General features: G+C 41.5%; 5 protein-coding genes across 8 annotated transcripts; 4 read left to right on the top strand and 1 right to left on the bottom strand.

Annotated features, from left to right (window-relative positions):
* Positions 1 to 1,102: 1,102 nt before the first annotated feature.
* On the top strand, positions 1,103 to 5,426 carry LOC115131226 (acetylcholinesterase collagenic tail peptide-like). Its single transcript, XM_029662810.2, has 14 exons — positions 1,103 to 1,196; positions 1,368 to 1,468; positions 1,575 to 1,616; positions 1,719 to 1,745; positions 1,877 to 1,948; positions 2,076 to 2,141; positions 2,230 to 2,256; positions 2,383 to 2,427; positions 2,511 to 2,546; positions 2,748 to 2,828; positions 2,986 to 3,082; positions 4,373 to 4,503; positions 4,660 to 4,785; positions 5,077 to 5,426. Exons 1-14 carry the CDS (start codon positions 1,112 to 1,114, stop codon positions 5,104 to 5,106), a joined length of 966 nt encoding a protein of 321 aa, XP_029518670.2. The 5' UTR covers positions 1,103 to 1,111; the 3' UTR covers positions 5,107 to 5,426.
* A 204-nt stretch (positions 5,427 to 5,630) lies between these two features.
* On the top strand, positions 5,631 to 36,949 carry LOC115129602 (leishmanolysin-like (metallopeptidase M8 family)). The gene is made up of 17 exons (XM_029660148.2): positions 5,631 to 5,989; positions 6,720 to 6,817; positions 6,925 to 6,955; positions 8,770 to 8,852; positions 9,070 to 9,187; positions 19,975 to 20,153; positions 33,019 to 33,124; positions 33,271 to 33,365; positions 33,533 to 33,650; positions 33,849 to 33,956; positions 34,283 to 34,359; positions 34,586 to 34,696; positions 34,982 to 35,114; positions 35,465 to 35,624; positions 35,963 to 36,093; positions 36,395 to 36,605; positions 36,727 to 36,949. Exons 1-17 carry the CDS (start codon positions 5,861 to 5,863, stop codon positions 36,825 to 36,827), a joined length of 1,989 nt encoding a protein of 662 aa, XP_029516008.2. The 5' UTR covers positions 5,631 to 5,860; the 3' UTR covers positions 36,828 to 36,949.
* A 10,162-nt stretch (positions 36,950 to 47,111) lies between these two features.
* On the bottom strand, positions 47,112 to 78,268 carry LOC115129607 (TGF-beta receptor type-2-like). 2 transcript variants are annotated; one of them, XM_029660159.2, is made up of 10 exons: positions 78,066 to 78,266; positions 69,711 to 69,861; positions 66,590 to 66,792; positions 59,646 to 59,809; positions 59,117 to 59,371; positions 58,403 to 58,579; positions 56,732 to 56,983; positions 56,031 to 56,172; positions 55,771 to 55,898; positions 47,112 to 48,951 (listed from the first exon to the last, which is right to left on the bottom strand). In XM_029660159.2, exons 1-10 carry the CDS (start codon positions 78,112 to 78,114, stop codon positions 48,706 to 48,708), a joined length of 1,767 nt encoding a protein of 588 aa, XP_029516019.1. In that variant the 5' UTR covers positions 78,115 to 78,266; the 3' UTR covers positions 47,112 to 48,705. The 2 variants fall into 2 exon arrangements, with proteins under 2 accessions (XP_029516019.1, XP_064874509.1); XM_065018437.1 differs by lacking the exon at positions 47,112 to 48,951 and adding an exon at positions 52,208 to 53,118 and having other exon boundaries at positions 78,066 to 78,268.
* An 831-nt stretch (positions 78,269 to 79,099) lies between these two features.
* Positions 79,100 to 95,297, top strand: LOC115129613 (sorting nexin-4-like). Of its 2 annotated transcripts, none has more exons than XM_029660174.2 (14): positions 79,100 to 79,250; positions 79,721 to 79,851; positions 80,865 to 80,997; positions 81,193 to 81,342; positions 81,701 to 81,751; positions 82,082 to 82,137; positions 82,769 to 82,841; positions 83,658 to 83,719; positions 83,858 to 83,923; positions 90,760 to 90,849; positions 91,514 to 91,613; positions 93,478 to 93,623; positions 93,818 to 93,932; positions 94,083 to 95,297. In XM_029660174.2, the coding sequence occupies exons 1-14, from the start codon at positions 79,161 to 79,163 to the stop codon at positions 94,128 to 94,130; spliced, it is 1,311 nt and encodes a 436-aa protein (XP_029516034.2). In that variant the 5' UTR covers positions 79,100 to 79,160; the 3' UTR covers positions 94,131 to 95,297. The 2 variants fall into 2 exon arrangements, with proteins under 2 accessions (XP_029516034.2, XP_029516043.2); XM_029660183.2 differs by having other exon boundaries at positions 81,704 to 81,751.
* Positions 95,298 to 98,837: 3,540 nt separating this feature from the next.
* On the top strand, positions 98,838 to 108,957 carry znf148 (zinc finger protein 148). 2 transcript variants are annotated; one of them, XM_029660195.2, is made up of 7 exons: positions 98,838 to 99,049; positions 99,811 to 100,113; positions 100,326 to 100,451; positions 100,671 to 100,794; positions 100,964 to 101,047; positions 101,170 to 101,288; positions 101,541 to 108,957. In XM_029660195.2, the coding sequence occupies exons 2-7, from the start codon at positions 99,835 to 99,837 to the stop codon at positions 103,185 to 103,187; spliced, it is 2,379 nt and encodes a 792-aa protein (XP_029516055.2). In that variant the 5' UTR covers positions 98,838 to 99,049; positions 99,811 to 99,834; the 3' UTR covers positions 103,188 to 108,957. The 2 variants fall into 2 exon arrangements, with proteins under 2 accessions (XP_029516055.2, XP_029516064.2); XM_029660204.2 differs by having other exon boundaries at positions 98,838 to 99,045.
* The last annotated feature ends 12,192 nt before the right edge of the window (positions 108,958 to 121,149 follow it).

The following is a 121,149-nucleotide window of genomic DNA, read 5'->3' on the forward strand; positions in this document are numbered from 1 at the left end:
CAGCCTGCTGGGCTTTGAGCCAAATATCAGCTGCACTCTGTCTGAACACAGACGGACCAATACCCAGGTTAAAGGGGCAATCCTCAATTCAAATAATAACAAACCCCACCACTTTTTGGGGTTAATAGCTGTTACCACTCTCAAATTCATAAACAGGAACTACAGTATGGATGCAAGGACTGACCATATATGAGATCAAAATTATAGTTTTAACCATGTTTTGAAGCTATACATTGTATGTTTATGTTGACATTGTTTACAAACATTGGAGTAAAATAAGCTTGTATTTTGGGTTCTGATGGGGTATGACAGATGAACTAAACTCACAAGACATGTATAAGTTCTATTCTTCAAGAATCAATGTCTATATATATTTAATTTAACAGTCAAAATGGATGTAGGAACTGCAGATTGCATATGCAGATGATGCAGATGCAGGAATCTACTATAATAGATGTCGTTTTTTTAAAGAAAAAGTAAATAAAAAATCATAAATTACAATTGTTCCACCATATCAGCCATGTAGCAAATGCATCAACCTGACACATTTTGAGATTCTGAGAATTTAACCCGATGAACTGAAGGCTAAAAAACTGCATCTTTTTGGCACTGCAACAGTATTACTCATTATTTAATTATTTTTACTCAACTACTGCCAGAGTTGCACTTCCATTCTTATTGAGATAAGTGGATATATGGTGCAAGCTTGCAATTTGAGATCCAACTACAGTATTGGCCCCTGCAATCAGGACTATCAGAGAAGCAACAGTATTGCTACGGCGGGAACAGAGCTTACAGTGAGGTAAGACATTCAGTAGATGTTATTTTTTTAAATGTATGGAAATATTTACATTTGAAAGTAGTTATAAGATATAAATCTTAGGCTATGTTGATGATGTAGGGGGGTTTCGCAGTCTTTGGCAGTACTCCTGTGTTGATGCTCTGAATAGCTGGCTAATGGCTATGCTACAAGTTATTGGAGGCTAGATATCAGGAAAACTAGCCTTATTAAGGTTGGGCTTTGCCCCACAGCGTATGATATACAGTAGTCATATTGACGAGTTGACTTGCAACTAACTGGCAAGTGTTTGCTTTCAGATCTTGAGGTAACATGCCAAAGCAATATGCTTTTATACTCCATCTTATCATTGGCTGTACTGTCATAGTCACAGAAGCTACACCATCCTTCCGATCAGGTTTGTAGTGATTGTTGGTAGTGTTTTCAATATAAAAAGACGATAAAAATATGCTGGACTGAGACAAATAAGGAACTATGAGATTAATAACTTTTTTTAAAAGAGAGAAAATAAAAAAAGGGGCTTACCTTGTTCACTTGATTATTTTTCTCACCTTATTCACTTATTCAGGTAAGAAGAATATCTGGTTGGTTCCGAAATGCAAAACATTTCTGTCTCCTCCTCCTCCTCCTCCTCCGTTTCCTCCATCGACACGGACATCTGCCCTACTGGTAATGGACATAGCAAACAGCACATAAACAATTCAGACTATGTTGGTTTACAGTGTAAGATGCAAGTTAGATGTCTGTCATATGTTCTTGTTGACTGTTGTTTCAGGTTGATATAACGGAATATCTCAGGGGACCAAAGGGTGAAAAGGTAGTACTCGCTTGATTTCTATATACTGTAACTGATAATAATAATTATCATTTTTATTAAGTTATTATTTATGCAGTTAATTTTCACGGTTTCTCTTTAAAGGGCTGCAAAGGACCAAAGGGTCAGATGGTATGAATATATACATTATAATAAAAAATTATACATAGGATTTATATGAGACTTTTTATAATGACACTGGAACGCATCAGAAAGACACACTCAGTAGTGGGACAGTTATGTGACTGGACATTGTCTTGCAGGGTCGACGCGGTCAAAAGGGAGAAGAGGGAACCCATGGTTCCCCTGGTGTGATAGGACTCATAGGCCAAAAGGTCAGTGACACAATCTCAAATGCAATTGGGCTCCCTTTCTGGTATATAAGCTGTAGTTTGAATAATGGATAGGTATAGAGAGTGCTACATCCAAAATAAGTTTTAGTCTGTCTTTACTCATCGCTAGGGAGAGAAGGGGGATAGAGGCTGGCGTGGTTTATTCGGTGACATTGGCAGACCTGGAACACATGAGGTAAATTATCCACATAATAACTAATGCTGTGTTCTACCGGTATATTTCACGCTGCTTTTACAACAAATGTACATTTGTGTTTTTACAGGGTCCTCAAGGACGCACTGGTTCAAAAGTAAGCTTTTACTGCTTTAATAATTCATAGTTTCACAAATCATATACTTAACATAATAATAGTGTATGTCTAGCACCAAGTAAACTAAAATTACATGTGAAAATGTGATGTTTATGATATAAACAGGGCGAGAAGGGACTGAAAGGTGACCCGGGACAAAAAGGTGGAAAGGTAAGTTGTCAATCAAGTTTCAATCCCAATTGGAACATCACATGTACTTTTACTCAACCCTCAACTTGTGTGTTATTTAACAGGGTTCCACTGGAAAACCTGGTCTCCATGGACAGAAGGTGAATGAATAGCCAGCATTATCTTACATTAAAGGCTAAAGATGCTGAAACAAACTCCTTAGCCAGCAAACCTGGATTTGGAGAAATGCCAATGAACAGCAATCATTGAAAATGTCTAATTGAAGAAGCATTTTGTGGCCAAAATATTTCAATTTTAATGGTTACGTTTTTGATGATATAGTTGTATGCTTAATGGTTTAGGGTGACCGAGGACTAAAAGCATACACTGGATTACGAGGACTGGATGGACCTAGGGGAAGTCCCGGGCATAGAGGGACAATGGTAAAGTGTCTCTGCTGTCTCTGCTGTCTCTGTAGCCTACAGCTTTTTCTGAAAATAATTCATTTTGAAATAATGATGAACTATCTTTCATTTTCAAAAGGTTAGACTAAACAAACTTCCTTTGATGTTGTTCTGCACTACTCCATATTGTATTTAGGGAATAAAAGGTCATCGTGGACCGCATGGGTTAACTGGATATCATGGAGTTGTGGGCAAACAGGGCACAACAGGAAAAACTGGTGCTCCAGGGGAAGGTTAAGTATATTATTGATATCATGTATCGTATGTATGCTGAATGTACAAAACATTAAGAACACCTGTTCTTTCCCGTGACAGAGACTGCAACTCAATATTAGGAAGGTGTTCCAAATGTTTGGTATACTCAGTGTATATCAATACATTATTATGTAGGCCTACAGTGCCGTGAAAAGCATTTGCCCCCTTTCTGATTTTCTCTATTTTTGCATATTTTTTTATACTGAATGTTATCAGATCTTCAACCAAAACCTAATATTAGATAAAGGGAACCTGAGTTTAAAATTACCCAAAATATATACTTATTTTATATATTTAATTAGAAAAGTTATGCAACACCCAATTCCCCTATGTGAAAAAGCAATTTCCCCCTTACACTCAATAACTAGTTGTGTCACCAAATGCTTCCTGTAGTTGTTGATCAGTCTCTCACATCGCTGTGGAGGAATTTTGGCCCCTATTGCATGTAGAACTGCTTTAACTCAGCGACATTTGTGGGTTTTCAAGCATCAACTGTTAGTTTCAAGTCCTGCCACAACATCTCAATTGAGATTAGGTCGGGACTTTAACCATTCCAAAATGCCAAATTTGCTGCTTTTTAGCCTTTTTCATGTAGACTTGATTGTGTATTTTAGATCATTGTCTTGCTGCATGACCCAGCTGCACCTCAGTTTAAGCTCACAGACGGATGACCTGACATTCTCCTGTAGAATTCTCTGATACAGAGCAGAATTCATGGTTCCTTCTATTAAGGCAAGTCGTCCAGGTCCTGAGGCAGCAAAGCATCCTCAAACCATCACACTACCACCATTATGCTTGACCGTTGGTATGAGGTTCTTACTGTGGAATGCAGTGTTTGGACCCATGTTGTCCAAAAAGTTGACTCAAGTTTGTCATCAAGACTTTTGGAAGAATGTTCTATGGACATATTATTTAAAAGTATAACTTTTTGGATGACATGGGTCCCAGTTACTGGGAGTAAGGGGGCAATAACTTTTTCACACAGGGGCATTGGGTGTTGCATAACTTTGTTTATGAAATAAATGAAATAAGTATGTAATTGTTGAGCTATTTGTTTACTCAGGTTCCCTTTATCTAATATTATATTTTGGTTAAAGATCTGATAACATTCAGTATAAAAAATATGCAAAAGCAGAGAAAATTAGAAATGGGGCAAATACTTTACACGGCACTATATATACATTATTCTGAGTATAAATGATGTATTACGATATATTATACAAACAGCTATTGATTTTATTAAAAACCGTTCTTGTGTTTTCTTCTAGTATATGTTATTCAAGGACACAGAGGGGAGAAAGGCCATAAAGGACCTTCTGCCTTTTGTAATTGTTCTTCAGCAAATTCCTTCATGCCAATCCCTGGCACAGAAAGATATAATGCTGATAAGGCAGTATCTGTAAGTGTATAATAAGAATCGTTCTATGCTTGAATAACATCATGATGTTTGGGTGATATCAAACATCTTAATCATTTAATCATTTGATCCATTTTTTAACCTCTTTGAACCTTCCATTGAATACATTTTTTAACCTTTTTATTAATTGAACAATAGATTTACATTGTGAATGGTGAGAGCGAGATGTCGAAGTTAAGATCTGAAAATGTTATGGTCCTGAGGAGAGATACTCGCATGCTGTTCGTCTACAGTGGCTCTGAATGGATTGATGTTATGGCTCAGGTAAACATGCACTGATGTTTTAGTACGTCTGACATTCTTAGGCTACATTTGGAAAAGTGTCCATGACTGCATCCCAAATGTTACCCTATTTCCTATAGTGTACTACTTTTGATCAGGGTCCCTAGCTGTTGTGACACTAGGACTACTGCCCCATAGGGCTCTAGTCAAAAGTAGTGCAATATAGGGAATCTGGTGCCATTTGAGCTACACCCCTGTTTTTTCACAATGTTTTGTCTAATCTGATTGTTTTCCTATTCAATTCCATGAACACACTCTTGGTGTTGTGGACAGAACAAACATCCCACTGCATCTGCTCTGTGACTGCCCTCCTGCAAGAAGCACCCCCATGTAGTATGTGGTTCTGTCCTTGAGCTGTTGTCTGTTGTCATGTTCTGTAATATGTCATGTTTCATGTTTTGTGTGGACCCCAGGAAGAGTAGCTGCTGCTTTTGCAATGGGGATCCCAATAAAACACCAAAAAATACTCAAAACAAATGAAGAAGCCCCTACCGTCCATTTAAAATTAAAATGTCATATGGCATGTCTGTCACTATAGGCTACTGTGGAATAAAATTAAATAAAATTCACATCCTAATTTCTATTATGTCTGTCTGACTCAGTGCACTGAATGTCCACACTATGTAATATGTCAATGAAAAGTTAATAAAATATATACAATTTCGTGGACATTTTTGTTCCATTTTTACACATGACATGGACATTCTTGGATACATTACCGGTGTGGTTAGAAATATTGTTTACCGTTTAGCATGCAGCCCTTGTATTGCTCAGATAGAAGACTTTTGTTGTGAAGCTTTTTTTCAGAAAAATCTGACGACCCGGAAGTGGCGATGTAAGCAGGGTCACAGATAGAACAGTGATCTTTGGCTAAACTAAAGGCTAAAGCTAGCAAGTAACACACGAGTAAAGTGGGTTTCACCGTCCTAATGAGGAGTAATAAGATACATACCTATCAATAACATAGTGGTGGAGCGGCATAGTTATCTATGTGAGTTGTGATTATGTAGATAGCGATGAATGAAACAGGATTTGAAGCACGACTGTCGCTGGACATATGATGGCGACGGAGCTGAGACGCTTTTGGAAGCTGTTTGGGTCACTGAGACGTATTTTCACCTTCTCACTTCTATTTTTGTTTGTGCATTGTCATACGTGTAAACATCAAGTCCCATCTCTGTCGGAGGTAAGTGTCGTTTATCGCTATTTTGTCGTAAGGAATCAATTAACCAAGGAGGGCGCTCGAGCAATGTCAATAGGGGCGTTCCGTGTCGATTATCTTAACATTTTAGCTATTTCCTCTCAAATTATTAAACGTTTCATTTAATGCATGCACTTAAATGTATTCTTTACATGAAAAAAACGATGCTAATCATGTGGTTCACTCATCTCAAGGTGTTTCTACATGATAATCAGTACCCAATTGTCATAAAAGTAGATACTAAACCTTGAGAAAAAATTACTGAAGTAATTACTGAAAATTACTGAAGTAAAAGTGAATGTCAACCTGTAAAATGCTACTTGAGTAAAAGTATTTGGTTTTAAATATAATTTAGTATTAAAAGTAAAAGTATACATTTCAAATTCCTTATAAAACAAACCAGGCGGCATCATTTAAGAAAAAGTTTTTATTTTATTTACTGATAGCGAGGGGCATGCTCCAACACTCCGACATCATTTACAAACAAAGCATGTGTTTGGTGAGTTTGCCAGATGAGGGGCAGTAAGGACGACCAGGGATGTTCTCTTGATAAGTGTGTGAATTAAGCAATTTTCCTGTCCTGCTAAGCATTCAAAATGTAACGAGTACGAGTACAGATACCCCCAAAAACGACTTGTATTTTTTACTTTAGTACTTTACACCACTGATGATAATACAGTAGCTATTTTGCTTTCAACAATGCTTCTTCTTGTAGGTTGTCCATAAAGTATATCTGAAGTCGGAAAGATTAACCAAAAGAAGCTCTGATCAACAATTAAAGATACAAATAATTTATGATTCAAGTGTGGACAAGTAAGTTTATTTCTGTCCTACTATTCTCAGAGTTTATAAGTGTGTTCCTGGCCTTACCGTAAGCTGATCTCAATGTTATTGTATACATGTTATGTCTTCTTCCAAAGGTTAACCTCAGATAAAAGAAGACTTGTGAAGGTATGTTGGTGTGAATGAAGTCAGAGCTCTTTCCTGTTGACATGCAGGTGTGTGTGTGTAGTTTAAGTCGGAAGTTTACATACACCTTAGCCAAAAGCATTTCAACTCAGTTTTTCACAATTAAGACATTAAGTCCTAGTAAAAATTCCCTGTCTTAGGTCAGTTAGGATAATCACTTTATTTTAAGAATGTGAAATGATTTATTTCAGGTTTTATTTATTTCGTCACATTCCCAGTGGGTCAAAAGTTTAAATACACTCAATTTTATTTGGTAGCATTGCCTTTAAATGTTTAACTTGGGTCAAACGTTTTGGGTAGCCTTCCACAAGCTTCCCACAATAAGTTGGGTGAATTTTGGCCCATTCCTCCTGACAGAGCTGGTGTAACTGAGTCAGGTTTGTAGGCCTCCTTGTTCGTACACGCTTTTTCAGTTCTGCCCACAAATCTTCTATGGGATTGAGGTCAGGGCTTTGTGATGTCCTCTCCGATACCTTGACTTTGTTGTCCTTAAGCCATTTTTCCACAACTTTGGAAGTATGCTTGGGGTCATTGTCCATTTGAAAGACCCATTTGCAACCAAGCTTTAACTTCCTGACTGATGTCTTGAGATGTTACTTCAATATATCCACATCATTTTCCTCCCTCATGCCGTCATCTATGTTGTGAAGTGCACCAGTCCCTCCTGCAGCAAAGCATCCCCACAACATGATGCTGCCACCCCCATGCTTCACAGTTGGGATGGTGTTCTTCGGCTTGCAAGCCTCCCCCTTTTTCCTCCATAACAATGGTCATTATGGCCAAACAGTTCTATTTTTGTTTCATCAGACCAGAGGACATTTCTCCAAAAAGTATCTTTGTTCCCATGTGCAGTTGCAAACCGTAGTATGGCTTTTCTTAATGGCGGTTTTGGAGCAGTGGCTTCTTCCTTGCTGAATGGCCTTTCAGGTTATGTCGATATAGGACTCGTTTTACTGTGGATATAGATACTTTTGTACCTGTTTCCTCCAGCATCTTCACAAGGTCCTTTGCTGCTGTTCTGGGATTGATTTGCACTTTTTGCACCAAATTACATTAATCTCTAGGAAGCAAAGTGCGCCTCCTTCCGGAGCGGTATGAAGGCTGCGTGGTCCCATGGTGTTTATACTTACGTACTATTGTTTGTACAGATGAACGTGGTACCTTCAGGCGTTTGGAAATTGCTCCCAAGGATGAACCAGACTTGTGGAGGTCTACAATTATTTTTTCTGAGGTCTTGGCTGATTTCGTTTGATTTTCCCATGATGTCAAGCAAAGAGGCACTTAGTTTGAAGGTAGGCCTTGAAATACATCCACAGGTACACCTCCAATTGACTGTCAATTAGCCTATCGGAAGCTTCTAAAGCCATGACAATTTTCTGGAATTTTCCAAGCTGTTTAAAGGCACAGTCAACATAGTGTATGTAATCTTCTGACCCACTGGAATTGTGATACAGTGAATTATAAGTGAAATAATCTGTCTGTTATTAACAATTGTTGGAAAAATTACTTGTGTCATGCACAAAGTAGATGTCTTAACCAACTTGCCAAAACTTCATCATTTGTTAAAAATAAATTTGTGGTGTGGTTGAAAAACACATTTTAATGACTCCAACCTAAGTGTATGTAAACTTCCGACTTCAACTGTGTGTGTGTGTATATATGTGTGTCATGTTTATCACATCTACATGATAATCTTACCTTTAAGTTTGAAGTTTTGTTGCACCAGGCTAATATTATGTTTTGTGTATCCTAGCTGGCTGCTGGTATCATAGGTACTCCCTTTTTGTTTTCTACAGGATAAACTTTTTCCACAAGCAATTGATTATTTACAGAAGGTTTTTCAGGTTCGCCGGAAATCAGGGCCTATACTACTCAGCAGGTAGAGAGCTCACCTCCCATCACCCTCCAACACAGTCCAATAACATGTTCTAATCTCAAGAAGAAAATACTATATTTTCACGTTTGTAATTCAATTGGGGTGTGTAGCATTTTAAGATGTTCAAGATAATCTATTTTATTGAATAGACCTTAAACAAGGCTCGATCAGAGGGTCAGTATCTTTCTCTTGCATTATAAAATTGTCTGTTCCTGTTCAGACAATGTGTGACCAATCAGTATCTGAGGAAGAAAGATGACCCTCACCGCTACTGCCAGGGATCATGTGCAGACATCACAAAGTGTGGACCCGTCATTGTTCCTGAGCATCATCTGCAGGTCTGTCTACGCCACTGAGGTGTAGTGACCAGGTAGGTTGGTTGATAGAGTAGGTATTACTAATAATTAGTCTATCAACCAACCTATTTAGTCAGTGTTGGTTACTGTTATTGTTTGCCGTTATTACCTTGTGATTTCTGGTGGTGAATTATTATTGATGAAAATGGACAACTCATACGCACATAAAATAAAAAAGGTTTTTACCAGATATTGTTCATCCTGATCAGACAGGTTTTTTACATGGACAATATATTGGAGATAATATACGACAATTACTTGAAACAATTGAACATTGTGAAACATCAAAGATGCCAGGCATGGTCTTCATAGCAGATTTTGAAAAGGCGTTTGATAAAGTACGACTAGAATTTATATATAAATGCCTGGACTACTTTAATTTCGGTGAATCTCGTACAATGGGTTAAAGTTATGTACAGCAACCCCAGGTGTAAAATAGTAAATAATGGTTACTTCTCAGAAAGTATTGAGCTGTTAAGAGGAGGAAAACAGGGCGGTCGTGTGTCTCCATATCTATTTATTATGGCCATCGAAATGTTAGCTATTGAGAGTCAGATCCAACAAGAACATCAAAGGGTTAGAATTCCGGGAGTTAAAAACAAAAATGTTAATTAATTTATGCCGATGACTCGTTTTTTCATAAGACCACAATCAGGATCCCTGCATGGTCTCATTGAAGATCTTGATCACTTTTCTAGCCTTTCAGGACTAAGACCCAATTATGACAAGAGTACCATGTTATGTATTGGATCGTTTAAAATACATAATGTTTACACTGCCTTGTAGTTTACCAATAACATGGAAGGATGGTAAAGTAGACATACTTGGTTTTCATGTCTGAAAAAAATATACATTAACTTAACACAACCAGTTTGAAAAAGAAATAGATACGATTCTGCAACCATGGAGAGGTAAATACTTATCTATTAATGGAATAATCACATTCATTAACTCTTTGGTCCTATCACAGTTGACCCTTTTACTAATGGTACTGCCTACTCCAGACGATTTGTTTTTAAATAATATGAGCAAAACAAATCACTTTATTTGGAACGCTAAGCCAGAAAAAATTCAAGCAGAAAAAAATGTTACGTGCCTATTTATATAATGAATATGAGTTTGGGGGTTAAAATGATTTAAATATGAAAACATTAAACCTCTCACTAAAAGCATCACTCATACATAAGTTATACTTAAACGTGGTTCTCCAGTAGATTATTAAGAAAGGCTCAGCAATTTTTGAACAAAGGATATGTCACACATTCATTCCAAAATAAATGGGAAGAGATTTTTGATGTACCGATTCCATGGCACATGGTATATGAACTGATACAAAAAAACCACACTTCATTTTTCAATGTATTATTATACAAAATTCTTGACACTATCAGAATGCTATACATACAGACATACAGTGGGGCAAAAAAGTATTTAGTCATCCACCAATTGTGCAAGTTCTCCCACTTAAAATGAAGAGAAATGCCTGTAATTTTCATCATAGACTTCAACCATGACAGACAAAATGAGAAGAAAAAAAATCCAGAAAATCACATTGTAGGATTTTTTATGAATTTATTTGCAAATTATGGTGGAAAATAAGTATTTGGTCACCTACAAACAAGCAAGATTTCTGGCTCTCACAGACCTGTAACTTCATCTTTAAGAGGCTCCTCTGTCCTCCACTCGTTACCTGTATTAATGGCACCTGTTTGAACTTGTTATCAGTATAAAAGACACCTGTCCACAACCTCAAACAGTCACACTCCAAACTCCACTATGGCCAAGAGCAAAGAGCTGTCAAAGGACACCAGAAACAAAATTGTAGACCTGCACCAGGCTGGGAAGACTGAATCTGCAATAGGTGAGCAGCTTGGTTTGAAGAAATCAACTGTGGGAGCAATTATTAGGAAATGGAAGACATACAAGACCACTGATAATCTCCCTCGATCTGGGGCTCCATGCAAGATCTCACCCGTGGGGTCAGAATGATCCCAGAACCACACGGGGGGACCTAGTGAATGACCTGCAGAGAGCTGGGACCAAAGTAACAAAGCCTACCATCAGTAACACACTACGCTGCCAGGGACTCATCCTGCAGTGCCAGACGTGTCCCCCTGCTTAAGCCAGTACATGTCCAGGCCCGTCTGAAGTTTGCTAGAAAGCATTTGGATGATCCAGAAGAAGATTGGGAGAATGTCATATGGTCAGATGAAACCAAAATATAACTTTTTGGTAAAAACTCAACTCGTCGTGTTTGGAGGACAAAGAATGCTGAGTTGCATCCAAATAACACCATACCTACTGTGAAGCATGGGGGTGGAAACATCATGCTTTAGGGTTGTTTTTCTGCAAAGGGACCAGGACGACTGATCCGTGTAAAGGAAAGAATGAATGGGGCCATGTATCATGAGATTTTGAGTGAAAACCTCCTTCCATCAGCAAGGGCATTGAAGATGAAACATGGCTAGGTCTTTCAGCATGACAATGATCCCAAACACACCGCCCGGGCAACGAAGTAGTGGCTTCGTAAGAAGCATTTCAAAGTCTCCAGATCTCAACCCCATAGAAAATCTTTGGAGGGAGTTGAAAGTCCGTGTTGCCCAGCAACAGCCCCAAAACATCACTGCTCTAGAGGAGATCTGCATGGAGGAATGGGCCAAAATACCAGCAACAGTGTGTGAAAACCTTGTGAAGACTTACAGAAAACGTTTGACCTCTGTCATTGCCAACAAAGGGTATATAACAAAGTATTGAGATAAACTTTTGTTATTGAACAAATACTTATTTTCCACCATAATTAACAATCCTACAATGTGATTTTATGGATTTCTTTTCCCTCATTTTGTCATTCATAGTTGAAGTGTACCTATGATGAAAATTACAGGCCTCTCATCTTTTTAAGTGGGAGAACTTGCACAATTGGTGGCTGACTAAATACTTTTTTGCCCCACTGTACACACACACACACATACATACACAGTGAGGGGGGGAAAGTATTTGATCCCTGCTGATTTTGTATGTTTGCCCACTGACAAAGAAATGATCAGTCTATAATTTTAGTGGTAGGTTTATTTGAACAGTGAGAGACAGAACAACAACAACAAAATCCAGAAAAACGCATGTCAAAAATTTATTTGCATTTTAATGAGGGAAATACGTTTTTGACCCCTCTGCAAAACATGACTCAGTACTTGGTGGCAAAACCCTTGTTGGCAATCAGAGGTCAGACTTTTCTTGTAGTTGGCCACCAGGTTTGCACACATCGCAGGAGGGATTTTGTCCCTCTGCTCTTTGCAGATCTTCTCCAAGTCATTAAGGTTTCGAGGCTGACGTTTGGCAACTCGAACCTTCAGCTCCCTCCACAGATTTTCTATGGGATTAAGGTCTGGAGACTGGCTAGGCCACTCCAGGACCTTAATGTGCTTCTTCTTGAGCCAAGGAGGGAAGGAGGTTCTCACCCAAGACTTGACGGTACATGGCCCCGTCTATCGTCCCTTTGATGCGGTGAAGTTGTCCTGTCCCCTTAGCAGAAAAACACCCAAAGCATAATGTTTCCACCTCGATGTTTGATGGTGTTCTTGGGGTCATAGGCAGCATTCCTCCTTCTCCAAACACGGCGAGTTGAGTTGATGCCAAAGACCTCCATTTTGGTCTTATCTGACCACAATACTTTCACCCAGTTGTCCTTTGAATCATTCAGATGTTCATTGGCAAACTTCAGACAGGCATGTATATGTGCTTTATTGCGCAGGGGGACCTTGCAGGCGCTGCAGGATTTCAGTTCTTCACAGCGTAGTGCAGGGGTGTCAAAGTCAAATGGACGGAGGGCCAAATAAAAAAATCAGCTACAAGACGAGGGCCGGACTGTTCGAATGTTCATTGAAAAATTTTTAAATGACGCATATAGTCTAGTGAACCTAATTGAACCTACTGAAAACCTAACAAATATATTACAATATGATCAGATAAATAAAGCAATATTTTCTTATGGCTCTGTCAGTAATCTTTAATTTTCAACAGACACAAAAGACAAATTTCCTTTATATAAATATCCCCATAACATGAACATTAAATGAAAGAAACCGGTATTCAAGGCACCATCAGTAGACTATATTTTCTATTTTAGCAAAAGTGGGCTAAATTTACTTCAAAGAAAAAACAATAATAGCAATTTTCTATCATCCACTCAACTGAAATATTTTTAAAATATAATTGGATTGAAATACAAAAAAATAAAGTGCAAAAATCTATTAATCAAAAACAACACTTTGTTTAAGGAGAAGTAACATGCAGTGAAAACAAATATTAAATTTTAACTTTTAAACTTGAACTGAGTAAAAACTCTAAATATGTGATTGCACAGTAATGTTCACTTGTTTGAGGTTGAGGGTGATACTTGGTGGTGTCCCATCTTTTCCACAAGTTCATCAATGTTCGGGGTAAGGCTCTGAGCTGAAGAAATCCTCAGAATTGAGTGGAGGTGTTCAGCAGTAAGTCGACTTCTGTGTGATGTTTTGTTCAGGTTCATCAAAGAAAACAGTTGTTCACACAGGTATGTGCTGCCAAACATAGACAACGTTTGAGCAGCCTGGATGCGCAGCTGGGGCATTGTGCCGGGAGGAAACGGGCGAACTCCGCAGCACCCACTGCCGCATATTTTGCCCTCAGTGCATCATTGCATTGGAGGTCAATCAACTCCATTTGGAGGTTTGGTGGTGAGCTTTCCACGTCAACAGCAAATGGGTTACCGAGCAGTTCCAACCTGCTTTTTGTGCTTCAAAGTCAGCAAATCGGCGTCGAAAGTCAGCGGCAAGCATACCTATTTTATCAGCCAACTGTGTGCTCGGGAACGCACTGGTAGAGAGCTTCTCTTTCATGGTCTGGCAGCTGGGAAAGTGGCTCAAATTTTCTTTCCGCATCTGCGTCTCCCACAGAGTCAGTTTGGTTTTAAATGCCTTCACTGTACTGTACATATCAGAGATGACACGATCCCGACCCTGCAGCTGCAAGTTTATTGCATTCAGATGACTCGTAATGTCACACAGAAAAGCCATTTCACACAGAAACATTTCGTCTCGGAGTTGTGTTGTGTCTTTCCCTTTGCTGTCCAAGAACAGACAAATCTCCTCACGAAGCTCGAAACATCTTTGAAGCACCTTTCCCTGGCTTAGCCATCGCACCTCTGTGTGATAAGGCAAATCACCATGCTCCGTTTCTAACTCCGTCAGAAATGCCTTGAACTGGCGGTGATTCAAACCTTTGGCTCTGATAAAGTTAACTGTGCGCGTGATGATGCTCATTACATGCTCCATTTTCAAGGCTTTACCGCACAACGCTTCCTGGTGTATGATACAATGATAAGCTGTCAGCTCACCTGTCGCGTTTTCCTCTTGCATCTTTTCCCGTATCTTCGCCACCAGTCCGCTCCTGTGTCCACACATCGCAGGTGCTCCGTCGGTTGTCAAACCCACGAGTTTTTCCCAAGGCAGCTCCATCTCATTTACACATCTTGACACCTCTTCATACAAATCATGCCCCGTAGTTGTGCCATGCATAGGACGTAAAGCCAAAAACTCCTCTGTCACGCTTAGGTTGGAGTCCACTCCGCGGATGAAAATTGACAACTGGGCAATGTCAGAAATGTCGGTGCTCTCATCCACAGCCAAGGAATATGCAATAAAATCTTTTCCCTTTTTCACAAGCTGCTCTTTTAGATTGATGGACAACTGGTCTACTCTCTCGGCAATGGTGTTTCTGCTCAGACTCACATTTAAAAAGAGTTGCCTTTTTCTGGGCAAACTTCGTCACAAACTTTAATCATGCAGTTTTTGATGAAATCCCCCTCCGTAAATGGCCGGGCTGATTTAGCGATCTCTTCTGCCAAAATAAAACTGGCCTTGACAGCAGCCTGGCCTTGTGATTTGGCTTTTTGAACAGAGCCTGTCGAGATTTGAGGCCTCGTTTTAATTCCTCTGCCTTTTGTAGCCTTTGTTCCATGTCCATATTCTTGTTTTTGTCCGCGTGTTTCGTTTCATAATGTCGTCTCAGATTATACTCTTTCAGTACCGCCACACTTTCTCCACACAGAAGACACACAGGTTTTCCAGCTACCTTCGTGAACATATACTCCGACTCCCACCTTGTTTGAAACCCCGGTTCTCAGTATCCACCTTCCGTTTTGCCATTTTTGATGGGTATCTGAAAGTTAATTTTACTGTGATGCTGACGACTGCTGTGCCAATAAATATTGAAATGAAGCAGCCTACTGCTCGGTGCGTCACCTTTGCATTGTGGGAAATGTAGTATTGGTGCGTGTAAAAGATCTGCGGGCTGCCGGCTTGCTGCGGGCCGGTTCTAATAATAAATCAAGATCATCCCAGGGGCCGTAAAAAACCTTCTTGCGGGCCGGATGTGGCCCGCGGGCCTTGACTCTGACATATGTGGCGTAGTGTGTTACCAATTATTTTCTTGGTGACTATGGTCCCAGCTGCCTTGAGATCATTGACAAGATCCTCCCGTGTAGTTCTGGGTAGATTCCTCACCGTTCTCATGATCATTGCAACTCCACGAGGTGAGATCTTGCATGGAGCCCCAGGCCGAGGGAGATTGACAGTTCTTTTGTGTTTCTAAAATATATTCACTTAAACATTCACTTAAAATGAACCTTAAAAATAACAGTGTTGGGTGATTTGGAAAGCCATAGTCAGTCAATCAATAATATAATAATAATACTCAGACATTTTTTTCATCTTTAGCTCGCATTCTGTGGATACTGTGATTTTAAAAAGGTTCCAAATTAATGTAGAACTTAACAGCATAATTGAAAAATATATGGCACATGGAAACCAAATGAGGGAGGTCTACGGTGATAGGTGGGATGGGCTGAGAGTGGCTGAGGGGTAGGAATAAAGAGCTCATATTCGGGAATGTATTATTGTAATATGATTGCTGTATGTAAAAGTATGTCAAATGTACAGTATATGTAAAGTGTGATATGTACAATTGATGTATATGTTGCAAAAAAGCTGTACCAACAAATATTTGTCTTCCCCGAAGAGGGTGGGTGGGTTAATAAAAAATACATTTAAAAAATAACTCATATGTTGTCCACCAGGGCACCCCTGGACCATTCTGGAGTTATGGGATTAGCTAATGCATCCTACGCCAGTTCAGCAAAATATGGATTATGATACGCCTTAGGTCGGAGTGCGTACTCACTGACCTGACAGCCTCAAACATGATTAGCCCTTCCGAGTCAAGGGTCATTTGAGGCACGCATTTATTTAAACCGCTCTCCAGGAGCTTTTGTCTTAACTCATATAATATACAATAGCAAGAAAAAGTATGTGAACCCTTTGGAATTACCTGGACTTCTGCATAAATGCCGCAGCATCTCAATCGGGTTGAGGTCAGGACTCAAGGCGTATTTTCTTCTGTTGAAGCCATTCTGTTGATTTATTTCTGTGTTTTGGGTCATTGTCCTGTTGCATCACCCAACTTCTGTTGAGCTTCAATTGGCGGACAGATAGCCTTACATTCTCCTGCTAAATGTCTTGATAAACTAGGGAATTAATTTTTCCGTTGATGATAGCAAGCTGTCCAGGCCCTGAGGCAGCAAAGCAGCCCCAAAACCATGATGCTCCCTTCACCATACTTTACAGTTGGGATGAAGTTTTGATGTTGGTGTGCTGTGCCTTTTTTTTTCTCCACACACAGTGTTGTGTGTTCCTTCGAAACAACTCAACTTTAGTTTAATCTGTCCACAGAATACTTTGTCAGTAGCGCTGTGGAACATCCAGGTGCACTTTTGCGAACTTCAGATGTGCAGCAATGTTTTCTTTGGGCGGCAGTGGCTTCGTTCATGGACTTCGTCCATGGTGTCCTCCCATGAACACGATTCTTGCTTAGTGTTTTTTATATAAACTCAGCAAAAAAAGAAACATCTTCTCACTGTCAACTGTGTTTATTTTCAGCAAACTTAACATGTGTAAATATTTGTATGAACATGACAAGATTCAACAACTCAGACAAACTGAACAAGTTCCACAGACATGTGACTAACATAAATGGAATAATGTGGCCCTGAACAAAGAGGTCAAAATCAAAAGTAACAGTCAGTATCTGGTGTGGCTGCCAGCTTCATTAAGTACTACAGTGAATCTCCTCATGGACTGCACAAGATTTGCCAGTTCTTGCTGTGAGAAGTTACCCCACTCTTCCACCAAAGCACCTGCAAGTTTCCAGACATTTCTGGGGGGAATGGCCCTAGCCCTCACCCTCTGATCCAACAGGTCCCAGGTGCTCAATGGGATTGAGATCCGGGCTCTTTGCTGGCCATGGCAGAACACTGACATCCTGTCTTGCAGGAAATCACACACAGAACGAGCAGTGTGGCTGGTGGCATTTTCATGCTGGAGGGTCATGTCAGGATGTGCCTGCAGGAAGAGTACCACATGAGGGAAGAGGATGTCTTCCCTGTAACACACTGCGTTGAGATTGCCTGCAATGACAACAAGCTCAGTCCAATGATGCTGTGACCCTCCACCTCCAAATCAATCCTGCTCCAGAGTAGAGATCTCTGTGTAACGCTCATTCCTTCGACGATAAACACGAATCCAACCATCACCCCTGCTGAGACAAAACCGTGACTCGTCATTGAAGAGCACTTTTTGCCAGTCCTGTCTGGTCCAGTTATGGTGGCTTTGTGCCCATAGGTGACGTTGTTGCAGGTGATGTCTGGTGAGGACCTGCCTTACAACAGGCCTACAAGCCCTCAGTCCAGCCTCTCTCAGCCTATTGCGGACAGTCTGAGCACTGATGGAGGGATTGTGTGTTCCTGGTGTAACTCGGGCAGTTGTTGTTGCCATCCTGTACCTGCCATCCGCAGGTGTGCTGTTCGGATGTACCGATCCTGTGCAGGTGTTGTAACACATGGTCTGCTACGGCGAGGGCGATCAGCTGTCTGTCCTGTCACCCTGTAGCGCTGTCTTAGGCGTGTCACAGTACGGACATTGCATTTTATTGCCCTGGCCACATACATCTGCAGTCCTCATGCCTCCTTGCAGCATGCCCAAGGCACGTTCACACAGATGAGCAGGGACCCTGGGCATCTTTCTTTTGGTGTTTTTCAAAGTCTGTAGAAAGGCCTTTTTAGTGTCCTAAGTTTTCATAACTGTGGCCTTTAATTGCCTACAGTCTGTAAGCTGTTAGTGTCGTAACGACCGTTTCACAGGTGCATGTTCATTAATTGTTTATGATTCATTGAACAAGCATGTGAAACAGTGTCTAACCCCTTTACATTGAAGATCTGTTCATTTGTAAAAATCCAAATAACTTATCTTTGAAAGACAGGGTCTTGAAAAAGGAACATTTATTTTTTTGCTGAATATAGTAGATTCGTCAACAGAGATGTTAGCATGATCCAGAGATTTCTTTGTCTTTAGCTGACACTGTAAGATTATTATTTACCTTATTGAGCGTTCTGCGTTGTGCTCTTGCAGTCATCTTTGCAGGACGGCCACTCCTAGAGAGAGTTGCAACAGTGTTGAACTTTCTTCATTTATAGACCATTTGTCTTACCGTGGACTGATGAACATCCAGGCTTTTAGGGATACTTTTGTAACCCTTTCCAGCTTTATGCAAGTCAACAATTCTTCATCTTTTTTTACTTATTTTTATAGAGCAGGGCAGCTCTAGCCAACATCTCCAATCTTGTCTCAATGATTGTACTCCCGGTTACCTGACTCCAATTTAGCTTTTGGAGTGGTCATTAGCCTTTGGGTTCACATACTTTTTCCAACCTACACTGTGAATGTTTAAATGATGTATTCAATATAGACAAGAAAAATACATGAATTTGTGTGTTATTAGTTTAAGCAGACTGGGTTTGTCTGTTGTATCTTAGATGATCAAATGTAATTTTATGACCAATTTATGCGTAAATCCAAGTATTTCTGAAGGGTTCATATACTTTTTATTGCCACTGTATTTATTTTAGTAGTCACTTTTATCCAAAGCGACTTAGTCATGTGCTTACATTTTATGTATGGGTGGTCCCGGGAATCGAACCCACTACCCTGGCGTTACAAGGGCCATTCTCTTCCAACTGAGCACAAAGGACGACCTCTTGCTTGTTACTCACCTTTTAAGCATGGCCTTTTTAACCAGTGACATTGTTCTTTTAGACATACAGTACATTTAATCACTTTAAATACAGTTTTATTTGACTTGGCCTGAAGAAATGAATAGTTAACCTATGCTTACATGCTCAACTAGGTTTCCTCTACAGGATATCTTCTCACCTGACTTGCTATTATTGCGTTCTGCTGCTATGTTGAACAGGTCTTTCTTCAAAAGACATTATCTCAATGAGACTAACCAAGGTTCAATGGAATGATAAGAAACCGCCATCGACGCACATGCGATCCACATGCCTGCGTGGGATCCAATTCCGGACACACCGGTCTTCACACGGTCTTCCCGCTCTCTCCCTGCTTATTCCACCTATCCCTATCAATTAAACATGTATTTTAAAAAATATGCTCAATTGGTAGGCCTATAGAAAGGTTGGCTGATGATGGTACTGTACTTTGACAATGTTATTATTATGTCCATGTGATTTTCAGTAATGCAAGGTATTTCAAGTCTTACTTGTAGATTCAGGGCTCACCTGTAAAGGAGACCTGGGTCACAATCTGACTTTCCTGTTTAAATAAAGGTTAAATAACTAAAATGAAATAAAAATGGTATTCTGTGTATCGGATTTCCAGCAATGCAAGGTGTGCAGCGAGACCGGGAGGTCGTGTGGCTCGGCAGGAGCTCCGGACGGGAAGGGGGTGGAAGGGGCTGATTTTGTCCTCTACGTCAGCGGGGTGACTACAGAACGCTGTGGACAGGAGAACATTGTGGCCTATGCTGCATACTGTCAGCTGGAGTCTGAGCTGGACAGGTAAGCCTGCAACCCTATACACCTTTTATTAGGGGTGTAACGGTACATCTTTATTAGGAATGTCAAATCAAATTTTATTGGCCACATACATGGTTAGCAGATGTTATTGCGAGTGTAGCGAAATGCTTATGTATGTAACGGTACACGTATTCGTTCCCCAACTGTTCGGTACAGTGACCTCAGTTCGGTCCACAATGTGAACCTGAATAAATACATTAACTCCAAAGGCTGCAGAAATCTAATTAGCATAATAAAAATCCCCATAAGTCTGTCAGTTTAAACTAGAGATATCAGCTTTTGTGCATCCACCTTTGAAAGAGCAGTGTTTGTCAGATCATGAGACATCCCAAATATCGTCTGTAGCGTCCGAACGGTTTGGTCTACAAACTATTATGACCCCTCTATGGAAAGATGACTCTCACGAACACGTTTTGCTCTACAACCCCACAAGTGTCTTGGGACTCGTCTGAAGTCGCTGCAGCCGATCTGCCAACTTCTGTGTGTGGTGTGCCAACAGTTTGGGCTACACACTAGTATGACCCCTCTGTGTAAAGGTGAGACTCTTGCTTTGCTCTAGGACGCTCACAAGACTTGTCTGAAGGTCCCCCGGTACCAGTCAAAAAAATATATATGGAATTATTAATAGACTGTTTTAGTGACAAAAAATAAGGGGTCAAATATGTTTCCTAGATCTTTCTGATATCTCTCACATATACAGTGCCTTCGGAAAGTATTCAGACCCATTGACTTGTTCCACATTCTGTTACGTTACAGCCTTATTCTAACATGTATTAAATATTCACAATACGCAATAATGACAAAGCAAAAACAGGTCTGGAGGTCCTCTGTGGAGATGAGAGCCTTCCTGAAGGACAACTATCTCAGCAGCACTCCACCAATCAGGCCTTTATGGTAGAGTGGCCAGACAGAAGCCACTCCTCAGCAAAAAGCATGAAAGACAACCCGCTTGGAGTTTACCTAAAGGACTCTGACTATGAGAAACAAGATTCTCTGGTCTGATGAAACCAAGATTGAACTGTTTGGCCTGAATGCCAAGTGTCACGTCTGGAGGAAACCTGGCACCATCCCTACGGTGAAGCATGGTGGTGGCAGCATCATGCTACGGAGATTTTTTTTCAGGAGCAGGGACTGTGAGACTAGTCAGGATTGAGGGAAAGATGAACCAAGCAAAGTACAGAGATCCTTGATGAAAATCTTCTCTGCTTGTTCAATGAAGATGCTAAACTATAGGACTGTTTTGCTATCACAGACTGGAACATTTTCCGGGATTCTTCCGATGACATTGAGGAATACACCACATCAGTCACTGGCTTTATCAATAAGTGCATCGAGGACGTCGTCCGCACAGTGACTGTACGTACATACCCCAACCAGAAGCCATGGATTACAGGCAACATTCGCACTGAGCTAAAGGGTAGAGCTGCCGTTTCAAGGTGTGGGACTCTAACCCGGACGCTTACAAGAAATCCCGCTATGCCCTGCGACGAACCATCAAACAGGCAAAGCGTCAATACAGGGCTAAGATTGAATCATACTACACCAGCTCTCACGCTCGTCGGATGTGGCAGGGCTTGCAAACTATTACAGACTACAAAGGGAAGCACAGCTGCGAGCTGCCCAGTAACACGAGCTTACCAGACGAGCTAAATCACTTCTATGCTCGCTTCAAGGCAAGCAACACTGAGGCTCTCCATAGCCGACGTGAGTAAGACCTTTAAACAGGTCAACATACACAAGGCTGTGGGGCCAGACGGATTACGAGGACGTGTGCTCCGGGCATGTGCTGACAAACTGGCAGGTCTTCACTGACATTTTCAACATGTCCCTGATTTGAGTCTGTAATACCAACATGTTTCAAGCAGACCACCATAGTCCCTGTGCCCAAAGACACAAAGGCAACCTGCCTAAATGACTACAGACCCGTAGCACTCATGTCCGTAGCCATGAAGTGCTTTGAAAGGCTGGTAATGGCTCACATCAATACCATTATCCCAAAAACCCTAGACTCACTCCAATTTGCATACCGCCCAAACAGATCCACAGATGATGCAAACTCTATTGCACTCCACACTGCCCTTTCCCACCTGGACAAAAGGAACACCTATGTGAGAATGCTATTCATTAACTACAGCTCAGCGTTCAACACCATAGTACCCTCAAAGCTCATCACTAAGCTAAGGAACTTGGGACTAAACACCTCCCTCTGCAACTGGATCCTGGACTTCCTGACGGGTAGTCAGGTGGTAAGGATAGGTTAGGTAGCAACATATCTGCCACGCTGATCCTCAACACTGGAGCTCCCCAGGGGTGCGTGCTCAGTCCCCTCCTGTACTACCTGTTCAACCCCGACTGCATGGCCAGGCACGACTCCAACACCATCATTAACATTAAGTTTGCAGACGACACGACAGTGGTAGGCCTGATCACCGACAACGACGAGACAGCCTATAGGGAGGAGGTCAGAGACCTGGCCGGGTGGTGCCAGAATAACAACCTGTCCCTCAACGTAACCAAGGCTAAGGAGATGATTGTGGACTACAGGAAAAGGAGCACCGAGCACGCCCCCATTCTCATCGACTGGGCTGTAGTGGAGCAGGTTGAGAGCTTCAAGTTCCTTGGTGTCTACATCAACAACAAACTATAATGGTCCAATCCCATCAAGACAGTCATGAAGAGGGCACGACAAAGCCTATTTCCCCTCAGGAAACTACAAAGATTTGGCATAAGTCCTGAGATCCTCAAAAGGTTCTACAGTTGCAACATCGAGCGCATCCTGACCGGTAGCATTACTACCTGGTACGGCAATTGCTCGGCCTCCGACCGCAAGGTACTTCAGAGGGTAGTGCGTACGGCCCAGTACATCACTGGGGCAAAGCTGCCTGCCATCCAGGACCTCTACACCAGGCGGTGTCAGAGGAAGGCCCTAACAATTGTCAAATACCCCAGCCACCCCAGTCATAGACTGTTCTCTCTACTACCGCATGGCAAGCAGTACCGGAGTGCCAAGTCTAGGACAAAAAGGCTCCTCAACAGTTTTTACCTCCAAGCCATAAGGCTCCCGGACTATTTGCATTGTGTGCCCCCCCCTACTCTCTGTTTATCATATATGCATAGTCAATTTAACTATACATTCATGTACATACTACCTCAATTGGCCCAACCAACCAGTGCTCCCGCACATTGGCTTACCGGGCTATCTGCGTTGTGTCCCACCACCCGCCAACCCCTCTTTTTACACTACTGCTACTCTCTGTTCATCATATATGCATAGTCACTTTAACCATACCTACATGTACATACTACCTCAATAAGCCTGACAAACCAGTGTCTGTATAGTCTTGTTACTGTTATTTTCATGTCTTTTTACTGTTGTTTTATTTCTTTACTTACCTACACACACACAAACACACACATATACCTTTTTCCACACTATTGGTTAGAGCCTGTAAGTAAACATTTCACTGTAAGGTCTACCTTCACCTGTTGTATTCGGCGCACGTGACAAATACACTTTGATTTGATTTGAATTACTGAACATGCACCTGTGGAACGGTCGTTAAGACACTAACAGCTTACAGACGGTAGCCATTTAAGGTCACAGTTGTGAAAACTTAGGACACTAAAGAGGCCTTTCTACTGACTCTGGAAAAACACCAAAAGAAAGATGCCCAGGGTCCCTGCTCCTCTGCGTGAACATGCTGCAAGGAGGCATGCAGATGTGGCCAGGGCAATAAATGGCAATGTCCATACTGTGAGACTCCTAAGACAGCACTACAGGGACACAGGATGGACAGCTGTTCATCCTCGCAGGATGGACAGCTGTTCATCCTCGCAGTAGCAGACCACGTGTAACACCTGCACAGGATCGGTACATCCAAACATCACACCTGCTGGACAGGTACAGGATGGCAACAACAACTGCCTGAGTTACACCAGGAACACACAATCCCTCCATCAGTGCGCAGACTGTCTGCAATAGGCTGAGAGAGGCTGGACTGAGGGCTTGTTGTAAGGCAGCTCCTCACCAGACATCACCGGCAACTACGTCGCCTATGGGCACAAACTCACCATCTCTGGACCAGACAGGACTGGCAAAAAGTGCTCTTCACTGACGAGTCGCGGTTTTCTCACACCAGTGGTGATGGTCGGATTCGCATTCATCGTTGAAGGAATAAGCGTTACACCGAGGCCTGTACTCCGGAGCGGGATCGATTTGGAGGTGGAGGGTCCATATGGTCTGGGCCGGTGTGTCACAGCATCATCGGACTGAGCTTGTGGTCATTGCAGGCAATCTCAACTCTGTGCGTTACAGGGAAGACATCCTCCTCCCTCATGTGGTACCCTTCCTGCAGGCTCATCCTGACATGACCCTCCAGCATGACAATTCCACCAGCCATACTGCTCGTTCCTGCAAGACAGGAATATCAGTGTTCTGCCATGGCCAGCGAAGAGCCCGGATCTCAATCCCATTGAGCACGTCTGGGACCTGTTGGATCGGAGGGTGAGGGCTAGGGCCATTCCCCCCCAGAAATGTCCGGGAACTTGCAGGTGCCTTTGTGGAAGAGTGGGATAACATCTCAAAGCAAGAACTGGCAAATCTGGTGCAGTCCATGAGGAGATGCACTGCAGTACTTAATGCAGCTGATGGCCACACAGGATACTGACTGTTACTTTTGATTTTGTGTCTCCCCCCTCTTTTTTTCAGGGACACGTTTCTGCTCGTCACATGTCTGGAACTTGTTCATGTCTGTTGAATCTTGTTATGTTCATACAAATATTTACACGTGAAGTTTGCTGAAAATAAAAGCAGTTGACAGTGACGGGACGTTTCTTTTATGCTGAGTTTAAATGCAGTACCAGTCAAAAGTTTGTACACACCTACTCATTCAAGAGTTTTTCTTTATTTTTACTACTGTATACGTTGTGGAATAACAGTGAAGACATCAGAACTTGAAATAACACATATGGAAATACAGTTGAAGTCGGAAGTTTACATACACCTTAGCCAAATGCATTTAAACTCAGTTTTTCACTTTCTGTTATTTAATCCTTAAAATGCCCTGTCTTAGGTCAGCTAGGATCACCACTTTATTTTAAGACTGTGAAATGTCAGAATAATAGTAGAGAGAATGATTGCTTTATTTCAGCTTTTATTTCTTTCATCACATTCCCAGTGGGTCAGAAGTTTACATACACTCAATTAGTATTTGGTAGCATTACCTTTAAATTCTTTAACTTGGGTCAAACGTTTCGGGTAGCCTTCCACAAGCTTCCCACAATAAGTTGAGTGAATTTTGGCCCATTCCTCCTGACAGAGCTGGTGTAACTGAATCAGGTTTGTAGGCCTCCTACGCTTTTTCAGTTCTGCCCACACGTTTTCTATAGGCGTGAGGTCAGGGCTATGTGATGGCCACTCCAATACCTTGACTTTGTTGTCCTTAAGCTATTTTGCCACAACTTTGGAAGTATGCTTGGAGTCATTGTCCATTTGGAAGAGCCATTTGCGACCAAGCTTTAACTTTTTGACTGATGTCTTGAGATGTTGCTTCAATATATCCACATAATTTTCCTCCCTCATGCCGCCATCTATTTTGTGAAGTGCACCAGTCCCTCCTGCAGCAAAGCATCCCCACAACATGATGATACCCCCGTGCTTCACAGTTGGGATGGTGTTCTTTGGCTTGCAAGCGTTCCCCTTTTCCTCCAAATATAACAATGGTCATTATGGCCCAACAGTTTTATTTTTGTTTCATCAGACCAGAGGACATTTCTCCAAAAAGTACGATCTTTGTCCCCATGTGCAGTTGCAAACCGTAGTCTGGCTTTTTTTTATGGTGGTTTTGGAGCAGGAGCTTCTTCCTTGCTGAGCAGCCTTTCCGGTTATGTCGCTATAGGACTCGTTTTACTGTGGATATAGATACTTTTGTATCTGTTTCCAACAGCATCTTCACAAGGTCCTTTGCTGTTGTTCTGGGATTGATTTGCACTTTTTGCACCAAATTACGTTCATCTCTAGGAGACAGAAGGCGTCTCCTTCCTGAGCGGTATGATTGCTGCGTGATCCCATGGTGTTTATACTTGCGTACTATTGTTTGTATAGATGAACATGGTACCTTCAGGTGTTTAGAAATTCCTTCCAAGGATGAACCAGACTTGTGGAGGTCTACAATTTTTTTTCTGAGGTCTTGTCTGAATTCTTTTGATATTTCATAATGTCAAGCAAAGAGGCACTGCGTTTGAAGGTAGGCCTTTATAGTACATCCACATGTACACTTCCAATTGGCTCAAATTATGTCAATTAGCCTATCAGAAGCTTCTAAAGCCATGACATCATTTTCTGGAATTTTCCGAGCTGTTTAAAGGCACAGTCAACTTAGTGCTTTTACACCTGCATTGTTTGCTGTTTGGGGTTTTAGGCTGGGTTTCTGTACAGCACTTTGAGATATCAGCTGATGTACGAAGGGCTATATAAATAAATTTGATTTGATTTGATTTGAGTGTATGTAAACTTCTGACCCACTGGAATTGTGATACAGTGAAATAATCTGTAAACATTTGTTGGAAAAATGACTTGTCATGCACAAAGTAGATGTCCTAACCAACTTGCCAAAACTATAACAGTCTCTGCAGAGGTAACGCTGGGTCTTCCTTTCCTGAGGCGGTCCTCATGAGAGCTAGATTCATCATAGCGCTTGATGGTTTTTGCGACTGCACTTGAAGAATTCTTGACTTTTTCCGGATTGACTGACCTTCATTAAAGTAATGATGGACTGTTGTTTCTCTTTGCTTATTTAAGCTGTTCTTGACGTAATATTGACTTGGTCTTTTACGAAATAGGGCTAACTTATGTGTATGACCCCTACACATCACTGTCATGACTCTCTAGCTTGGTGAGGATCAAAGGCGCCAGATCAGCTTGGCACAGAGTGCCAGACCTCCCCTTCTCTCCCACTAGAGAGGAAGGGGGGAGTTGGGATGGTTTTATGACTTAACCCCGGTCGTAAAGTTTCTCTCTCTTGCCTTGCAGTATTGAACAGAGGAATGTGCTGTGTCTTGAGATTCTTGCCAAAACTTCAACATTAATGAACAGACACTGGGACAATATGTTTCAACATTCAAACGTTGGGGATGACGAGGGATGGAATATTGAAAATTAATGTCTATTTTGTGATGTCGTTAGAATTATCAGAAAGACTATGTAACAAGATAACTGTGACTCTGAAAGTGTACACGTGCTATTTATCAGGTTTTACAGCTAAATGTTGTATAAAATAAATTATTAAGAATACTTTTGAAAAGATACATGTGATTTTAGCCTTCTTAATGAGATGGCTTTTCATATAAACCTGGGCCCAGTTAGTAACCACACCAACGTGAACACAGACATTGTGTCAACAGGACGGAACGCCGTCCAAGGCCAGAGTGCTTAAAATGACTTTTTAAATACTGACCAGAGAATGTGAGGACATGATCCACAGGTTGAAATGGTTAAATCTCCAAGACCAGAAAATGGTAAGACCCTCTGAAACTCTCGACGAGTGAAGAAGATAGACTAGACCAAAACATGCACCGTCTGCAGCTCTGCATGTAAAGTAGTCTAGGACAATTGACCAAAGACTGGAGAGAAGAATAGATCCCCATCACCACCGGGTGGTACACCTCTGATGTATCTATTCTAACGAACACTCCAAGACAAAGTAGCATACAACTAAGGACATTGTGACTTCTGGTGGACATCCAGAAACTTACATCGAACTACTCGCCATAGACTGATTGAGTGGTTTCAAAAGAGAGACATCTATGCGTAAATATATGTTGCATTTCAAATCTGAATGAGTGGTTGTTATGGGGCTAAATATTCTGACTACTGTGAGCGTAGTTTCCAAACCGTGTATGTGTTTTTATGTATTTAGTTAGTGATTTTTAGTTAGTGATTTAGTTAGTTAGTAAAGAAAATATTTAAGCCAATTAGTGTATCGCTGATTCATCACTTAAGTTAGCGTTTGTGCAGATTTACATGGTCAACGACGTTCAGAATAAGACTGATATGAGGAAATAATCATTTGTTTCCTGATTTAATTGAGGATCATTAATGTGATTACTGCAGTTTATCGAATAATTACCTCCTACGTTTAATTAGTCACCTCACGACATCACAATTGATTGGCTCAAACGCATTAATTCCGCAAATTAACTTTTTAACCTCTCTGCGCACCGAACCCGTTAGCAGAATGAAATTCGACAACATACCGTGATCGCTACATAAATAGTCATATTAAACATTCATGAAAATACAAGTGTCTCACATGTTTTTCGAAAGCCTAGAATCTTGCTAATCCAACTGCTTTGTCAGATTTTAAAAAGGATCTACTGCGAAAGAATATAATGTGATTATCTGAGGATAGAGCCCCATAAAAAAACAACTATTTCAACCAGCACAGGCGTAACAAAATCACAAACTGCAATAAAATAAATTGTTTACCTTTGACGATCTTCCTCTGTTTGCAATCCCAATACTCATTGTTACACAATGAATGGTCTTTTTGTTTGATAAAATCCATTTTTATAGCCTAACACGAAACATTTTGTGAACCGCTTGTGTCGTGAATTCCGTCTCATTCCATTTTCGACGACACATTCGATGTAAATACACACACTAACGTGACTTTTCCAGTCATGTTTGGTTTCATTGCAATCAACATGTTTGGTTTCATTGCAACACAACCAAACCTGATGGGTCATTTCAGTATTGACTGAAAGAAACTGATTTGAAGACAACAAGTAATGACCTCATTGTGCACCAATGATATGACCGCTGTTTCGTTGATTGACTGTATTTTAACCCAATGACCACTGATCGTCTTGAAATCTAGCTGGGTAGATAGCCAATGAGCTGAGGTAAATGGCCATATGTAATGTTTATGTGTTGGAAGACCAACCCATGTAGTAAACTCCTGCGTAAAGAGGGTCATTCGCCATTGAAGATTCCTACCGGAAGGAGCCATGCATGTTACGCACAGCGTTGTTTTGGTAAAGCGCATCTTCAGCTGTTTATATATCAATCAGTATGGCGACTAAGTCAGGGAAAGCTAAATCTAAGTCTAGATATACAGATGTACACACAATTTTAGAAGAAATTGATCGGGAAAGTGAGACAGAGATTTTTGGAGGACGATTCATTTAGCGATTCCCAAATGGAGGAATATTTTGTGAACGGAGAGGACATCGTTTTGGACTGGTAAGTTCTTCTCATGCTAATGCCTTTATTTGAAATTAATCAACTAAAATATGATTTGTGATTTTTTTATTTAGTAGCAATATATAAAAATAATGTAATGAAATGTGAGATGCGTGTGTCTGCCGCCCACCCCACCCCCACATGAAATAGCCTATTTGAGTCTGTTGAGGGGAGGGCAGGCCCACAACAATGGCCAAAGTGAAATGGAGACAGTAGATACAGCTGGTCTGTCATAATATAAATGAAACTGTAGATCTAGCAGGTCTATAATAATATATTCAACTTTATGTTCCCTGTACTCTCTATATATCTGTTTATTATACCTGTTGATACAGGGCTCATATGTGAAACTATATTACATTTAAGTAATTTAGCAGACGCTCTTATCCAGAGCGACTTACAAATTGGTGCATTCACCTTAAGACATCCAGTGGAACAGCCACTTTACAATAGTGCATCTAAATCTTTTAAGGGGGGGGGGGGTGAGAAGGATTACTTTATCCTATCCTAGGTATTCCTGAAAGAGGTGGGGTTTCAGGTGTCTCCGGAAGGTGGTGATTGACTCCGCTGTCCTGGCGTCGTGAGGGAGTTTGTTCCACCATTGGGGGGCCAGAGCAGCGAACAGTTTTGACTGGGCTGCGCGGGAACTGTACTTCCTCAGTGGTAGGGAGGCGAGCAGGCCAGAGGTGGATGAACGCAGTGCCCTTGTTTGGGTGTAGGGCCTGATCAGAGCCTGGAGGTACTGAGGTGCCGTTCCCCTCACAGCTCCGTAGGCAAGCACCATGGTCTTGTAGCGGATGCGAGCTTCAACTGGAAGCCAGTGGAGAGAGCGGAGGAGCGGGGTGACGTGAGAGAACTTGGGAAGGTTGAACACCAGACGGGCTGCGGCGTTCTGGATGAGTTGTAGGGGTTTAATGGCACAGGCAGGGAGCCCAGCCAACAGCGAGTTGCAGTAATCCAGACGGGAGATGACAAGTGCCTGGATTAGGACCTGCGCCGCTTCCTGTGTGAGGCAGGGTCGTACTCTGCGGATGTTGTAGAGCATGAACCTACAAGAACATTCTAACTGAACATTTTCTTTCACAGTGACACTGACTCCGAATAGGAGCCCCCAGTGCCAAGTTGTCCATCCCCCACTGAAGCTGGTTCATCCAGCTCCTGCCACAAGTGGTGTTCATCTGCCCAAATGTATTTCTGCAGGCATGGATGTGCCTCAGGGCCAAAAGGGCACAGCTTGGAGGCGTCGATGTGTTCTTTGCTAAATGAAGTCCCCCATCACCTGCACCACATGCTTGGTGACCCTCTGCTTTTACAGCAGAAAGAGACTGCTATGGCACCTGGCATCAGCAGCACAATATTGTGTAGAGGACTGAGGGTCTTCCAAATATTGAAAGTGTTATTTTGTAAATGTATATTTTTTTTCATGTTTTTTCTCCATTTTTGGGGGGGTTGTGTTCGAATACCATTTTGGTATTTTGTATATAGTTATTCCATTCAAAATGTATAACTTCACCAATTTGGCCACTTGGGTGTATTTGGGCTACTTGTGTGGGACACCTGGGTGACTTCATGATAAATGTCATGTAGCATACTCATTTTGGAAGTTATCATTCTGAAACTTTGCACACGTACTGTTGCCCTCTTATGCTTTTCACTGAAATTGTCCCCATCATCCTATCTCAATGTTTGTTTTGTCTTGTTCATTTTAAATATGATACAACAATAAAAATGAAAAACCTTATGTTTTTTTCATTGTATTATCTAAACCAGATCTATTGTGTTATATTCTCCTACATTCAATTCACATTTACACAAACTTCAGAGTGTTTTCTTTCAAATGAAACCAAGAATATGCATGTCCTGGGCCTGAGCTATAGGCAGTTAGATTTGTCTTCAGGTGGAAATTGAAAAAAACATGGGGTAGCTGTAAGAGGTTTAACAAGGCACACCTGTTACTTGAAATGCATTCCAAGTGACTGCCTTGTGAAGCTGGTTGCGAGAATGCTAGGTGTGCAAAGCTGTCATCAAGGCAAAGGGTGGCTACTTTGAAGAATATAAAATATATTTAACTTTTTTTGGGTTACTACATGATTCCATATGTGTTATTTCATTGTTTTGTCTTCACTATTGTTCTACAATGTAGCAAACAGTAAAAATAAAGAGAACCCTTGAATGAGTAGGTGTGTCCAAACTTTTGACTGGTACTGTATATGTTTTTGATGCGTCAAGGGGTCTTAAAATTCCAAATCAAATAGCTAAATTATCCTTGACCTTAACCTTATTAAAGCAATTCCGTGTAGTTTAGTTGTCCTCCATTTATATCTCCAGTTTTGAAACATTTTTGCTTCCAAGTAGATTACAACGGCGATGGACAGAGAGTTGTGGATAAAATGTTAGCAGTATGTCCCAACTCTAAACGACAACAGCATATGCAGCTGCCAACACCTCTGATATGTTGACACATTTTTTGCCGACATCACCCCAGTATACCGGAGCAAGATGGTAACGCAAAGAAACAACACGTAGTCTCCCCTGCATTCAAGCAGCACTTGGCAGCTGATTCTAGCTGACCAGGCCAAAGACAATACAAGAGCGGTAGGTAGGCCATGTTAATATTTTTGTCGCGGATCTACGCCCATTCTCGGTAGTTGGGAATAAGGGGTTTCTTTCAGCACCTTGTGAAAGTGCTCGAGCCACATTACGATCTTCGCTCTTGCACCCATTTCAGAACACGGGTAGTAACCGCTTTATGTAAGCCAACCAAAGCTGAAGTTTTCAATTAATTGGCCAATCACATTACCCCGGAGTGGAAGTCGTACCACGCTACAGTCACGCCCCCGTTTATAAGTGCGCATCTGGCACTGAAAGAGGCAGTGTCATGGTGCGTTCGTAGCCTAGTGGGAATTTACCACATACAACTGGGAAAATCCACTTGAACGGCCCTCAAACTGGTAATTACTAGTGGAAAACTCACCCTGAGCACCCACTTCTCCCACATGGTAACCTCTGACGTCACCTACTAAGGAAATGGCCTCTAACAGCATTTTCAGCCATTACTGTAAATGCAACAAGAAAGCATTATTTAAAAGAAGAAATCTATTAATGTTGTTTTTTAACTCTATAATTTGTTTTATAAGTATGATAGCTGTACTTTTAGTTTTTGGTTGCCACAGCTTGTTGGCCATTAGCCAATCAGCGTTTCTCAATGAGTTCAAATCACGCAAATGAATCCAAGTAGTATTTACGAATTCATAACTGGTCAATTCCCACCTTCCACGTGGTTACAAACGCAGCATCACAATTTGGTCACAACAGACAATGCAAGGAACATTGTGAATGCTGAACATTGTAAATAGCATTTAATGTTCCTGCTGTACAGAAACTGAACAGTGGGTTTGGGGAACCATTGCACCCCTACTGTTTATACACACCTGGTTATATACACCCTTAGAATATACTTTAGAATGGCAGCATTTTAGGATATTTCAGATTGCCGTAGGTAGTGATTGGGTCTGGTAGGTGACATGGTAGTTATTGGCCCCTGAATAGGTATTTTAACCCAATGATATCATATGAATGTCAGTTTCACTCTCTTTACCTTTTCAGGCCCATTGCTGGATATGCCAACTTGTGCCCCAATATGATATCCACCCAACCTCAGGAGTTTGAGAGCATGCTGTCAACCGTCAAACACGAAATCATACATGCCTTGGTGGGTGCATTGGAATCTACTTTATATTCCTATTGGGGCAAAGCTTGTCATGAATTACTTAAATAAATACGATAATCAATCGAACCTGTCCAACACAGATTTCATTATTGATTGAGTAATGTAATCTTTACGTATCTGTCCAAAAGGGTTTTTCAGCAGGGCTGTTTGCGTTTTATCATGATTATAATGGCAAGCCATTGACACCTCGGTTTGCAAGTGGACTACCAGCATTCAACGAGAGGTATGTATACTTGATCATTTTCCTCTGCTGTCAGACTTTGTTTTTATAATCGTGCTGTTTGTAATAACCAGTAGGCTTAGATGATATTGTAATTGTTTTTCTGTTGTGCATTGAGTTTTCTCATTAATTTTGTTAACATTTAAGACTGTTTTTGCTTTCTATTATAGTTTAGGCCTGTATCAATGGAGTGATGCAGTGATACGTAGAGTGACTCGATTATGGGACATCCGTGGTGGAGTGATGGTCCGTCACGAAGTGCATCTTCTAGTGACGCCGCGTGTTGTGGTAAGAATCCTCGTTTTAACCTCCTCACCATTGAATTATGTATTTACATGCATTTGTCATGGGTAGATACAGTATGTCCCTTTTGTAGAGGCTGGGCTGTTCTGTGTGGTGTTGTGCTATTTTGTTATGTTGTGCTGCCCTGTACTGTCCTGTAATGTGGTTAATGTTTATGTCCTGTATCCCTGCATGTGTTGGCAGGAGGAAGCGAGGAGACACTTTGGCTGTCCCATTCTGGAGGGTATGGAGCTGGAGAACCAGGGAGGGATGGGTACTGAGCTGAACCACTGGGAGAAGAGGCTACTAGAGGTAAAAGGAGGGCTGAAGATTGGTGGCATTGTACTGTGCTTAGTTTTTTTTGTTATCTGAAATGATTCCTTTCTGTACAATATGTGTAGCCTACGTTTGTGGTGTATCTTTACTCAGCCTAGTAGAACTGATGTCTGTAATGGAATATAGACCTAACCACACCATACCCTTTCACTCAGTTTCATAGTCTGTATAACTATTGTGAATTCTGTATTTCTTATTTATCTATAGTTCACTACTCATCGTCAGCATTTCTATGCTCATATAGGTTCATTATTAATCTATATATGATACTTTGATGATTCTCATGTTTGTATTGATAACAGAACGAAGCAATGACTGGATCGCACACACAAAACAGAGTGTTTTCTAGGATCACCTTGGCCATCATGGAAGACACAGGGTAAGGTTGCTGACTGTTTCCAGAAAATATATGGAATACAAGAAAATAATGACTTTTACATTTGATGTAATTTCAAGAGCTTTGACTATTAAACAACTTGGCTCTTTTTTCTTGAGCATTGGCGTGATTGAACGTTTTTGACTTTGACACATGATTTGTATTGAAGTTCAAGAGTTTACCTGACTTGATGTACAATGTGTTCGGGTCATCTTTGTCTCCTATGTAGTTGGTACCGAGCCAACTACAGCATGGCAGAGAGGCTGGACTGGGGCAAGGGTCTGGGCTGTGACTTTGTGATGAAAAGCTGTAAGTTCTGGATTGAAAGGCAACGTCAGAGGTAAGAAGGTGTCTAATCAGAGTTAAGGTTTCTTATTGTACACAACAGGCTGAAACATCTAAATGTCTAGGCACATGGCATGCCCCTAAACAAATTTAAAGTAGCACCAGACAATGTACCCTGTCTCATATGTCAACATTTCTGTCAACACAAACATCAAGCCTTAGAAACTATTAGAAATTGTAACAAACTGTTTTTTATTCATTTTTTAAACACAATAAAAACATTTAAATGACAAACTGTGGCTCTACCTGATCCAACCCTCGGTGTGTTACTGTTTTTCAGTCGTAAAGTGGTGACCCCTTACTGTGACACGGTGCGTGCCACACCCCTCCAGCTAACCTGCAGGCAGGACCAGCTGGCTGTGGCTGTCTGCAACCTGCAGAAGTACCCTCAGGACATACCCCTGGACTACCAGGTAAAATACTAGTCTCACAATGCCATCCTTCAAAGTCACAAACTCTAGAAATCGAGGCTATGACAATACACCCAGTGATAACCACATGATGCTAGCAAGAGTCTGTGTCAGAAACCTATTGGACCACTACAGAGGATTAGAAGACAAACATAAATATTGCAAGTGTATGACACTCAACGATTTATTTAACACTTGTACCCAAGCAAAGTTTGTACCTATAAGACAAAAAAAGGCAACAAAACCAAACAAAACACACATTTAAAATGGTCTTTATTTAAGATGTTTTTGACCACTTGTGACCTGCATAGTACACCCCATATAGTAAATCTTGTCCACTTACCCTCCTGCAGTACTTTGACCATATCCCTGATGTCTCTGTGAGGGACATTGCCTCCTACGGTGGAGCTGTGGAGATCGCTGACTACTGTCCCTTCAGCCAGGAATTCAGCTGGCACCTGAGTGGAGAGTACCAACGCAACTCCTACTGCAGGGTCCAGGAGAACCAACCCGGTAATATCCATTTCCTTCTTGCATTGTTCTTGCCTCTTGGTGCCTCAGACCCGGCTGGGCCTTGGACAATGTACTCTGAGACTGTTCACTCACTAGAAGGTCTGCAAAATTCCGGAAACATTCACAACATTCCCAGGTTTTCCAGAAATCCCAGCTGGAGGATTCCCAGTTGGATGATTCCCTGTTGGAGTGTTCCATTTTCCCTCTCTGCTTATTCCCTCCTAATTCTGGGAATCTTCCAACTGGGATTTATGGAAAACCTGAAAATTGTGTTTCTGGGAAATGTTCCTTCATTTTGCAACCCTACTTACGAGTAGGTTACCTGACACTGCTTCCAGATTGGTGGAGGAACTATGGCGCTGAGCAGTATGGTCCAGACTCTGTGTGTTTGTACCAGAAGACATCCTTCATCATGGAGCAGTGTACCAGGCGCATGACCTACCCTGACTGGGGAAGTGGCTGTTATAAGGTAATGCAGAATAAGTAAAAAATTAAATAGATATCTCCATTTCAGCATCTCTGCAATCTATGTTTAGTCACTTTTCCATATTTTGCAAGCTATGTACTGTGGGAGTCTTCTTAATAATGTTTACCACCTTTAAGTCTCATCCTTTTATCACATGATCTTACAGAATCACAAATTCTCAGTCTAATTTATGTGTTTTGGGTTAACAAATAGGTAACCCTGTTATAAATGTGTGAAATGCAGATATTTAAAGTGACCCATACAAAAACCAAATAATTAAATGTTATATTGTGGTTGTTTCCAGATGTCTTGCTCTACCCAGGGTCTGACAGTATGGGTGCAGGATACTGAGTTTCAGTGTGTGCATACCGGTCAGCTGCTGAGAGTTAGTGTGCGTGTTAATGACTGGGTCTACAACGGGGTTCTCGTCTGTCCTGCCTGCTCAGACTTCTGTAGCGCCTGCCCTCTACCACAACAGCTGCCTCCCCTCAATAGTACCAGGAGAGTTCCTATTGGTGAGTTCCCCTGCCTGTCTTTCCTACCTTCCATATTCATGCACACACATATATACTTTATATAACGAGATACATTATATAAACCTTTTGGTATTAAGGAAGTGTTTTGCCTCTCTTCCAGACCCGTGCTCCAGTTCCTCCAGCTTAGTGGTAACTCTGTGGCTTCTATTGTTAAACCTCATCCCTCTGCTAGCCGGATTTATCCTGTGTGTGCGGAACTGACTGACTCACTGTGTGACTGACTGACTGGTTGGGTGACTGACTTACTAACTGCAAGGTTCTGTGCCTGGGGCAGCGGACCAGATGACACCCTATTCCCTACATAGTGCACTACTTTTGATGGGCGGGCGGGCGGGTGGGTGGCTGGCTGGCTGGCTGACTGATTGAAAGGTTCTTTGCCTGAGGCTGAGGCCCAGATGACACCCTATTCACTACATGGTGCACTACTTGTCATGGACCTATTGACTGGTTGGGTGGGTGGATGACTGACTGACTGGCTGGGTAGGTGGGTGGCTGACTGACTGAAAGGTTCTCTGCCTGGGGCTGTGTATCAACCCAGGCCAAAAGTAGTGCTCTATAGGGAATAGGATTTGATCCTTGGAAAATCATCAAGGAAAAGTCAGGACTGTTGTTTAGGAAACAATCACATTAGCCCCATCAAAGTCAGGGAAATGTGTGATACTTTTGAACAAATGTTATGTTGATTCTTAAAACAAAATGCAGTTAAAAATGTCTATGTATTATAAATGCCTGAAAGAAGGATTTGAACCACAATACCTTATCTGTCTAGTTTAAACACATTTCTACAACCTAGAACTTATTTTAATGTTAGTTTTGAAACAGACAAGACAGTGGCCCATTGTCAATGACTGTTCATGAAATTGCTAGATATAATCAATGAAAACAATACTAACCTTTGTCCTTTGAAAGTCTGAGGATAGGAAAGGCATTGAAATTACAGTTGGAAAGTCTTAATGTTCTCTATACGTTTTTTCTCTCCTCTCTCTGAACAGTCTCCAATCCCAGTCATGGCACGGTTTGTGGCACATTAAGACAGTCCCAAATGGCATCCTATTTAAAGGGAATAGGGTGCCAATAGTGCACTATAAAGGGAATAGGGTGCCATTTGGGATGCACACAGGGAGAACTCAAGAGTTTAGGTTCTCGATGTCCTCCTGACACACTACTTTGCCCTTTTAGGGCCGCTGTACTCCAGACAGTACCATCAGAATACTGGAAAGGTGTGTGCCAAGTAAGGCTACTATCAGAAAAGGGGAAAAATAAGCCATTGATTGCACTTTTTCTTTATCGAATTAATGAAGGAGATGCCAGGAAGCTGTAAGCAAAATCAGAAGAAGCCATACCTCAAGAGTAGCTAGCTGATCATGGTGAGGTGCCAGTGCTTCTTTATGAATTACCACCTACCGTAATTTCCGGACTATAAGCCGCTACTTTATTCCCACACTTTGAACCTCGCGATTTATACAATGACGCGGCTTTCGCAAGATTCATGCCACCGCCAAAAAACTGAGCACCGTCACATAATGTGACGTAAATCGAGCGCGCTCAAACTTCCCATCATTCTGATTACGGTAGTAATTTTGTCACCCTCATCATGGCAAAGACACGGAGAAATGCATATGATGCAGCTTTCAAGTTGAAGGCGATCGATCTGGCTGTTGGAAAAGGAAATAGAGCTGCTGCATGGGAGCTTGGCCTTAATGAGTCGATTATAAGACTTTGTAAACAGCAGCGTGAGGAACTGACTCAGTGCAAAAAGACAACAAACCTTTCAGAGGGAAGAAAAGCAGATGGCCCAAAGTATTTGCAGCCACTCGACATCAGTGTAAATCGTGCATTTAAGGTGGCGCTCCGTGTTCAGTGGGAGGCTTGGATGACAAGTGGGGAGAAATCCTTCACTAAAACATGCGAAGAGCAACTTATGGTGAAGTCTGCCAGTGGGTCCTGACAGCGTGGAGCATTGTCAAAAAATCCACTATCATCAACGGGTTTCGAAAGGCTGGACTGCTGCGTGTTGAAGGGGCAGCATGAGCTCAGCGGGGTATTTGCCTCCGGATGAAAGTGACGAGAGCGACAATGAAAACGATCCAACATCGGATGAAGCAATTCTGAGGCTATTCAACTCTGACACCGAAGGAGATGACTTCAGTGGTTTCAGTGCACAGGAGGAGGAAGATAGTGACCAATGACTTTCTTGGTAGGCTACTGTTTTAATTTTTGTTACAAGCCGTGTTTCGTTAAAGCCTATTTATTTTTGTTACAAGCCGTGTTTCGTTTAAAGGCTGTGTAAAGTTAATTTGTTTCAATGTACCGGTAGGCACCTGCGGCTTATAGACATGTGCGGCTTATTTATGTACAAAATACATATTTTTTAATAATTCAGTGGGTGCGGTTTATATTCAGGTACGCTTAATAGTCCAGCAATTACGGTATTCTAAATTGAATACTTTATTCCCCTCACCGGAACTGTAAAATGAGAATGTTCAGTTTCCTAGTGTTGTCGTGCAAGGTTTGCAACGTTCTCAGACCTTACAGTATATGAATCACCTACATTTTAATCAAGCCCTTTTTCAGTTAACATTTTATGACATGTCCAGTGATTCAACACTATTCAATGTAACAATGCAGTATTTCAATTAATTTTTACAGCAGATTGTTGTTAACGTGTAGTTCTTTCCTGGTGAAAGCTCCGTATCTAGTGGGATTTTTAAGTTTTATTTTATTTAACTAGGCAAGTCAGTTAAGAACATATTCTTATTTATAATGGCGGCCTACCAAAAGGCAAAAGGCCTCCTGCGGGGACGGCGGCTGGGATTCATAAAAAAAATATATATATATAGGACAAAACACACATCACGACAAGAGACAACACTACATAAAGAGAGACCTTAGACAACAACATAGCAAGGCAGCAACACATGACAAAACAGCATGGTAGCGACACATGACAACAACACGGTAGCAACACAACATGGTACAAACATTATTGGGCACAGACAACAGCACAAAGGGCAAGAACGTAGAGACCACAATAAATCACGCAAAGCAGCCACAACTGTCAATAAGAGTGTTCATGATTGAGTTTTTAAATTTAGAGATTTAGAGTTTGAGTGTTTGTTGCAGCTCGTTCCAGTAGCTAGCTGCAGCAAACTGAAAAGACGAGCGACCCAGGGATGTGTGTGCTTTTGGGACCTTTAACAGAATGTGACTGGCAGAACGGATGTTGTATATGGAGGATGAGGGCTGCAGTAGATATCTCAGATAGGGGGAGTGAGGCCTAAAATGGTTTTATAAATAAGCATCAACCAGTGGGTCTTGCGATGGGTATACAGAGATGACCAGTTTACAGAGGAGTATAGAGTGCAGCGATGTGTCTTATAAGGAGCATTGTTGGCAAATCTGATGGCCGAATGGTAAAGAACATCTAGCCACTCGAGAGCACCCTTAGCTGCCGATCTATAAATTATGTCTCCGTAATCTAGCATGGGTAGGATGATCATCTGAATCAGGGTTAGTTTGGCAGCTGGGGTGAAAGAGGAGAGGAAACCAAGTCTAGATTTAACTTTAGCCTGCAGCTTTGAAATGTGCTGAGAGAAGGACAGTGTATTGTCTAGCCATACTCCCAAGTATTTTTATGAGGTGACTACCTCAAGCTCTAAACCCTCAGGGGTAGGAATCACACCTGTGTGGAGAGGGGCATACTTCTTACCAAACCACACGACCTTTGTTTTGAAGGTGTTCAGAACAAGGTTAACGGTAGAGAAAGCTTGTTGGACACTAAGAAAGCTTTGTTGTAGAGCATTTAACACAAAATCTAGGAAGGGGCCAGCTTAGTATAAGGTTGTATCATCTGCGTATAAATGGATGAGAGAACTTCCTACTGCCTGAGCTATGTTGTTGATGTAAATTGAGAAGAGCGTGGGGCTTAGGATTGAGCCTTGGGCTACTCCCTTGGTGACAGGCAGTGGCTGAGACAGCAGATTTTCTGACTTTATACATCTCACTCTGAGGTAGTTAACAAACCAGGCCAGAGACACCGATACTCCTTATCCGGCCCACAAGAATGGAATGGTCTACCGTATCAAAAGCTTTGTCCAAGTCAATAAAAATAGCAGCACAACATTGCTTAGAGTCAAGCGCAATAGTGACATCATTAAAGACCTTTTAAGGGTGCAGTGACACATCAATAACCTGAGCCGAAACCAGATTGCATACCTGAGAGAATACTATAGACATCAAGAAAGCTAGTCCATTGGTTATTGACACGTTTTTCCAACATTTTCTATAAACAAAGCAAAATAGAAATAGGCCTATAACAGTTAGGATCAGCTTGATCTCCCCCTTTAAGTAAAGGACGAACCTTGGCTGCCTTCCAAGCAATGGGAACCTCCCCAGAAAGGAGAAACAGGCTTGGCGATGACATGGGCAGAAACCTTAAAGAAGAAAGGGTCTAAACCATCTGACCCAGATGTTTTTTGGGGGTCAAGTTTCAGGAGCTCCTTTAGCACCTCGGACTCAGTGACTGCCTGCAGGGAGAAACTTTGTTGCGGGGCGGGGGGAAAAGAGGGAGAAGCATCTGGGATAGTCGCATTAGAAGGGGTGGGAGATGAGGAAATGTTGGACCGGCAAGGAGGCATGGCTGAGGCTAATAGGAATCCTGACTTAAAGTGGTGGTTAAAGAGCTCAGCCATGTGCTTCTTGTCAGTAACAACCACATCATCAAATTTAAGGGACATGGGCAGCTGTGAGGAGGAGGGTTTATTCTCCAGGTCTTTAACAATTTTCCAGAACTTCTTGGCGTTAGACCCATAGAGAGAGAACTGCTCCTTGAAGTAACTAACTTTGGCCTTCCAGATAGCTTGAGTGCACTTCTTTCTCATTTGCCTGAACCAGAGCCGGTCAGCCTGAGTATGCGTGTGTTGAGCCTTTCTCCAAATGCAATTCTTGAGGTGGAGTAACTCTGCAAGATCATGGTCGAACCAGGGGCTGAACCTGTTTTTAATTCTCATTTTCTTTATGGGGGTCTGTTTAACAATACCACTGAAAATATAAAAAAAGATGAAAGCGTCTTTGACAGAGGGGATCAAGCTGATTATATACCATTTTACAGAGGCCAGTTCATGAAGGAAGGCTTGCCCATTCAAGTTTTTTATCAAGCGTCTATGACAGATCAGGACAGGTCGTTTCACTGAGCAGCCATTACGAACACAGGCTGTAAAACAGTGATCACTAAGTTAATTTAAGAAAACACTAGACTGATACCTATCAGGATTATTTGTGAGGATAACATCAAGGTGCTCTAAACGGTTTTGCCTCAGTTAGGACTTAAAATATACTTTTTGGGGGGGGCGGGGGTATTAGATGTTGATGATTTTGTAGATGCGATGTGACTGAAATGAAGATGCCTCTAAGACTATTTCACAGTACAGTAAAGTGACAGGAAGTCTAGTAGTGACAATGCTTGATGTAGATTGTAGTTAACTTTTATGATGATTTTCATAATTATGTATTTTAGTAAGGACTAATATATTATCTAAAAAAGAACATCTTACTGGTGATGGAGGGAACAAGATTGATTGTCTCAGTGAATATGAATATTTAAAGTAAAGATATGTTTTTGTTCAATTTATTATGACGTTTAATGCCTTTAAATCCCCTGTGACGAGCTAGAGATTATGTTGAATTCCCCTTGATCTCTACTGTAAATATTGTGTGTCTTTCCATGTGGAAAAAATAATTGTGAACAGCCATAATGTAGACCTGCTGAAGTGAATAGGGACTTCTCAGTTTCAGATACTCTCTTAGGTTCAAAGTTGGTCAGGGCATTATTCCATAGTAACTATAATGGAATAGATTTAGTAATGCAATTATATAGTACTTACATGCCGTTATACAATATTACGTACAGTTGTATATTCAATTTAAAGTTAAAGGGATAACAAACAAGTACTATATGATGGTATTATACCTGTAGCATTTCATTGCCTCTGGTATAAGCCTACTGTAATGACTCGAGTGGCTGTTATTTTTCACGTTTGTTTTGTCTTATTTCAGTTGATATGGTATACTATTACCAAATGTTAATGTTCCTCTATTCCTTAAATGCACTGGACAATACAACATATCTTGATTAGTAAAGTGAAGTAACATCAGTTCATTTAGCTTTTTAACTTGATTCTTCTAAGTTTTATGGTGCATGGTATGGCTTTTATAAATACAGCACAATTAGCAGCTTTCAATTGTCCCTCTTCTCTAAGCACTATACAGAATAATGACTCATTCATTTGGGCATATATTTGGTATGAAACAATTTGGCAATCTTACATTTTTGGTTTATTTTATGTGCCAGAGGCTGGATTTTTACATACAGTACATTGAAAATGGTATCAAAACAATCACAAGAGATTACAAGATGACAGGACAAACAAATCCTTGCCATGTCTATCATAGGTGTAGTTTAACATAGCCTAAAAGCAACAAACAGTCATCAGTACAGTCTACACAGGAGTATGAACTAAATACCTTATTGCACTACAGTTAAAGAAATGCCACTGACATGCTGTTTTATATTGTATATGGTCCTATGTACACTGTAAAGCCCAATGTGCTGTCATTACTTCAAATCTTTTGAGGAAACCTCTTGCACTTAATATATCCATGTACAGTTACTTAGTGATTTTGTAGTCATTACTCAAACACTGTGATCCTGTAGGGTGTCCAGACTTGAGTTGTATCAGCTTGAAAATGTTAAGTAACATCCCGAAAAAAACCTTGCCTCCAATATTATTTTCCAGTGTTTCTTGTCTTTTCGAGTGAATTGTGGCGTTACCACCCATGACTAGATTTGTTAGTGACAGAGACATGGTTGTTGAATTCGTTCATTTTCAGTCCTGTGGCCTTCACCAAGTGAGTTAATAGGCGCATGTTATCATTATAATTCAACTCTATGACAATGCATTACATATCTCATAAGGCCTTATTTTGAGGCCTAGCTTTACCCTAATGCAAGCGCCTGAAACTCATGGTTTAAAGGCCAAATCAGTCCTGCAAGTAGGATTGCAAAATGACGGTAAATTCCCCCAAAACTCCTGGTTGAAGGATTTTCACGAGTCTTCCAACCGGGATTTCTGAAAGAAATTGGAAATTTACCAGGATTTTGAAACCCTACCTGCAAGTAACCTCACGCTGGCTTGCAAAGAGAGGTGTAATTCCTATTTGATATTCAACCATTACATTATTCACCCATTCATAATGACTGCCAGGGTTAGGAACAGTGTGAGGAGAATACCTAAGCCATTTAAACTAGAACAACTATTTTAGTAAAGGGTGCAATAAATCGTAACTAAATGATTTGGATTAGTTTAGAAAATGTGTTATTTATCTTTGTGTAGCAAAAGATGAATCAATCATTCAATGTACATGCAAAGACCGATATTAAAAACAATTCCAAAAAAACAACCTCCAGTTGAGCATGCTGGGGGGAAAAAAATGTTTTCTGTATGGTTGCAAACAGGGCCTACATCAATTATGGGAACGTGTATTTTCTCCTGATAAGGAACAAAAGTAATGTGTTGATGAAGTGGATTGGTTAAGAGTGGGGATGTTGGTCTACCTGTTAATTGAGATGACTACTAGAATGTTGCCTAAGGGGATAGTTTAATATTTTTTAGGGAAAAGACGTTAGATTATTCCGTTTTTGTTGTTTGTACCCATGCAATTGTCTGCATAAGAATGTCTTGTTTGTTTTTGTTTTCTGTCCTTTAGTTGTTTGTTACATTCAAGAGCGAAGTGAAGGACGACAGTGCTTTTATTTATGATCATGTTTAGCCTTGTACGAGAGTCAATTGTATAATATGTGTGTAGAAAATGTGTTGATTTTTCCCAAACTGAAAAAAAGATGGGTGTGTTTTACAGCTCACTTGGTGGCAGTTTTCTGATGGTCAGTGTGAGCGAATTTGAAAAAAATGAAATTTATATGATATTTAATTTTTCTCAACATGAAGAAATGTATGTTTGTTTGAAACAGTACAAAGAGGAAGAACATGCACATACCTGAAATCTTTGCTTAATTTACAGTGACCAAAGATATTTCTATCCAGAAATGTAAGGTTTTCTATTGTACATAAATTAAAAGATTGCAAAAAAATCCTGTTAACTTAACTCATCAAATATATTTTATGTTTTATTACTGTAGTGTTTTATTTCTCACTAAAAGGGCTGCTTTGTCAATTGAATCAACAAAACTAAAACAATCAGAAGAAATGATGACTGAAACTTTTATGTATTCGTACATCTGTTCATGTCATTAGTTCTTGATACACCATACAGCCTACTATTGCTGCTCTCTGGGGCCAGGATTCAATCTGATCACACTTTGTCAGCAATGCACCTTTTAAAGGCAATGTTCCCTGGTTCGCATTCACGGTTAATGCTGCATATGTTGGTTCAATCGGCCTTTAAATGGCGCATAGCTGACCAAGCACAATCGGTTTGCATCCTGGCCTTATACTGCGCACCTTGCTGAAATATTGTGACAAGGGATCCGGAACAACAAACCAATAAAGCCGCTTGACAGTGGAATGTTTTGTTCTTTTTCATGTGTGTTTTTATGACAGTTTAGTGTTGTTTTTTTAATCACAAATGGTAAGAAAATAAAAGATTGATACAAACTATTTTATAAGACAAATAGGCGACATGTTAGATAGTGGAACCAGTTCACAATCATTTGGTGTTTATCTGTGGTCATTTATCAGAAGTCAAATAACATCTTCTGCATAAGATCATTAATGTTAGATACATTAAGCCATATAGTTAAGGCCTGGTTCTTACTCTGTGCATCCCCAAACTTGACCATTCCGAGGGAAGAGGGTTAAACTGGGTTGTGTTCATTAAGTCACACCGTAGCAAAACGTTTTTGAACGGAAAGCAAAAACAAGCCCTTCTTATTGGACAAGTCTAAGATAGTATTTCCACATTTCAATCCATTTTCTTCCATTTTGTACCTATTGAACACGACCCAGCTCATGATTTGAAGAGGACGTCCGTGTCATGCCTCACAATAAGAGAGCTGCTTTCCCAAACATTTGCTTCTCAGAGGAAAGTCTTTTGATCTTAATGGCTTAATAGAATCTACACCAACTCCTGTTTATTGAGTCCGCATGGTTAGTGTGATGGACGACTTTAATGTTACCTTTGAAGCAAGAGAGTCATTGAATGATTGAATTGGTGTAGATCTGATAATCTCATACCAGGCTTGTCTGGGACAGCAGTCCCTCTCACTGTGAGTTCAATGTTGTACATTAAAATAGGTCATACCCTCCTTATTAATGGTCAGACATAGGATTTGACTGAAACAAATACAATTTTATCTTAGTAAATGTATGAAGGCAGCAACTACTTCACATAAAAAACATCTTGACAATCAATGCAGTTGTATGCAATAGCTTTAAATTATATACATACATACATACATACATACACTACCATTGAAGGTTTGGGGTCACTTAGAAATGTCCTTGTTTTTGAAAGAAAAGCTATTTTCTTTTGTCCATTAAAATAACATCAAATTGATCAGACATGCAGTGCAGACATTGTTAATGTTGTAAATGACTATTGTAGCTGGAAAAGGCTGATTTTTAATGGAATATCTACATTGGGGTACAGAGGCCCATTATCAGCAATCATCACTCTGGTGTTCCAATGACACGTTGTGTTAGCTAACACAAGTTTATCATTTTATAAGGCTAATTGATCATTACAAAACCCTTTTGCAATCATGTTAGCACAGCTGAAAACGGTTGTTCTGATTAAAGATTAAAACGGCCTTCTTTAGACTAGTTGAATATCTGGAGCATCAGCATTTGTGGGTTTGATTACAGGCTCGAATTGTCCAGAAACAAAGCACTTTTTTCTGAAACTCGTCAGTCTAGTTCTGAGAAATGAAGGCTATTCCATGAGAGAAATTGCCAAGAAATTGAATATCTCGAACAATGCTGTGTATTACTCCCTTCACAGAACAGTGCAAACTGTCTCTAGTCAGAATAGAAAGAGGAGTGGGAGGCCCCGGTGCACAATTGAGTAAGAGGACAAGTACGTTGGGGTGTCTAGTTTGAGAAAAAGACACCTCACAAGTCCTCATTTGGCAGTTTCATTAAATAGTACCCGCAAAACACCAGTCTCAACATCAACAGTGAAGAGGTGACTCCGGGATGCTGGCCTTCTAGGCAGAGATGCAAAGAAAAAGACATATCTCAGACTGGCCAATAAAAAGAAAAGATTAAGACAGAGGAACTCTGCCTAGAAGGCCAGCATCCCGGAGTCACCTCTTCACTGTTGACGTTGAGACTGGTGTTTTGCGGGTACTATTTAATGACGCTGCCATTTGAGGACTTGTGAGGCATCTGTTTCTCAAACTAGACACTCTAATGTACTTGTTCTCTTGCTCAGTTGTGCACCGGGGCCTCCCACTCCTCTTTCTATGCTGGTTTGAGACAGTTTGTGCTGTTCTGTGAAGGGAGTAATACACAGCGTTATACGAGATCTTCAGTTTCTTGGCAATTTCTCGCATAGAAAAGCCTTAATTTCTCAGAACAAGAATAGACTGATGAATTTCAGAATAAGTATGTTGTTCCTGGACATTTTGAGCCTGTAATCGAACCCACAAATGCTGATGCTCCAGATACTCAACTAGTCTAAAGAAGGTCCGTTTTATTGCTTTTTTAAACAGCACAACCGTTTTCAGCTGTGCTAACATGATTGCAAAAGGGTTTTCTAATGATCAATTAGCCTTTTAAAATGATAAACTTGGATTAGCTAACACAACGTGCATTGGAACACAGGAGTGATGGTTGCTGATAATGGGCCTCTGTACGCCTATGTAGATATTACATTCAAAATCAGCCGTTTCCAGCTACAATAGTCATTTACAACATTTACACAAGCTATTAGTTCAAAGGAATCATTAAATGCTCTTTGGCTTTCTTTCATCTTAAAAATGACATTTCTCCATGCTAGTTTGTGTGTTGTGGTCCCTAGTCTATATAACATTCACCATTCACAGTCGCAGCAGCTTGTGGTTAAGAAAAATGCAAACCCCTCAGTTCTGAGATAACTCTAGTGGTGCATCACTAATGGCACCCTAATCCCTATATAGTGCACTACTTTTGACCAGAGCCTATAGTGGCATTTGGGACACATACTGGCAGGACGAGGACCACACTGCTCTTTAGCCACTTCATACCTGGTTTTAACATGCGCCCTTTGTCCTAATCTTGACTCATTTTGATTGTGCCCACATTTTTAGACATGTGTAGATTATTAAAAGACTCGTTGTTTACTGATTTTGATCAGATCTTGTAAGTGTAAACTGGCAAGACTGGAGAAGATCAGGACGAAGAACGCATGTAAGCGGCAGGTATAAATAGGGCTTTTGAGGCTACACACTAAGAAGGCAATGGAACAGTTCATTTGAGAAGAAGAAAAAATGTGGTACGGAATCATTCTTGTAAGGTAAATTCTCTCCAATAGGAAAGAGGACCAATTTAAATAGCTGGAACACCAATGGAGATTGTCACAAAATATAGTGCTGTCTGTACTGTAGCAAATAACAACCATTGTTGCCTCCCAAACAGCACCTTAGTCCCTGTATACAGCAGAGCAATAGGGCTCTGGTCAACAGTAGTAAGGAACAGGGTACCATTAGTGACGCATACATGTCAGCATTCACTACAGGATTTATGTACTTCAGATTTGGAAACTGATCTGCTTTTTTAGTTATTGGTCAAATGTACACGTTAAATTGGGATGATAATTTGTGGTATGCCAGTTTGCTCTCTTCCCTGAATCCTGTGCACAAAACTTTCCATGGGGCAGAAAGAACTCTTCAGTGTCACAAGTTCATAAGTGCATTCGTAAGACACTTCATAAAGGCTATATTATACAAATCAAACAGGAGACCAGCTCCTTCAAATAAAACAATATATCATACAAAAATGTGTCCCTTTTCTTTTGTTGTTGGGTAGAGTGCCATCAATCTATCATACAGAAATGTCTCTTTCTGGTGATCCTTATATTATCTTGGTCAGTGGCCCAGGGATGAGGGTCCCTCTGTGTCTGTTTCAGGGGTCAAAGGGTCCACATCACAGTCAGGGAAGATGCCAGAGGGAGGACCCTGATGGTTGTTCTGGCTGTTGATAGTGTCTAACCCCTTCTGCTCCATCTCCTCTTCTAGACTTCCAAAGCGCTCCACCACACAGTGGGCTGTGAGCCTGGCCTCTGGGTCGTGGTCCCAACACTCATTGATGGTGGCGCACAGAAGATCCATACCCTACAGTAGGGAAGAGTAGGACCAGGAAGGTTTGATTCATTGACTATTTAGTCAATACAGAACGTAAAAATATATATATACACACAACCGTTCAAAAGTTTGTTTTCACATAGAAATGTCCTTGTTTTTTTTATTTGTCCATTAAAATAACATCAAATTGATCAGAAATACAGTGTAGACACTTTAATGTTGTAAATGACTATTGTAGCTGGAAACGGCTGATTTTGATTGGAATATCTACATAGGTGTACAGAGGCCCATTATCAGCAACCATCAGTCCTGTGTTCTAATTGCACGTTGTGTTAGCTAATCCAAGTTTATCATTTTAATAGACAAATGAATCATTAGAAAACCCTTTTGCAGTTTTTATTTTATTTATTTATTTCACCTTTATTTAACCAGGTAAGCAAGTTGAGAACAAGTTCTCATTTACAATTGCGACCTGGCCAAGATAAAGCAAAGCAGTTCGACACATACAACGACACAGAGTTACACATGGAGTAAAACAAACATACAGTCAATAATACAGTAAAAAAAACAAGTCTATATACAATGTGAGCAAATTAGGTGAGAAGGGAGGTAAAGGCAAAAAGGCCATGGTGGCAAAGTAAATACAATATAGCAAGTAAAACACTGGAATGGTAGTTTTGCAATGGAAGAATGTGCAAAGTAGAAATAAAAATAATGGGGAGCAAAATAAATAAATAAATTAAATACAGTTGGGAAAGAGGTAGTTGTTTGGGCTAAATTATAGGTGGGCTATGTACAGGTGCAGTAATCTGTAAGATGCTCTGACAGTTGGTGCTTAAAGCTAGTGAGGGAGATAAGTGTTTCCAATTTAAGAGATTTTTGTAGTTCGTTCCAGTCATTGGCAGCAGAAAACTGGAAGGAGAGGCGGCCAAAGAAAGAATTGGTTTTGGGGGTGACTAGAGAGATATACCTGCTGGAGCGTGTGCTACAGGTGGGAGATGCTATGGTGACCAGCGAGCTGAGATAAGGGGGACTTTACCTAGCAGGGTCTTGTAGATGACATGGAGCCAGTGGGTTTGGCGACGAGTATGAAGCGAGGGCCAGCCAACGAGAGCGTACAGGTCGCAATGGTGGGTAGTATATGGGGCTTTGGTGACAAAACGGATTGCACTGTGATAGACTGCATCCAATTTGTTGAGTAGGGTATTGGAGGCTATTTTGTAAATGACATCGCCGAAGTCGAGGATTGGTAGGATGGTCAATTTTACAAGGGTATGTTTGGCAGCATGAGTGAAGGATGCTTTGTTGCGAAATAGGAAGCCAATTCTAGATTTAACTTTGGATTGGAGATGTTTGATATGGGTCTGGAAGGAGAGTTTACAGTCTAACCAGACACCTAAGTATTTGTAGTTGTCCACGTATTCTAAGTCAGAGCCGTCCAGAGTAGTGATGTTGGACAGGCGGGTAGGTGCAGGTAGCGATCGGTTGAAGAGCATGCATTTAGTTTTACTTGTATTTAAGAGCAATTGGAGGCCACGGAAGGAGAGTTGTATGGCATTGAAGCTTGCCTGAAGGGTTGTTAACACAGTGTCCAAAGAAGGGCCGGAAGTATACAGAATGGTGTTGTCTGCGTAGAGGTGGATCAGAGACTCACCAGCAGCAAGAGCGACCTCATTGATGTATACAGAGAAGAGAGTCGGTCCAAGAATTGAACCCTGTGGCACCCCCATAGAGACTGCCAGAGGTCCGGACAGCAGACCCTCCGATTTGACACACTGAACTCTATCAGAGAAGTAGTTGGTGAACCAGGCGAGGCAATCATTTGAGAAACCAAGGCTGTCGAGTCTGCCGATGAGGATGTGGTGGTTGACAGAGTCGAAAGCCTTGGCCAGATCAATGAATACGGCTGCACAGTAATGTTTCTTATCGATGGCGGTTAAGATATCGTTTAGGACCTTGAGCGTGGCTGAGGTGCACCCATGACCAGCTCTGAAACCAGATTGCATAGCAGAGAAGGTATGGTGAGATTCGAAATGGTCGGTAATCTGTTTGTTGACTTGGCTTTCGAAGACCTTAGAAAGGCATGGTAGGATAGATATAGGTCTGTAGCAGTTTGGGTCAAGAGTGTCCCCCCCTTTGAAGAGGGGGATGACCGCAGCTGCTTTCCAATCTTTGGGAATCTCAGATGACACGAAAGAGAGGTTGAACAGGCTAGTAATAGGGGTGGCAACAATTTCGGCAGATAATTTTAGAAAGAAAGGGTCCAGATTGTCTAGCCCGGGTGATTTGTAGGGGTCCAGATTTTTCAGCTCTTTCAGAACTTCAACTGAATGGATTTGGGAGAAGGAGAAATGGGGAAGGCTTGGGCGAGTTGCTGTTGGGGGTGCAGTGCTGTTGACCGGGGTAGGAGTTGCCAGGTGGAAAGCATGGCCAGCCGTAGAAAAATGCTTATTGAAATTCTCAATTATGGTGGATTTATCAGTGGTGACAGTGTTTCCTATCTTCAGTGCAGTGGGCAGCTGGGAGGAGGTGTTCTTATTCTCCATGGACTTTACAGTGTCCCAGAACTTTTAGAGTTAGTGTTGCAGGAAGCAAATTTCTGCTTGAAAAGCTAGCCTTGGCTTTTCTAACTGCCTGTGTATAACGGTTTCTAGCTTCCTGAACAGCTGCATATCACGGGGCTGTTCGATGCTAATGCAGAACGCCATAGGATGTTTTTGTGTTGGTTAAGGGCAGTCAGGTCTGGGGAGAACCAAGGGCTATATCTGTTCCTGGTTCTAATTTTCTTGAATGGGGCATGTTTATTTAAGATTGTTAGGAAGGCATTTAAAAAAAATATCCAGGCATCCTCTACTGACGGGATGAGATCAATATCCTTCCAGGACACCCCGGCCAGGTCGATTAGAAAGGCCTGCTCGCTGAAGTGTTTCAGGAGCGTTTTACAGTGATGAGTGGAGGTCGTTTGACCGCTGACCCATTACGGATGCAGGCAATGAGGCAGTGATCGCTGAGATCTTGGTTGAAGACAGCAGAGGTGTATTTAGAGGGAAGTTGGTTAGGATGATATCTATGAGGGTGCCCGTGTTTAAGGCTTTGGGGGTACCTGGTAGGTTCATTGATAATTTGTGTGAGATTGAGGGCATCAAGTTTAGATTGTAGGATGGCTGGGGTGTTAAGCATGTTCCAGTTTAGGTCGCCTAGCAGCACGAGCTCTGAAGATAGATGGGGGCAATCAGTTCACATATGGTGTCCAGAGCACAGCTGGGGGCAGAGGGTGGTCTATAGCAGGCGGCAACGGTGAGAGACTTGTTTTTAGAGAGGTGGATTTTTAAAAGTAGAAGTTCAAATTGTTTGGGTACAGACCTGGATAGTAGGACAGAACTCTGCAGGCTATCTTTGCAGTAGATTGCAACACCGCCCCCTTTGGCAGTTCTATCTTGTCTGAAAATGTTGTAGTTTGGAATTAAAATTTCTGAATTTTTGGTGGTCTTCCTAAGCCAGGATTCAGACACAGCTAGAACATCCGGGTTGGCAGAGTATGCTAAAGCAGTGAAAAGAACAAACTTAGGGAGGAGGCTTCTAATGTTAACATGCATGAAACCAAGGCTATTACGGTTACAGAAGTCATCAAAAGAGAGCGCCTGGGGAATAGGAGTGGAGCTAGGCACTGCAGGGCCTGGATTCACCTCTACATCGCCAGAGGAACATAGGAGGAGAAGAATAAGGGTACGGCTAAAAGCAATAAGAATTGGTCGTCTAGAACGTCTGGAACAGAGAGTAAAAGGAGGTTTCTGGGGGCGATAAAATAGCATCAAGGTATAATGTACAGACAAAGGTATGGTAGGATGTGAATACAGTGGAGGTAAACCTAGGTATTGAGTGATGAAGAGAGAGATATTGTCTCTAGAAACATCATTGAAACCAGGAGATGTCATTGCATGTGTGGGTGGTGGAACTAATAAGTTGGATAAGGTATAGTGAGCAGGACTAGAGGCTCTACAGTGAAATAAGCCAATAAACACTAACCAGAACAGCAATGGACAAGACATATTGACATTAAGGAGAGGCATCCTTAGTCGAGTGATCAAAAGGGTCCAGGGAGTGGAGAGGTTGGTTTGGGGGTCACGGCGATTTAGACAGCTAGCCAGGACAACGGTAGCAAGCTAGCATAGGATGGAGGTCTGTTGTTAGCCACCTCTTGCGTTCCGTCAGTAGATTAGTGGGGTTCCGTGTGGTAGAGGGGATTAGTCCAAATCACAAAAAAAACACAAAAAAAAAAACAATAGATATAGTTATAGAGGCCCAAGAAGAAACATAATAATAATAAAAATAAATAAATTGTCCGATTGTCTATTCTGAGAGCAGCCGGTAAGATAGCTAACGGTTAGCAGGCCGCAGATGGGCGTTCAGGTAACGTCGCGACGGAGGAGCCAGCCGGATCTCCTTCGGGTAGATAACGTCGGCAGTCCAGTTGTGAAGGCCCGGTGGGGCTCCGCGTAGGCAGTAAAACGGGTCCGGATAGGTGACTGCAGCCCAGGAGTGATTGACGGAGCTCAGGAGTGATTGACGGAGCTGGCTAGCTCCGGAGTAATTGATGTTTGCTCCGGAATCGACGAAAGCAGATAGACACACGGATAGCAGCCAGCTAGCTGTGAGATCCGGGAGTGAATGTCCAGAGAGCAGTTGAAATCCAGGGACATGGAGAGAAAAATCGGTCCGGTATGTTCCGTTCCGAGCCGCGCTGCGCCGTACAAAACTGGCGATAGATTTTCGAGTTAAAGGATAGCTGATGACCACAAACCGTGGTTAGCTGAATACTAACGAGTTGCCAGTAAAGAAGCTAACTAGCTTCTGATTAGCTTCTGGCTAGCTCCTGGCTAGCTTCTGGCTAGCTTCTTGGAGGATTGCAGATTTGAGGTAAATAATACGTATTTATACATATCAATTGGTGAGGCAGGTTGCAGGAGAGTGTATTGAAGATGAGTTGATGGAAAATAAAAATAAAATATATGTGAAAAAAGTTGTAAATATATATATATACACGACACGACAAGACGAGGACAAAAGACGTCTGAACTGCTATGCCATCTCGGCATATGTCATATGTCAGTTATGTTAGCACAGCTGAAAACTGTTGTTCTGAATAAAACTGGTCTTTAGACTAGTTAAGTATCTGGATCATCAGCATTTGTGGGTTCGATTACAGGCTCAAAATGGCGAGAAACAGAAGAACTTTCTTTTGAAACTCGTCAGTCTTGTTCTGAGAAATAAAGGCTATTCCATGAGAGAAATTGCCAAGAAACTGAAGATCTCGTACAACGCTGTGTACTACTCCCTTCACAGAACAGTGTAAACTGGCTCTAACCAGAATAGAAAGAGGAGTGGGAGGCCTCGTGGCACAACTGAGCAAGAGGAAAAGTACATTTGAGTGTCTAGTTTGAGAAACAGATGCCTCACAAGTCCTCAACTGCCAGCTTCATTAAATAGTACCCATCAAAACACCAGTCTCAACATCAACAGTGAAGAGGCGACTCTGGGATGCTGGCCATCTAGGCAGAGTTCCTCTGTCCCGTGTCTGTGTTCTTTTGCCCATCTTAATCTTTTTATTGGCCAGTCTGAGATATGGCTTTTTTTTGCAACTCTGCCTAGAAGGCCAGCATCCTGCAGTCGCCTCTTTACTGGTGACGTTGAGACTGGTGTTTTTGCTGACGAGTTTCAGAAGAAAGTGCTTTGTTTCTGGCCATTTTGAGCCTGTAATCGAACCCACAAATGCTAATGCTCCAGATACTCAACAAGTCTAAAGAACGACAGTTTTATTGCTTCTTTAATTAGCACAACAGTTTTCAGCTGTGTTATTAACATAATTGCAAAAGGGTTTTCTAATGATCAATTAGATTAGCTAACACAACGTGCCATTGGAACACCAGAGTAATGGTTGCTGATAATGGGCCTATGGAGATATTCCATTAGAAATCAGCCGTTTCCAGCTACAATGGTCATTTACAGCATTAGTAATGTGGACACTGTATTTCTGAGCAATTTTATGTTATTTTAATGGACAAAAAATAGCTTTTCTTTCAAAATCAAGGACATTTCTAAGTGACCCCAAACTTTTGAACGGTAGTAGAACGCTGTGTACTACTCAGTAGTATATATATATATATATATATATATATATATATACTACCGTTCAAAAGTTTGGGGTCACTTAGAAATGTCCTTGTTTTTGAAAGAAAAGCTATTTTTTGTCCATTAAAATAACATCAAATTGCTCAGAAATGTATATATATACATAGCAACCATCACTCCGGTGTTCCAATGGCACGTTGTGTTAGCTAATCCAAATGTATAATTTTCCAATTGAAAGATTAAGATGGTCAAAAGAACACAGACACTGGACAGAGGAACTCTGCCTAGATGGCCAGCATCCCGGAGTCGCCTCTTCACTGTTGATGTTGAGACTGGTGTTTTGATGGGTACTATACAGGAAGTAAACTGATGGAAGTAATATATTACTTCCATCAGTTTACTTCCTGTATTGGGTGAATTGGAATATAATTTACCCCAAACCTGTTGACAACCAATGTGAATTATAGTTGATGTGATTGTAAACTGTTATCATAGGTTATCATGCAGACCGGGATTCAATTGGAAACTTCGCTACAGCACGCTTCATATTTAAACGTAATTTCCAATTGAGCCGACATCTGCAGCTCAATTGGAAACACGGTAACATTTCCTTCAACAGCCGCATTATCGACGAGAGCGCTCGTATTTAATACCGGCCTCAATGGGCAGAGGAGTGCTGACTTCCCAGTTCCCTCACCATGCACACACAACACAGTGTACCTGATGTGTTGTCCAGCTGGTGGGTATCTCAGGTCTGCCCCTGTCCCTCAGGACCAGGTCCCTCATGCTGTCCACACACGGCTGGTCACACACCTTAGAGCCAAAGGGCGGCTCATAACTCTTCACCTCTATGAAAATACAGGAAACACTGTAAACACTTTGTTATTTATCATATATTCTACACAGTCTATGTTACTTTAATCAAAGTCTGAGTTACAAACGTTTCCCCCGAATCAGCGTAGCAGAATAGCTTAATGTACCCCCTATGACTTCACAGCGGGACACCATTTCCCAGAGGACCAGGGCCATGGAGTAGACATCCATCTGTTTAAAGGCCTCCAGATCCTCCAGATTCACCCTAGACTCCAACACCTCAGGGGCCATGTAGCGAGCTGTCCCCACCTGGACAACAAGGGACAGGGACATTACAGATGTAGATATACATTTGATCACCCTGTTGCAGGAGAACTGTCCTACAATGCAGGACATTTTAAACTTGTAGTTTATTTGAGGTTTAAAAATGCTTCTGAAGTTTGTAATTTCCCCTGTGAAATTTCAGACTTGATTTTCCCATTTGAAAAATGTATCAATCCCAACAGAAATGTCCATTATTTATAATCCACATAATAGTTCAAATGTCCTGTTGCTACAGCATTATTATCCTGTTGTAACAAAGTGGCTTACTTTAAGATCCTACATCTGTACATTAAACATCATTTTGGTTTTAGCACCGCGTTATAATACAATTTCATTCATATAGCGTAGTTTTTATTTAAGGTGGCATTCAACCAGGACTCTACAATTTAATATATTGTTATTTTCTGTAAGAATTTTCACAGATACAGTAGTTGTGTCAGAAGGCAGCATGCAGGCCTACTTTATAGTTGCTGTAGCTAGAGTAGAACACTGATACCTCGTTCCCTTAGCGACTACAATGAACATTACACCTGTTCCACCTTACCTGGCCACTGTTGGCAAAGTCATCCACGGTGAGGGAGAGGTCCAGCCTCAGAGCCAGACCAAAGTCACAGAGGGCACACTCTCTTCTGCTCTTCACCACGATGTTGCTGCTCTTCAGATCGCGGTGGGCCACAGGCACCTTGGGGATCCCACAGGGGGTGGTATCACTATGAAGGTGGGCCAATCCTTGAGCCACCGACCCAGCCATAGCACAAAGCTCAGCCCAGCTCAACACGTGGCCTGCCAGGAAGTCCTGAAATGAATGGATGGATGAATAAATGAAATCTATTTTTGTGTCAAGTCGCCCTTTAGCCTTTTAAAGGCAATTTCTCCAACGTTCACAGAGATCACATTCATGACAAACGCTGCGGATATCGGCTTAAGCGTAAATTACTTTTAGAAGTCAAATGCAATACGCTTGTTGACCACGTCACTTCGATTGGATCCTGGCCTCAATCAACTAAGCAATAAACAAAACAAAGGCCAGCGGTGGAAGAAGCACCCAATTGTCAAACTTGAGTAAAAGTAAAGATACCTTAATAGAAAATGATTCAAGTAAAAGTGAAAGTCACCCAGTAAAATCCTACTTGAGTAAAAGTATTTGGTTTTAAATCTACTTAAGTATCAAAAGTACATGTAATTGCTAAAATATAGTAATCAAAAGTAAAAGTATAAATGATTTGAAATTCCTTATATTAAACAAACCAGTGTAGTGGAAATTTCACTACTGATAGAGACTTGGACAATTATTCAAACAATAATATTTATTCAACAAGGATTAATTATTGCAATAATGAAACCGTTGACCGTACACTAAGTTGTGTTGCCAAGAGCTTAACTGATAATGAATAAACAGAGATCTTATATAGCACCTAAATGCTCAGTCAGTCATTTCTACCGTTCCCATAAGCCACCTTGGTCCACCTCCAGGTTATCTGCACAGGATGTTGTTTTACTTCCAACACGGCTTAGTTTCACAAATGCCAGGAAGATGAGACAATGAGGCATCATTCTAAACTCTTCCAGGCTCTCTCTATCTTGGGTCACACACACCACATCTTGTCTATAGAATGCCAGCTTTTAGATTTTTATCACCAACTTATTGTGAGCTAATGCTATCCCTAGTAAAACCCATTTCCTTAACCAGACGCCCAGACTAACTGCAGGAAGCTAGAATAGACACCATAAAACTCAGTATTAGCAGGCCAGTCTTATTCTTAATTAAAAATATAACCGTTTACTATTAATATCAAACAAATCAGGTAAGTATTTAATTTTTCCCTGACAGCAGACAGCACGAGTTTCTCGTTTTTTTTTACATTTACGGCTAGCCAGGGGCACACTCCAACACTCACACATAATTTACAAACTAAGCATTTGTGTTTAGTGAGTCCGCCAGATCAGAGGCAGGAGGGATGACCAGGGATGTTCTCTTGATATGTTCTCTTGATAAGTTTGTAACCAGTACTTTTGGGTGTCAGGGGAAATGTATGGTACATGATTTTCTTTAGGAATGTAGTGGAGTAAAGTAAAAAATATCTAAAATATATGTACGCCCTATAAAAAAATATAAATAGTAAAGTAATGTACAGATACCCTAAAAAACAACTTAAGTAGTAGTTTAAGGTATTTTTACTTAAGGACTTTACACCACTGACAAAGATAAACATACCTGCAGGTTCCCAAGGCTGTGATAGGCCATGACCAGCCAGTACTGCCTCTGAGGGGAGCCGGAGGGCCCTCGCTCCTCTGCTGTCAGGAATTTAACCACATTGTCGTGCTCCAGGTTGGCGTCAGAGAAGATGGCCCTCTCCTTACTCCAGGACACGTACTCCACAGACGGGAAGATCTTCAAATCAAATATCAAATCAAAGTGTTATATCACATCAATAAAGACATCACACACCCTCTGAACGACCAATATAAAATGGTACAGTCCAGCCAACACTCAAAACCCCACTCTGCAGAACAAACCGGGAACGCAAATAATTAATTCCAAACAGCATCAGATTCCTAAACACAGACGGACTATAAAGCAAACCCACACTTACAGTATTCATCTACAGTGTATGTCTGTCTGAAGTTTGTCCTTTGATATGTGTTGCACATAAGTGAAGTGTTGTATGTCTTGTGTTTTTGTGTATAGACAAATTTCCCCTAAATGGACAATAAGGTATTCATTCATCCAGAACACTTTAGAGAATAGTATTTTTTTTTATGGGCGAGGGAAAACAAATGTGTACCTAATTACAACCTACTTCCTACACAGTGTACTACTTTTGACCAGAGCCCAATGGGCCCTGGTCAAAAGCAGTGCGTTACATAGGGAATATGGTGCCATTTAGGGAGAAGGAAAACAAAACAGGGGAGAGGTAAGAACCCTCACCTTCACTGCCACTGTCTCGTACAGAGAACCCGCGGCCTGGTGGTGGAGCTTGGCCCGCCACACCTCAGCGAAGCGACCCTTCCCCACCAAGGCTTCCAGCTGGATAGGCAGCTGCTCCATGTTGTGGTTGAAGTTATAGGCCCGGACAGGACACATGTCAGAGGTGATGTCGCCATTGATGGCTGACCGCTTGCCATGGCAGTCCTCACCACTGGTGATGACGTCCCCACTAAGTCCCTCCGGGATGTCTAAGGCCTGGTGAATGAATGAATTAACTATATTTGTAGTTATGTATCAAGTCGCCTTTAGCAACCCATCCAATAGGGGATTTTAGTTGACAGCTTTTTATAAATTGCTTCCAGTTGGTTATGGTTGTGTCCCAAATAGCATCCTATTCCCTATATAGTGCACTACTTTTGACCAGGGACCTATGGGCTCTGGTCAAAAGGAGTGCACTATGTTGTTGGGTGCCAGTTGGGACACACAATAACCAATTGGAAGCTATTATATTTTTCAGTGTTCCACCCACCTTGTAGTGTGTGCGTTTGGGAGCCCAGTCTTTGGGCTGCTTGCTGGGCTGTTTGGTACGGTACAGGTAGAAAGCCATGGAAGCAATGATAGCCACTAAGAAGGGAGGGACCAGGCTGATCACTACCACTGGGATCACATCTTTACTCTTGAGCTTGGAAAAACCTGAGGACACAGTTAAAAACACAGTGAAGACAACATGGAATCTGATCATAGGTAAGTATACAACATTACTACTACTACTACATTTTGTAGTATTTAAAGTGCCTTCAGAATGTATTCATACCCCTTGACTTATTCCACATCTTGTTGTTTAACAGCCTGAATTCAAAATTGATTAAAAAAAAAAATTCTCTCACCCATCTACACACAATATTCTATAATGATGAAGCAAAAACATGTTTTTTTTTAAATTGTGCAAATTTATTGAAAATTAAATGAAGAAATATCTCATTTACATAAGTATTCACACCACTTTGCTATGACACTCAAAATTGAGCTCAGGTGCATCCAATTTCCTTTGATCTTCCTTGAGATGTCACTACAACTTGATTGGAGTCCACCTGTGGCCAATTAAATTGTTTGGACAAGATTTAGAAAAGAACACACCTGTCTATTTAGGGTCCCACAGTTGACAGTGTATGTCAAAGCAGAAACTATACCATGAAGTCCAAGGAACAGTCCGTAGATCTCCGAGTTAGGATTGTGATGAGGTATATATCTGGGGAAGGGTATAAAACAAATGTAATAATAGTGAAGTTTCCAAAAGCACAATGGTCTCCATCACTGGGAAATGGAAAAAAATATATAACTACCCACTCTGCATAGAGCTGGCCATCTGACCAAACTGAGCAACCAGGCAAGAAGGACCTTGGTCAAGGAGGTGACCAAGAACCCAATGACTACTCTGACAGAACGACAGAGTTCCTTAGCTGATATGACAGAACCTGCCAGAAGGACAAAAGTCTCTAGAGCACTTCACCAATCTTGGTTTTATGGGAGAGTGCCCAAATGGAATCCACTCCTGAGAAAAAGGCACATGACAGTATGCCTGGAGTTTGCAAAAAGGCACGTGAAAGACTCAGAGCAAAATATTCTGTGGTCTGATGAGACAAATGTAACTCTTTGGCCTGAATGAGGAGCTATGTCTGGAGAAAGCCAGACACAGCTTATCACCTGTCTAACGCCATCCCTACCGTGAAGCATGGTTGTGGCAGTATCATGCTATGGGGATGCTTTTCAGCGGCAGGAACACTGGTAAGGATGAGGGAACAATGAATGGAGCCAAATACAGGCAACTCCTTGATGAGAACCTACTTCAGAATGCAAACGACCTTAGACTGGACCCCAAGCATACAGCCAAAGCAATGCTGGAATGGCTTTGGAACAAGAATGTGAAAGTCCATGATGGTCCAGCCAAAGCCCAAACTTGAATCCCATTGAAAATCTGTGGAAATACTTGAAGATTGCTGTACACCGCCGCTCCCCATCTAATTTAACAGAGCTCCAGAAAATCTTCAAGGAAGATTGGGAGACAATCCTCAAATCCAGATGTGCAAAGCTGATACATAAGATGGCTCAAAGCTGTATTCACCACCAAAGTGCTTCTACATTGTATTGACTCAGGGGTGTGAATACTTACAGTACCAGTCAAAAGTTTGGACACACTTAGTCATTCAAGGGTTTCTCTTTATTTTGACTATGTTCTACATTGTAGAATAATAGTGAAGACATCAAAACCATGAACTAAAACATATGGAATCATGTAGTGACCAACAAAGTGTTAGACAAATCTAAATATATTTTAGATTTTAGATTCTTAAAAAAAAGCCACCCTTTGCGTTGATGACAGCTTCGCACACTCTTGGCATTCTCTCAACCAGTTTCATGAGGTAGTCACCTGGAATGCATTTCAATTAACAGGTGTGCCTTTTTAAACGTTAATTTGTGGGTCATTGTCCTGAAAAACAAATTATAGTCCCACTAAGCGCAAACCACAAGGGGTGGCATATCGCTGCAGAATGCTGTGATAGCCATGCTGGTTAAGTGTGCCTTAAATTCTAAATAAATCATAGACAGTGTCACCAGCAAGGCACCCCTACACCATCACACTTCCTCCTCCATGCTTCATGGTGGGAACCACACATGCGGAGATCATCCGTTCACCTACTTTGCATCTCTCAAAGACATAGCGGTTGGAACCAAAAATCTCAAATTTGGACTCAAACCAAGGGACAGATTTACACTGGTCTAATGTCCCTTGCTCATGTTACTTGGCCCAAGCAAGTCTCTTCTTATTATTGGTGTCCTTTAGAAGTGGTTTCTTTGCAGCAAATAGACCAAAAATAACTGATTCACGCAAGTCTCTTCTGAACAGTTGATGTTGAGATGTGTCTGTAACTTGAACTCTCTGAAGCAATTATTTGGGCTTCAATTTCTGTGGCTTGTAACTCTAATAAATGTATCCTCTGCAGCAGAGGTAACTCTGTGGTCTTCCTTTCCTGTGGCGGTCCTCATGAGAGCCAGTTTCATCATAGCGCTTGTTGGTTTTTGCGAATGTGCCTGAAGAAACATTCCAGATTTCTTAACATTTTCCGGATGGACTGACCTTCATGTCTTAAAGTAATGATGGACTGTCAGTTCTCTTTGCTTGTTTGAGCTGTTCTTGCCATAATATTGTCTTTGTCTCTGTGATTATTGTCTTATTTCACAGTAGAGCCCCTAGACCTCCCCAATATGCCTTAGATAGACCTTTTGTTCCACCCCCCCATACATGCGGTCACCTCACCTGGCTAAACTGGTGCCTCTATTCTTTCATCTATTCTTCCACGCCCAGAAATCTGCTCCTTTTACTCTCTGTTCCGAACGCACGAGACGACCAGTTTTTATAGCCTTTAGCCATACCCTTATTCTCCTCCTCCTCTGTTCCTCTGATGATGTAGAGTCTAACCCAGGCCCTCTAGCCCCCAGCACCACTCCCATTCCCCAGGCATTCTCAGTTGTTGACTTCTGTAACCGTAAAAGCCTTGGTTTCATGCATGTTAACATTAGAAGCCTCCTCCCAAAGTTTGTTTTATTCACTGCTTTAGCACACTCTGGCAATCCGGATGTCCTAGCCATGTCTGAATCCTGGCTTTGGAAGGCCACCAAAAATCCAGAAATTTCCATCCCTAACTATAACATTTTCCGACATGATAGAACTGCCAAAGGGGGAGGAGTTGCAATCTACTGCAGAGATAGCCTGCAGAGTTCTGTCATACTATGCAAAACTATTCCAGCTTCTACTTTTAAAAATCCACCTTTCCAGAAACAAGTCTCTCACTGTTGCCGCTTGTTATAGACCCCCTTCAGCCCCTAGCTTGTGCCCTGGACACCATATGTGAATTTTGCCCCCCATCTATCTTCAAAGTTCGTATTGTTAGGTGACCTAAATTGGGACATGATTAATTAACACCACAATCTAAACTAGATGCCCTCAATCTCACACAAATGATCAAGGAACCTATCAGGTACAACCCTAAATCCATAACCTAAATCCATAACCACCCTCATAGATATCATGACCAACTTGCACTCTAAATACACCGCTGTCTTCAACCAGCAGAGGGGGCAAACTACCTGCCCTCCAGGACACCTACACCACCCGATGTCACAGGAAGGCCATAAAGATCATCAAGGACAACAACCACCCGAGCCACTGCCTGTTCACCCCGCTATCATCCAGAAGGCGAGGTCAGTACAGGTGCATCAAAGCAGGGACTGAGAGACTGAAAAACAGCTTCTATCTCAAGGCCATCAGACTGTTAAACAGCCACCACTAACATTGAGTGGCTGCTGCCAACACACTGACTCAACTCCAGCCACTTTAATAATGAAAATTGATGGAAATTGATGTAAAAAAATATATCACTAGCCACTTTAAACAATGCTACTTAATATAATGTTTACATACCCTACATTACTCATCTCATATGTATATGTATATACTGTACTCTATATCATCTACTGCATCTTTATGTAATACATGTATCACTAGCCACTTTAAACTATGCCACATTGTTTACATACCCTACATTACTCATCTCATATGTATATACTGTACTCTATACCATCTACTCCATCTTGCCTATGCCGTTCTGTACCATCACTCATTCATATATCTTTATGTACATATTCTTTATCCCTTTACACTTGTGACCTCATCCCGTCAGTAGAGGATGCCTGGTTGCTCTTTAAAAATGCTTTCCTCACCATCTTAAATAAGCATGCCCCGTTCAAAAAAATGTAGAACTAAGAACAGACACTGTAAAGTCCATGGAGAATAAGAGCACCTCCTCTCAGCTGCCCACTGCACTGAGGCTAGGTAACACTGTCACCACCGATAAATCTATGATAATCGATCATTTCAATAAGCATTTTTCTACGGCTGGCCATGCTTTCCACCTGGCTACCCCTACCCCAGCCAACAGCTCAGCACCCCCTGCAGCAACTTGCCCCCCCCCCCCCAAAAAAAATGTTACAACCCCTATTACCAGCCTGTTCAACCTCTCTTTCGCATCATCTGAGATCCCCAAAAATTGGAAAGCTGCCGCGGTCATCCCCCTCTTCAAAGGGGGAGACACTCTAGACCCAAACTGTTATAGACCTATATCCATCCTACCCTGTCTTTATAAAATCTTCGAACGCCAAGTTAACAAAGAGATCACCGACCATTTCGAATCACACCGTACCTTCTCCACTATGCAATCTGGTTTCCGAGCTGGTCATGGGTGTACCTCAGCCATGCTGATATCATAACCGCCATAACCGCCATCGGTAAAAGACAGTACTGTGCAGCCGTCTTCATCGACCTGGCCAAGGCCTTCGACTCTGTCAATCACCGCATTCTTATCGGCAGACTCAATAGCCTTGGCTTCTCAAATGACTGCCTCGCCTGGTTCACCAACTACTTCTCAGATATAGTTCAGTGTGTCAAATCGGAGGGCATGTTGTCCGGACCTCTGGCAGTCTCTATGGGGTGCCTTCTTTGGACAACAACCCTCCAAACGAGCTTCAATGCCATACAACTCTACTTCCGTGGCCTCCAACCGCTTTTAAATGCTAGTAAAACTAAATGCATGCTCTTTAACCGATTGCTGCCCCCACCCGCCTGCCCGAATAGCATCACTACTCTGGACGGTTCTGACTCAGAATATGTGGACAACTACAAATACCTAGGTGTCTGTGTCTGGTTAGACTGTAAACTCTCCTTCTAGAATCACATTAAGCATCTCCAATCCAAAATTAAATTTAAAATCGGCTTCCTATTTCGCAGCAAAGCCTCCTTCACTCATGCTTCCAAACATACCCTCGTAAAACTGACTATCCTACCTATCCTCGACTTCAGCGATGTCATTTACAAAATAGCCTCCAGCACTCTACTCAGCAAACTGGATGTAGTCTATCACAGTGCCATCTGTTTTGTCACCAAAGCCCCATATACTACCCACCACTGCGACCTGTATGCTCTCGTTGGCTGGCCCTCACTACATATTCGTCGCCAAACCCGCTGGCTCCAGGTCATCTATAAGTCTTTGCTAGGTAAAGCCCCGCCTTATCTCAGCTCACAGGTCACCATAGCAATACCCACCCGTTGCCCGCGCTCCAGCAGGTATATTTCACTGTTCATCCCCAAAGCCAACACTTCCTTTGGTCACCTTTCCTTCTAGTTCTCTGCTGCTAATGACTGTAACGAATTGCAAAAATCACTGAAGCTGGAGTCTTATATCTCCCTCTCTAACTTTAAGCATCAGCTGTCAGAGCAGCTTACCGATCACTGTACCTGTACACAGCCAATCTGTAAATAGCTCACCCTGCTATCTCATGCCCATATTGTTATTTATCCTCTTGCTCTTTTGCACCCCAGTATCTCTACTTGCACATCATCATCTGCACATCTATCACTCCAGTGTTAATGCTAAATTCTGATTATTTCACCTCTATGGCCTTACCTCCCTACTCTTCTACATTTGCACACAACTGTACATAGATTTTTCTATTGTGTTATTGACTGTGCGTTTGTTTATGTGTAACTCTGTGTTGTTGCTTTTGTCGCACTGCTTGCTTTATCTAGGCCAGGTCACAGTTGTAAATGAGAACTTGTTCTCAACTGGCCTACCTGGTGAAATAAATAAAATAAATACAAAATATGGACTTGGTCTTTTACCAAATAGGACTATATTCTGTATACCACCCCTACTTTGTCACCACACAACTGATTGTCTCAAAAGCATTAAGGAGGAAAGAAATTCCACAAAATAACGTTTAACCAGGCACACCTGTTAATTGAAATGCAATCCAGGTGACTACCTCATGAATCTGGTTGGGAGAATGCCAAGAGTGTGCACAGCTGTCATCAAGGCAGAGGGTGACTACTTTGAAAAATCTCAAATCTCAAATATATTTTGATTTGTTTAACACTTTTTTGGTTACTACATGATTCCATATGTGTTAGTTCATAGTTTTGATGTCTTTGCTATTATTCTACAATGTACAAAATAGAAAAAATGAACAAAAACCCTTGAATGAGTAGGTGTGTCCAAACGTTTGACTGGTACTGTATGTGAATAAGATATTTCTGTATTTAATTTTCAACAAATATGCAAACATTTCTAAAAACATGTTTTCACTTTGTCATTATGGGGAATTGTGTGTAGATGGATGAAAACATTATCATATTTAATCCATCTTGAATTCAGGCTGTAACAAAATGTGGAATAAGTCAAGGGGTATGAACACTTTCTGAAGGCACTGTACATTATACATGTTTAGACTAAATTGTAAATAATCCTAATTAATCGTCAAATACTTAAATAATCATAATAAAATACTTTTCAATGTAAGAAATGTCTGGTTGCACCATGTACACCACGCTTGGTTCCAGGGTTAAAAAAAATAGCTTCTTACCATTGGAGCCCTTGTCGAATATGAGCTTATCGTTGCACTCGTGTTCTCCCAGGCAGCCACAGACGAACAGGACCCCGTCCTCAGAAGGATGAGGAGTCATCACACACTCGTTGGAGGAGTAGTTAGACAACATGATGTTCTCCAGGGGCTGCTGAGGCTGGTGGCATAACGTCTTCACACTCGTACTCTGGTTGTCCTTCCGCCTGGGTCACATGGAAACCCACAAACACAGGCAAGCAGACAGGCAGAGAGGCAGGCAGGCGAGCAGGCAAACGGACACACACGTGTGCAGGCCCACACATACGCGCAGGCACACACACATGCAGGCACACACACACACACACACAAAAGTTATTTATCAAACTAGTAAACGGAAATGGCTGAACTATTTTAGAATAGGAAAATGGGTCTGGAAGTTGCCTTTTTACTTTTGTGGAATTGTTATGCATGATTTGTTTGAGTGGACTGGAAGTTTTTATCTTACAAATGGTCAATCCAATCTGCTTTGTATCCTGCCTGCCAACAACACCAGTCTCAATAACACCAATCTCTTTCAATCCGTATGCATCCCAAATGGCACCATATTCTCTATGTTGTGCACCACTGTTGACCAGTGACCATAGGGTGCCATTGGAGCAGCCAATAGACTACAGAAACAACCACCCTGGGCTAGGAGGGGCTATGAGGGCAGGAACTAAGACCAAGTATGCATACCCTAAAACATGAACTACTTTTGACCAGGGCCCATAGGAAACTATTTATTTATTATTACTGTAGAGGTTTGACCACCAGGTTCCAGCATACCAGACTGAGAGTAGCAATCAAATAGAGACACAATTGACTTTGTCCGCTTCATTGCAAACATAGGAAAGCAAACTGGGTGGTTCGAGTCCTGAATGTTGATTGGCTGACAGCCGTGGTATATCAGACCGTATATCATAGGTTTGACGAAAAATGTATTTTTACTGCTCCAATTACGTTGGTAACCATTTACAGAAGCAATAAGGCACCTCGGGTGATTGTGGTATATGACCAATATACCACTGCTAACGGCTGTATGTAGGCACTCCACGTTGCATAAGAACAGCCCTTAGCTGTGGTATATTGGCCATATACCACACCTCCTCAGGCCTTATTGTGTAAATATATTATACATTGAATGGGAAGCTATATACAGGGGGGCAAAAAAGTATTTAGTCAGCCACCAATTGTGCAAGTTCTCCAACTTAAAAAGACGAGAGAGGCCTGTAATTTTCATCATAGTTACACTTCAACTATGACAGACAAAATGAGAAAAAAAATCCAGAAAATCACATTGTAGGATTTTAATGAATTTATTTGCTAAATAAATAAGTATTTGGTCACCTACAAACAAGCAAGATTTCTGGCTCTCACAGACCTGTAACTTCTTCTTTAAGAGGCTCCTCTTGTCCTCCACTCGTTACCTGTATTAAATGGCATCTGTTTGAACTTGTTATCAGTATAAAAGACACCTGTCCACAACCTCAAACAGTCGCACTCCAAACTCCACTATGGCCAAGACCAAAGAGCTGTCAAAGGACACCAGAAACAAAATTGTAGACCTACACCAGGCTGGGAAGACTGAATCTGCAATAGGTGAGCAGCTTAGTTTGAAGAAATCAACTGTGGGAGCAATTATTAGGAAATGGAAGACATACAAGACCACTGATAATCTCCCTCGATCTGGGGCTCCACGCAAGATCTCACCCTGTGGGGTCAAAATGATCACAAGAACGGTGAGCAAAAATCCCAGAACCACATGGGGGGACCTAGTGAATGACCTGCAGAGAGCTGGGACCAAAGTAACAAAGCCTACCATCAGTAACACACTACGCCGCCAGGGACTCAAATCCTGCAGTGCCAGACGTGTCCCCCTGCTTAAGCCAGTACATGTCCAGGCCCATCTGAAGTGTGCTAGAGAGTATTTGGATGATCCAGAAGAAGATTGGGAGAATGTCATATGGTCAGATGAAACCAAAATATAACTTTTTGGTAAAAACTCAACTCGTTGTGTTTGGAGGACAAATAATGCTGAGTTGCATCCAAAGAACACCATAGCTACTGTGAAGCATGGGGGTGGAAACATCATGTTTTAGGGCTGTTTTTCTGCAAAGGGACCAGGACGACTGATACGTGTAAAGGAAAGAATGAATGGGGCCATGTATCGTGAGATTTTGAGTGAAAACCTCCTTCCATCAGCAAGGGCATTGAAGATGAAATGTGGCTGGGTCTTTCAGCATGACAATGATCCCAAACACACCGCCCGGGCAACAAAGGAGTGGCTTCGTAAGAAGCATTTCAAGGTCCTGGAGTGGCCTAGCCAGTCTCCAGATCTCAACCCCATACAAAATCTTTGGAGGGAGTTGAAAGTCCCTGTTGCCCAGCAACAGCCCCAAAACATCACTGCTCTAGAGGAGATCTGCATGGAGGAATGGGCCAAAATACCAGCAACAGTGTGTGAAAACCTTGTGAAGACTTACAGAAAACGTTTGACCTCTGTCATTGCCAACAAAGGGTATATAACAAAGTATTGAGATACATTTTTGTTATTGACCAAATACTTATTTTCCACCATAATTTGCAAATAAATTCATAAAAAATCCTACAATGTGATTTTCTGGATTTTTTTTCTCATTCTGTCTGTCATAGTTGAAGTGTATCTATGATGAAAATTACAGGCCTCTCTCATCTTTTTAAGTGGGAGAACTTGCACAATTGGTGGCTGACTAAATACTTTTTTGCCCCACTGTATATGTTTTTCTAAATTTAACTAGACAAGCCAGTTAGGAACAAATTCTTATTTACAATGACAGCCTACCGGGGAACAGTGGGTTAACTGCCATGTTCAGGGGGAGAACAAGAAACATTTACCTTGTCAGCTCAGGGATTCGACCCAGCAACTTTTCGGTTACTGGCCCAACACTCTAACCACTAGGCTACCTGCCGCCCTTATAAGCTAAACCAGATCAACATTACTAGTTGTTGTATGTATATCTGTATGTATTTGTCCATAACGTTCTTGCTGCTTTTAATGTGAGAGGCTCATTCTTTATATAGCCTATTTCAAATAAACTTGAATTTAGGAAACCTGCACACTTACCATATAGCAACGCAGATCTCTTCACTCAGATTACAGAAGGAGGAGAGGGAACAGTTGGTGTAACACACACTGTCCTCACAGATAGGGCTGGAGTAGTCACACCACTTACACAGGCTGGTCTTGATGTGTGTGAAGGAGAGGATGGGAAGGCCTGTGGAATACACACACATGCACACATGTAAGTGCATACACATGCGCAGGCAAGCACATACACACACGCACAATAATCAGAGGAAAGCAGTTCTGGCTCCGGATAGAATTGCTGGCACAAAACAGAACCAAAGGGCCAGGCTATACAACTTTACATGGCTCTGTGACTATAAACCAAGGCTAAACAGGTTTTCACAACATTCTTCAGAAGACAAAGTTAACTTTCAAATCAAGTTTTGATATATCTCCAAAACCATATCGTTATCACACCGATCTGTCAAATGTTCTGCATTTTAGAGCACACACTTTTTATTGTGACAAGCCACATCAGATAGGTTGCAGGCACAGCCCTGGGGTGCATCCCAAATGACACCCTATTCTCTGGATAATGCACTACTTTTGACCACAGCCCTATGGGTTCTGATCAAAACCTGACAAAAGTAGTGCACTATAAATGGAATAGGATTCCATTTGGGACGCACCCTAGTTTATCTAGATAAGCAAAGGGCTGGGATAGGATATCCATAATGTGTGAAGGTCTGCAGACATTGGCCCAATTTGACTCTGTGGCTCATACTGTAGGCGTTTGAGGGTGCTTCCAAACCAAATTGCATGACACTGAAATGCATGATTTATTCCCCGCCAGCAGTGGGTCTAACATGAACAGCCAGAGTAGAGCATTCCCATTCCTCTGCCATAACGGTCCAGACCTCTTGGTAGAGACAATTGACATACAGGGAAGCTTTACTAGTAACTGGTTCTTATTCCAAATATTTATGTTTTATTATACATTTTTGCTTATGTACAAAGTATATAATAGATTCCAAACCTTTTTCAAATAAGTTTTTGATTGTAAATGAAACACAGTGAATATGTATTTGGCTCAGGCCTGGTTTGGCTGTGGTGCTGTGGTTTGACACAGGCTCTAGAAGGCATAGTGAGTGTTTCTTCCCACACAACTTATCTGCCGTTCCCTCCCTGCTTGTGTTTCCACATAACAACAATATTAATGGCTGATTCAAGCCAGATGAGGGATTTTTATTACTCCGGGAGGGATGGTGATCTAACAAAACTACGCAAACATTAAAAGAGGCTGTACACATATTACACAAAGGCTTCCAGATGTTGGCCAATGCCAACCATCAAAATACACACACACACACACACACACACACACACACACACACACACACACACACACACACACACACACACACACACACACACACACACACACACACACACACACACACACACACACACACACACACACACACACACACACACACACACACACACAAAGAATAAGGAAGAGAGGGGGGAGAAAATAGAGAAAAAAATACAACTAAAAAGGCTGGGTAAGCAACAAAAAAAAGCACCCTCCACAAACGTTCAACTAATTAAAATCAGCAGTGACTGCTCCAGAAATAAATTGAAGCCAGAAGTTTCGCCTGAGCCAAGTTTGAAGCTCGGTCCCTTTGTGTCTTATGGGAAATCCAACCGCTCTGCTGCATGCTTACAACCGGGAGGCCCAGGGATGTTGGCTGCATTTATTTGGTTTTCAGTTTCAGCCTCAAGTCTCAACTAACTCTCCCTGGTTCCCTATCAGCTTACCCATAGAAATAGAATCCCTACAATGGCATCCCAATACAAGTTGGTCTGAAATGGGTAGATCGTAATTGGTAGGATCTGTGATTTTATTTTTATTCGAATCAGTTCTGTAAAAATGTAATGTAGTCTAAGCTCAGTAGGTTCAAATGTTTATTGAATTCTGTCTGGATCTTGTTTTTAGAAGATATGTTCAAGACATCACCAGAACATGCAACATCCTCTACATTATGTGTTGATGGTGATGTTGCTATTGTTCAAGTTAGTTTGCCTAATATGGGTAAATAAACCAAGAAAACTCCCAAAGCTCTTATTTTTCTCATCTGCACTCTCATTCCTTTTGTCCTTTTGGACAGAGAACTGTCCTGGTGTCGTTGTAAAGTCCATGTTTGTGCAAAGTTAGCTTTACATTAGAAAAATCTTAGTTCAAACAGTGTACTCTTTATTTATCCCTTATTTTACCAGGTAAGTTGACTGAGAACACATTCTCATTTGCAGCAACGACCTGGGAGAGGAGGGGGATTAAATGAGCCAATTGTAAACTGGGGATTATTAGGTGACCATGATGGTTTGAGGGCCAGATTGGGAATTTAGCCAGGACACCGGGGTTAACACCCCTACTCTTACAATAAGTGCCATGGGATTTTTAATGACCTCAGAGAGTCAGGACACCCGTTTAACGTCCCATCCAAAAGACAGCACCCTACACAGGGCAGTGTCCCCAATCACTGCCCTGGGGAATTGGGATATTTTTTTAGACCAGAGGAAAGAGTGCCTCCTACTGGCCCTCCAACATCACATCCAGCAGCATCTGGTCTCCCATCCAGGAACTGACCAGAACCAATCCTGCTTAGCTTCAGAAGCAAGCCAGCAGTGGTATGCAGGGTGGTATGCTGCTGGTTTTAATGTATAAGTGACAGACTCGCTGAGCCCCACATTGAGCAAAGTAACCAAACCAGGCCATTAGTTGGTCCGTTCCACACCAACCAATCTCCCCATTATTAATGCAGCATGCTGAAATCCCACTCCACAGGACTCAAAAGGAAAGCATTTCCTGAGTAAATAGACAATAGCACAATTACATTACCTAGGGCTACTGCACATATATCCCTTTGAGCGATCCCGCCTAGTCTTAAACAATAAATAGGGTTTCCTCTATCGTAATCGCTCCTCTTTCACCCCAGCTGCCAAACTAACTCTGATTCAGATGACCATCCTACCCACGCTAGATTACAGAGACATCATTTATAGATTGGTAGGTAAGGGTGCTCTTGAGCAGCTAGATGTTCTTTACCATTCGGCCATCAGATTTGCCACCAATGCTCCTTATAGGACACATCGCTGCACTCTATACTCCTCTGTAAACTGGTCATATCTGTATATCTGTCGCAAGACCCACTGATTGATGCTTATTTATAAAACCCTCTTAGGCCTCACTCCCCCCTATCTGAGATCTCTACTGCAGCCCTCATCCTCCACACACAACACCCGTTCTGCCAGTCACACTCTGTTAAAGGTCCCAAAAGCACACACATCTCTGGGTCGCTCCTGTTTCCAATTTGCTGCAGCTAGCGACTGGAACAAGCTGCAACAAACACTCAAACTGGACAGTTTAATCTCAATCTCTTAAATTAAAGACTCAATCATGGACACTCTTACTGACAGCTATGGCTGCTTTGTGTGATGTATTGTTGTCTCTACCGTCTTGCCCTTTGTGTTGTTGTTTGTGCCTAATAATGTTTGTACCATGTTTTGTGCTGCTACCATGTTGTTGTTATGTTGTGTTGTTACCATGTAGTGTTGTCATGTGTTGCTGCCTTGCTATGTTGTTGTCTTAGGTCCCTCTTTATGAAGTGTTGTGTTGTCTCTCTTGTTGTGATGTGTGTTTTGTCCTATATTTATATTGTATTTATTTAGTATTTTTAATCCCAAGCCCTCGTCCCCACAGGAGGCCTTTGACTTTTGGTAGGCCATCATTGTAAATAAGAATTTGTTCTTAACTGACTTGCCTAGTTAAATAAAGGTTAAATAAATAAAAAATCTAGTGGTTAAGAGCTTTGGGCCAGTAACCAAAAGGTTGTTGGTTTGAATCCCCAAGCCAACTAGGTGAAAAATCTGTTGACGTGCCTTTGAGTAAGATACTTAACCCTAATTGCTCCTGTAAGGCGCTCTGGATAAGAGCGTCTACTAAATGACAAAAGAAATGTTTTAACAAATGTAAATAAACTTTACACAACCAGATATTAGTTCTAACAATCAAATGATGTGATTTAGTCCAGTCTTAAAGCTGGACCTCAAGCATAACACAATCAATGTGTCAATAATCATAACATTAAAAAAACATGAGATATGAAGATTGCATTAGATACAGTGCATTCAGAAAGTATTCAGAACCCTTGATTTTTACACATTTTGTTACATTACAGCCTTATTCTAAAATGTATAACATATTTTTCCCCCTAATCAATCTACACACAATACCCCCATAATGAAAAAGCAAAAACAAGTTTTTAGACATCTTTGCGAATGTAATAAAAAAACAACAGAAATAACTTATTTACATAAGCATTCAGACCCTTTGCTTTGAGACTCAAAATTGAGCTCAGGTGCATCCTGTTTCCATTGATCATACTTGAGCTGTTTCTACAACTTGATTGGAGTCCACTGTGCTAAATTCAATTGATTGGACATGATTTGGAAAGTGACACACCTGTCTATATGAGGTCCCACAGTTGACAGTGCATCACTCTTAAATGGAAGAAGTTTGGAACCACCAAGACTCTTCCTAGAGCTGGCCCCCCGGCCAAACTGAGCAATTGGAGGAGAAGGGCCTTGGTCAGGGAGGTGTCTCTGATAGAGCTCCAGAGTTCCTTTGTGGAGGTGGAAGAACCTTCAAAAAGGACAACCATCTCTGCAGCACTCCACCAATCAGGCCTTTATGGTAGAGTGGCCAGACGGAAGCCACTCCTCAGTAAAAGGCACATGACAGCCCGCTTGGAGTTTGCCAAAAGGCACCTAATGGACTCTCAGACCATGAGAAACAAGATTCTCTGGTCTAACGAAACCAAGATTGAACTCTTTGGCCTGAATGCCCAGAATCACGTCTGGAGGAAACCTGGCACCATCCCTACGGTGAAGCATGGTGGTGGCAGCATCATGTTGTGCAGATGTTTTTTAGCGGCAGGAACTAGGAGACTAGTCAGGATTGAGGGAAAGATAAATGGCGCAAAGTACCGAGAGATCCTTGATGAAAACCTTCTCCAGAGTGCTCAGGACCTCAGATTGGGGCAAACGTTCAACTTCCAAAAGGACAACGACCCTAAGCACACAGCCAATACAATGCAGGAGTGGCTTCGGAATAAGTCTTTGAATGTCCTTGAGTGGCTCAGCCAGAGCCCGGACTTGAACCTGATCGAACATCATCGAACATCCAACCTGACAGAGCTTGGGAGGATTTTCAGAGAAGAATGGGAGAAGCTCCCCAGTTGTGCCAAGCTTGTAGCATCATACCCAAGATGACTCAAGGCTGTAATCACTGCCAAAGGTGCTTCAACAAAGTACTGTGTAAAGGATCTAAATACTTATGTAAAAAATATACACAACCATTCAAAAGTTTGTGGTCACTTAGAAATGTCCTTGTTTTTGAAAGAAAAGCACATTTTGTTGTTCATTAAAATAATATCAAATTGATCAGAAATACAGTGTAGACATTGTTAATGTTGTTAATGACTATTGTACTGTAGCTGGAACCGGCTGATTATTAATTTTTAATGGAATATCTACATAGGCGTGCAGAGGCCCATTATCAGCAACCATCACTCCTATGTTCCAATGCACGTTGTGTTAGCTAATCCAAGTTTATCATTTTAAAAGGCTAATTTATAATTAGAAAACCCTTTTGCAATTATGTTAGCACAGCTGAAAACTGTTGATCTGATTAAAGAATCAATAAAATGGGCCTTCTTTAGACTAGTTGAGTATCTGGAGCATCAGCATTTATGGGTTTGATTACAGGCTCAAAATGGCCAGAAACAAAGCACTTTCTTCTGAAACTCGTCAGTCTAATATTGTTCTGAGAAATGAAGGCTATTCCATGAGAGAAATATCCAAGAAACGGAAGATCTCGTACAGCGCTGTGTACTACTCCCTTCACAGAACAGCGCAAACTGTCTCTAACCAGAATAGAAAGAGGAGTGGGAGGCCCCAGTGCACAAATGAGCAAGAGGACAAGTATATTAGGATGTCTAGTTTGAGAAACAGACGCCTCACAAGTCCTGGTAGCTTCATGAAATATTACCCGCAAAACACCAGTCTCAACGTCAACAGTGAAGAGGCGGGATGCTGGCCTTCTAGGTAGAGTTGCAAAGAAAAATCCATATCTCAGACTGGCCAATAAAAAGAAAAGATTAAGATGGACAAAAGAACACTGGATAGAGGAACTCTGCCTAGAAGGCTAGAATAAGGCTGTAACGTAACAAAAAAGTAAAGGTGTCTGAATACTTTCCGAGTGCATTGTACATAAGATGATTCCAAGTGAATCATCTTATTGTAACCTAAAGGTTAGTCAAAGGATGAGAATAAGCCACTAAATTAAGAGGAGTGGCCAGAGGTAAAATTGAGGGCATAGTATTCTCTCTTGTTATAGCTACAGGCTATTTTCTCATACTCAACAATGAAAAGCCACCGTATCTGTTGTGAATCGGTTGAATCGTTCTTTGCTCCTCCATGAGTACAATGCCACCCTTGCCAAAGTAGAAAAATATTTTTATCCTAAATGACACCCTATTCACTATGTAGTGCACTGCTTTTGAACAGGGTGTATGGCGCTCTGGTCAAATGTTGTGTACTCTATACGGAATAGGGTGCCATTTGGGACACATATGGGTTAACAGAACACACAGGGGTCCGTTTGTGTCCCCAGTGGCCATCGCAAGCTGGGCACATAGAGGAGGGGGTAGGAGGAGAAGAAGGGGCATTTTTCCATCTTATTTTTGCCTGCTTATGTCATCACAATCTTGTCATTGTGGGCTGATGTGGGATAATGGAAGGTCAGGCTAGAGAACACAACACAAAACTCATCATGTCATGGCACTCATTGTGCTCTGTGTCACTTTGCTCCCTCCATATCACCGAATATCACTTGTAAGTAGTAAGTATGCAACTTATGTCCCCAAGAAGGCAAACCCTGAAAATAGGTAATGTGAGAAGTTACATCATTCACAAGAAGACTTGCTCAACTCTTACTAAGTTCTGTATCATGAATATCAATGAGTTTTAAGTTGCTTCTATAGCCCAGGAGTAATCTTCATAAGATGCGAGTAGAACACCATTACCTCTATAGTACTTACAGTAGGCTACATGACCTCCGAACACCTCCTCAACATCTTGTCCCTTTGATTTCTCATTATCACTTGTAAGCAGTAAGTGTGCAACTTTTTAAGTCCTCAAAAGGACACACTGAAAATGGGTCAAGTGAGGAGTTTCCCCACTTCTTCTACAGTAACAATGCCTACAGAGTGTACTTGAGCTACAAACTCCTCCTCAATCTATATCAGTGCTTCCAATCTTGTATTCCTTGAGGAGAAGTGCCCCTATTTGCATGCAGCAGGGATAATTGAGTCTCAGAATCAATTTCCTGTTTGGAAATTACAGATGGCAGCAGTAACATTTTTTGATGTGGTCGAATCACATCACAGTTCTATTGTATTTTTTCACGATCACAACTACTGAGACCGGGTCTAATAAACTTGTCACAGTTACATTGATGTCGTGATCAAGCCAGGGTTGTTTATTTTTATGTCCTTAAATAAAATAACCCTAATGTTTGTGAGTTGTTGTTATAGCTTATTGACTTCATATTCAAATCAAATCTGAAATTATTGCGGGAAACTGTTTGAGACAAATGTTAGTTAGTTTAGTTTACTTCAGATTCTGTTAATATTGGCAAACCTTTGAACATCGAAGTAAACAATACATGATTTCAAGTGAAATTCTATTAAACATTCAAAGTCTGCTGATAATAATTCAAACAGGCATAGCTAAAGGACTGTCAAAGTGTCATAAATGTTTTTCACCAGATTGGATGACTTGGATCATGGTTTTACAATGCAGTCATTTCAATTTGATTATGTGCCTCCAGAGGTTCCCGAGGACTATTCCTATTGATTTAGTTTAGTTGACTGCCAGGAAATCCTTTAGTTGGACAGTAACTGCTAAGGCACATACAAATGTTGTAAAACTTCTGGTTTAATGAATCGCATAGCTAAGGTAAATACAAAAATAGATTTAAACAAATTAACAAAGGGAAAGGAAGAAATAATATATAACGTGACAGTTTATTATCATTAAATCCGCTATTCCATCACATATCTGATATTGAGAAAATAACACCTAGGTCACTTTTCCACTGAAGAAACGTTTTCTTGTCATATTTCAGAAATAGAGTAATTTTGAGAGTCTGTTTTACACGGCCAGATCCTCCTTTGAATAAACATTTGATCCTCCTCCCCCTTCACAACTTCACGAAATTGAAGAAACAATGGACACTGAACACTTAAAAGTGAATACGGAGTGAGTAACGAATAAAACAATACTTACAGAAAGACAGAAGAACAATATTCACTGCCGAGAATCTCCAGCACCCCATAATCTTAACATAAAAATGTAAACCCGGTCAAAACGTCGTGGTCGAACTGTATCTTTCTATGTATTTGAGAATGTGAGTAGTGAGTTTATTGAAGCTGTATTCAGTCAAACAACTGGTTGGGCTTGGGGCTTTTGGCTGGAGTTCCGTGTAGGCAGATCCAGATGTTTTTCATCCAGCTGTGTTAAGGGACCCGCCCAGGAATTGAACTTGATAAATATCGGATCCAAAATCTGTAGAATGTGGGGTGACAGGGTGAACTGGGATGTGTAGTAGGATAATAGAAATAGTAATCCTAATACTAATAATAACAATAATAGCTCAGTACGATCATTCTTGAAAATTGAGGGTGCAATTGTCTTTGTGTTTAGATGTTGTAGGCTTTAGTCTTGTCTTTATATCTGCCATGTGTGTTTTGCTGTGTTTCATTTATTGTGCAACGTTAGGCTATTTATTGTCTCACAGCCGAAGACTATTCCGGGAAAAGTTATTATATTCTATTCACTTTGAGCTAGCAATAACAGCCTCATTTACACGTTCACTGTGCATTATGGTGCAACATATTGTTATTTTGCTAACACCTTACACATGGTTTATAACGGGGTTTTAGCTTATATATCATTCTGTAATAAACCGATATAATAACACAATGTTTGTGTGATTGTTATTTTGGTTGTTGTCAAATATTGACATGACTGTTATAATGCCAGTATTTCCAGTTGATGATGTATTTTGCTAAGGACACGGGACAAGGCGGACAGCAGCTGATGTTTCTCGTGACACTCAGGTGAGTTGAGGCAGAGAGGAAGCGATGAAGCGAGAGGATTCACTTTCGCCAAAATCTGTCCAAAATCTGGTCTTAATTTGGACCAAAGCGTGTCGCCTGCCTTCCCATGGTTGGCACAACGACTCCCATAGTTAGGGTGGGTACATTAGCATCTCGTCACAGATCTCTGGTTGAGGTTGGGAAAATAAAAGGGTTAAAAGTGCGCATGCGAGGTTATGTCTGGCTGCTATACCCCTGACAACAACACACAACTCAGGAAGATATGATGGCAGACTCCGGACCCAAGGATGTAGCCGTGATCGGGAACACCGAGCTCACCTCGGCAGAATTAGATAACAACATTAAAAACACGGTATAGCTTCAAAATTCGTATTGTCAAAAAGCGAGGCATTTGGACGTAGCAAAGTTGTTAGGGAGCCTGTTTGAATGAGTTGGGTTTTCTAGGCCTGATTAATCCACGGAGTTTCGCAGAGAGCTCCACTGAGCCAGCAGCAGCTGTAGGTAGCTGCATGTGCAGGAAATGACCGCTAAAAGTTCACAACTCATTGTAATGTCCACGTCGACATAAAGTAAAGTTAGCTAGATCGTTCTTATTAACATGGTTAGCTTGACCATTACCAGGAACTAGCTAGTTTGCTAGCCAACAACTTTTTTTCTGCTACAAAGTTGCAAATTTTACAGGAGGGGCCAGCGGTTTAAAGGGACTTGGCTTATGTTACAAGTACTAGAACCAGCTTGACCAATTATTGATGCCCATGATTGCAAACATACATACAATTATATTGCATTATTATTGTTATGATGTGCATTGGCCTATTCTAGATGGTTGAGATTGAAAAAGGGACGAGTCTTTTACGAAAGATGGAGATCAGCGTTGCAGAGGCAGAGAAAAGGACTGGGAAGAATACAGTCAACATGCAGGAGATGTACACTGTTTATCTAATTGAGACACGGTAATTATGCCTTATCTGTGTGAATTCTCTCAAACTATTTGTGATCGCCTACATCTTCCAGGCCAGTACTACCATTTTGTGACACTGCCACGAACAGCTACTTCCACAATCACACCTATACCACCTTGTCTGCTCATAATTCCACACTGTCATTACAGGTGATCTGGCCATGATGATGATGATTCAAACATCTGACTCTTTTAGAATTATGTGGGCGGCAGGTAGCCTAGTGGTTAGTGTTGGGCCAGTAACCGAAAGGTTGCTAGATCGAATCGCCGAGCTGACAAGGAACAAATCTGTTTTTCTGTCCCTGAACAATGCAGTTAACCCACAGTTCCTAGGCCGTCATTATGAATTTGTTCTTAACAGACTTGCCTAGTTAAAGGTAAAACATTTGAAATTAGACACTCCATTCATTGAGAATGTGTTATATAAGTTTGGTTTGTTCAAGAACTGCACATCACACCAGCTTTCTTTCTTACTTTTATCTAGCTAGCTATCTATTTACTGGTTTCATTCCATGCAATCACACAATAAACGTGCACACACGGAAATCATGTAAGCACACAAGCTATACATACTGTACACACACACACACTGGGCCTTTGTTTACCAGTGGGCCATTGAGAAGGGAGTGTATTGGAGGAGTGTATTGGAGCCAGGCACTCAGTGCAGTTAGACTGGAGATTACCACCCAGCTACTTATTTTCCTGTATTTAACTCTTTCCCTGCTCTTTTCCCTTTCCCTTTCTCCCTAGTCCTTGCTGCTGGATCCACATATACTTCTAAAGTTGAAGTCTCCCTTCCCCTTTATCTCTCTTTCTCTGTCAGTAGTGTTTCTCTCTCTTGCTTTATGTCAAAGTGTTGGCATCAAGAATTCATAGAATGTTGGATAATACTGTACTTGGTACCTTGAAAGATGGCTTAGATACTGTAATATGTATCAAATGTTTAGGTGGTACTCTTAGTCAAGGCCAGTTGTATGACTTAAATCCTTCCCTCTCTTCTGACAGGCCGGTTGATGCTCTGACAGAAGGTATAACCCCAGACTCCTTATGGCGAAGATACAGCGAGTTTGAGCTTCTCAGAAACTACCTGTTGGTCACCTATCCCTTTGTCGTTGTTGCCCCATTACCTGAGAAGAGGGTACGTGAGAACAAGGAGGATGCCTTGGATTAAATTAATGCAGTGTAGTTTAGGAAGTGATATTTGTAGCATGATGTACTTACTAAATACCTGTAATGCTCTGTACAACATCCAGTTTTATGTTGAAGACATTCCTGAAGCTAATGTTTTGTCTCCTTGTCAATATAGTAGTAATTATTTGTCGGTTTCTCACAGGCAGAGATTGTGTGGCACAAGCTGTCGGCGGACAACATGGACCCAGACTTTGTGGAGAGGAGAAGGGTTGGACTGGAAAACTTCCTGCACAGAGTCGCCTCCCACCCAGTTCTCTGCAATGACAATATATTCTATATCTTCCTCACTGAGGTCAGTTACAGATGTAGTATCTTTATTTGACCAGTATTGTCGCAGCAAAATAATCCTGCAGCAGCAGTATTTGAACAATTCTTCCATTCACACTTTTCCGCCGATGTAATGTTGCTTGATCGGTAGTTAGGCTATTAGCTCGAAGGGTTGAGAGTTTTGTAAATAATGTCTTATGAAGTAGGCCTTTAGCTAAACTCTACTGTGCTGCTGTAGTCGTTCTGTCATGGAGAGTTGATAGGATCACCTTCAACCTTTTGAGTTGATGGTGTGACAGTGTGCCCCCAGTGCCCCCATGCATCAGGCTCTCCTATCTCTAATGGTCTTTGTCAAAGTCACACAGCATCCTCTCTCTGTCCAGCAGGATAAAGATTGGAAGGAAATGGTGTACGAGACAGGATTTCAAGCAAAGGTACTCACTCCATCAGCACTTTATGGTCTTTTCGTGGTTGCATTGTCCTGTCAACTTTCTTTGATAATACCTTACCAGGCGACCTCATGTGACTTTGCAAACCATAGCGGTGTAATAAAGGTATATTGTAAAGGTGGTAATCTGTGTACATTTTTGATAAGTATAAAAATATATATATATATATATATATTTTTTATACTTATTCTGATACATCATATTTTATGTCTCAAAGGTACAGTGTTGTCTAAAATTATTCAAGTCATCAATAGCAACTTCTGAACTAACAAACATAGGAAACCATTTGATATTTAATTTGTCTTTTTTATACAGGCTGATTCCAGGTTGAAAGCTGTGAATGCAGCATTCAGGGTGAAGAATCCAGATGGGTAGGTCATAGAAATGTTCCGTCCCAAATGACACCCTAAAGGGTAAACTGTATGATAGGGCTGTCATGATACCAGTATTGCAATATTTTTTTCCTTGGCAAAAAGGGCAACACGAAGCAGACCATACTCTTTGGTCCTTTAAGAACCTGCTGTATGTACAACACTGTGTGCCATAATAATGTTTGTGTCCAACATTAGGGCTGTTTTCCTGAAGTTAAATCTGCTTTGGTTTTTTTGTTTTACCTTTCCACAATACTAATGAGTATCGTGATACTGGTATCGTCCTGGCCCTGGTGTATATAGTACTCTGGTAAAAAGTAGTGTACTTTATAGGGAGAATAGGGTGCCATTTAGGATCCATCCATTGTTTTCTTGTCAGTTTTCTTTTGTGTGGAGCCAAAAATGCACTTCTATCTCCATGTGTTGTAACATTAATAATTTGGACTCTGTCTCTACTATCCATCTCATTCCTCTTTTATTTGATGTACTGCCATAATTTGTTCTGGGACTGTGTGGGAAGTACAGTAGGAGCAGGTCAATGTCAGTTCCAACATTGACAATTGTCTTGTTTATCTGCCTTGCTGGGAAGAAAGTGTTGATTCTTGTTCTTCTCTGGCCCTGGCGTCTGCAGAAGGTTTACAGAGTTGAAACACTACAGTGACGAGCTACAGACTGTACTCTCCCAGCTGCTGAGAGTACGGGCGGTAAGTACAGGCAGCTGTCGGCATATTCACACGTCTTACTGACTAGACTGACAACCAGACCTGGGTTCAACTATTATTTGATCTTTCAAAAACTGAATGTTTGGTCTAGCTTGCCTGTAATGCCAGATGGGTGAGGTTTGGAGTTTTGGAACTATTCAATTGTTCCATTGAGCCAGGGAAGCTGAATTGAGCAAAGACAAAGTATTTTGACTGATTTCAAATAGTATTTGAACCCAGGTCTGTTTACTATACTGCCAGCTGTAACATACATTTTACTGACGAGACTAGACATACAACTAGCGTTAAAACACATGAGCTGGGCTGGAAGTTGACATGCATCAGAAGGATAAATCGCACAGCTGGTCTATCTGATAAAATTGGATTGGCTGCTGCTGTAACACACAACTTAATGACTAGACATACTGCCAGCCGGTTGTAACACACATAAAAGGGTCACAATTAGACGGACTACACCATCCAGCACACTGCAAGTTGTAACATACAACCTAGGTTTGTGTCCCAAATGTCACGCTATAACCTCCAGTGTGGAAATTCACATACATTACACAGATAGACCAGCTGTATGTTTTATCTGATAACTGAACAAGGGGGCTATGATGCATTCAACTTATGGTAGCTAGGTACGACTACCACATGTCCATAGTAAGTAGAACACTCCTCAACAAAGCGGCTGTCTGCGACACTACCTCACTATTGTCTCTGTTTCATAACACCATATGTAACATAACATGGAAGCAGCAGTATCAAAGAAACTGCGAAATTTAACCTAGAACTTGACCTTCTTCATCCACTCAGAGGGTAGCAGATCGACTGTATGGGGTGTACAAAGTGCATGGAAACTATGGACGAGTCTTCAGGTAAGAGTTGTGTGTTTGGACGAAAGGGTGTGTGTGTATAAAGCTGTTGCATTATGTACTATGTAATGTTTTAAGTGTATGTCAAATGCATACTTGTGTTTTTTTGTGAAGTATGTTCTCTATGCATGTGTTGGACAGTGAGTGGAGTGCCATAGAGAAAGAAATGGGAGATGGACTACAAAGTGCTGGCCATCACATGGATGCGTAAGTGTTTTCAATAACCACGTTTCCTTCCACAGTTTTTATGCGAGTAAAGTCATATCGTTCAAAACAAAATCATGACAGCTGTGATGGAAACAGGAAGTTTCGGTGTCATTTTATAAATGCTGACAGATCATTTGTTCGTTTGACATGGTGAGATCTTTTTGTATCTGTAAAATTAATTATGCTGAAAATGTTATTGGAAATGCCTTTAGGTGCAAAAATTGATATAATAACTAGCATGTCGAAGTAAATTTGGAGTCATGCGATGATATATGGTGTGTGGTTCTCCCACACAATTGACGGTAGAGTTGAAAATGCGATGGAAAACTTCAGCGAAAAAGTATATTTTTTGTGCAATACTGTACTTCATCACACACATTTTTATCTGGAACAAGTCCATTTGGTGGACGCATTCCACTACTGGGAAAATGTGTATTTGTTTTATGCGGTTACTGGAATATTTGCATGAAAATCTCTTACCAATTGGTTGGAAACCTACCTAGTGATACACGAACACACTGAGTTGTAGGTAAGTAGCCTTGCACAAGTTTGGCTTATACAAGCTGTTTCTGTAGCTTAAGGCAGCATGATGTACAAGTACACCTCCTGGACAGGAAGCTAGGCTATTGCAGGGCCTTACCACCAATCTGTCCACTCAATGCTTTGTCTTATCCCGTGTAAATAGTCAGTTTTTTTTTAATATATTTTAATTTCACTTTCTATATACGAACTAATATACTTTCCTCCAAACTGCCTCACCCAATATGGTACAGATCTACTCATTTTATTCCTTATAACTGGAACCTCCTTCAGGAGCTAGCCAGCTAACTAGCTACCAGTCTTTGTTAGCCACGGCTAGCAGTCTTAACCTTTAGCTCGGACACCAGCCAGTTTTAGCTCGGATAATACATACCAGTCTGCACAGCGCAATATCAACCCAGAGCATATCAGACTGCTTCTCTACCACATCACCGGATTCCTGCCGCAAGCTCTGGACCATTACACCGGATCATCGCCGCTAGCTAGCTGCAATTGAGTGGCTACTGTTAGCTAACGACTCTGTCCCGAAGCAAGCACTGGTTAGCCTTGAGCTATCCTCGCACAAGGCCAATATACCAGCTAACTTCTTGGGCTACAATACCACTTTTGCCAATTGGCCTGGACCCTCTATTGTCGACACAGAGCCCCGCCTGTCCAACACAACTGGTCTGCCAACGTAATCGTCCGTTGTGGTTTCAACAGGCTTTTCCGTTGCGCTGTCGCCGAAGACCCATCCGCTAGCTTTCTGAACGCCGTTGTCTCCGGCTCGCCTAACATAGTAGCGACTACCGAATGGCTCCCTGACTCTCCTATTGCTGCTCTTTGGACCCTATGATCACTCTGCTACAAAGCTGATGCCTGCTGGACTGTTCAATAACGCGGTACCTCTTTTTGTTTACCTGTCGGCCAAAACCTCAAACTCAGGTCATTAGCTGTACCCTTATCCTACTCCTCCTCTGTTCCTCTGGTGATGTAGAGGTTAACCTAGGCCCTGTAGCCCCGAGTAGCACACCTATTCCCCAGGCGCTCTCATTTGTTGACTTCTGTAACCGTGAAATACTTGGTTTCATGCATGTTAACATCAGAAGCCTCCTCCCTAAGTTTGTTTTATTCACTGCTTTCGCACACTCTGCCAACCCTGTCCTAGCCTTGTCTGAAATTCTAAATTTTCCATCCCCAACTACAACATTCTCCATCAAGATAGAACTGCCAAAGGGGGCGGAGTTAGCCTGCAGAGTTCTGTCATACTATCCAGGTCTGTGCCCCAACAGTTTGAGCTTCTACTAGAAATCCACCTTACCAGAAACGAGTCTCTCACTGTTGCTGCTTGTTATAGACCCCCCTCACCATATGTGAATTGACTGCCCCCCCATTTATCCTCAGAGTTCGTACTGTTAGGTGACCTAAACTGGGATATGCTTAACCTGTTGCTTCTACCCGGGACGCTTGCGTCCCAACTAGAGCTCTGGAAATGCAAATGCGCTACGCTAAATGCTAATAGTATTAGTTAAAACTCAAAAGTTCATTAAAATACACATGCAGGGTATCGAATTAAAGCTACACTCGTTGTGAATCCAGGCAACAAGTCAGATTTTTAAAATGCTTTTCGGCGAAAGCATGAGAAGCTATTATCTGATAGCATGCAACACCCCAAAAGACCCACAGGGGACGTAAACAAAATAATTAGCATTTCGGCGTTACACAAACCGCACAATAAAATAGAAAACATTCATTACCTTTCACCATCTTCTTTGTTGGCACTCCTAGATGTCCCATAAACACTATTTGGGTCTTTATTTCGATTAAATCGGTCCATATAAAGCCTAGATATCGTTATATGTAGACTGTGTGATAAACGAAAAAAACATCGTTTCAAAACGTAACGTCATTTTTTAAAATTCAAAAAGTCGACGATAAACTTTCACAAAACACTTCGAAATACGTTTGTAATGCAACTTTAGGTATTAGTAAATGTTAATAAGCGATAAAATTAATCAGGAGGCGATGTAAAGATTATTAGCTGTCCGTCTGGAAAAATGTCCGGCTAGAAACTCAGCGAAAATATCCGGTCCTAGACCGGATTAGATGTATGTGTTTGACCAAGATGTATGTAGATGTAGATGATGTAGATGTATGTGTTTGTCCTGTATGTGTTTGACCAAGAAAAAACTCGAAGGGAAATGACAAGACTCTAGACACCCTGTGGAAGCTGTAGGTACTGCAACCTCAGTCAATTAATTGTGGTTCACGTTTATCAATGGGTTCAAGTAGCGCATGGATATATTTTCCCCATTTTCAGTGATCAGTTTTTCCTGTGCTTTTCGATGTAAATGCTGTTCTGGTAAAGCCACAGCAGTGATTTAACCAGTTTTTTAAACGTCTGAGTGTTTTCTATCCACACAGACTAAGCAAATGCATATACTATATTCCTGGCATGAGTAGCAGGGCGCTGAAATGTTGCGCGATTTTTAACAGAATGTTCAAAAAAGTAGAGGGTCGACTGAAGAGGTTAACACCCCGGCCGTCCTACAATCTAAGCTAGATGCCCTCAATCTCACACAAATTATCAAGGAACCTACCAGGTACAACCCTAAATCTGTAAATAGGGGCACCCTAATAGATATCATCCTGACCAACCTGCCCTCAAAATACACCTCTGCTGTCTTCAACCAGGATCTCAGCGATCACTGCCTCATTGCCTGTGTGTGTAATGGGTCCGCAGTCAAACGACCATCCCTCATCACTGTCAAACGCTCCCTAAAACACTTCAGCGAGCAGGCCTTTCTAATCGACCTGGCCCAGGTATCCTTGAAGTATATTGACTACATCCCGTCAGTAGAGGATGCCTGGTTATTCTTTAAAAGTGCTTTCCTCACCATCTAAAATAAGAATGCCCCGTTCAAAAAAAATGTAGAACTAAGAACAGATATAGCCCTTGGTTCACTCCAGACTTTACTGGAAAACATCCTATTACACAAAAACATCCTGTGGCGTACTGCATTATCATCGAATAGCCCCCGCGATATGCACATTTTCAGGGAAGTTAGGAACCAATATGCAAAGGCTAGCTTTTTCAAACAGAAATTTGCACCCTATAGCACCACTCCCCCTCCCCCCCTCCCCCCCAAAAAAGAAAATGTTTGCCCACTGCACTGAGGCTAGGAAACACTGTCACCACCGATAAATCGAGAATTTCAATAAGCATCTTTCTACGGCTGGCCATGCTTCCCACCTGGCTACCCCAGCCAACAGCTCAGCACCCCCCGTGAGCAACTTGCCCAAGCCCCCCTCCGCTTCTCCTTCATCCATATCCAGATAGCAGATGTTCTGAAAGAGCTGCAAAATCTGGACCCCTACAAATCAGCTGGGCTAGACCATATGTACCCTCTCGTTCTAAAATGATCCGCCTCAATGTTTGCAACCCCTTACTAGCCTGTTCAGCCTCTCTTTCGTATCATCTGAGATCCCTAAAAATTGGAAAGCTGCCGCGGTCATCCCCGTCTTCAGAGGGAGACACTCTAGACCCAAACTGTTACAGACCCATATCTATGCTGCCCTTCCTTTCTAAAATCTTCTAAATACAAGTAAGCAAACGGATCACCGACCATTTCGAATCCCACCGTACCTTCTCCGCTATGCAATCTGGTTTCCGAGCTGGTCATGGGTGCACCTCAGCCATGCTCAACGTCTTAAACAATATCATAACTGCCGTCGATAAAAGACAGTACTGTGCAGCCGTCTTCATTGACCTGGCCAAGGCTTTCGACTCATTCTTATCGGCAGACTCGATAGCCTTGGTTTCTCAAATGACTGCCTCGCCTGGTTCACCAACTACTTCTCAGACAGAGTTCAGTGTGTCAAATTGGAGGGCCTGTTGTCCGGACCGCTGGCAGTCTCTATGGGGGTTCCACAGGGTTCAATTCTCGGGCCGACTCTTTTCTCTGTATACATCAATGATGTCGCTCTTGCTGCTGGTGATTCTCTGATCCACCTCTACGCAGACAACACCATTCTGTATGCACCTGGGCCTTCTTTTGACACTGTTAACAACCTCCAAACGAGCTTCAATGCCATACAACACTCCTTCCGTGGCCTCCAACTGCTCTTAAATGCTAGTAAAACTAAATGCATGCTCTTCAACCGATCGCTGCCCGCACCTGCCCGCCCGACTAGCATCACTACTTTGGACTGTTCTGACAGAATATGTGGACAACTGCAAATACCTAGGTGTCTGGTTAGACTGTAAACTCTCCTTCCAGACTCAAATTAAGCATCTCCAATCCAAAATGAAATCTAGAATCTGCTTCCTATTTCGCAACAAAGCCTCCTTCACTCATGCTGCTAAACATACCCTCATAAAATGTACTATCCTACCTATCCTAGACTTCAACAATCTCATTTAGAAAATAGCCTCCAACACTCTACTCAGTAAATTGGATGTAGTCTATCACAGTGCCATCTGTTGTCACCAAAGCCCCATATACTACCCACCACTACGACCTGTATGCTCCCGTTGGCCGGCCCTCGCTTCATATTCGTCGCCAAACCCACTGGCTCCAGGTCAACTATAAGTCGTTGCTAGGTAAAAACCCTGCCTTATCTCAGCTCATTGGTCACCATAGTAACACCCATCCGTAGCACGCGCTCCAGCAGGTATATTTCACTAGTCATCCCCAAAGCCAACACCTCCTTTGGCCGCCTTTCCTTCCAGTTCTCTGCTGCCAATGACTGTAATGATTTGCAAAAATCACTGGAGCTGGAGACTCGTATCTCCCTCACTAACTTAACGCATATCAGCTGTCAGAGCAGCTTACCGATCATTGCACCTGTAAATAGCCCTTCCAACTACCTCATCCCCATATGTTATTTATTTTTGCTCTTTTGCACCCCAGTATCACTACTTGCACATTATCATCTGCACATCTATCACTCCAGTGGTAATGCTAAATTGTAATTATTTTGCCACTATGGCCTATTTATTGCCTTACCTCCCTAATCATACTACATTTGCACACACTGTATATAGATTTTTCTATTGTGTTTTTGACTGTACATTTGTCTATCCCATGTGCAACTCTGTTGTTTTTGTCGAACTGCTTTGCTTTATCTTGTTCTCAACTGGACTACCTGGTTAAATTACAGGTAAATTAGAGTCCCAAGCAGAGACTCATCTGGTTCCAGTTATACAGTCTTTGGTATGATTCGACCGGGGATCGAACTCCCAATCTCAGGTTAAACACTAACACTAAGGCAATTTAGTTGTAACCATGCAATAATCTACCATATTAATCATAACAATTTTATTGGATTACAACAGAATGGTATGTCAAAATTATGCAATATATAGTGAAAATGTTGCCATTTCAGACATAGCCAACCTCTTTCCTTACCCTCTGTGACCTCATACAGACTCACTAAAGTAGCTGATATGTTGAGGTGTTGCACAACGCCATTCCCCCCCCCAGCAACGCTGTACATATTACATGGTTCCTAGTTAAGCTATACAACACGTTTACCGTGTTTTGATTTGAAAGCATTTCATATTTGAAGCATAGTCTGCTGTAGCAGGTAGCTGACCATGAGGACTGGGGTGACTTGAGTTGTGAAGGTTCTGGGTTCAAACTGAGAACTGGCTGGCAAATAGCCAGAGGCTTTTACTTTCAACTTGGGTGCTGTGTATAGTTCTCTTTGAGTGACATGAGTGGTCTCAGGCCCTGTCCTTGGAGTAGTAACATGCACCCACACCTCAGAGTAATAACATGATTAGCCCCTACCACGTCACTGATGGTTACTAGATTGTAGGACTCAATTCTAGAGGTCTGGGGTCACAGCGCTTGGCCACTGAGGCGTATCAAGTAAGGCAGAATTTCTGTCAACGTTCGAGTCCAAATGGGGACTGGTCAAAGGTAGTCCACTATGTAGGGTGCCATTTGGGATGCAGGTACCTATAGCTTTTAAAGGGATACCTCAGGATTTTGTCAATGAGGCCCGTTAACTACTTCCCCAGAGTCAGATGAGCTCATGGATACCAGTCTCTGTGTCCATTATGAAGGGAGTTGGTGTTAGTTTCGTGAGCCAATGCTAACTAGCATTAGTGCAATGACTGGAAGTCTGATGTCTACTAGCATTTGCGTTAGTTAGCCACTTCCTTCAAACTGCACGCAGAGATATAAAAATGGTATCCACGAGTTCATCTGACTCTGGGGGAGTAAAGCATATGTAGTCCCCATCCCTCTGTTAAAGGTGTGATTGTTGTAAAGCAAATGTATTCATATGGACTCCCGTCTTGTCTACAGGTATGCTGCTTCTGTAGATGATATTCTGGAGGAGGAGGAGCACTATGCTGATCAGCTGAAGGAGTACCTGTTCTATACTGATGCACTAAGGTATTTACTACACTGGGACTGCTTCTGTAGGCCAAGTACATATCACTATATAAACCAGGGGTGTCAAACATATGACCCGCGATTGGTCCAATCTGGCCCACGGGTGGTTTGAGTTAAAACAAAATATTTTATTTTTTATTTTTTGGGGGGGCAAACTCAATATATACTAATGCAAATTGAGAATGTGTAGAAATGATAGTTTCTTGTCTGTCCATCTTGCTAATAATCACTGTCCTGAAAGCAGGTAGGGAGCATCGACATTTAAATAATTATGGTAGAGGACTATTTTTAGCAAATTGTCGACAATCCAATTTTGATGCGGCCCTCCAGACCTCATTGAAGATGGCCCCCATTGCAAAATAGGTTTGACATCCCTGAAGATCATCATGCCAAATCACTAGTCAGTGTGCCCTAGGTTGTATGTGTTATGTAGGTAGCTTCACATCCTCACATTACCTTGACGAAGACCTGTGTGGACAAAATTCCCAAGGCATATAGTGTACTCAGTGAGCCCCCCTCATTGAATCTATAGAACAGTCCTCTGACCCTGTGTGTGTATGGTGTATAATGATCATACATGTACAGTAGCAACCATAATAAGCAGCTAGGCATCAGTACATCCAGTAGCAGCCATGATGATCAGCAAAGGCCTCTGTTTCTGCAGGGCGGTATGCAGAAAGCATGAGTTGACACAGTTTGAGCTGGAGATGGTTGCACTGGACCTAGCCTGTAAGAAACAGCAGAAGGAGGAACTGGTCACTGGGGTGAGTTGTTATATACAGTACCAGTCAAAAGTTTGGACACCTACTCATTCAAGGGTTTTTCTTTCTCTTTTTTTCTACATTGTAGAATAATAGTGAAGACAAACTATGAAATGACACACATGGAATCATGTAGTAACCAACAAAGTGTTAAACAAATCAAAATATATTTTAGATTCTTCAAAGTAGCCACCCTTTGCCTTGATGACAGCTTTGCACACTCTTGGCATTCGCTCAACCAGCTTCATGAGGTAGACCCCTCGAATGCATTTCAATTAACAGGTGTGCTTTGTTAAACGTTTATTTGTGGAATTTCTTTCTTAATGCGTTTGAGCCAATCAGTTGTGTTGTGACAAAGTAGGGTTGGTATACAGAAGATGGCTCTATTTGGTAAAATACCAAGTCCATATTATTGCAAGAACCGCTCATATAAGCAAAGGGAAATGACAGTCCATCATTGACTGACCTTCATGTGTTGATGGACTGTAATCTGGAAAATGTACTTTTAACAAGACACACCTGTTAATTGAAATGCATTCCAGGTGACTACCTCATGAAGTTGGTTGAGAGGATGCCAAGAGTGTGCAAAGCTGTCATCAAGGCAAAGGGTGGCTACTTTTTTGGTTACTACATGATTCCATATGTGGTATTTCATAGTTTTTATGTCTTAACTATTATTCTACAATGTAGAACATAGTAAAAAATAAAGAAACCCTTGAATGAGTAGGTGTCCAAACTTTTGACTGGTACTGTAAGTTTTCAGACCCTTTACTCTTCAGTACTTTGTTGAAGCACCTTTGGCAGTGATTACAGCCACAAGTCTTCTTGGGTATGAAGCTTGGCACACCTGTATTTGGGGAGTTTCTCCCTTTCTTCTCTGCAGATCCTCTCAAGCTCTGTCAGGTTGGATGGGGAGCGTCATTGCACGACTATTCTCAGGTCTCTTCAGAGATGTTCAAGTCCGGACTCTGGCTGGGCCACTCAAGGACATTCAGAAACTTGTCCCGAAGCCACTTCTGTGTTGTCTTTGCTGTATTCTTGGGTTTGGGGTCCTGTTAGACTGGGGTGAAGGTACACCTTCCGAGGTCCTGAGCACTCTCGAGCACTGTCAGAGTGACCATCGGTTTCTTGGTCACCTCCCTGACCAAAGCCCTTCTAAAAGCCCTGACCAAAACACAATCCTGTCTCTGAGCTCTATGGACAATTACTTTGACATCATGGCTTGGTTTTTGCTCTGATGTGCACTGTCAACTGTGGGACTTTATATAGACCGGTGTTTGCCTTTACAAATCATGTCCAAACAATTGAATTTACCACACGTGGACTCCAAACAAGTTGTAGAAACATTTTGTTTGTAGACTGAGGGGGGAAAATGTATTTAATCCATTTTAGAAAAAGGCTGTAACATAACAAAATGTGGAAAAAGGGCAAGGGGTCTGAAGTGTGTGTGAAGCTGTCATCAAGGCAAAGGGTGGCTACTTTGAAGAATCTCAAATATTGTACAATATAGTGAAACATTTTTTTAAATAAAGAGAAACCCTGGAATAAGTAGGGTTGTCTAAACTTTTTGACGTGTGTGCGGGACTACTCGACTAAAACGATCTCGGTCGACCAATAGCCTAAGACCAAACAATCGACCAGTCAACTAATTGGGGTCAGCCCAAATACGAAGTGTACAGTAGGGTATAGTTTGCCATTTGGGAATGAACCCAGTTTCTAAAGAGCCATGGAACTCACCAGAAGATAATGACACAATGGATCACATATAGTAGCAAGCACAGAAATGCGTACATTGAATTTGATCAAAGTTAAGCTTATCCAAACCCGACTGGCCAGATGGAATGTTTCTTTCCCTCCCTGTGTTCAGACTGTGCGGACGTTCTCACTGAAGGGGATGACCAGTAAGCTGTTTGGCCAGGAGACTGCAGAGCAGAGGGAGGCTAAGTTACAAGTGTTAGAACAGCAGCTAAAGGAGGGAGAGGAGGCTGTTAAAGAGAAGAACACCGAGAGCGAGTGAGAAACCCTCCATTCTCAATCTCTTCTCTCTGTCTCCATCTTTTTCTCTCTGTCAGTCGATTTGTCTAGCATGTTATAATTGAATCACTAAATTTGCTGCTCTAATCAGCTGCTTTGAAAGTTTGACCAGCTGACCATATTTTTTCATTTAAATTATTTGAGAAGGTTCTAAAGCAAGTCTGTCTCCCCAGTGAGTTTGTGAAGACTGCCTGGGTAGACATTGAACGCTTTAAGGACCAGAAGGACCGGGACCTGAAGGAGGCCCTAATTAGCTATGCGGTCATGCAGATCAGCATGTGCAAAAAGGTAGGTGACACCTCCCCACAGATACTTAAAACATATAGAGTATTCTGCCCGGAAATGTTTATTTTGTGTCATTTTATCAATGCCAAATATGTTGTTAAATTCTTATTTTTCTCTCTGTTTCTGTCTCACCTCTATCTCTCTCTCTCTCAGGGAATACAAGTGTGGACCAACGCAAAGGAGTGTTTCAACAAGATGTGATCTTCAAGGCCAAAGCAGACCCTTCAAAAAAACTGCCAGAACAGGCTTATTTTCAGGGGACTCCTCCTGGAGCTTGCATCCCAAATGGCACTCTTTTCCCTATATATTGCACCACTTTTGACCAGAGCTCTGTGGAGTCTATGCACTATATATAGGGAATAAGGGTTGTTTTGGGGACTCATTCCTGGACATTCACTCTGCTGAAGTAGCCATGGCAGCATACTGAGAGGGATTTTTGATCAGTTATCAGTTAATCAGTTTATTCCTTTTCTATGTCTTTATCATGTCTGATTGCTGGCTGCATAGATTTGTCTACTTGCAATTGCAGTTTTTTGTCAAATGTATGCGTTTTTTCGTACACATTTAATTTTGGTGAAACGTGGATTTTTGTAAGGAAAATCACTAAGCACTTTCACTGTTTATAGCGATGGCAAGAAATGTGGACTGAAGATAATTTTCCAATGCTGCCTTTTACACAATGTTAAAAATAAGGTAATGAGATTTGTTCTATAAGAACAATATTCTTTACTTTTTTTGTTATTTTCATGCATACTTTACTGATTCTGCTTTTGTAAATGTTTTACTCTCTTGAGTGGACCATGTGGTTGGTATATTGACGGTTCTGTTTTCTCTACTCTCTCATTGCATTGTCCCAGTGTACTAAATAAGTGGTTCAACCTTTTTGGATGTTTTTGTATATTTAAAGGCCTTTCTGTACTTTGCCATTCAAGGTTGTAATCTGGCACTGGGTCTTAAGTAGCCACTATGATGAATGGCAGTGTTGTCATTTCTGAAGAGTGGGTGGTTCAGTGTTTTTGATAAATCTAGCCAAAGGAATAGGAAGGTCACAGGAAAAACAGGATGTGATAATTGCCTTATGTTGGTGCTTTATGTGTACTGGGGATGCGGTCCAAATGGCTCCCTATTCCCTATGTAGTGTATACTTTTCAAATGTAGTCCACTATATATAGGGAAGGGTGCAATTTGAGACAACCCCAGGCCTCTTGTGTTTTAGTTCACTCTAAGGGCCAGGGGAGGAGGTGTAATGTTAATCATTCATTTGGGATGAGATCAGAGCACCGGCAGGAAATGTATACTGTTTATGCGGTTGTAAGGTTGTAATCATTGTGCCAAAAATACACTAATAAATATGAAGTCTAGTTGTCAGTCCTTAAATCATGTTTTTACTCATGAGACAAAATGAAGTTTGAGAATGTGTAATATATGTGTATATACACTACCAGTCAAAAGTTTGGAAACACCTACTCATTCCAGGGTTTTTCTTTCATTTTACAATTGTAGAATAATAGTGGAGACATCTAAACTATGAATAACACAAGGAATCACGTAGTAACCAAATAATTATTAAACAAATCTACAGTTGAAGTCGGAAGTTTACATACACTTATGTTGGAGTCATTAACTCGTTTTTTCAACCACTCCACAAATGTATTGTTTACAAACTAGTTTTGGCAAGTCGGTTAGGACATCTACATTGTGCATGACACGAGCAATTTTTTTCCAACAATTGTTTACAGACAGATTATTTAACTTAAAATTCTGTTTCACAAAAGTTTACATACACTAAGTTGACTGTGCCTTTTTAACAGCTTGGAAAATTCCAGAAAGTTATGTCATGGCTTTAGACGCTTCTGATAGGCTAATTGACATCATTTGAGTCAATTGGAGGTGTACCTGTGGATATATTTCAAGGGCTACCTTCAAACTCAATGCCTCTTTGCTTGACAACATGGGAAAGTCTAAATAAATCAGCCAAGACATCAGAAAAAAAATTGTTCATCCTTGAACCATTTCCAAATGCCTCTGAAGGTACAACGTTCATCTCTACTAACAATAGTACGCAAGTATAAACACCATCGGACCACGCAGCCATCATACCGCTCAGGAAGGAGAGGCGTTCTGTCTCCTAGAGATGAACGTACTTTGGTGCGAAAAGTGCAAATCAATCCCAGAACAACAGTGAAGGACCTTGTGAAGATGCTGGAAGAAACCGGTACAAAATGATCTATATCCACAGTAAAAACGAGTCCTATATCGACATAACCTGAAAGGCCGCTCAGCAAGGAAGAAGCCACTGCTCCAAAACCGTCATATAAAAGACAGACTATGGTTTGCAACTGCACATTGGGACAAATATCGTACTTTTTGTATAAATGTCCTCTGGTCTGATGAAATAAAAATAGAATTGTTTGGCCATAATGACCATGTTTGAAGGAAAAAGGGGAACGCTTGCAAGCCGAAGAACACCATCCCAACTGTGAAGCACGGGGGTGGCAGCATCATGTTGTGGGGGTGCTTTGCTGCAGGAGGAACTGGTGCACTTCACAAACTAGATGGCATCATGAGGGAGGAAAATGTTGTGGATATATTGAAGCAACATCTCAAGACATCAGTCAGGAAGTTAAAGCTTGGTCACAAATGGCTCTTCCAAATGGACAATGACCCCAAGCATACTTCCGAAGTTGTGACAAAATGGCTTAAGGACAACAAAGTCAAGGTATTGGAGTGGCCATCACAAAGCCCTGACCTCAATCCTATAGAAAACTTGTGGGCAGAACTGAAAAAGCATGTGCGAGCAAAGAGGCCTACAAACCTGACTCAGTTACACCAGCTCTGTCAGGAGGAATGGGCCAAAATTCACCCAACTTATTGTGGGAAGCTTGTGGAAGGCTACCTGAAACGTTTGACCCAAGTTAAACAATTTAAAGGCAATGCTACCAAATACTAATTGAGTGTATGTAAACTTATGACTCACTGGGAATGTGAATAAATAAATAAATGCTGAAATAAATCATTCTCTCTACTATTATTCTGACATTTCACATTCTTAAAATAAAGTGGTGATCCTAACTGACCTAAGACAGGGACATTTTTACTAGGATAAAATTTCAGGAATGGTGAAAAACTGAGTTTAAATGTATTTGGCTAAGGTGTATGTAAACTTCCGACTTCAACTGTATATATATTTTATATTCTTCAAAGTAGCCACCCTTTGATTACAGCTTTTCCTTCACTCTACAATTCAAATATGAAGGCCAGATTCACACAGTCTCTTCTCAACAGTTGATGTTGAGATGTGTCTGTTACTTGAACTCTGAAACATTTATTTGGGCTACAATGTCTGAGGCTGGTAACTCTAATCTACTTATCCTCTGCAGCAGAGGTAACTCTGGGTCTTCCTTTCCTGTGGCGGTCCTCATGAGAGGCAGTTTCATCACAGCGCTTTGTTTTTGCAACTGCACTTGAAGAAACTTGAACATTTGTTGAATTGAGATTGACTGAACTTCATGTCTTAAAGTAATGAAAAAGTCATCTCTTTGCTTATTTGAGCTGTTCTTGACATACAATGGTTTTGGTCTTTTACCAAATAGGGCTATCTTCTTTATAACATTCCTACCTTGTCACAACCTAAATAATATTGCTGAAATGTATTAAGAAGGAAGGAAATGCCACAAATGTCCTTTTAACAAGACACGCCTGTTAATTGAAATGCATTCCAGGTGACTACCTCATGAAGCTGGATGAGAGAATGCCAAGAAATGTGCAAAGCTGTCATCAAGGCAAAGGGTGGCGAATTTGAAGAATCTCAAATATATTTGTATAACACTTTTTTGGTTACTACATGATTCCATGTGTTATGTCATAGTGTTGATGTCTTCACTATTATTCTACAATGTAGGAAATAGTCAAAATAAAGAAAAACTCTGGAATGAGTAGGTGTGTCCAAACTTTTGACTGGTATTGTAAATATTTCTATGGGAAAGGAAAGGAGGCTGACTGAAAGATACAAATGGTTCCATTATGAGTTTATCAGACAGAAGCAATCAATGTTCAGTGAATGCTGCCATCTGTTGTTAACTTAAAATAGTGTTTTGGTAATAATGCACTAGAATCAATTTACATTTTTAGGCCCCGTTTGCCCTGCGATTTATGTGATACAGTTGTGCTCTAATGTAGTAGCTATGAGTTAATTGGTGTACTAGTTAATTAATTTAATAGTAAGTTCTTTAACAAATCTTTTTTTAATGTTTTGTTAATAAGGAAGTTTTGATATGACTATCTGTCAAACAGTATTCTGTTTCTTGAATGCATTAAACATCGTGTTTTGGGAACAAATAGTAGCGTAGTCATATTCTAGTTCTGCGTGCGAGCGCGCTAAAGATATGTAGAAAAGGTCTGCTGAACACACACTGTAGTGCTTGCTCCACGAGTCACTACAGGCACAAATAGAAAAATGAGACAGATATTTCACTGGATGTATAAATGTGAAAGCATCCGCTTGGCATTTCCACTCACTACTAAATATGGTAGTGAGCGAAAACCTGAAGGCGGGTAGTGAGAGAAAATGGAACGAGATGGATTTTGGGCGACATTCTTCACATTTTGTCATTGACAAAGCCCACAGTGTTCTGTTCCCCAAACTAAGTTATGTTATGAAAAGAGTGGACTAAGATTTGTAGACTTTACCATTTGCAAACGATTTTTAAAATCACGTTGTTTAAGAAGGTTTAGAAGACCAATTGAGTTATTGCACTCGCGCACATTACAGAGTAGGCGTTCCCTAATGGACATATGCAGATTTGTGCTAGAACACGCCAATAGGATCTCGCTAGCTTATGCTTGGCTCTGCCCATCTTCTTTGCTTGTTCTGCCCACTATGACTCATTTGTTCCCATTGGAGTCGACACGTTGTGGTCTATCTTGGTTTACTTACAAAATGTTTGCTACAGGTAAACGACATCACAACGCAAATTAGATAGTATAACGTACATTCCCCATGCACTGCAGTTGGGCCAAATGCGGTGACGTTTCTTTCTCTCGCGGCATATATCACACAGCGGATACACTTTTGCAGATTAACCATGACTGCTAAACGACCTTATTAGACTCCAAAGTAGGTAAGCAGTCTAAATACGTTACGTTAGCTATCTTAGCTAATGCTAACGTTAGTAATACATATATTTGGTTAGAAACGTTATCTAGACAGCTAGCTAGTTGTGAACAGTTTTCTGCCGTGCATTAGCTACTTCTCGATTTCACTTGAGTGAAGCTAACCTAAATCTTGATTTGAGTTCTTACCAGATCTTCTGGGTTGTTGTTTCTGATCAGGCCTAGCTAGCTAACGTTTGCTATTCACAGCTAACCAAGTTAGCAAGCTAGCTAACAGGCTACTGCTAGTTAGCTAACGTTGCCTGTCAACACTGATAGTTATCTAACGTTAGCTGGCTAGTTGTGTTGCTTGTTTAGGTACAGTTGTTTAGCTAGCTAAAGCTACCAATCATCTTAACATCTAACGTCTAAATGTAGTTCATTTAGTTAGCTAGTTGACCGCTCAATTTATTTTATAGCGACATATTATGTTGTTAGCCTAGCTACTACTATGTACAATAGCCGTAGTACTAAAACTAGCTAACGTTAGTAGGCTAACGCTCGCTGTGTTATTTTGATTTAACGGGATTGTTGATGGCTACAGTAATTATTCAGTTGGCTGACAAACAAGGTTTTGTTTGTTAGTTATTCAGCTAGGTAACTGTCAGCTAAACCCGAGATTACTCAATGATGTCCCCTCTTAAATGTAGCTAAATGTTTTCGTTGTCTTTAACTAAGTTACAGTAACTCGTTAGCTAGCTAATACTTCTGTCCTCATTTGACCCCACAGACACGTAGGTCCCTCTAAGTTAAGATGAACATTGATGACAAGCTGGAGGGGATGCTGCTGAAGTGTGGTGGGGGAGTGGATGAGAGTGTGGGGTTAGGGGGTGGAGGTCCAGTCGTCATGACCCTGGGCGAGCGGGGGTTAGATCACCACCCCCTGTTAGCAGACGATGATGAAGAGGATGACCTGACAGGGGTTTCAATGGTGTCCCATGACCTGATCCCAACTGATGAGATGGTGGTACATGAGGAGACTGTGAATGGCAGGGAATGGGGAATGAATCAGAGACTCTCACACAAGCTGCCTGTGAGTCCATGTCATGCATACATTCTTATTGCCAGTCTTCTTGCCATACATGCTGTAAATCGTGACACTGGGTGAATCTCAAGTCTTTCCTCATTCCTTACTTCCTCTCTTCTCCCGGTCTTCATTTGGAAGACTTTTGAGATTCACCCATTGAGCGAAGAATCATTCTGACTTTAAGCAGTGAAATTCAAACATGAAACAATGTTTTGTAGGTAAGCATCAAACAAGAGTTGAAGCTGACTTCTGATCAACTAATGCTGGGGAAGAAAGAAAGAAAGCCCAGAGACCTCACAGAGTGTCACAAGAAGAAGAAGCGAAAGCAGCGCTCTCCTGCCAAGGTGCAAATGTATAATACATTTTGCATTTAAATCAGGTTATAACCACATGGTCTGTGCAGATTACATATTTATTTTGGGACTTGACAAATTCTGTTGCCAAAACTAGCAACATGAAAACAATTATTATTATTTTGTGAAGACTCACCCAGCTTCAGTTGTAAATAAATTGTGAATTTACACATTTCTTGTCCTTGTCTTTCCATGTATCTCTCTTTTTAGATTCTCACCATCAATGAGGATGGGTCATTGGGTCTCCAGAGTCCAAAGTGTCATGTGTGTGTGCACTGCAACGCAGCCTTCCGAACCAACTACCATCTACAAAGACATGTATTCATCCACACTGGTATGTCTTATGACAGTCAAGCCTCTTGCTTTACATTAAATTAACAAAACTATGATCTAGGCCCTATGCTATAAGCCTACTTATTATGCAGAAATTGTAACTAACACAATTTCCCATTGAATATAAGCAAGAAAAATATGGTTTAACTGATCAACTTGCTTGGTTTCAGGTGAGAAGCCATTTCAGTGCAGCCAGTGTGATATGCGCTTCATACAGAAGTACCTTCTCCAGAGACATGAGAAGATCCACACTGGTAAGAGAATGCCCCACGAAGCTATGATTTAACTATGTTAGCCAATGTTTAGTCAAAGATCCCACCTGTTGAATGTTGATGTTACTAGCCCACAGAATGAGCTGTCCCTTTGACTTTGTCAGGTGAGAAGCCCTTCCGCTGTGAGGAGTGTGGCATGAGGTTCATTCAGAAATACCACATGGAGAGGCACAGAAGGACCCACAGTGGAGAGAAGCCCTATCAATGTGACTACTGCCACCAGGTTGGTTATTTATGTTATCAAAGCACATCTCAATGGCCTGGTCCCATATCTGTTTGTGCTGTATAGCCAACTCCTATGGTTTGCCATGATAGACAATGACCTTAGGAGTTACCAAGATGGCACAATAGTATACATCACTAGTTCAAATTCTAGTTTAAAACTGGTTTATATAGCATGCAGACGTTTCTTTAAAAACATTTATTCTACTACTATCCATATATGCCACAAACCCATTCGGTTTGTTTTCCACAGTACTTCTCCAGAACTGACCGGGTTCTAAAGCACAGGCGCATGTGCCATGAGATGAAGGAGAGGAAAACCCACAAGGCTGCAGCAGCGGGGAAAGATGGAGGACTCCTGCGCAACACAGAATCTCTGGGCTTTTCCTTCTCTGCCAAAGAGTGCTCGCTGCCCAAGAAGAAACGCTTGAAGACTTCAGACAAGTCTCAATGCTCAGCTGCTGTCACTGAAGACGTTGCCACGGTCACTTCTCTTGGCGCCATGGATAAGGAGGTGGAGCAAAGATCGAACAAAATCGAATGTCTACCTCTCTATGCAGTTACCTCCAAGGCGGTCAAAGATGAGTATGTGGTGGCAGATTATTCTGTGGAGCTTCCAGACTCGTCCGGCAAGCAGCATTTGGGGCTGGGTGGGGAGAATCTCTCCGCTGAGGAGATTCATCCTCCCAAGCTGGTCCTTAAGAAGGTCCCCAAGAGGAGTTTGAAGCAACCAACTGAACCCGAACCACCTGTGAGTCTGTCCCCTTTGTCCTCTTTTGAAGATGGCAAAATCACCAGGTACACGTTTGAGATCGTGGACAAACAAGGTCTTCTGGATGTGGATGTGGCCAATTCTGACCTGGAGCCAGTAGATGCTCTCCAAGGAGGGCAGACGAAACCAGCATCCAGCAGCACAAACTACGATGATGCAGTGCAGTTCCTGAAGAAGAAGAGGTATCTCCAGCAGGCCACTTTGTCCAACAACCGCAATTATGCCCTGAATGTAAGCAGCATCACGTCCCAGCCTTCCATTAGACAAGCCGCAGTGGCCAATGTCATCGACGAAACTGTTCCCGCCACCATCTTGGAACCCCAGCCGTTGAGCGTCGAGATCAAGTCCAACCACGACAAGAACGTTCTCCCGGATGAGGTTCTCCAGACTCTCCTGGACCACTACTCAAACAAGGCCAATGGGCAACCTGATATCTCTTTCAGTGTGGCTGACACGGAGGTGACCTCCAGCATCTCCATCAACTCCTCGGATGTGTCTGAGGCCAGCCCGGTAGAGAGCCTGGGAGGTAACCCTCAAGCCCCACCAGCAGAGAAGTCTAGCCTCCTGCATGAGTACTCAAAGTTCCTTCAGCAAGCACTGGAGAGGACCAGCCAGAACGATAGCTACTTGAGCAGCCAGAGTCTTACCTTTGTGACCGAGAGCCCCAGTCTCTCCAACCAGCCTCTGTTCTCCACAGAGAAACAGAACCCTTCCCCCAGCAGGTTTACCACTGGTAGGTCAGGGATGAACTCTCCACTACGCTCTACCTTGGAGAAACCCCATTTTGGACTACTTGTAGGGGATTCCCAGCATTCTTTCTCATTTTCAGGGGACGAAACGACCCCCTCAGCTGTGTCGCCAACCGAAGACTTTCTGGAGGAAGTTGCATCCTCGAAAAAGACTGATGCTCAAGGGTTGCATCAGACTTTTCAAATCAGCACCTTCGATCAGAACTTCCGGTCACAGTTCCAGGCCTCGTCACGTTCTGGAATCACCTCCCAATTTACTATTGCCAATGGACAAGTCAGTCTGCGAAGTCATGGAACAGACTTCTCTGAATTCTCCCTTGAGACGAGGTCTCAATTGAACTCTTCCCCTGATGCTACAAGGAGTCAAACGTTTGGTTGAGGATATTTTTATTTATTTCTGCGATCATTTTGGAAGGCACTTTCATATACCTATCCTCTGTTCTGCCAAAATAGGTTTCACTGCAAAGGTGGCTGTTGCTCAAAGCATTTGTGATAATAAAAAAAATATATATACATATATACTTTTCTGTTAGATTAAAATGGTAAATTTTGGTAATCATTAAAATAGGGGGGGGATATCTGTATGAGAAGCACTTTCCCATATGTAATTGGGTTGCGGGGGGGGGAAAGCACTCATGGGGTTTATTAGATTGTAAATTAAGAAATGTAAGCTACAAAGGTGTAATGAAAAGGATTTTGGTTGCATAGTAATAACTCTTACATTATAATTATTTCTCTGTTTTCATTTTCTAATCGACTTTAATCATGTTTCTTCCACCTTTTTCTTTCTTTAACTCTCACCAGATATCTGGGTCTGTATTTATAAAGCATCTCGGAGTAGTAGTGCTGATCTAGGATCAGCTTTTCCTTTTAGATCATAATGAATAAGACTGTATGGATGGGGGGGTTGCCTGGCTACCAATCAACATCGCTTGCCTCCCCCAATGATTTGTAGAATGCAAGCACATTCTGACCTATCTAATTCGTCCCAGAAACCAATTAGTTGTTCTAGGGCCAGCCAACGTGACGTTATCAACTGTGATACTCTGATTAGATTTGTTAGATGACCCATTCGCCATTCAATTGGTTTTGTACAACTCCCCTCATTTTGAAGTCGCACAAACAACTTCTAGAATGTAGGTTTCAGACAGAATGTATGTAGCGATCGATAGGGCAGCGGAAATACATTCTGGGTGAGTCGTTAGGCAAGGTGGCTGGTCCTAGATCAGCCTCTTACTCTGAGGCCCTATGAATACGGGGCCTGTTACCGTAGGCCATGTCAATATAACAGTTCTGAGATTCTTCTAAAGTCATGCTATATAGCTGCTGAATGTAGTGTTGTCCACTTGTTAATAATGTACAGTATACCTGCTGTAAGACCTTTTCGTTTCAGTTTATCTGAACAGAATTCATTTCAAATTTATGTAAAGAATGTTTTCTTCAGTTGCTTGCTAAATTCCTTTTTCATGGCGTGTAGCCTGACATGTGATTTTATTTGTATTTGATCTTTTGATTTAATAAGTCTTAGTTTAAAGTCACTTGATTCAAAGCTCTCCTCTGGAAGAAATGTATGGTGGTTGGTGTGGAATGAAGTACACTACATAACCAAAAGTATGTGGACACCTGCTCATCAAACATCTAATTCCAAAATCCTGTGCATTAATATGGAATTTGTCCCCCCTTTGCTGCTATAACAGCCTTATGGGGAAGGCTTTCTACTAAATGCTGGAACATTGCTGCAGGGACTTGGTTCCATTCAGCCACGACTATCAGTGAGGTTGGGCGCTGATGTTGGGCGATTAGGCCTGACTCGCAGTTGGGTTTCCAATTCATCCCAAAGGTGTGCGATGGGGTTGAGGTCAGGGCTCTGCAGGCCAGTCAAGTTCTTCCACAACGATCTTGACAAACCATTTCTGTATGGACCTCGCTTTGTGCACAGGGGTATTGTTATGCTAAAACAGGAAAGGGCTTTCCCCAAACTGTTGCCACAAAGTTGGAGGTACAGAATTGTCTAGAATGTCATTGTATGCTGTAGTCTTAAGTTTTCCCTACAGTAAAGGACCTAGTCTGAACCATGAAAAACAGACGGATCATTATTCCTCCATCAAACTTTACATTTGGCATTATGCATTGGGGCCGGTAGCGTACTCCTGGTATCAGCCCAACCCAGATTTGTCCGTCGGATATGTCCGTCGGCATATGGTAAAACGTGATTCATCACTCCAGAGAACACATTTTCACTGCTCGAGAGTCCAATGGCGGCTAGCTTTACACCACTCCAGCCAATGCTTGGCATTGCGTATGGTGTTCTAAGGCTGCTCGGCCATGGAAAAGTATTTCATGACGCTCCTGACAAACAAACCATTTTTGTGCTGATGTTTCTTCCAGAGGCAGTTTGGAACTCGGTAGTGAGTGTCAATGTTTGTCTGTGGAGATTCCATGGCTGTGTGCTAGATTTTATACACTTGTCCGCAACATGTGTGGCTGAAATAGCCCAATCCACCAATTTGAAGGGGTGTCCACATACTTTTGTGTGTGTATATAGTGTATGTCATTCTTCATCCAAATCAATAGTACTTGATAGAAATAGGTTGGTCTTGACCATTCTAAATAATCTAAAGATACTAAACAAATGTCATTTGTCTGAATATGAAATTATGTTTGCACAATGTACCTTAAGTGAGGTTAATTGTTGATCTTTTTAGGGTTTAGATCATGGTTCAAATGAGAACCTAAATGCTTTGTTATTGGTCATCAAAATGTTATACAGTTATGTTGCATGCACTTATTGGGAAACAAATCATGGTTCATTGCAGATGTATCAATCTAAGCAGTCATTGGAGACTCAAGTCTCTCTAGAAGGTGTTGGTAGTCTTACGGCTGTTTTCCCAGTAGCAAGTGAAGACCGCAAGGGGAAAAATCCATGAGTAGAGTGGGAAATCACCCCGTAAAGTTATATCAAATAATTATTGTGTTCTGTACACTTTATTACGGGTGAATGCATGTCAGCGTAGGTAGGTTTCCATCCAGTTGGTGACAGATTTTCATGCGAATATTCTAAACTCTGCATTAAAAACAGTATGCACATTTTCCCACCAGAGATGTTTACAACTAATTAACTTGTTGTGGATAAAAGGCTGTGCGTGATGACGTCGGCCCCATAACTTTTGAGATTAAATTAAAAATCGCGTTTTCAACTCTACTGTTTGTTTTGGCCCACCCAAATTTTATTATATAGGGAATGTTCCAACTCTGGTCTTTGTATGTGTTCTCTATAGCCAACAGCTCGCAGACACAGTGCGGGTTGGCTATCTACATGATGAAATTATGGATAAGAGCGAGAATATTTGTTAAATGGCGGCCAAGCATAGATCATCATGTAACTAGAATAAGACACTCAATATATTTATTGGAAAACAACGTCAAGCTTGCACTTTCACCATCCTGTTAAGTTCATAACTTATTTCATCTGTAGCCTAATAAACTGCATGCTTTCCCGACGAGTCGAAGTGGGAGGACCACACACCATATCATCCCACGACTCCCAAGTTTACTTCAAAATGATGGTTCTTATATCAATATTTGCACGTAAGGGCATTTCCACTGCCATTTCTTGCCTAATATATTTTACCAACACAAAAAGATCCATGTTGAACGAACATTATCTGTGGGCATTAATAGAATTGTACTGAAACTTCTGCTTTCCATCACAACTATCGTGATTATTTTATACGTTTTGACTTTACTCACATAAAAACTGTTGCTGGAAACGTGATTTTTTTTGTTGTAAGAGAATTGCCCATTCCGCAGTACTTTATATCCTACATTGCACATATAGTTGTAAGAGATTCAAGTTTGTCTTTCATTTAGGCTCCTGTCCTGGAAAATATCTTTATTAGTTGTCATCAGTGCCTTTTAAAAAAATATTTCCAGCCATCCCCATATGTTTCATAGTCATTTTTGGTGACTCGATGAAATATACTAGTCTGCACTTTCTGAAACAAACCCAATTCAAAGTTATTTACAATGAAAGTGGAACTTTCTGCTCTTTAAAAGGACGTCCCTTTCAAACATTTGACCCCTCTTGCTATTACAGCAAAGACTGACCACTGGCATCTCTAACGATTTTCTATCTTTTGTAGCACAGATATGATCAAACGTTTATCTACCGGTAATCTATTGTTAGGGTGTTTTATCTGTGTGCTCTCACATTAGCAAAAGTGGTAGGATGGCTTTTAGTGGCCAAGAAAGTTCTGAAAATTAAGATTTGAATTGCACGATGACATTTTAAGTGAATGGTTATTTCTTTATAGCTATTACTGTATTACACACTGCCTAACTTTCTGAATAGTTGTGCATATTTGGCAGAGGTTACAGAAAAGGTTTGAGATATATTTTGTTGAGTCTCTCTTGCATTGTTGGGTTTCTATGGTATTTGTTGTAACAGATTGATATAATTGTTGCATGTGAAGCGAAACACAATTAACAGCCACTTTTGAAAGTTACCTTGACAAAATGAAATGGTTTGAAATTATTTTTCTTGTTATATTGCCTAAGTCATTTCGGTCTTGCTATTTTGTCTTGCATTATGTCTTTCTTTTTGTGCTTTGTTGTTCATGTCTTTTAAAGTTAAATTGTTTTGCTTATAGAATTGATAGCTACCGTCATATGTTAGTTATATTATGTCAACATTGTGTTTTACATCAAATGCTAGCTCTCACTTGTTACATTTCTACTGACAATCAGGGACAAATAATACCCTCGTTCTGGATTCAACAGCTACTAAACTTTACTCTGTAAACATTCCCTCTGTAGAATATATAGATAGTTGGTATCTCTGCTGTAAATAAGTAGAATATCTTTGGCTTGTGTATTTTCACTTCTGGACAACCTGGTGGTTGTAGCTACAGTGAGGACTGGTGTACAATGTTTTATGGAGCCACTTTTCATTAGATTTTCAATGCAGTTTAATGTTTGTCACTTCATATTCTGTGAAACCATAGAGGTTTTTTCCACCTATTTTTTAATTTGATTTCCCTCATTATTGATTTGACCAGCTATGATTTGACTCGCAGTAATTAAAGTCGGCCCATCCTTACATGAAATAATAGTTCCAGTATTGTAGTGTGGACTGGACTGTCAGTTTGAAGAATACCTGGGGCATCATCCTCGTAAATTCATCAACAATTGATTATTCAATGTTGTGGCATATAACTGAAATGTTGACCTGTAGTCAGTCATGAGATGTGAAAAATGTTTTATTTTAATTTTTTTTTCATTTTTGGCTCCGTTATCTGATTGTATGGGGTTTAAGTTTTCAACTAAACCTACTGTACACCGGTGAAAGAAAGCACTTTCAAAAGCACGGTGTATAGTTGTATGTGTATTTCTCCACGACTATCTTAGATTTGAACTTATATAACTTATATAAGAACTTATATAAGTATAAGTTTGAGACCCAAAATGTTCCTTCTTCAACTGCATACCGAGGGAACTGAAAAGATTCCTCTTATGGTTGTGAAAAAGTAACCCATTTTTGGGACAGTTCCACCACGTACAGTAACCCCCTATCCATAAACTGACCATAAGTGTCCTTGTATAAGCTGGGAAAAAATGAAACTTGTTTCATCAGATTGGGGGGAAAAGTATAAATGTTAAACTTTTTGATAGATGCTTTCTTCTATTTTTGAAAAATATGTTGCTTGTAAAAAGGCTCTGAAGTATGTATGTCATATAGTCATTATTGCAGACAGTCCTCAGTTAATATTTTGGATATGTTGAGCTTCTTTGGCAGTTGTGGACAAGAGCTTCTTCCTTTGAGACGGAGTTATTTTGACTCAGATCTTCTATCATTGAGCTACAGAAGGAAGGATAGTAAACTCATTGTTAGTCAAGTTATGATGAATTATTATATTTCACAGATGGTTGATCAAAAGCAAGATGTTGATTTGCATGGTCTTTTAGTTGTCGATTCGATTGAACTGGATATTATATGTAATGTACTGCTTTAATTGTAGCTTATTTTATTTCAGTAAAGTTCTATTAGATTTATGCAATATATTATATGGACTTGTGAAAAATCTGATTCTTCAATTGTTGGTTTTTGATTCTTTATCATGTCCTTCCAAATAAAAATAATTATCCATACAGTAGGCCTACTGGTTTCTTGGAAGTATAATAATTATATAATTGTTCTTTATAGGTATATATTAATATTATTTATTGAAGAAATGCTTTGATATTGATTCGGTTATTTTCCATCATGAGGCATATAAAATACACAAATTACACTTCTAAATTTAATATGTTATTAAAACCCAATTGCTGACAACTGCCCATTTGAAGGTTGGTTAAAACTAACAAAGGACTTTAATATTATTAAATAATACTAACAAAGGACTTTAGCCTAGCTGTATCTTTTTGGAACAGAGCAACACACCTTTAAATTGTCATTGGTCAAATCCAAAATGTACAGTGCATTTGGAAAGTATTTTTTTGGAAAGTAATTTTGTTATGTTAGTCTTATTCTAAAATTGATTAAATAAAAAATGCATCAATATACACACTACCCTATAATGACAAAGTGAAAACAGGTTTTTAGAAATGTTAGCTAATTTATCAAAAATAACATAACTACATAACTATTCAGACCCTTTGTCATGAGACTTGAAATTGAGCTCAGGTGCATCCTGTTTCCATTGATCATCTTTGAGATGTCTCAACAACTTGATTGGAGTCTACCTGTGGTAAATTCATGAATAATGATGAGTAAGACATTTACATTTACTCAAAGATCATGCCCCCCATACATGCCCTCTCACCATTACCAACAGCACACCATCCTGCATCCCACTGCTGGCTTGCTTCTGAAGCTAAGCAGTGTAGTCCCTCGATGGGAGACCAGATTCTGCTGGAAGTGGTGTTGGAGGTCCAGTAGGAGGCACCCTTTCCTCTTGTTAAAATAAAAATATGCCCCAGGGCAGTGATTGGGGACATTGCCCTATGTAGGGTGCCGTCATTTTGATGGTAAATTAAACTGTTGTCCTGACTCTCTGTGGTCACTAAAGATCCCATGGCACTTATCGTAAGAGTAGGGGTGTTAACCCCGGTGTCCTGGCTAATTCCCAATCTGGCCTTCATACCATCATGTCCACCTAATCATCCCCAGTTTACAATTGGCTCATTCATCCCCCCTCATCTCCCCTGTAACTATTCCCCAGGCCGTTGCTGTAAATGAGAATGTGTTCTCAGTCAATTTACCTGGTAAAGTAAAAAAACATACAATATCACCAATACCAGGGGAGATTAGCATTTTGATCAGAAACATATTCTATTCCTATTTATAATAAGAGAGGATTGCTTTCACTTCAGCAGTGATAAATTCATGAACTTCTTTGAGGAAAAGATCATGATCATTAGAAAGCAAATAATGGACTCCTCTTTAAATCTGCGTATTCCTCCAAGGCTCAGTTGTCCCGAGTCTGCACAACTCTGCCAGGACCTAGGATCAAGGGAGACACTCAAGTGTTTTAGTACTATATCTCTTGACACAATGATGAAAATAATCATGGCCTCTAAACCTTGAAGTTGCATACTGGACCCTATTCCAACTAAACTACTGAAAGAGCTGCTTCCTGTGCTTGGCCCTCCTATGTTGAACATAATAAACGGCTCTCTATCCACCGGATGTGTATCAAACTCACTAAAAGTGGCAGTAATAAAGCCTCTCTTGAAAAAGTCAAAACCTTGACCCAGAAAATATAAGAAACTATCGGCCTATTTCAAATCTCCCATTCCTCTCGAAAATGTTAGAAAAAGCTGTTGCGCAGCAACTCACTGCCTTCCTGAAGACAAACAATGTATACGAAATGCTTCAGTCTGGTTTTAGACCCCATCATAGCACTGAGACAGCACTTGTGAAGGTGGTAAATTACATTTTAATGGCGTCAGACCGAGGCTCTGTATCTGTCCTCGTGCTCCTAGACCTTAGTGCTGCTTTTGATACCATCGATCACCACATTCTTTTAGAGAGATTGGAAACCCAAATTGGTCTACACGGACATGTTCTGGCCTGGTTTAGATCTTATCTGTCGGAAAGTTATCAGTTTGTCTCTGTGGATGGTTTGTCTTCTGACAAATCAACTGTAAATGTTGGTGTTCCTCAAGGTTCAATTTTAGGACCACTATTGTTTTCACTATATATTTTACCTCTTGGTGATGTCATTCAGAAACATAATGTTAACTTTCACTGCTATGACACACAGCCCTACATTTCGATGAAACATAGTGAAGCCCCAAAATTGCCCTCGCTGGAAGCTTGTGTTTCCGACATAAAGAAGTGGATGGCTGCAAATGTTCTACTTTTGAGGTCCCAAGAAACAAAGAGATCTTCAGTTGAATCTGACAATTAATCTTGATGGTTGTACAGTCGTCTCAAATAAAACTGTGAAGGAGCTCGGCGTTACTCTGGACAACTGATCTCTCTTTCGACGAACATATCAAGACTGTTTCATGGACAGCTTTTTTCCATCTACGTAACATTGCAAAAATCAGAAACTTTCTGTCCAAAAATGATGCAGAAAAATGTATCCATGCTTTTGTCATTGATTAGACTACTGCAATGCTCTACTTTCCGGCTACCTGGATAAAGCACGAACCAAACTTCAGTTAGTGCTGAACACGGCTGCTAGAATCTTGACTAGAACCCAAACATTTGATCATATTACTTCCTGTTAAGGAAAGGGCTGATTTCAAGGTTTTACTGCTAACCTACAAAGCATTACATGGGCTTGCTCCTACCTATCGTTCCGATTTGGTCCTGCCGTACATACCTACACGTACGCTACGGTCACGAGACACAGGCCTCCTAACTGTCCCTAGATTTTCTAAGCAAACAGCTGGAGGCAGGGCTTTCTCCTATAGAGCTCAATTTTTATGGAATGGCCTGCCTACCCATGTGAGAGACGCAGACTCGTCTCAACCTTTAAGTCTTTATTGAAGACTCATCTCTTCAGTAGGTCCTATGATTGCGTGTAGTCTGGCCCGGGAGTGTGAAGGTGAACGGAAAGGCACTGGAGCAACTAACCGTCCTTGCTGTCTCTGCCTGGCGGTTCCCCTCTCTCCACAGGGATTCTCTGCCTCTAACCCTATTACAGGTCCTGAGTCACTGGCTTACTGGTGCTCTTCCATGCCGTCCCTAGGAAGGGTGCGTCACTTGAGTGGGTTGAGTCACTGGCGTGATCGTCCTGTCTGGGTTGGGACCCCCCCTTGGGTTGTGCCGTGACGGAGATCTTTGTGGGCTATACTCGGCCTTGTCTCTGGATGGTAAGTTGGTGGTTGAAGATATCCCTCTTGTGGTGTGCGGGCTGTGCTTTGGCAAAGTGGGTGGGGTTATATCCTGCCTGTTTGGCCCTGTCCGGGGGTATCGTCGGATGGGGCCACAGTGTCTCCCGACCCCTCCTGTCTCAGCCTCCAGTATTTATGCTCCAGTAGTTTATGTGTCAGGGGGCTAGGGTCAGTCTGTTATATCTGGAGTATTTCTCCTGTCTTATCCAGTGTCCTGTGTGAATTTAAGTATGCTCTCTAATTCTCTCTTTCTTTCTTTCATTCTTTCTTTCTTTCTCTTTCTCTCTCTCTCTCGGAGGACCTGAGCCCCAGGACTATACCTCAGGACTACCTGGCCTGATGACTCCTTGCTGTCCCCAGTCCACCTGGCCGTGCTGCTGCTCCAGTTTCAACTGTTCTGCCTGCGGCTATGGAACCCTGACCTGTTCACCAGACGTGCTACCTGTCCCAGACCTGCTGTTTTCAACTCTCTAGAGACAGCAGGAGTGGTAGAGATACTCTGAATGATCGGCTATGAAAAGCCAACTGACATTTACTGCTGAGGTGCTGACCTGTTGCACCCTCGACAACCACTGTGATTATTATTATTTGACCCTGCTGGTCATCTAACATTTGAACATCTTGGCCATGTTCTGTTATAATCTCCACCCGGCACAGCCACCCCTCATAGCCTGGTTCCTCTCTAGGTTCCTTTCTAGGGAGTTTTTCCTAGCCACTGTGCTTCTACACCTGCATTGCTGGCTGTTTTGGATTTTAGGCTGGGTTTCTGTACAGCACTTTGAGATACCAGCTGATGTAAGAAGGGATTTATAAATAGATTGGATTTGATTTGATTTCTAAACGGTAACACAGATATGTATGAAAATTCCCTCTAATAAAAGGTGACATTCTGTACTGCCGCCTCATATAAAATATTTAATCTCAAATCCAAAATTATGGAGTATAGAGCCAAAATAAAAGTTTTAGCTTCACTGTCCAAATAAATAGGTAGGGGAGTGTATGTCTTCAACATCCCTGCAACCCTTCCTTCCCAAGGTTATTGTGGTAAAGGAGAATACATTCTCAGTCAACTCACCTTTAAGCTAAATAAATAAAAATATAAATCAATATGTTTACATTCAAAGGTCTTATGCATGTCTTCTGTGTGTGTTCTGATTTCAACAGTGTGTGGCTGGAACTATTGCAGAGTGAGTGGGCCGTTAGTGGGATGTCTGTGGCTGTCCTGCTCTGTCTTCTTGGTTGCATCAGACTTTCAGCACCTTCAATCAGAACTTCCGGTCGCAGTTCCAGGCCTCGTCGCGTTCTGGAATCACCTCCCAATTTACTATTGCCAATGGGCAAGTCAGTTTGCAAAGTCATGGAACAGACTTCTCTAAATTCTCCCTTGAGACGAGGTCTCAATTGAACTCTTCTCCTGATGCTACAAGGAGTCAAACGTTTGGTAGAGGATATTTTATTTATTTCTGCGATCACTTTTATATACATATCCTCTTTTCTGTCAAAATAGGTTACACTGCAAAACTGGCTGTTGCTCAAAGCATTTGTGATTTACAAATATACGTATATACTTTTCTGTTAGATTAAAATGGTAAATTTTGGAAATCATGAAAATAGAAAAATATATATAGGAAGCACTTTCCCATATGTAATTGGGTTGCGGGGGGAAAAGCACTCATGGGGTTTATTAGATTGTAAATTAAGAAATGTAAGCCACAAAGGTGTAATGAAAAGGATTTGGTTGCATAGTAACTCTTACATTATAATTATTTCTCTGTTTTCATTTTCTAATCGACTTTAATCATGTTTCTTCCACCTTTTTCTTGCTTTAACTCTCACCAGATATCTGGGTCTGTATTTATAAAGCATCTCGGAGTAGTAGTGCTGATCTAGGATCAGCTTTTCCTTTTAGATCATAATGAATAAGACTGTATGGACAGGGGGAGGGGCTGGTTGCCTGGCTACCCATTAACATTGCTCCGGCCAACTGACGTTTGTTCTCCATAATAAGTATGGATTTGTCTGCCTCCCCCGATGATTTGTAGAACTCAAACACATTCTGACCATTCTGATTGGTCCCAGAAACCAATGGGTTGTTTAGTTTAATTGATTAATTTTACCATTTAAAAAAAACAAGCACACATAAAACTTGAATAAGCCATACATGTGCATGAGTAAAATCATTGAGAATAACACACAATAAAGTCTGAGACTTATTTCCATTGTGGTCCTGTTGAAACAAGGTGCTAGACAAAGTCGAACATGGTTGAACACAGTTGACAGTGAGATAATAAAACAAAAAACAAAGAAGAAGAACATCAATCTCATCATTGCAGTTTCATCCTAGGGGTTGTTCATATGGGCACAGAAGACATCAAACAGTGTTTTACTTTATGTTTAAAGCTGTCCAGAGAGGATGTTGTTTGTATGGGGAGAGGCAACTCATTCCATTCTGAGACTCCAGTATACAAGAAAGTACCTGTCCCAGCATTACTCCTGGACCTGTATAAGCACACATCAGCAACACCTGATCTGGTGCTGTGATTATGTGCATCCCTAACACGGGGAAAGTAATCAGTTAGATATCTGGGCGCAGAAACATAAATACTCCTTTAAACCAAACCCAGTCTAATCTGGGACACCCTAGAACTCAACAGACAGTCACTTGAGTTCCTGAAAGCAGCTCCTGTATATGTGAGTACGTGGCCTCACCTTCAATTACTACCTTGATCAGCTTATTCTGGGCTATCTGGAGCTTCCCCTTCATAAGCTTAGATAAGCCCCCAAACTAGTAAGTACTAGCTTAGGCAAAATAACATTGAAAGAGGGCAGTGGCTAGCACTTTCATGGAGTCCTTATCAAGCAGCTTGGACTTTCTAGTCCTACCATTAACCTTCCCTATCACTTAAGTGGCCATGCTCACACCTCCCAAGCTTCCATCAAGGATACATCCCAGGTACCTAACAGAGGTTTTAGTAGTCAACACCTCACCCCCTAACTCCAGTCTGATTTCAGAGGACCTACTCAATTTAGGTCTGGGCCCAAAAATAATTGCCTCAGTTTTACCTAAGTGCAGAGATAGCTTATTATCTCCAAGCTATTTGCTAATGTTAGTAAGCTCTATGCTAATTAAGCTCTGTGCTAAGTATGCCTCTACTACTTTTTTATTTTATTTATTTTACCCCTTTTTCTCCCCAATTTTGTGGTATCAAATTGTTTAGTAGCTACTATCTTGTCTCATCGCTACAACTTCCGTACGGGCTCGGGAGAGACGAAGGTTGAAAGTCATGCGTCCTCCGATACACAACCCAACCAAGCCGCACTGCTTGTTAACACAGCGCCATCCAACCCGGAAGCCAGTCGCACCAATGTGTCGGAGGAAACACCGTGCACCTGGCAACCTTTGGTTAGTTGCTGGTGTGCGATGAAACAAGGATTTCCCTACCGGCCAAACCCTCCCTAACCCGGACGACGCTAGGCCAATTGTGCATCGCCCCACGGACCTCCCGGTCGCGGCCGGTTACGACAGAGCTTGGGCGCGCCTCAGAGTAAGAGGCTGATCTAGGACCAGCCACCTTGCCTGACGACCCACCCTGAATGGCACAGCTGACGCTGCAGTACAGCGCCCTTAACCACTGCGCCACCCGGGAGGCCTTGCCTCTACTACTTGCTCCTTACTTGATAAATAGGACTTTACCCAGCCTAGAGGGATACTGCTTATCCCCAGTGCCTCCAGTTTGGAGATTAGGAGACAGTAGTTAACTGTATCAAAGGCCTTCTGTAGGTCAAGCAGTACCATTGCACACAGATTTCCCTCATCAATCTCTTTCCTGATGAAGTCAGTCAAGTAAAGTAGACATGAATCAGTGGAGTATGTTTTTCTAAACCCTGACTGAAAATCATAAATTAGACTTTGTTTATTGCCATATTCATAAATTTGCTCATGTAGAACTCTCTCTAGGATCTTTGATGTTACACTGAGGATAGATACAGGCCTATAATTCCCAGGGTCAGACTTTGTCCCGTTATTATACAGAGGTAGAACTGTAGTGTGTTTCCATGGGAAAGATGCCTTGTTCAAGAGAGAGATTAGCGATATGTGTAATACTAATGGCAATTTGCTCAGCAGAATCTACAAGAAACCTTGCAGGAATATTATACAGGCCTGTGGCTTTGGATCATTTAAGCTCTGCTAGCATACTGGAAATGTTGGCTGTTGCTACCTTTGCAAGTGAAAAATAGTTTGGCTGAACCACTAACTCGGCATAATACTTCTTGACTTGGTCATTTCCAAATAGGATGGGCTAGTGCCAGCCTACACGACAACGTTATCAACTTTGATTCTCTGATTGATTTTATTTGTTAGACGACCCAATCGCTGATGAATTTGTTATCTACGCCCCTCATTTTGAAGACAGAAAAGACTTCTAGGATGGCAGTTTCAGGCAGAATGTATGTAACAATATCAAGGCAAGACCCAAATGCAGATGGTTGGAGTCTTACAATGTTTATTAATCCAAAGGGGTAGGCAAGAGAATGGCCGTGGACAGGCAAAAAGGTCAAACCCAGATCAGAGTCCAGGAGGTACATAGTGACAGACAGGCTCATGGTCAAGGCAGGCAGAATGGTCAGGCAGTCGGGTACAAAGTCCAGAAACAGGCAAGGGTCATTACCGGGAGGACTAGAAAAAGGACAATGCAAAAAGCAGGAGAGCGGGAAAACCATTGGTTGACTTGGAAACATACAAGACGAACTGTCACAGAGAGACAGAAAACACAGGGATAAATACACTAGGGAAAACAAGCGACACCTGGAGGGGGTGGAGACAATAACGAGAACAGGTGAAACTGATTAGGGTGTGACAGCGATCGATAGAGCAGCGGAAATAAATTCAGGGTGGGTCGTCAGGCAAGGTGGCTGGTCCTAGATCAGCCTCTTACTCTGAGGCCCTATGAATACGGGGCCTGTTACCGTAGGCCATGTCAACATAACAGTTCTGAGATTCTTCTAAAGTCAAGATATATAGCTGCTGAATGTAGTGTTGTCCACTTGTTGATAATATACAGTATACCTTCTGTAAGGCCACTTAATTTCAGTTTATCTGAACAGAATTTATTTCAATAATGAATTTATGTCAGTGGCTATCCTGCTCTGCTTTCTGGGTATTAACCTCGCCGGGGGTAAATGGATCATCCGTCTCCAGCTGATACTACTGGCGTGTACGTGACATAGGTGTGTACGTGACATTGGCGTGTACGTGACATAGGCGTGTACGTGACATAGGCGTGTACGTGACATAGGTGTGTACGTGACATAGGTGTGTACGTGACATAGGTGTGTACGTGACATAGGTGTGTACGTGACATAGGCGTGTACGTGACATAGGTGTGTACGTGACATAGGCGTGTACGTGACATAGGTGTGTACGTGACATAGGCGTGTACGTGACATAGGTGTGTACGTGACATAGGTGTGTACGTGACATAGTACACAAAATCACATGTAACTCTTGTTTGCCTGTAGATCTGACAGATTAGAGTTGAGTGCCAGGAGTAGCACAGTGGTGGAATTGTTGTTGTGTAGCCTAGATTACAGGATCTATTAACTGTTTTCTCCAGTAGGTGTCATTGTGGCATAATATAGCCTGTGGTAATCCTCCAGGCTTTGTATTTACTGACTTCAGGGTTCATAAACCATCTCTCAGCCCTCTAGCTTTGTTGCAAATATACTGCACCTCTTACATCATGCTCTTATGCAGTAGCTGTAGCTTATAAGCATACCTAGTTCTTCCCCTTGGTCAAATAGAATCACCTTGTAGAGAGCCTTGTTTAGTCCCCATCACAGTTTGAAGTTTCCAGACTATTTGTGTGTGTGAACATGTTTAACTATACTTGCGGGGACCAGAAATCTCCACAGGAATAGTAAACAATCAAAAATTAGAACAACTGGGGACATTTTGCCAGTCCCCACAAGGAAAAAGTTTATTTCTAGGGGGGTTAGAATTAGTGTTAGGGTTAGGTTAAGGGTTATGAAAAATAGGATTTTGAATGGGAATCAAGGTTATTAAAACAAGACTGTGTGTGTGTGTTTGTGCATGCCTGTGTAGTAGCTTATGAGCAAAGATAATGCATGGAGCGCAATCAGCCCTGAGGTAAGTTTAATTGACTTGGGCAGCACTAAATCTTGTGTAATGTTTACCCAGAAGGTTTTCATGATGAGGAAGGGGTGGGTGTGCTTTTAGACGGTATGTATTCTTTCCCCAGCATTCAACAGGAAGTTGATCCCTGCTCTTCCTGTTCTCACTGATTATCCACTTCCTGTCCAGGCCAGGGGTAAAGCACAGTATGCATCTCAAATGGCACCCTACTCCCTATGTAGTGCACTACTTTTGACCTGAGCCCATGGTTGAAAGTAGTGCACTGATTAGGAAATAGGGTTCCATTTGGGATGCAAAAACACTGTTTACCTGTAGGGCCTGGGATTTTAAAAATGTTTCTATTTTATTTACAAACCACAAGGACTAGAGTCAATGGTGGTGGTGGGAGTTGGTTTAGTTCAGGAAGCTGAAACCTTAAACCTTACCCCAGACTTTTGCCCACCATGTCTCTCCTCTCCAGTTCAAACCTTTCATTCCTAATGATCCTCTCCCCATTCTCAGTCAGAACCCAGAGTCCAGGCCTACGTCCCAAATTAATCCCTATTCCCTGCATAGTGCACTACTTTTGACCAGAGTCCCTAAGGGAATAGGGTGCCATTTGGGACACACACCAGAGCTGGCATATGGACCACATCTCGTGGTTGTGGCCTAGTGAAACTGAGGCAATGGATTGCCAAGGTTTTTCCAATTAAGTTGCTGCTGTGTTTTTAAGTGACCTCATGCTTTGGCACAGAGCCATAGGACTGTGTCTGAAACGACACGCTATTCTCTATATAGTGCACTACTTTTTACCAGGGCCAATAGAGCTCTGGTCAAAAGTAGTGCACTATATAAGGGAAAGGGTGCCATATTGGATACACACATGGCTGAGTGATGCATGGCCTGGTTTGGCTGGTTACCTGCCAGTGGCTGGAAAAATGAGCTGCCATGCAGATGTGTTTATAGTTTGATAACACTTTTAATCAGACTGGTGATTTGAGGAGCTGGCCTAGTCGGCATAGGGTCAGGGTAGTCTCTACGGTTAATGCTGTCTTTTCTGCCAAGATTGATGTGTTTCTGATCATGGATGATGTAGATGAAATTGTTGTCTATGTTACAGAAATGTTGTAGTAAAGGTTTAGTTATTGCTTATTACGCTAATAACAGCTATATGGTTGCAGTTTTCTATACCCCATCAACCTGCTTCTATAGTGCTTTACTGACTATGACTGTACTCTTGATGTCAGACAACCTGAGGCACTATAGAGATCTGAGAGGGCATAAAGGAAGGATGAACTAACAGTTCCTCGTGGGAGAATTCAGAAGCTAGTGGCATAACTTTGTAGTGAAATATGAATAGGTTTTGAAACCTCTTCTAAATCTCTCTTTAACATTCCTGCATCGTTATCCTGCCACACTGATCTGTGTTCTGTGTGGAAAACTCATTATGAGTCAAATGGGAATACGCCTAACCCTTTAAACTAGAGACGCTTTGATTTGTGAAGTGATCTTAACTTCCTTTCCCAGTTCATGTAGCTATTTAATGATGTAGACTGACAAGTCCTTCCTGGCTGCAGTAGTGTAGTCTGACTCTCAGGTAAAATAAAAATGCATAGCCCACTACTGAGACTAACAAAAACCAGTGTTGTAGAGCAGTGGGATAAAGATTTGTTTTACAATGGACGTTTATGTGAACTGGACAATAAAGTAATCTTCTTCATAACTAATACGAGGAATAACCTCTGTCCTCACATGGTAGAGCATTTGCATCATACATGCATGGGTTCATTTATTTAACCAGTGAGATTTTATGGTCTAATTCCTGTAACCAAAGCTAGTCTATTGGTTCATATTTATTACGCTGGACAGTGTTGTCACTTCATCACAAAACGCAATCTCTCTCCTTTTTTCTCTCACCATTTCCCTCTCGTTCTCTCTTCCTCTTATCTCTCTCTCTCGTCTCTCCCAATATTCATTTAAACCCTTTTCCAGATCGAACAGACATGAAGTTCCATAATGTGTTTCATGGTTTAGGTTGTAGGGTGTTAACCGGGCTCACCCACATTTTTGAACAATGACAAAAAGAGAGAGTGCTTGAGACCAAGCACCACATCATCCCTTCCTGTTGTACTATGAAGGGTCCTCCAATCAGAAAATCAGGGTCTCCTCCTAATGAACAAGGTCCTGGCTGTGGTGACTCTGCTCAGTGCTCGGAGAGGCATGTTATCAAGGGTCATAAACACAGAAATATATATAAAAGTGAATCATAGGATCTCTATGGTCTCCAGTCAGCATGCATGCACTCACGCACAAGGTTGATTTACTTTTGGTCAGTGTGGATGAATGAGAGGAGTGGGAAGAGCTGTGTCAGGTGAACTTGGTCATTCTGAACACCATTAGAGTGGAGCTCATGGACACTGGACTTGTGTCCCAAATGGCACCCTATTCCCTATATAGTGCACAACTATTGACCAGAGCTGGGGCTATAGGGAATAGGGTGTCCTTTGGGACACAACCTGCCTGGGCCTGTCTCTGTTCACTTGTACTTCAGTGACCTTATCTTTGTTTGGATAGAGGGAGGTCTCAGTGGGTCATGGAATGTACGAGGATTTTGTGGCCATTGTTGCTGGAGAGCAAGAAAGCAGTTTCCTCTAGTTACCACAGCCACAAAGTCAAAATTCGCTATATCGTACAAATTTATGAAAACCAAAATGTGCTTTTTGGTCTTAATTTAAGGTTAAGCATAAGATTAGCAGTGTGGTTAAGGTTAGGTAGAATAAATCAAATCAAACTTGATTTGCCACATACACCGAATACAACAAGACTTTACTGTGCTTACTTACAACAGTGCAGTTCAAGAAGA

Source organism: Oncorhynchus nerka, linkage group LG1 (genome assembly GCF_034236695.1).
Source record: "Oncorhynchus nerka isolate Pitt River linkage group LG1, Oner_Uvic_2.0, whole genome shotgun sequence".
NCBI classification, from domain to species: domain Eukaryota; kingdom Metazoa; phylum Chordata; class Actinopteri; order Salmoniformes; family Salmonidae; genus Oncorhynchus; species Oncorhynchus nerka.

Bases quoted from the DNA above. Each gene is read 5' to 3' on its own strand.
- LOC115131226 (XM_029662810.2), top strand. From the start codon at position 1,112: ATGCCAAAGCAATATGCTTTTATACTCCATCTTATCATTGGCTGTACT. The intron at 1,949-2,075 runs GTCAGTGACACA...ACTCATCGCTAG, and splicing joins TAGGACTCATAGGCCAAAAG to GGAGAGAAGGGGGATAGAGG. The intron at 3,083-4,372 runs GTTAAGTATATT...GTTTTCTTCTAG, and splicing joins AACTGGTGCTCCAGGGGAAG to TATATGTTATTCAAGGACAC.
- LOC115129602 (XM_029660148.2), top strand. From the start codon at position 5,861: ATGATGGCGACGGAGCTGAGACGCTTTTGGAAGCTGTTTGGGTCACTG. The intron at 5,990-6,719 runs GTAAGTGTCGTT...TTCTTCTTGTAG, and splicing joins AAGTCCCATCTCTGTCGGAG to GTTGTCCATAAAGTATATCT. The intron at 35,115-35,464 runs GTAAAATACTAG...ACCCTCCTGCAG, and splicing joins ACATACCCCTGGACTACCAG to TACTTTGACCATATCCCTGA.
- LOC115129607 (XM_029660159.2), bottom strand. From the start codon at position 78,114: ATGGGGTGCTGGAGATTCTCGGCAGTGAATATTGTTCTTCTGTCTTTC. The intron at 69,862-78,065 runs GTAAGTATTGTT...TGTATTCCACAG, and splicing joins TATTGTTCTTCTGTCTTTCT to GCCTTCCCATCCTCTCCTTC. The intron at 56,984-58,402 runs GTATGTTTATCT...CATTCATTTCAG, and splicing joins ACAGCCTTGGGAACCTGCAG to GACTTCCTGGCAGGCCACGT.
- LOC115129613 (XM_029660174.2), top strand. From the start codon at position 79,161: ATGATGGCAGACTCCGGACCCAAGGATGTAGCCGTGATCGGGAACACC. The intron at 83,924-90,759 runs GTAAGTGTTTTC...TCTTGTCTACAG, and splicing joins GCTGGCCATCACATGGATGC to GTATGCTGCTTCTGTAGATG. The intron at 91,614-93,477 runs GTGAGTTGTTAT...CCCTGTGTTCAG, and splicing joins AGGAGGAACTGGTCACTGGG to ACTGTGCGGACGTTCTCACT.
- znf148 (XM_029660195.2), top strand. From the start codon at position 99,835: ATGAACATTGATGACAAGCTGGAGGGGATGCTGCTGAAGTGTGGTGGG. The intron at 100,795-100,963 runs GTATGTCTTATG...GCTTGGTTTCAG, and splicing joins ACATGTATTCATCCACACTG to GTGAGAAGCCATTTCAGTGC. The intron at 101,048-101,169 runs GTAAGAGAATGC...TGACTTTGTCAG, and splicing joins ACATGAGAAGATCCACACTG to GTGAGAAGCCCTTCCGCTGT.